The sequence below is a fragment of the Garra rufa genome, chromosome 5, assembly GCF_049309525.1.
Source record: "Garra rufa chromosome 5, GarRuf1.0, whole genome shotgun sequence".
Lineage (NCBI taxonomy): Eukaryota > Metazoa > Chordata > Actinopteri > Cypriniformes > Cyprinidae > Garra > Garra rufa.
The window spans coordinates 409315-553493 of record NC_133365.1 but is presented as its reverse complement, the minus strand read 5'-3'; the positions used below and the strand labels follow the sequence as shown (position 1 = coordinate 553493).

Below are 144179 nucleotides of genomic sequence, written 5' to 3'. Positions count from 1 at the left end.
CATGATCAGACCCTGTTAATCTTCAATTAAGCAATGAAGAAATTTAATGTGCTCCTTCGTTTTTGGTCTATATTGTTAAAAGACCATTTTCTTTCTTGAATCATTCCGCTTCAGTGTCATTTAATTTGTTTTTAATTGTGAACAAGCCATCACTGACTGATGAATCATTCAATTAGTTTCCCTTCAGTCTGTCCTTTGGGACCCATGTTTTACTCCCTAATTGAGTTGGAGAAATGTACTGCAGACATCTCACCTCATCCCAGCACGCAAGTGAACCGCAACTGCTTAAAACCTAATCAATAATTCCCTCTTGAAGCTTTCTTTCCTCATCTTTTATTTCCTTCTCATCTTTTTTGTATAAAGAAGTCACACATATAGAGAGGGTTCGCTCGAGTGCTGCTTTTTTGGAGAAAAAAAAAAGATTATTATAGACATAAGATATCTCATCCAGACTAATAATATAGTGAAGAAGCTGTGTCATTCCTTAGTGAGTCGACCTTAATTTTTCTTGATTTATTTTCACACGGAAATACTTTTATAAGAAATTCAATTAGTGGATGAAATTGTGTTGAAAAATAGAGTGTTTGTACCCAGTGTCACTGATTCAGCATGCTGCTTTAGCTTGTTACTGTAACCACTGATGCAATATTAACATGGTTGTCCAATTAATTAACATAGTATGGTCTAGATATAGATAGCAACACATATTTAGATGCTACATTCCCATGATACCCTGCAAGAAATGATTTCTGTAATGGTATGTTAATAGAGCATGTTCAGTTCTGCTCGAGGCAAGATTTGACACATAAAGATGTGGTCTGGTGAATCAAACATGCATTTATATTTATGTGCAGTAAACACAGGGGAGTGGTTAGTGTGGAAACCTTGAAATGCCTTCAAGTACTTATTCTGCCTGGACTGATGGGATTATAGTAGCTTTGAACTTTGCTCAGCATCAGTGGTTAATATTTCAGAATCTGCTGAATCTTATATACTAGGAATTTAAATTCACTTTGCTGGAAAAGAACATTAATGCTGCTCATTTGCACATGAACTAAAATGAGACTTTCCTGGGAAAGTTCTGTTATGTGCCATAAATTTATAATTGTCTTGCAGATTATATTTTGTGAATGTTTCCCAACTAATTGTCTTAAGCAGGAATCTTTTTTTGTTTTGTTTTGTATGGTGTAATAAGTGTGACTCTTTCATTTGTCTCATTCATATTCTTACATTTGCAAAATAAAAAGTTTATTGACATGAGAAAAAATAATGATAAAAGTCAACATTAGCAGACTTTTATAGAGGTACACTGCTGTTCAAAAGATTGGGATCGGCAAGATTTTTTAATGTTTTATTTTTTTTAAAAAGAAGTTTCTTCACAGAAGATGCTCGTCAAGGCTGCGTTTGATCAAAAATTCAGGAAAAAAAACAGTAATATTGTGAAATATTATTTTGATGTTAAATAACAGTTTTCTATGTGAATATATTTTAAAATGTAATTTATTCCTGTAATGAAAGCTGAATTTTCAGAATCATTATTCCAGTCTTCAGTGTCACATGATCCGTCAGAAATCTATCTAATATGCTGATTTATTATCAATGTTGAAAACAGTTGATGCTTAATATTTTTTTTGTTTTTTAGGATTCTTTAATAAAGAAAAGTATTCAAAACAGCATTTATTTAAAATAGAAATTTTTGTAACCATATCAACTATTTAACAGTTTGTGGTCAGTACATTTGTATTTCTTCTTTTTAAAATAAAAATAATACTTTTATTCAGCAAGGATGTGTTAAATAGATAAAAAAAAGAAGTGATAGCAAAGACTTCTATTTTGAATAAATGCCATTCATTTTAATCTTCTTATTCATCAAAGAATCTTGAAAAAAATAATTACAGGTTCCAAAAAATAAATAAATAAAATATTAAGCAGCACAACTGTTTCCAAATAAAAATAATAAATCAGCATATTAGAATGATTTCTGAAGGATCATGTGACACTGAAAACTGAAGTAATGACTAATGAAAATGCAGCTTTGAATCAAAGGAATAAATTATATTTTAAAGTATATTAAAATAGAAAACATCATTTTAAACTTTAATAATATTTCACAATATTTCAGTTTTTATCTGTATTTTTGATCAAGTAAATGCAGCCCTTATGAGCATAAGATAATTCTAAACATCAAAAATCTTTCTGATCCCAAATCTTTGAAAGGCAGTGTAGGCTACAGTACAATGTAAATCTGTAGACTGTGGCGGAATTACTGCCATCTCTTGGCATGAAGAAGATGTGTATTCTTGCTGTGTCATAAACTATTATTTCTAATATTCACAAAAGGAAATAAAAGGCGAACTGCTGTGATTGTACTTTTGGAACAAACACTGCATTACTTTTGAGCCATTCAACCTCAGTTGCTGATGCCAAAGTATAATAATGTAGGCTACTAATTGAAAAAAAAAAAACATTTAGCTTTTTTAATGCATTTATAACTATAACTGCAAATGTATCGTGTATACATTACAAAAAGCTAGACTAATACAACTAAAAAAATTACCTGAGTGAAACAAAAATGACAATTTTACGGATTGTATTTTTTTTAATCTAGGTGTATTGGCTTGAAACATAAACGAGCATACGTATAAAATAAAACGCATAATTTTCTTCGCATAAGAACTACAACTACCATAAGTATGTGAGTTGATGTGATTGACGAAACAGACAACAACTGTAGTTCTTATTTAGCAATCATTATTATTAACTACAGAGCGTCTTCAAAAAGCTACGTTTTAATGTAGAACAAAACGTCGATTTCTTGTTAGCACAAGGAGTTTTAAAACTTTTTACACTACAAATATAAAGTCTGCAGTTGAGTTTGGGAGCGATCGCCTTGGATTTAGGGCTAAGGCAGGTCGATAAATGTTTAAAAAAAAATGAATAACAATAAAACAAAACAAAACAAAACAAAACAAAACAAAACAAAACATCAGCGGTATGTACATTGCACATGCGCACTGCACTTGGAGGACTGCACAGGAAACACTTCCAAACAAAGAGGAAGCGCTCGTGTGATTTAAAGGGGACAGCACACAATCCAGAATCATGTTCTTGTTTGCAAACATATTTTTAAAATGAAAATCATTACGCAAGGAGCTTCGGATCGTCCTGCAGTGACAACTGAGGTAAAACGTGATTGAGAATAAGTTTCTGTATAACCTCTCAGTTAGCTGATTTTATGGCTGCTGCTGCTGCATAGCTCAGCTAAGATTAGCATGTGAGCTAATTCCACGTTGATCAACAAAGCGACACGTAAACAGAAACTCTAAACATATTATTGTAAGTTACAATACCGTTCGTATCAAATAATAATTTCGGCACATGCTAGTATTTTTTGAATACAAATGTTGGCTAAAGTTGCTTATAATGATATTTATTCTGCAATGCATTGTGCCGGACTGCAGGTGTTTACATTTAAATTGACTGTTATACATATTCATACATAAACATGTACGTAAATTTAGCTGCACAACTTGATCTATAAGTAAAAATTATTTTCTTACTTAAAGATTTTTTATTGAGAGTACTGGAAACTCTGAATAAAAGTGCTTTTAATGTAACGTTATATTCTTGCACTTTAATACTCTTCATAATTGAATTGTTTGGGCTTTTGTGTTCATTTTTGTTATATAAGAATGTATTCGATTTTGAGTTTTGAGTACACCATAATAAAGACAAAGCAAAAACCAAATTTTACAAATTTATTAAAAAGAAAACACTAAAATAATTACGTTGCATAAGTATTCATACCCTTAACTCAGTACATAGTGGAAGCACCTTTACAGCCTCAAGTCTTTTTGGGTATGATGTGACAAGCTTTGCACATCTGCATTTGGCAATTATCTGCCATTCTTTGCCTCAGCTTTTCACCTCTCAAATTCTGTCAGCTTGGATGGGGGCTGGCCTAGTCCTAGTTGTTCCAATCGTCTTCCATTATGGATGATGGAGGCTACATGCTTCTGTGAACCTTCAATGCAGCAGATTTGTTTCTGAACTCTTCCCTAGATCATTGCCTTAGTGCAAGTCTGTCACTGAGCTCTACAGGCAGTTATCTTGACCTCAGGACTTTTTTGCTCTGATATGCATTTTCAGCTGTTAGACCTTTTCTGAGAGGTGTGTGCCTTTCTAAATCATACTCATTCAGATGAATTTGCCACAGTTTAACTCCACTCAAAGTGTAGTAACGTCTAGAAGCAATATGAATGCTCCTGAGCTATATTTCAAGTGTCCCAGAAATATACTTAAGCAAAGGGATCTTTTCAGTTTTTTATTTCTAATAAATTTGCAAAGTTGTTACAAACCTGTTTTGTGCTTTGTCATTATGGTGTATGAGATGTAGATTGATGTGGAAAAAAGTAATTTAAAGCAGTTTAACAATGCTACAACAAAACAAAATGTGAAAAACTTTTGCTATATATATATATATATATATATATATAAAATTTTAGCTTTTGAGTTATTGCTTAATTAGTAATAATAATGATAATAAAAAAGCTGCAGCCTCACCAGCTAATACTCAAAATATTAAGCTCAACATTTTCCCACAACTACAGATTGTCTAAAATACTCCTGAATGCTTTTTAAACATGATCATTTTCTGCTTTTCTTGCAGAAATCACCTCTGTTGTGTAAGATGAAAACTCTCTTTTGCTGAACTTTATGCCTAGTCTTTGGCTTGGCAGGGCAGTGAGAACACTCAGCAGATTATCCTTGCCAAACCTTTGTAGGCAGTCTTCACCCAGAGCAACACTAAATTACCAATCTCTCCAGTGTTCGAGGACTCTTATATATTCGTGGGGCTTTGCATCTAGCCCAAGTGGCATCTTTTTCTGTCTGCCACAAATTCGCCAGTTAAGTCTCAGCTCAAGCTCTTATTTCCACATTTTCTGGTCTGAGTGGCAAAGTGAGCGACCAGTCATGGCAGAGCAGAGATACTGCGTTGAATACGCCAAACGTGGCACGGCAGGCTGCAAGAAATGCAAAGACAAGATCATGAAGGGGGTGGTCCGGATTGGCAAGATAGTGCCAAACCCATTCAGTGAGTCTGCAGGAGAAATGAAAGAGTGGTACCATGTAAAGTGCATCTTCGAGAAGCTTGAGAGAGCACGTGCCACCACAAAGAAGATCGAAGACATCACAGAACTGGAGGGATGGGAGGAAATTCAGGATGAGGATAAAGAACTAATTAATAAACATATTTCAGGTATTCAGCCACTGCTTTACTCTCTTTGTTTATTTTGCATCAGTTGTCCTTGTAGGCTTGACACATGCTGAGCAGACTCTCTTCTGTTTTCTGACAGAGCTGGCAGCCAAAGCCAATGCAACCCCAAAGAAGAAAACGCAAGCAAAGTTAAACAACAGTGGGCAGCTGTCAACACCGGTAGCTGATCCAACAGTCAATGCTCCTCGCAAGTTTTCGGGCTTTACGGGTACATACACTTTTTTTTTTTTTTTTTTCTCTCTCTAAAGTTTACACACACCTTACAGAATCTGCAAAATGTTAATTATTTTAACAAAATAAAAGCGGTCGTACAAAATGCATGTTATTTTTGTATTTACTACTGGCCTGCATAAGATACGATACATATAAAAGTTGTCTACATGTAGTTCACAAGAACAAATAATAGTTGAATTTTTAAAATTTTTAAAAATGACCCCATTCAAAATTTTACATACGCTTGGTTCTTAATACTCTGTTGTTATCTAAAGGATCCATAGCTGTGGTGTTTTTTTTTTTTTTTTTTAAAGCAACTATTATTACTATTAGCTGGGCGGTGGAAACTTTTTGAATTTGAAGATCAGGGTAAATTAAACCGATATTGTCTTTTGGGAAACATTTAAGTATCTTACGTAGATTCTGAAGGGCAGTGGTAAATGAAAAAAAAAATGATATTTAGGCAAAATAAGAAAAATTTACACATCTTCGTGCTGTTTAAAAGTTTACACCCCTGGCTCTTAATGCATCGTTTTTCTTCTGAAGTATCAGTGAGTGTTTGAACCTTCCGTCATAGTTGCATATCAGTCCCTCAGTGTGAAAAGATGGATCTCAAAAATCATAGTCATTTTTGGAAAGGGTTCAAATACACAAAAATGCTGAAAATACAAAGAATTTGTGTGACTCTTTTTAATTTGAGAGTTCTTCTGAAGAACAGCAGGCAGTTTAACTGTTCAGGACAAACAAGGAACTCATGAACAAACAACTGTCACTAAACAAAATAAAAACACAGCTGTGGATCATTCAGGTAACAACACAGTACTTAGAACTGGGTCATTTTTATGAATTCAACTCTTTTCTTTGGACTATATGTAAACGTCTTTTATGTAAAAATATCCTATTACGGTCAGTGCTAAATAAAAAATAGCATGCATTTTGTATGATCCCTCTTATTTTGATAATAATTAACATTTTGCAGATTCTGCAAGGTTTATGTAAACATTTTACCTCGACTTTGTACACTGTGGTTAGTGGGTTTGGGGTCAGTAATATATTTTTATAGTCTTTTATGCTTATCAAGGCTGTATTTATTTGATCAATATACAGTAAAAACAGTAATACTATGAAGTATTTAATTAAAATTTAATTTAAAGTTTTATATTTAAATATATTTTAAAATGTAATTTTAAAATATTTTTTTTCTTTTTTATTTATTTTAGGATTTTTAGGAATAAAGTTTATATGTACAAGTTCACTTTGTCACTTTGTACTGTATATAGACAGTTATTGTGTTTAAATTTGCATGGACATGGATCAGATTATTCTTAATAATTTGTTTTATAAAATGTCTTGCCAAATGGCAAGTAGTTGTCTTGACCCACCAAAGCTAATTTGGGACAAAAGTTAATTTTGGACAGCAATTAAGATGTATAATCTCTCATTTAATACTGTTAAAGTTATTAGGGTCAGCTTTCTGACCGTGTATAGACCGCAAGGCCCAGAAAGGTAGTAAGAACATTAATAAAAATTATGAAGACATGAGAAAACAAATAATGACTTCATTCGACTATTTCTTCTCTTTTGTGTCCGTCTTTAGCTTGCATTTACTAGAATACCACAATGTGTATGTGTGGTGCCGTTGACGCCGGAGCCTTACAATTTTAACAATGTTCTTCCTACCTTTCTGGGCTTTGAACGTAGTAGTTGCGTTGCTGTCTATGCAGGGTCAGAAAGCTCTCGGATTTAATCAAAAATATCTTAATTTGTATTCTGGAGATGGGTTTTATGGGTTTGGAATGATTTTTTTTTTATTTTTGGGTGAGCAATCCCTTTAATTTTAGGTTTAACACTCTTGTGTCCACAGCTACCAAGGCCGGTTCCTCTTCCTCCAGTCCTGGACCGTCTCCTGCCAAACCCAATCAGGGTAGCGCTTTATCAGTTCAGCTATGTGACCCCAACCATAAAGACTCTTTACTGCGGGAGTTCCGCAAACTTTGTGCCTTAGTCGCAGAGAAGTCTGGCTACAACGCTAAGACAGAAATTATCAGAGATTTCTTGACAAAAGGCTCTGGTGGAGGTAAGCATAGAAAATACGGGCCAACGTCAACACAAATGGCTTAAAAAGTGATTTCAAAGTCTTACTTTACTTTTCTTTTTTTCTTTGTTTGTCTCCCTCCCACATCTTTGCAGACAAATTCCGAGGAGATTTGTACCTGACAGTAAAGCTTCTCCTCCCAGGAGTGATTAAGAATGTGTACAACCTCAATGACAAACAAATTGTCAAGCTTTTCAGCCGCATATTGAATTGCAGTCAAGATGAGATGGTGCGAGACTTGGAACAGGTTTGTGGTGTTGTTTAACATATTTCTTGTACAAAAGAAGTCTTTTGAGAAATACTTGACCTTTTTCTTTACTGGGTTTCACATAGGGAGATGTTTCAGAGACAGTGCGGATGTTTTTCGAGGACAGCAAGTCTTTCCCTCCAGCAGCCAAGAGCCTTCTGACTATCCAGGAGGTGGATGCTTCACTGACCCGTCTAGCCCAACTCACAAAGGAGGACGAACAGCAGGCAGAGCTGCAGGACATTGCTAAAAAGTCAGACATAAATCATTTTTAGACTTTGATTATATCAAATTCTTATTACAAATGTGTTCCAATTGTTTGGATTATAAGAATGCTAACTTGATTCACAGATGCACTGGAAATGATCTGAAGTGTTACATTCGATTGGTCAAACATGATCTGAAAATCAACTCTGGGGCTAAGCATGTGTAAGTGACGCTAACAAATTCTATCTAAAGGCATTGTGTTTATTCTGTTTTACTCATTGTGACCTTTCTCTCATCAGTTTGGATGCCGTTGACCCCAACGCCTACGATGCCTTCAAAGCCTCCCGAAACCTTGGTGATGTAATCGACCGAGTGCTACGGAACCAGCAGGAAGCTTCTAATGGAACAGGGCCTAGAAAGATCCTCAGTGTGGAGGCATCTCTAATGACCCCTGTACAGCCAATGCTGGTCTGAATCTCATGCTTGTGTTATTACAAACCTGTATTAATGACTTTGTTCTGTTGAACATCGCAGAAGATATTTTGAAACATTTCTCAAAATACCTCCTTTGAAGTTACACAAAAGAAAGTCACACCTGTTTAAAGTGGCATAATGGCAATATTGCAATTTTTCTGTGAACTATCCCTTTAATTCCATATTCTTCAGTTACAGATTACATCCAGTTCTAAGAATGTGCAAAACTACATAATTTGGACTGTCTGTAGATAATAGGTTATTAAAGGGATAGTTCACCCAGAAAAAAAAAAATCAGTCATTAATACTCACCCTCACGCCATTCCATACTCAAGTCCTTTGTTCATCTTCAGAAAAAAATTAAGATATATTTGATGGAATCCAAGAGCTTTCTGACTCTGCATAGACAACAATGCAACTACTATACTCAAGAACCAGAGATGTAGTAAGGATGTTTTTAAAATAGTTTGTGACATCAGTGGTTCAACCTTAATTTTTAAACTGTAAACCGGCTCCTGGGTCAGCAGCACCACCACATGCATGCGACGTGGTACTTGCGTCGAAGACTGACACAGAAGAGAAGAAATTGTTGAATTACTCTCTAAAAAATGCTGGGCTAAAAATAACGCAGCTTGGGTTATTTTGACCCAGCTGGTTGGGTTAAATGTTTTTACACAGCATGCTGGGTTGTGCATGCAACTATTGTTTAAAAATGATTACATTGCTGGCTTAAAATGGGCTGGAAATTAAAAATCACATGCATAATTATAGAGGCAACCGCAATAATCAAAAGATGAACATTATTTAGCTGGAACACCAATGGACATAAATGCAGGACAAATTGAATTTATTTGGGTGAATACAGCATAGTTTACAATATTACATAACATTAAACTCATTTAACAATCATTTTAGAAATAAAAAAAAATGTAGCATTTTTATTTTGTGTATTCAACTGTTCTCTGTAATCACTTTTCGCTAAAATAGTGCTAATTCTCTTGCTGGTGTGTTGCCGAAATCTGAACTGGTGATGGGCTGCTGTTTGCCGGGGGATGTACGAGCCTCAGACCGCTGCCTCGCGTTTCATTCGTAGCTCAAAGACTCCATAATCTGTCCATAAACGCACAGTACTGAGATCAGAGAACATATAACATTAAATTTAATTTAATTCAGTACTATAACAAATAAAATCTGCTTATTTTATGCAAGGCAAAAGACATTTCCGCCATGACTGACATCCTTGTATGTTGTGTTGCCTAAAATGATATAATTTATAGCAGAGTAAAGACTTTATAAATGAAAAAAAATGTATATAAACTTTAATTTGCTGAAGTGCACCAAAACGGCAGTGCTGAGAACCACTCTCTCTAATAGAGAGGCTCAACCCAGAGGTTGGGTAGAAAAAAATAACCGGGTATTTTTTAGAGTGCTGAAATACTAGCCAGCATCTGGGTAAAAGTATTAAAAACAACACAATAAAATCACCCAACAGTCTAAACCCAGCATTTGGGTTAAAATAACCTAGCATTTATTTTTAGAGTGTACGGTTGAACCACTGATGTCACATGGACTATTTCAACAATGTCCTTACTACCTTTCCAGGCCTTAAATGTGGTAGATGTGTTGCTGTCTATGCAGGATCAGAAAGCACTCAGATTTCATCAAAAATATCTTAATTTGTGTTCAAGATGAACAAAGGTCTTAAGGGTTTTGAACAACATGACTAATTAATGACAGAATTTTATTTTTGAAGTGAACAATCCCTTTGTTGTTTAAAACAAATGTCAGACGAAACAAAACATTATGCATATTTTTTAGTAAGTTTTCTGAAATTGTATTAATTGCTTGTTTTTAATTTTGTAGGCAGAAGCATGCAAGTCCATTGAGTATGCCATGAAGAAGTGTCCTAATGGGATGTATTCTGAGATCAAGTATGACGGTGAGCGTGTGCAGGTCCATAAGAACGGCAATCACTTCAGTTACTTCAGTCGAAGTCTCAAACCAGTACTCCCACACAAGGTCAGGACCTCCAGTCTGTTAGCTTTTCAAATTGAATGCCATAGGATATATTTATATACATGTTTAAAACCATTCAAATCTATTCTAAAGAGTTTGATTTTCTCCCACAGGTCGCCCATTTTAAAGAATTTATTCCGCAGGCATTTCCAGGTGGTCAAAGCATGATTCTTGATGCTGAAGTTCTTCTTATTGATACAAAGACTAGCAAACCACTGCCTTTTGGAACTCTTGGAGTACACAAGGTAAACCAGAAAGCAATGTGCTCCTTAAAAGAATAGTTAAATATACCTGAAATGGCTTAATTTATTCACTCTCATGACTTCTGGATGCTGTAAAAAAAAAAAAAAAAAAAAATCCATGTAGACTCATGCACTACACTACTGTTTAAAAATGTAGGATATGTAAGATTTATTTATTTATTTTAAATTGTTTTTGATAGAAGTCTTTTACGCTCCTTCAGGCTGGATGTATTTGATTAACAATAAAGTAAAATGGTAATATTGTCAAGTATTATAATTTAAAATAACACTGTTCTATTGTAATATGTTTTAAAATTGCATTAATTTATACCTGTTTATCTGTTCTTTTAGAAAGAACAGAAAGTAACAGAACAGACATTTATAATGTTACAAAATATTTCTATTTTAAACAACTGATCTTTTGTAACATTACAAATGTCTTTACTGTTACTTTTGATCAATTTATTGTGTGCTTGGTGAAAAACAGTATTAATTTCTTTTTGTTTTTGTGTGTGTTTTTAGAAAGCAGCTTTCCAGGATGCTCAAGTGGGACTTTTTGTGTTCGACTGCATTTATTTTAATGGTGTCAGTCTTATGGACAAGTGAGTTTTCATTTATCTGAAAGTTATTGCGGGTTTTATGGAATAATGAAACATTTATAATAAAGTTCGATTGATATTTTCAATGTTAGACTTGAAAGGTATTGATGTGGTGATGTTTTCCAGGCCTCTCTGTGAAAGAAGAAAGTTTCTTCATGACAATATGGTAGAAGTTCCTAACAGGATTCTGTTCTCAGAAATGAAGCATGTCACGGTCAGTTCTGCGGTGTTACATGTTTTTCTTTCTCTACCCATCATGTATATGTTCTCAGTGTTCAGGAATGCTTACAAATGTGTAGGCAGGTCAAGTTAATTAAAGGATGATGTTATGGTAAGACCTAAGGGTGGATGATTTTATTAAAGCTAATGATATTGTGTCCCAACAGAGAGCTGCTGACCTGGCAGAAATGATCACGCGTGTCATTAGAGAAGGACTGGAGGGCTTGGTTCTCAAAGATATCAAGGTATAGCCTGACTATGATCTTAGTGTAATACTAGCACTTAATAGATTTGTATGCCATCAATGTAACACTGTGTTCTAAGCTGTCTTTCATTGTACTTGCTGCAAAAAAACTGTTGCATAAAACTATAATTTGGTGGCACTCTCAAACTGTGTTTTGCAAAGCGACAGTGAATAGCAGAGGAATTGGACCAAATTTTTGTGCCAGACATTGTCTTTCTAAATGGTTATTGCTTTGTTGCGTACCATCCAGTTACCTTCTAGGAATAAAAATGTTGCATTGTATGACAGATATCTTAATTCTAAGCAGTATGTAAAATATCAAATATGGGTGGAAGTACCAGTTTTTTGACATTTTTACACCACAAGGACTGGAATGATTTTAGTTATAGGAACACCTTTTAGGAGGACTAAATTAACTCCTACTTTAGACAGGGTTCATACGAGGTGCTTAAAGAGCTTGAAGTACTTTTTTTGGCCTGGAAATTCCTTGAAAATGGCAATATTCCTGAAAAGGTACTTGAAAAGTGCTTTAATTAAAAGGCAATGTATCTATGCGTTTAATTTTTTTTATTAAGCACATATCTTTTAATGCTAAAAACATCACAATTTTTATTGCTTATTTCAGTTAGTGTCAAACTAGCGAGCTGAGCCAGTAGTACTGACAATTCAATGAGTAAACAGTCAAATGTTTTTGCTGAAGACAATCATTTTTAGAATTTGAAAGAGAAGACATTGTTTGATAAGTGTGATCTCATTGAAGTCCTTAAAAGTCCTTGAAAGTTCTGGAATTTTATAGTATCTGTATGAACCCTGTTTAGAGTAAAGAGACTAACACAACACAATAGGAACTACTATTGATGTAAGTGTACTAGTGTTTTCAAACGTACAGACATTGGGACCAGTACTTAAATCTTAAAAATGTGATGATACCGCCAGCATTTCCCTCTAGTATTTTGTGTGCTGTTGAGCAGATTCTTAAACGCCTATGATTGGCTATTGTGTTCACACACTCAAGAGATATGTCTGTGATTGGCTACAATGATCATGCTTCACGCTTTTCACCAAAGTCCTTTTAAGACAAGTCATGTCACTCGGCGGCCATCTTTGAAACGCCTCTCAGGCATCAAAGTGCAGCTCCTATCTCTTTGAATGGGGAAACATCAAATTCTCCAAAACTGTTCGCCAAACTTACGATTAAATTTCATATTTGAAATCTCCAAAGAAATCCAACAAGAACTGCCTCATAAATATAGTTCCTTGTGCTTGAATAGCGTTAAAAAAACGCTTATTTTTCCGGCTAGATGAGCCAGTGCACATGCGCAGTACTGAACGCACGTCTTAGAGCGCCGGCTGTTTCTATAGCAACCGGGACTTCTAACGGCAGATGCAGTGACGCGCTGACTTTACTGATCAACGATTGGCTCTTTCACTAAGAAGGCGGAGCTTCGCGGCCATGATGACCGTTTCATTGTTCCCCATTCAAAACTACACGAGTGACATGTCTTTGGTATTCTATAGTCTTTGTTTTCACCAAGCACTTACACAGATACACACGGGAGCGTTTATAAGCCGTGCCTATCAGCGGATGCCTAATATTGTGGCATTCAAACGCTCTAGTGTGGAAAACATCACTAGCTGCATTTCCATTACCCTTCAAATTGCGCAAATTACAAATGTGCTCAGTAGAAACACGTCACTTTTGTCACTTTGTACGTAGCTGCTCTCAAGCATTAATGCTTGAATAGCCCTTAGCAGTGCAGTATGGCTCCAACACAGCCACTGGAGCTGATCGTGGCCATTCATTCTTGTTTCAGAAGCGTCTCTCCACACTGCTTTGCTAAAGATACACGTCTACGTTTCCTTCAATTAAAAGTAATGGCTAGTGCGGTGGCTGTGATATACATAAACCTACCCATGTCGGTTGGCATGACTTATTGTCAGAGGAAAACATAACGTTTTAGTCACATAACATTGGTTAATGGATCGCTGTCATTTGGCAATAGTTTTTTTAATCAACATTTCTGAAATAATGTGAACGTTTTACGCAAATCTGTAATGGAAACATGCCTATAGTCAGCTGGATTACGGCACCTCAGAATTCCTGCTAGAAAGTGTCCAAAGGGGAAAAATTAGTTTCTGGCGCACAGCACTGGTGGTTAGTTCCTGTGACTGAGTTCAGTCCCAGTGTGAAAACCGCTATAGATGCTAAAATCGTGGTTACTTTTTGATAGTGAATACTGCAGTGCACACAGTATACATACTGCAAAAAAATGGTAGTAGTAGTATGATACCCCATGTTTAATGTAATGGCTGCCAAAAAAAACACTGAAGGATTTTGACAGCTTACTGTTTTAAGATTAAAAGGTGCAGTACATTTGTGTTTGTTAGGTCACTTCATGGCTTTATTACTGTTTCAGGGTCATTATGAACCAGGAAAACGTCACTGGTTGAAGGTGAAGAAGGACTATCTGAATGAAGGAGCGATGGCAGACACTGCTGACCTTGTGGTGCTTGGTGCTTTCTATGGCAAAGGCTCAAATGGTCAGTATCAGCAGTCCAATCCAAATGGTTTTGAACAATAACTGAATGTCAGAGCTGCTAGTGTAAGTTTTGAAATATTGTTTTTCTGTGTGCCAGGTGGAATTATGTCTAGTTTCCTCATGGGATGCTACGACCCAGAATCCAAGAAGTGGTGCACTGTGACCAAGTGTTCAGGAGGCTATGACGACGCTACCTTAGCCAGACTGCAGAAAGAGTTGGACGTCATCAAAATTGGCAAGGTAAATCTTGTCATTTTAAACAGTAGTGCCTCCATTTCCATATCAGATTTATGAAAGGTGCATATCATACGTTTTCCTATCTATCTTGCTATCACAGGAACCAAGCAAGATCCCTGGATGGTTGAAGATCGTCAAGAACTATTATCCAGATTTCATTATCCGAGATCCAGAAGTAAGACTCTTTCTAATACGACCGAAGGGATGCTTAATGTTTATGTGCTTGTAATGTGAAATGAGCTTGATGAGGCTCTGTTAAAAGCCTGGTTACAGTTGAGCATGTGATAGAAAAATGGCAATGAAGGAACTTTATTAGCTTGTTATCTCTTTAACTCAGATGAATGTGTTTAATAGGCCGTACAACACTCAATTGTTTAAGATGTTTACACTGAATTGAAATGGTAGTAGTTTGTGTTGTGTATTGGACTATAAGGAATAATACATCCTGCTTGTGAATGCTTACAGAAAGCACCAGTTTGGGAAATAACGGGGGCAGAGTTTTCCAAATCAGAAATGCACACCGCAGATGGCATATCCATCCGCTTCCCACGATGCACTCGAATGCGAGACGACAAGGACTGGAAAACCGCCACTAACCTTCAACAGCTCAAGGTACCCTTGATTGGGAAAAAATGATATTTGCATATCTGTATGCATTTTGCATAGAGATTGAACCAGGGACTGTAGGATATGCCATCAAGCATCTCAAAGATAATGTTACATCTGTCATTTCAAACTAGTCTTTTCTTTTCTCTGCATGTTGTTCAGAATGATAAATCAACATAAGTTGACATGAAATAAAAATTCACCAATTCACCATCTGTTTTGTAAATGCATGTTATATACAAGGATGAGTCATACACAATAAGATCCGTTTCATTTTTCTATCATTTTTTTGACCACAGAATGTTTAATCAAAATGTCAACTCGATTTTCCAGTAAAACAGCATGTTTCTCTCTGATATATGGCAGACTTCTCCATTCATTTAGTCTGCTTAAACCCTACCCACCCACAATCAATCACAAGCTCGCATTCATATTTTAGTGCCCATTTTCAAGTTGCTATATTAAAGAATAGCTGTTGCAACTTTCAATAAATTATATTTCTTATAAATATATATATATTTTTTTTTGCAGGAGCTGTATCGAATTTCAAAGGAGAACTGTGATTTTGAAGTGACAGCTGGTCCGTCCAAAACAAGCCAAAATGACAAGAGTTCCTCAGGAGGCGAGAGTGGAGGAAGCTCTCCGTCTGTATCTCATGGAGCTTCCACAGTTAACAAGACTAGTAAGTGTTCACCATTAACAGATCCTGTTTGGTTTATAGTTGTCGAGTGTGACATTTGCATCATAAAAGTACCATTAAAAAATTCTCTAATTGTTCCATCTGTTCAGAAAATGGTCATACTCCCAAAGCAAAGGCGGTGAAAACTGAATCACCTTCTCCAGCAGTTAAGAGGAAACTACCCGCAGAGAAACAAGATGCCAAGAAGGTTTGTTATCTGATGAACCCATATATACTATAATATACTATAATAGTTTTTAAAAGTTTGAGCTCATTAAGATTTTTGTTGGTTTGTTTTTGAAACTCTCCTAAAGAGATAGATCACCTAAAAAATGAAAATTCTGTCATTAATTATTGCCCTTATGTTGTTCCAAACTTATAAGACCTTCGTTCATCTTCAAAACACAAATTAAGGAATTTTTGATGAAATCTGAGAGCTTTCTGATCCTGTGTAGACAGCAACACAACTGACACGTTCAAGGCCCAGAAAGGTAGTAAGAACATCGTAAAAATAGTCCAAGTGACATCAGTGGTTCAGCTCTTAATTTTATTTTTTTAAGGCTACAAGAATATTTTTTTGTGCACAAAGAAAATTTGTGTTCTGTAGATGAATGAATTAAGGTCTTACGGGTTTGGAACAAGGGTGAGGGTAATTAATTACAGAGTTGTAATTTTTTTGGATGAACTATCCCTTAAAGCTTACAAAGGCTGTGTTTATTTGATCAGAAAGGCATTAAAACTATAATAGATTGAGAGGTTATTACAATATAAACTATTTGAATACATTTAAAAAAAAAAAAATTATTCCTATAATGGTAACGCTGATTTTTAGCAGCCATTACTTCAGTCTTCAGTGTCACATGATCCTTTAGAAATCACTCTTATATGCTGATTTGCCTTACTTACTGACCCCAAACTTTAAAACTGCAGTGTGTTTTCTTTGAACATGAGTTTAGTCTGTCATGCCATGTCATGGTTCATTTATCTGTTTTTAGATCATCTTTGTCCTCAAACCCTGTGATCTTGCTCCATTTCAGATAAAAACAGAACCTGTTCACAGCAATGGACAAAGCAAATTGAAGACAGTTCAAACAACTGACCCAAAGAATGAAAAGGTTTGTTTGGTCTCTTTTACACTTAAAGGAATAGCTCACCCAAAAATAATAAGTTTGTCATTAACATATGTTTCAACTGTTTTTGGACCCCATTGACTTTCATTGTATATTAAAAAAAATCAAAGTAACTTTATTAATTTTCATGAGGGTGAGTAAATTATAGAACATTCATTTTTGGGTGAACATTTTAAAGGAAATGTTCATCCAAAATGTTCATGTCTTTATTTCTTCACTTGAAAAGAAATAAAGGTTTTTGAAAAAAACATTCCAGGATCTCTATATAGTGGACTTCAATGGGGATCAATGGGTTAAAGGTCCAAATTGCAGTTTCAATGCAGCTTCAAAGGGCTCTACACAATCCCAGCCAAGGAATAATGGCCTTATCTAGTGAAACTTATCAGTTATTTTCTAAAAAAATAATAATAATAATAATAATTTATATACTTTAACCACAAATGCTCAAATGCAATAGCTCGAGTTTATGCATTACTTACAGTCATGTTGGAAAGGTCACACCTGATGTAGGCGGAAATACCGACCCAGTGTTTACAAAGCGAACATGCAAAGAAACTCAAACGCCCTTTACAAAAAAGGTAAAACAACATTGTTGGATGATTTTGAAGTTGGAGGAGAAAACGAGATGAGATTCTCGCTCTACCCTACCTTTTTGATTACGTAATGCTTGAAGTCACGGACATGCATCACAGAGCTAGTGACAGATGAGCATTTGTGGTTTAAAAAGTATATACATCAGGCATGTGATTGGCTAAGGACAAAAAAGCAGGAAAATATACTCACCCCCCCCCCCCCCCTTTGAATGAACCAGCGCTGAATGAACCTTATTGAAAAGTGTTAACTTACCATCTTATCAGATAACGGTTAATAATCGGATAATGATTTGCGGTTGTCGGTTGGGAAAATTAACCGAAATGAGCATCCCTAATAGCTAGCAAATACAAGTAAGTTAATGTTAATGCAGCTTAAACATCCTGCCATAGTGGAAAATCACTCAAAATCGATCATCTAATCAATCGACAACAAAGTCAAATTAGTAACTTATAGGTTATATATAGACACAAGCAATAATACATACCCAGATCATCCGATCCGCCGATGTACTTGTCACGATAGTACCACTGTAGCACGAGAGCGACTGAGGTAACTTACACTGCGCAGCAGGGAACTTGATTGACAGGTGATCTGACCAATCATATTTCGCCATTTGCGAACGGTCGCAAATACGTGACATAGGTCACATTTTCAGGTCGAAAAATCCGGAATTCCGGATTAATCCGGAAAAATCACATCCCTGATACATATATATTTTGTCCAGATTGTTTCATTAGATAAGACCCTTTTTTCTTTTGTCTTTTGAAGCTGCATTGAAACTGCAATTTGGACCTTCAACCTGTTAATTTCTTTTAGACTGAAGAAAGTAAGTCATGAACATTTGGATGACATGGGGGAAATTTTTGTTCTGGAAATGAACTAATCATTTAAAGCTGAAGGGTGTAATTTTGCTGTAAATATACTTCATCACCACTAAAAACCAATGTCATCTTCTTGCAGACACTACTGGACATTTTCACAGGCGTGAAGCTCTACCTCCCAGAGACAGTGCAGGACTTTCAAAAGCTACGGCGCTACTTCCTAGCATACGATGGAGATCTGGTGCCCGAGTATGACTCCGCTTCAGCCACACATACAGTGGGAGAGCCAGAGGACAACAGTTCGGCCCAGAAGGTCACCTCCAACTGGATCTGGGAATGCATCCGAAAGAGGAGGGTCGTTCCCCCCTGCTGAATGAGGTAGAGAGATTGCTGGAAGGACACTACCACAAAGCTCAGGCATTTACAGAACAGTAAACCGGTTTCATCAGACCCGCAGCTACAGCAATACACTGTCATTCATGACCGACACAGCTCAATGAACATTTTCTAAAAGGTGTCTCAAATATGATTTTGTCTGTTTTACCACACTGTGGTATGACACACATTGTACGAGTAAACTGTCAGTTCAATAGCTTTTTAAGTTTGGTTTGGCATTATTTCTCACTATGAATTTGCATATTTATAATTTTATATAACTGTTTTTGCTGTCATTGCTACTCATTTCATGAGCTTATTCTTCAAGGAGGTCAATACGTGTAATGATTTTGATGACTTCATGATGATACAGTGTCATTTATCCGTTTGAAAAGGGTTTTTGTATGGAGTATGCTCTTGGGCACAGGACGAGTGATTAACAATACAATAGTAACAGCCATAAGGCATGATTGTGGAATGAATAATGGTGTAGAGTAAATTGGGTAAGAGCCCTCTAGCTTAGTAATGGTAGTTGTGTGTAATTTCAACTGTTCCAATCATTCTAATTAAAACAAGCCTTTTATGCTCAAAGAAATTGATTTGTGCCTGAAGTCGAGTCAGTCTAGCGCACAACGGGGAACCATAGTTCTGTTCTCCAATACGAGTGATTGTATGAGTGTCTGTATAACACATTCATTTTCAGCATTGGGTTGTTTAATCATTAAGGTGCACTCAGTAATTTCTGGAGTTATACTGACACACAGAGGTGAGAGGAAGAATAATGCAAACGTAGTGTCTTTTCAATTGAAAATAGTCAGTGGGGTGCATTTTTACATTTTTTTTTTTAAGATACTCATTGCTCAATTTCATTTAGAAAATAAAAAGGTGGCAATATTATGCCAATGTTTTAAAGGTCCACTGAAGTGCCTTGAAACACGCAGCCTTATTCTATGTGGTGACGTACTTTTAACTGAAACAAAAACATATCGCCCAGCCCCGCCCACTTATTTTGAAGAGCCAATAGCGTTCCATTTATATCTGCTCGGGCCAGAGCCGTTAAGCTCGATAAAGCCGCATTTGTAGCTTATGACAGCCACAGACTAATAAATTACCCCACAGATTCAATATGAAACTTGTGCTAAAATAAAATAGTGATCATAATCATGCTGAGGCTGTGTAGTTTAATACATGCCGAGCGCACATATGATCTGCTCCGTGTATTGCGTCTCTGTGTAGGGGGCGGGACAATACGGATTCTAGAGAGCATTTGATTGGTCAGAACGTTTGATGAGAAACTGAAGTGCACGGTGATATCAAAATCGTTGATTCATATTGGCAGAAGTGATGAGACTGTAAGTTTTGAATGCCCATATCTTGTAAACGCGAATTTTGTCGTTGTTTTGAAGCACACTAGCTCATAATCTTAAGGCTAATATATTCATACTAAAAGCCAAAAAACTTTAATTTTGATTTCAGGGGGACTTTAAGGAAAAATGAAGAGAGCAAGATCTTTGATTACAAACAAATAAAGAAAAGAAAATCTTATCATTTGTCAAAGACCACACCATAAACAGTTTGAAGAAATAATATACATATTTACACTGACTCTAAATATACCATCTATAGTCTGTTTGAAATCGAAAGAAGAACAGTCATTTGTGTTGTCACTGAAAACATTAACTGGAACTTTGTCAAGGTTTACTTCTTTCCTCTAGTTTCCTCTTTCCTGAATTGGATGTTCTCCTCTCTTCAGACCAGTGACAAAGATCAAACTCCTCTACCAGATGACAAGCCTGATAAAAAAAACAAAAACAAAGTTATGTTCAATGTGCAAACACTAAGTAAAGACTTTATTGACCAATTCTTAAAAATCAGGATAATTTTGCCTTAAAGCACCTGTCGTGATGATTTGGTCAGAGTTGCGGTTCGTAAGGATGATGCTTCTGCATCCTCCATTCTCTGCAGGAGCAATCGTGTGCGTGGCACATGACTCCATGACTGTCCTAGTCCAGCCTTCAAATGCCCATTTCCATCTCTGGTCACATGGTTTGTCACCTACCGTGCAAGATTTCACAGTACCAGTATTTATTACAAAGGACATTCAATATTTGGTCAGACATTTGGATGAGGTAAACTCTAAGAAAGGGGGTGGGATGAGAATACATTTAAAGGGATGGTTCACCCAAAAATAAAAATTGTCATTATTTAATCACTAGGGCTAGGCATCGTTTCAGATGTCCTGATTTCTTTTTTGATTTGCAAAGTCTCGATTCCATTCTCAATTATTTATTACATTTAGTGAATATAATTTTAATACAAATGCTATTGATATTTCTAAAAAAAAAAAATGAGCAGTTAACATCAGTTTACAAATGGTGAATTAAAAGAAATTAAGAGCCACAGGCCTGTATTTAAAACTATATATATATATATATATATATATATATATATATATATATATATATATTTTTTTTTTTTTGTATATGGGCATTTTTAAACAATAATGGGGCCCTATAAAATGTACATCTTGATTTTTCTGGTAATCAGATCAAGGCATAAAACATAAATTTATCCTGATCACAGGAAAATTAAACCTTTTTTAGTAGTAGCATTGTTGTTACATCAAGTCTTAAGACTGCTAAACAGTAACATATTTCTGAGTTTCTTAACGTAAAACAAAACTTGATGGTTTGCTGTGAAGAACTCGCAGCTGCTGTGTATGTGATATGATGGTAGTTTTCTCAAAATAAACGGTAAAATGCTAATGAAGTTACTCTCAGCCAGAGATGATATTGTGTGTTCATATGGTCAAAGCTGAAAACACTGCAAGCATTGTCCATGCTTTAGAATGTGTGTATTAAACAAAACAGTGCATTGAGCTTTCCACCATTCATTCATTTAATAGCGGAAATGGCGCCTTCACACATGATGTAAAAGGTTTCTGTAGATTTGTAGTATTAGTATGGCATTTCACCTGAGCATTGCAAATCACACATATTCCTTTGTTCGTGACTGACAGGCTTTCTGTCTTAAAAAAAAAAGAGGGTGACATCTAGTGGAGAAGACCAATGATAAGATATACATTAATAAGATCTTGTTTTAAATGTTTCCTAAATGAATACCGGGAAAGATCGATTCACAACTTTTGAGAATCGATATACTGAATAGACGCCTTTTTTAAAAAAAAAGACGATTAATCAATTTTTTTTTTTTTGCCCAGCCCTTTTACTCCCCCATCATGTTGTTCCAAACCTGTGAGACCTTTGTTCATCATAAAACACAAATTAAGATATTGTCGATGAAATCCAAGAGCTTTTTGATCTTGCAAACAGTCTTCAGCAGCACCACATAATGTGTCATTGTACTCTTGTGATAGTCCGTCGAAAACTGACACAGAAGAGGAGAAACTGTTGAATAAAGTCTTTATTTTTGTATTCTTTGAAGTATTCTTGTAGCTTCATAACATTACAGTTGAACCACTGAAGTCACATGGATTATTTTAACAATGTTTTTACTACCTTTCTGGGCCTTGAATGTGTCAGGTGTGTTGCTGTCTATGCAGAGTCAGAAAGCGCTCAGGTTTCATCAAAAATACCTTAATTTGTGTTCTGAAGGTAAACCAAGGTCTTATGGGTTTGGAACAACATGAGGGTGAGTAATTATTGACAGAATTTTCATTTTTTGATAAACTATCCCTTTAAATTTATTTTCATTCAGACCAAATGGACCTACCATTTTAAAAATTTCCAGTAACATTTCCATTTTTTTTCCTAACAGGAAATAGAAAAGTATATACCAGGACAGCAATGTTGAAGTCTTTGGCGATCATCTTCAGCTCTCCAGCAACTTGCATCAGCAAGGACATACCTGATGCAAAACATCAGCACTGTGACATCTAATGCTTAATATGCTAATTAGACCAGAACATTATGATAGTGTATTATGCAATACTGTAAACAAATACCCTCATTCTGTTTTCCTCCGAGCAAGGATGAGAGCACAGCAGAGACTGAATCCACCATCAATGCTTTGACTGAACCACCTCCAACAGACGCCTAGGGCACATTCAAGAGTTCTGCTACAAAAAAAACATTTCTATCAACAGTCTTTTACACAGAATAATACTTACCTTCTGAAGGCCATTCGATCTCAGATGCTGAAGACAAGCGAGCAAAGAGAAGACATCAAATACTCTGAACACCTTGATTTTTTGAAGTGCCTCCGTCTATGTATTGAAAAGGAAAAACAACTACTGGAGCACAGTATGATGCAATATGATATAGTTTAAAGGAATCAACATTGACACAAATGTTGTTTATTTGGAACAATTGAACAAACAACAACACAAAGAACTTTAATTACCTGCTCCTCCATATTAGGGGTCTTGGTTTGTAGCATCTGGAGCAGTCGGTTTGCACACATGCTACCCTTTGTGTCAATATATAAAACAGTCTTCTTCAGCTGGTGGGATATATTAACTGCAACACTAAAACACACCTACAAAGTGATTGAAAGACACAGAGCATTATTGAACACTCATCTATTTGCCCACCCAACCCAAATAGGTAATAATAGCAGGCTGGATTAAGAAACTGAGAAGAGGTTCCAAGACAAAAGATCACCTGTGTTTTCCCGCTCCCTGGACTTCCTGTCAGCTCAGTTATTTCCCCCGTGTATAGCCCAGAATCCAACAGCTTATCCAAACTGAAGACAAGACAGCAGAATTTTGCACAGAACCTTAATATAAAATGCATACATACAGTGAGGTCAATAAGTATTTGATCACCCTGTGATTTTGCAAGTTCTCTTACTTAGAAATCATGGAGGGGTCTACAGTTTTCAGCATAGGTGCATTTCCACTGTGAGAGACAGAATCTAAAAATAAAAATCCGGAAATCACATTGTAATTTGTATTTAACAATTTATGTGAATTACTGTGTCAAATAAGTATTTGATCACTTGTTTATCAGCCAGATTTCTGACCCTCAAAGACCTGTTATTTTGCTTTTAAATAGTCCAGCTACACTCTGCTCATGATTCTAAATTAGTAGCACCCCACAATCAGCCAAAGTCTAACTAGCAACATGGGCAAAACCAAAGAGCTGTCAAAAGACACAAGAGACAAAATTGTAGACCTTCACAAAGCTGGAAAGGGCTACGGGGCAATTGCCAAGGAACTTGGTGAAAAAAGAACAACTGTTGGAGCAATTGTCAGAAAATGGAAGAGGCTAATGATGACTGTCAGTGTCCCTCGGACTGGGGCCCCACAGAAGATCTCTCCTCGAAGGGTATCAATGATGCTAAGAATGGTGAAGAATCAGCCCAGAACTACACGGGAGGAGTTGGTCAATGCCGTGAAGAGAGCTGGGACCATCGTTTTCAAGGCTACTATCAGTAATACACTAAGACGTCATTGTTTAAAATCTTGGATCGCACGGAAGGTTCCCCTGCTTAAGTCAGCCCATGTCCAGGCCCGTCTGAAGTTTGCCAGGGACCATCTGGATGATCCAGAGGAGTCATGGGAGAAAGTCCTGTGGTCAGATGAGACCAAAGTAAAACTTTTTGGTCTTAACTCCATTTGGAAGAAGAATAATGATGAGTATCATCCCAATAATACCATACCTACAGTGAAGCATGGGGCTGGAAGCATCATGCTCTGGGGGTGTTTTTCTGCACAGGGGACAGGACGACTGCACTGTATTAAGGAGAGGATGAACGGGGCCATGTATTGTAGGGTTGTCACGATACCATAAAAATGACTTACGATACTATACCAATTGAAGTATCACGATACCAAGTAGTATCGCGATACCATGAGTATTCATTCATTTAAAATTCAATTCTATAAAATGAATCAATTTCATAAATAAAAAGATGTAAATGAAAACAGACAAGATTTTTCTCTGAATACTCCATCAATGTGAATGGATGACTGGCTATTGTTATCCATTAAAAATCATGTAAACAAAACTCATCTGAGCACTGCACAGAAGCTTTATGGAGTGACTTTTAGATGTGGTATTTATACATTTAGACTGTACTTATAATTGCATAAATAATAGTATAAGATTAATGCTTTAAATACAAAACTCTGAATATGATGGGAAACTTAAAACCGCCAGCAGATGGCAGCAATGTTCATGATTGAATCACTGAGTCGTTCAAACGATTCTTTCAAAACGTCTGAATCATTCAGAAGTGGATCAAATGACTGTTTTTTGAATGGCTTAGTGAATCAGTGATTCACCCAAACCAATGCGGATTTGGATTCGAACACAGAAACGAAACAAAAACATCTTGCTCGTCTTGCTCATCGTGCTGAACTGTCAAGAGCATTTTTTGCTCGCATATCTTGAAATTTCCAAGTTATCAACTTGTATACTAAAACGTATTCATTTATAATGTTGAAAAAAATATATATACAATGAGTACCAAAGTACCAAGTGCAAAGCCACTACGTTAATGAATGGAATTGCATTCGTGCTTGCAAAGATGCTTCCAGAAACGAATTATTACACGTGTTCTAAGAGTGGGCACGACGAAAAATTCTTTCTAGTAAAATATTTTGATGTTGAGTAGTTGATTCTTGAAATGCTATTTTTTAAATAACATCAGACGGTCTGAATCAGACCCTCTCTTCTGATAAGCTGCAGCATGAACAACGACGTGCGCGCGCAACTTCTCATTTCAAACTGAACTGAAGCGTTGGGAAACGCTGAATACCATATGAAGCGTAGAGACAGCCTGTACTACGCAACGCACAGCAGAAAGACATTTTAGCAATCAACTTGTAATGTTTCTGCTGGTGTGCATGTTCAAATGAACGTTTAAAACAGTGTTCCTGCCGTGCATACAACATATCTTACGGTACTACCTTGTGGACGATACTACCGTTTCAAAAATGCAATGGCACCGCGGGTATTTTTAAGCTTTAGTATCGCGATACTATCGTAGTACCGGTATACCGTGCAACCCTAATGTATTGTGACATATTGGGCAAAAACCTCCTTCCCTCAGTCAGAGCATTAAAGATGGGTCGTGGCTGGGTCTTCCAACATGACAATGACCCAAAGCACACAGCCAGGAAAACCAAGGAGTGGCTCCGTAAGAAACATATCAAGGTTCTGGAGTGGCCTAGCCAGTCTCCAGACCTAAATTCAATAGAAAATCTTTGGAGGGAGCTGAAACTCTATGTTGCTCAGTGACAGCCCTGAAACCTGACAGATCTAGAGAAGATCTGTATGGAGGAGTGGGCCAAAATCCCTCCTGCAGTGTGTGCAAACCTGGTGAAGAACTACAGAAACAACAAAGGCAAAGGCTTCTGTTCCTCAAGTGAACAAATACTTATTTGACACAGTAATTCACAAATAAATTGTTCAAAAAAAAAAAAAAAAAATCAAACAGTGTGATTTCCTGGATTTTTATTTTTAGATTCTGTCTCTCACAGTGGAAATGCACCTATGCTGAAAATTGTAGAACCCTCCATGATTTCAAAGTGAGAGAACTTGCAAAATCACAGGGTGATCAAATACTCATTGACCTCACTGTACACTGCTGTTCAAAATTTTAGGATCATTAAGACTTTGTTTTTTTAAAAAGCCCTTTCTGCTTATCAAGGTTGCATTTATTTGATTAAAAGATTTCTATTTTGAATAAACGCTGTTCTTTTTAACATCAAAGAATCCTACAAAGTATCACAGGTTTACAGGAATCCTATGAACTAAATTATGATTCCTTCACATATATGTGTGTGACCTGGGATTGCCGGTGGACAATATTGCTGTGGAGCTCAAGAGTTCCTCATAGAGATCAGCTCCTGAGACGGGAAAAGCTGTGTATTGAGTCAGAAGCACACGTCGAACAGCTACTAGAGCCTGAAAGATAACATGGACAGTATTTAGTTAGCTAACTTTGTTTACTTTAGTTACACTGTCCCTCTAGTGGTAAATAAAGGTGAGGCCTGAATAGGCTTTAGCTAGAGTAAGAAAACTTGCACACTAATGTAGTCATTCCACATACCTTGTAAGACAATGAACACTTTTGTGCAAGTTCTTCTGGATTGCATGAGACAAAGTCCTCAACTGAAAGAATTAAACAAGACCACAAGTATTACAAGACCAAAACCAGTTATTTAGTAAAGAAAACAGTCCTTCAATGTATTGTACTCTCATTATTTATTTGTCGTTCCAAACCCTGCTGTTATTTTTCCATTGTCACATTTTTTTTGTGAGAAACAGACCAAAAATTAATTCATTAGGGATTAATGATTCATTAAGGATTTTCCCCCTCCACTGAGGAAGTCAAAGACAAAATACCATTTGGAATTTGACATGTTTCTGGACTGAGTTGATAGAATGTTCTAATGATGCTTCTTCAGTCGCCCATATTGGCGGCAATGAACGTAAACGATGCCACTGAACCGAACGAAACTCGCAGATTTTGCTGATTATTGCTGCTGAAAAAACATTTGGAGTACTATAGACTGCCAAAAGTTATAAATTAAGTAGAAGAGTGAAAAAACTGTTTGTGGTTGGCCAAGCTGAACCAGGATTTCCAGGGCAAGAATCTTGACATTCCTGTTTGTTCTTATTTCCATTCAGGTAGGTGAAATGTTAGGCTAATAACTTAATTAATACTTTAGTTTGTCAAAACATTGCGCCCTTTCCTGCTTACAAAGTCCTTCTCTATAAAATCTAGCAGCTTCCACACATTTCTTCTGTGGTTTAGACAGCATAAATCAGCAGAACAACATATTCAGTAGTACATTAATCGTGCAATGAATGCTGTTGTTAACATCTGAGTATCTCCAATATGGCCGCACAAGTGTGTGTCAATTTTAAGATAACATGAATTTTTTGTGTGCATGTTATTGGTCTTATTGTAAATTATTAATCAATGCTTGTTTTTTAACCTTGTAATTCTTTGTCCAAAGGTCAACAGACTTTCTCTCTTGTTATATATTCTGGACTTATTTATTTTTACATTTTTAATTCGATGTCGTTGTGGTAGACGGTTTAACCTTCTAAAAGCTCCTATAAAACATCTTGTTAGTGCTGTAAGGATGAAATGAACTAAAAAACTACATGTTGCTGTGAGTGTAATGATTATTGTCACCACCTGTTTTGATATCCTCTGACTGTAAAGCCTTAATGAATTCCTCGTTTATTCCAGGGCAGATCCCTTCTCTCAAGATCACCATGATTACCTAGACAGAGTTTAAGAACACAATCAACAACGTTATTAAAAAGAGATAAGAACGCTACGTTAAACATCTTAAAAACAAAACACTTGATATTCTCACCAGATGGCTAGAAAACCCATCAACACACACTTATGTTCATCACATCAGGATTCTTTTGGATATCCTTACATATTAATTGTCATCTTCACGACTTTATATTGCCGCCCGCCACATTTCAACACCAGTCAGCCATCAGCGTAATTGACAGGAGCGTTGTCCAATCACAGCACGCGTAGTGTTACATAAGCCAATGACAGGATTTCTACGTTTGCTAAGCCCCGCCTTGCGTGATCGGGGCGTGCGTAGAGAAGTGAAAGTAACGCGATTGGTTCTGCTGGTTCCTAAACACAGAAGACATCCACAGTCAGTTTCCGTCAACCAGCAGCTCGCTACAGACGCTAAGACAAAATAAAACCCTGTTTTGAGAATATAGCGCACCTGCAAATAATGGGAAGGAGTGTTGTGCACTCATATACCGCTGTCAGCTGTGTGTTTGTCGCTCAGGCCCGTTAGGCTCGAGTCTGTTAGCGTTAGCCGCCTGCAGCTGTCGTGCGCACTCGCGGGGGCAAAATGGTGAGTTTGAGATTTCCAGCTTGTTTTACGTTAATCGCTTAAAAGGTCGTATTTGTCTGTTTGAGGATGGTTGTATAACTAGTAAGCCGCATAGCTGCTCGCGTTGCATGGTCCCAGATGTTTTTGTGATAATGATACGTGACGTTCAGATTGGAGCTCGTAGCTAACACAAGCAGCTAGATGTCGGCTGTATGTCAAAACATCGTGAGCCGCCTGCCTTCATTGCATTTTAGGTGTTACAGACCCGCCGGTGATGCCTCACAAATACGTCCTCGATAGGGAAAAGCCCACTGGGGTGGTTTGACACACAGCCGTCGTGTAGAATTGACAGCTCGATATGTGCTGCAGACTATGACTAAGAGGTCGAGATATTCAGGCCATCATTGGCAGTCTAACAAGAAAGTCTGTGAGCAAATATGATACACGCCAAGGGAACACAACCGAGTGTACCTGCTAGTCTGTAAAAATAAGGATGCGAATCGTAAGGATTCTACTTCCGATTTCTTCTTAATGATTCTGGGTCATTAACGATTCCTTTACTACTTCTGAGGAAGAAATGTTTTTTAAAATACTTCCTTCAACAGTCTGTTGCCAATTCCTGAGGTAATTTCTGGATTCAACAGAACAAGTATAGGACCTAACAAATCAGAAATACGATTTATGATTTTAAATTCTTATGAAATATCTGTTTACACACTGTTTAAAGGCTTTTCACACACTTTTAGGGTACTTTGATTAAAAAAATAAACACATAACGTTAAATTGCATAAATTAATACAAGTTATCTTTTTTGATTTCATGGTCACTATAAAGACTGACAGACCTGATCACCATGATTTGTGGTTGCATGGACAACTATGTAAATAAAAATATTGTTTTGCCTTTCATATGGGGAAAAAAAAAATATTGTGGATTTGGAATAATGTCACATTAGTCATTTACTTGGCAGAGAAATTATTGCCAGTTCCTTCGTAAGGAAATTTACACTCCTCTACTTCGATTCCTTACTTATGAGGAAGAAGTATTTGTAAAAACACTTCCCTCAACAGTCTTGTTGTCAATTCTTGAGAACATTTCTGGTTTTACCAGAACAAATATAGGACCTAAGAAATCAGAGATTTAAATATGATAAAATACCATTTTGCAATATCAAGCAGCTTAACAAAGGCTTTTGTACAATGAAAATAACTGAAAGATGATACCGGAAGCCTTGCACATTCAAGCTACAAGTACATTAAAAAAATAAGGTGGATGATGAAATAACCATGTTCTGGAAGTAAAAAAAAAAAATATATTTTATATAATAACTTTTAAAATGTGAAAGACAGATGTAGTTTGAGCTATGAAGTTGTTAATCAATGATATATGATCTGTTGAAGCCATCAGACCATGTATGTTTAAAAAAAAAAAAAAGATGTTCAGCATCAGAATTCTTCATGAAGAACTACATTACCCATGATTCTGCAGAGAAACCACCAATCAGAGAATTGTGGCAGGCAAATTTGAGTATCAGCTGTGATCTTACTTCAGCCATTTTTAATCAGATTGCCAAATGCTGACATTTTTACGAAATGTCAAGTCATTGAGACATTTATTTGATCCAAAGTACAGCGAAAACAGTAAAATGTTGAAATAGTTTTACTGTTTAAAATAACTGCTTTCTATTTGAATATATTTAAAAATGTAATTTATTCCTGTGATTTCATTGCTGAATATGTAGCATCATAATCTTAGTCAATTGATCTCTAAGAAATCTTATCTGAAATCTTATTTTGATTTGCTGCACACATTTTTTAAAATTAATATTATGTTAATTTTTTTTTTCAGGTTCACAAGAACAGCATTTATCTGAACTAGAAATCTTTTGTAACATTATAAATGTCTTTATCATCACGTTTTATTAAATAAAAGTATTAATTTCTATAATTTCTTCCCCCCTTTTTATTTATTTCAGATAAATGCTGATCTTTGGATCTTTCTATTCATCAAAGAATCCTGAAAAAAAAGTACTGAACTGTTTTAAAAATTGATGATAATATAAAAAAAAATGTTTCTTGAGCAGCAAATCAACATATTCGAATAATTTCTGAAGGATCATGTGACACTGAAGACCGGAGTAATGATGCTGAAAATTACATTTAAATAGAAAGCAGTTATTTTCAATAGTAAAAATGTTTCACAATATTACTGCTTTTGCTGTATATGGATTAAATTCTTAAAAAAAAACATTAGAAATATACCTGTTCAAAAACTTTTGACTGGTAATGTATGTATTTAATTATGCGCCACTCACTGAATTATATTAAATATTGATGAGATTGTGTGATGAAGAATGCACGTCCAAGAACTATTAATGGAACGGGACAAGAAAAGAAAAGAACAAAAGATTCAGTCCAATATTTAAAAGAAAAAATGATAGATTGTTGATGTTGATTTTATTTTCGGATGCAAAATACAGCCATATACATGGAAATGTGTGCTTCAACTCACGATAACATGAGGTTGTGTTCTGTATGTTTCATAATGCACAAACCAGCATGAGCTTGTAATCTATGCCACACTTTTAATTTGTCTTTTTGTGTTAAATAGTCCGAAAGGTCTCCGGTATTCACTGATAGTATTGTTCTTTTTGTCAACTCATTCAACCATTTGTTTGAGTTTGTTCTAGTATGTGTGTGGGGTGTGGCGTTTCTGCTTGCATTCCTACACCCTAAACTGTTTGACAGTATCTCGGACAGTATTGCTTTCAACACAATTGAATTATAGTCCTCAAATTATTCTTAAACTGCAACAATATTTGATTTTGTATTGCTTAATCCTAATTGATATTGATAATGTGTGTTGACACATGTCTAAATGACTGTGAAGCAAGTTGTGAAACTTCACAGTTCAGCTATTGTTTTACATGTAAGTGAAGAGAAAACAAATAAACTAATAATAAAACCCAAATATTGACTTGGAGCTATATGTTAGTGCTTAGCAAACCTTTGTGCCTCACAGGTAGGATTAAGAACACGAACCGGTTCTTATTCAGAAGCTGACAGAAGTTAATTAGAATTTACTGGCGTGTGATTCAGTGCTCGTGAATTCAATGCCGTTGTTGATGTAGGTGAAAGTTTCCCTAAGCGTGAAGGACTTCTTTTCTTCTTTTTGCAGGTGTTGTTGTTGAATCCACTGGAGAATCTGAAGACCTACATAAGTAACCGTCCACCACTGGTCATTTTTATGGTCAGCGTCAGTGCCGTGGCTATCGCTTTTCTCACTATAGGATACTTCTTTAAGATCAAGGAGATCAAATCACCTGAAATGACTGAGGTAGGAAATGACTTGGTGTAGATCAAATGTGTGAACCTTTGAAAATATGTGAGAATGTAATAGTTAATAATTAGTAGAGCAGTTTTTTTTATTTCTATCATGAGTATGGTATTTACTGATATTTTAAATGAACAAATTATGTTTGTTTTAATTTAAGTTTTAGTAATGTCATTTTATTTTAGGATTTTGATAAAGCTTTTTTTATTTGCATTTTATTTCAGTTTTATTTATCTACTATTAGTTTTGTATAATTTTTGTTTATTTATGTATATTTGTATTTATTTCAGTTCATCATCAACATTTACATTTGTTTTAGTTTTTTTGATTTAATTATTTATGTATGGTTTTTTTTTTTGTCAAATTCCAATTGCTATTAATGATTTCTACTATTAGAAGTTTCCAGAAAGACCATTGAAACAAGTGTGTATAAATATTATATAATAGTTAATGTCTATTTTTTTAAATTTTCATCTAATATTCTGTTCTAAATTATTCAGCTTTATTTCGATTATGACAATGTAGTAGACCAGGGGTGCCCAAACTTTTTCTGAGAGGGCCACATAATTTTCTTTTCTTTAATGGGGGGCCGGTCGGTTTATAAAAGAAAATTCCATGGGCTGGACTGACCACTAGTATTATTATTATTATTTTATTATGATTTTACCTGTATTTACTTTACCTTTTAATGCTAGAATAGTTTATTATTTTGTTATGCACCACACAGACAAATTATCATTTCTTTTCAAAAGATATACAGGTGCATCTCAATAAATTAGAAAGTCATGGAACAGTTAATTTATTTCAGTAATTCAACTGAAATTGTGAAACTTGTGTATTAAATAAATTTAATGCACACAGACTGAAGTAGTTTAAGTCTTTGGTTCTTTTAATTGTGATGATTTGGCTCACATTTAACAAAAACCCATCTCAACAAATTAGAATATGGTGACATGCCAATCAGATAATCAACTCAAAACATCTGCTAAGGTTTCCTGAGCCTTCAAAATGGTCTCTGAGTTTGATTCACTAGGCTACACAATCATGGGGTAGACTGCTGATCACCCCAAGGAGGGTAAGCCACAAACATTCATTGCCAAAGAAGCTGGCTGTTCACAGAGTGCTGTATCCAAACATGTTAACTGAAAGTTGAATGGAAGGAAAAAGTGTAGAAGAAATAGACGCACAATAGGGATGCTCATATTGACCGTTTAACCGTTAACCGTCAGTAAGAATTTTAACCGATTATTACTATCAGTTAAACGGTTTAAAAAATATATATAATAATAATATATTATAATTTTTACGTTTGCTGCATGGTGAAAGAAAAAATAATGTTTACTCGCGGAAGCGTGTGGACACGTGCAGTGCGGCTGTTAAGACATATTTTGCTGAGTAAGCACCTGCTTTAACTTCTCTTAGTTTGTGTAACTCGTGTAAGTAGCCTATGCAACATGATGGCAATGGCGATATTGGGTTATCAGAGAGTGAATCCATGAATAAATGTATTCAAATTCTGAATTAATTATAGTCTAAAAACTGCGCGCTCCCCTTACAAGCACTGGAAAGCTCTCATACATTACTGTAGTTAATCGCAATCTCACAAAGTTAATAAAAAGTAATAAAATAACCTTTACTCTGTAAATGAATCTCTTATTTACATCATGTCTACACTTTCTTTGTTTTTATGAGAGAGCTCGTGGAGGTATAGAATTCAGCAGAATTGAAACCGGCACTTTGAGTGGTGAGAGGATCGTAACATAGCCGCCTCTGATTGGCCATTGCTATAATGTAATCAACAGAAATGTCTGTGATTGGCTATTGAAAACTGTGAAAACACGTTTCTCCACATATGACTAGTGGATGAAAAGACCCGAACCGCAAATTTAAAGGATTTTTGTGAAGTGTTTTTGTCACGGATCTAAGCGTTAACAGACAGCGTCCCAGTCTATCTGTACAGCATGTCCACATGTTAAAAACTGAGGTATAGGCTGGTCCGCTATATGTTTTTATGTCCGACGAGAAGAACAAGACCGGTACCTTTCTTCAAAGCGCATAGAAGGATTCAGTGTGTTTTAGTTTTGTCATCTTAATTAGGTAGTTATTTAATTTATACATATTTAGTGTAGGCCTTTTTATATTCTTTTTTTTTATTCATTCTTATTTTCTCTGTTCTCAGAAGCGCTGCTCATGCGTGATAATTTGAGTATATGAATGCAGTTTTTGTTGTTGCTCTGTATGCTGCTGTTTGCACGTTAAAATAAAACATTTGCTTGTATTTTTATGTATCATCACAGATACTCGTGCATTCTATTTTTATTTTAAACGAATTTATTATTCTAATTTTATCAGTTAACGGTTAATGATCGGATAACGAGCAGCGGTTGTCGGTCAGGAAAATTAACCGAAATGAGCATCCCTAACGCACAACCAACTGAGAAAACCGCAGCCTTGAGAGACTTGTCAAGCAAAATCGATTCACGAATTTGGGTGAACTTCACAAAGAATGGACTAAGACTGGGGTCAAGGCATCAAGAGCCACCACACACAGACATGTCAAGGAATTTGGCTACAGTTGTTGTATTCCTCTTGTTAAGCCAGTCATGAACCACAGACAACATCAGAGGCATCATACCTGGGCTAAGGAGAAGAAGAAATGGACTGTTGCCCAGTGGTCCAAAGTCCTCTTTTCAGATGAGAGCAAGTTTTGTATTTCATTTGGAAACCAAGGTCCTGGGGCCTCATGTATCAACGCTGCGTACGCACAAAAACTTTGCGTACGCCAGATTTCACGCTCACGTTTGGATTTACTAACGATGAAATTAACGTGAGAATGTGCGTTGATCCACGCCAACTCCATGTCTGGCGTACGTGTATTTTTTGTGCGTGTGTTTGTTTTATTTCCCTTGGCGACTCCTAGAGGCAATTATTTTAAATTGCACACTACAAAGTATCGCACCAACACATGTGGAAAACATTGCTATTAATTTATAATTGATAAAATGGGTTAATTGAGACAATATTTTTCTACCAATTATGTGATTTAGAACATATAAAAGCATTTGCAAATGTATACATCCTCTTAGTCTATGGCAATGGCAGTGTTGGCCTTATTGGAGGACATTGTCAATGGCCAAATCCGAAGGGAACGCGTTTTTAGGGATCACAGTGATTTTCTGGCCCACGATGATGACTGGCTTATAAGCCGTTTCAGATTTCCAAGAGCTATCCTCTTGGAGCTCTTTGCTGAGTTGGGTCCAAATTTGGAGACAGCGAGGAGCCACGCATTACCCGTTCCCTTACAGGTGCTGATAACGCTTGGTTTCCTGGCAAATTGTTCTTTCCAAAGGGAACTGGCAGATCGCTCGGGGTTAAGCCAGTCGTCTTTGAGCCGTGCAATGCCAGCTGTATGGGACGGGATCATCCGCATGTCTAGCAGGTATATAAGATTTCCATACCATGCAGTTGACCAGCCAAACAAAGCGCAATTTGCAGCGATCACCGGTTATCCTAATGTAAGCGCAAGCGATCGACTGCACGGACATTGCTATAAAGGCGCCATCTGAAGAACAATTTGGATACGTGAATCGGAAACAGCTAAGTTTTACTTTATTTTATTTTATTGAGCGTAATTATTTAACTGCATATCAGGAGACCGCGGTTATCCATTAAAGACGTGGCTGTTAACCCCCCTCAACAACCCACAAACTGACCAAGAGCGCAGATACAATGATGCCCATTCTCGCACTTGTAGAGCGGGCGATTGGGCAGCTGAAATGCCGGTGGCACCAGAGCCGTGCACAGACCTTTTGAGGGGCATGTGCTGAAACTGAAAAAAGGGCACCCCCCCGCCCCAACCCCTCCACCACCAAAAAAATAACACACAATAATATTCTTATTTTATATTTAATTAGTATTAATAACTTTTATACAGATAATATACATATAGAGGGTATGTAAATATCTTATGTGTGTGTATATATATATATATATATATATATATATCTTATGTAAACTAATTCAAACAACACTGCGATCCACTGGGATGTCCCTCTCAATGGCTATATAGGCTATATAATATGATGAAATATTAATAAATTACATCATGTAATTTACAAGCATCAGCAAATTCAGCAGATAACCATAAAATCAAAATAGAAATTTCTTATAAAATATTTTACCTAGCTGACAAGGATCACTTGGTTGCTTTGTGTCACACTAAATCACATTATGTCAACATCACACCGTGTGGTGAGGCATTATATGAACCTTTATAGACATAGGCCTACTGTTTATTTCATAAAGACAACGTTGCACTTATTCAAACAAGATATTTTACCGTTACAAGACAACGATGTTCATCTGCTTGCGCTCTATGACTCTGACTGATGCGCTGAATCGTAGGCTAAGTCGCAGCGCTGTTTTCCTCTTAACCTGCACCTTTACATCGGAACATTTCTTTTTTAATTCATTCACAGTGCGATGTTCAAACCCCACTGCGTTAACCGCGTCAGCTAAACTCTCCCACTCTATTATTTTTTTTATTTTTTTATTTTTTACAAACTTGCAAATAACAGTTTTTCTCCGGTCTACCGGTGAGGAGCACCTTCAAATCACATTCTGTTAAGTTTCTCTTGCTTGCTTTTTCGTTTGGTTTTGCCAAAGTGGAGTCATTACCATATTAATACGGGGGAGGAGGCAGGGAGGGGTTTTGCGCTCGTGCATGTGCGCTCAATTTCACGTTAATTCAGATGTACAAAGAGATATGCGTGGAATTCCGCGTACGCAGTGTTTCATACATCTGATTTTTTTACTGCGTACGCACATTTACAGCTTTGTCCGTACGCTATGTTTTAGTATGAATTCAACGCAAGTCTTTGTACATGAGGCCCCTGGAGTCTGGAGGAAGAGCGGAGAAGCTCACAGCCCAAGTTGGTTGAAGTCCAGTGTTAAGTTTCCACAGTCTGTGATGATTTGAGGTGCAATGTCATCTGCTGCTGTTGGTCCACTGTGTTTTTTGAATCACATGTCAAACTGGGGTAAACTGGGTAACTGGGAGATGAGTGAAGTCTTGCTTTTGCACTTGTTCCACAAGCAGTGCTAGTTTCACCTCAAATGCCATTGAGTCATTTTGCCATCGCTCTGAATTTTCTAGCTGGCTCGCACATCACCTGTTTGGACGCGATGACACGTTATGTTGAATGTACCATTCTGTTGGTGAATTTAACAAATAATTAGGCTATTTTAATTACTAAGGGAAATTTTAGTTTGAAAGCCAACCTTTATTATCAAATAGCAACATGATATAAGTAAAACATATATTTAAAATTACATTTTCAAAATATGTTTCTGGCATTGTTCAGAGGGTCGGTCCGAATGTGGGGGCGGGCCGCATTCGGTCATGTTTGCCTCTGCGTTAATATTGAACAGGAAATGCTGGAGATAAACTTTACTTTGGAATTAATCAATTTTGTAAATATTGTCTTTTCATTTCCCTCTAGGATTGGAACACCTTCCTTCTCCGATTCAACGAGATTGACTTTTGCATCTCAGAAAACGAGACCCTCAAGCACAGCTTGAATGAGTCCATCACACCAGAGAGCACAGTGACCAGCAGTCAAACACGATCCAGCACCCAGTCGCCACCCCTACTGGAAGACCCGGGCCCGATCAACATCTCTGTGCCAATCACGTTGACCCTGGATCCACTGAGGCCATTTGGGGGCTACTCACGCAATATTACCCATCTCTATGCCAGTGTGCTTGGGCAGCAAGTTGGCCTTGCTAGTATGTCTCTATATTTTTTTTTCCTGTGTGTGGGTTTTTGTTGGAAATTTAACTTGGACTTGTGCCATCTGATAACATACTTGCATGTGGTCATTGATTTTGTCAGCTGTTTTTTTCCCCCCTTGTTTCCCAACTTGGATATTTGTACTATGCACTAAGAAGTTTGCAGTTCCTTGATGGGGAAACAGCCTATGTTTGAATGTGGACAGCTATATCCTTCAACGGGGAAAGTCCATTAAGGGTGTGTTCACACTTGTAGTTTGGTTCTCTTGGTTTATTTGATCCGGACCAGCAGTCGCGCCAGAGTTCGTTTTATATGAACCAAACATGAACCAAGTGTGAACACACCCTGAAACGCATAACATACTCAAATCATAGATGAAGTCTGACAATAAAGATATCAAACATTTAGCTTCTTTAGTTAGAATCGTGTTAAACATAAAATTGGTCTGACATATCAGTTAGAACATTTTTAGAGTTGCTTATCTCTTCCTCATGCTGTGTCTGCTGTACCATCATGGAATTATCTCTTGACCCACTGAACATGAAATTTACTATTTATTATTACTTAACAGCAATGTTTCAGATTCATATCTATATGTAAAAAAACAGCAATGGCACCTTTTCTGTGGCGTACAGTATCTTAAAATACATCAAATTAATATATTTTCCCTCTCTCTTTTGGAAAAAAAAAACATAAGTTGCAGACTTCTTTATTAGTACACATTGAGTTGTGGGCTCTATTACCTAAAAGGGCATTTATGGTTGCAAACACTGAAACTCAAAATTATATAACATCAAGGCTTATTGCATATTTGGTGTACTATTTCACATAAACTACCATTCAGAAGTTTGGGGTCAGTAGGGTTTTTTAAAAATGTGTTTGAAAAAGTATATTATGTTTACCAAGGCTGCATTTATTTGATTTAAAATGCAGTGTTTTATAATATTATTGCAGTTTAAAATATATATATATATTTTTTTTATTTAAATGTATTTTGTAATGTAATTTATTCCTATAATGGCAAAGTAAATTTTTCAGCAGCCTTTACTGCAGTCTTCAGTGTCACATGATACTTCAGAAATCATTCTAATATGCAGATTTGGTACTGAAGAAACATTTCTTATTATTACCAGATTATTTTATCTTAAAAAAACAGTTGTGCCGCTCAGTATTTTTGTAGAAACTGTTTTTGTCCCCACAATATTTGATGAACAAAGTTTGAAAGAATAGCGTTTGTTTGAAATTAAAATTTAGTGTAACTTGAAAATCATTTGTCACAAAGGTTATTAATTAATGTATAACATATTATGATTACATAATATTAGTTACAAACGAGAAGTTCCCAGACAGTGCTAGTGAAATTTACAGTAAGTATGCTTGGAAATGGAGCAGAATTCTTTTGAGCAGAAAGTCTGTTTCAGTCAAATAGATCAGACTGGAAAGTCCTCACTGTGTTTTATTATTATTTTTTTTCTTCCCTTTTCTCTCCTGGTGTTGTGGCTGAACGTAGTCCAGTTAAAACAATGGTCCTTTGTTCACAAAGGGATAACAGTGGGAGAGAGGCCAGAGCTGAATACCTTCTAGATATCACTTGCAGGCATATCTGAGCTCCCTTTGTTTTGCAGAACATGCTGACTCTGTGTGGGTGTGTTTGTGTCATTAAAGGCAGAGAGGCCCATGAAGAGATGAACATCACTTTCACACTGCCGGTAGCCTGGAACTCAGATGAATGCGTTCTGCATGGTCGTTGTGAGCAGATGGTCTTCAGCACCTGTATGACCATCACAGCAGCCAGTAATGTCTTCCCAGTCACAGTGTAAGTGTCCGTACAAACATACATCCCAAATCACCTTACATTTTTGTGTATGACAGGATATCTGTTATCAATAAAGATAAAAACCTGAAAAAGCTATATATTCACAATAATCCGTGGATCATTCGTTTAGTAATTTAAAAAAAATTATTTAATATTGAAAGAAGAAAAATTAGCCTCTGCTCCAGTTTGGGTTGTGTTGAGCCATTCGTTAATCTGGTTGTTTGATGAGAAAAATAAGAAATGTAGTTGCAATAAACATGTTAATTATCTGTACAACTGCAGCAGCGGAGGACTATTATTCTGCCATGCCAAACTGAGGAAGAACTAATGATGGAATTTGATCCTTGGCTGACCAATGAGCATAAAGGGCCTTTTCATTCCAGCCCATCTGTAGAAATCAAATATTGTTTATTCGGTTTTTTTTCCACCCGTGAATGACAAGTGAATAAGCTGAATTCTTTCTTCTTTTCGTTTTGTTACTTTTCTGCTTTCGATACTAAATCAAAAAACGACTGCATGAATGGTACTTAAACGTAGTGCAGTAGTTTACATCATTTTGTAATTTGATTAATTTAGATTTAGTTTTAATTGAAATTGTAGTCCATGCTGTCTGTTCTCCAAACCACTTGTCTTCTGTAGGGTTGCAGGGATGCAGGACAATTTTAGTGATATTAGTAAGTATAAGTGATATGTGACCCTGGACCACAAAACCATAAGAGTCATAATTGTCCATTTTTTTTTTTATCAGGATGTATACATAATTTGAAAGCTGAATAAATAAGCTTTCCATTGATGTATGGATTGTCGGACAATATTTGGCCGAGATGCAACAGTTTGAAAATCTGCTATCTGAGGGTGCAAAAAAATCTAAATATTGAGAAAATTGCTTCAAAAGTTGTCTAAATTAAGTTCTTAATGCATATTACTAGTCAGAAATTAAGTTTTGATATATTTATAGTAGGACATTTACAAAAAATATTCATGGAACTTGTCCTAATGATTTTTGGCATAAAAGAAAAATTGATAATTGACAACCCACACAGTGTTTTTTTTTTTTTTTTTTTTTTTTTTTTTTTTACAAATATACCTGTGGTACTTACTACTGTTTTTGGTCCAAGGTCACATTTGTTTTTGCATTCAAAATTATTTTTTCTGTACCCAAAAATGTGAATTTTCTGTTGCTTTGATTTATTTCAAGTCAAAGGCTTTTGGCACCTGAGAGTCTAGAAAGCATACACAGGCAAGACAAAATTAATAAACATGGCTCCTGAAAATATATTGAGGTCTTATGAAGCAAAACAATTATTCTGCGCAAGAAACTGAACATTATGTACAGCATCATCATTACCTGTAATTCACAGCCTCAGGCAAACGGTCCAGAGTGATGTCCGATTCGCAAACAAATCATTCTTTTTAACTGGTTCTGTCAAATTATCTAGATGAACCAGTTCACCAAATTGGACTGAACCATCTGAAACAGTTTGCAGCTCAAGCAGCACAGCTCTACAAGTTACTTGGCCAAAACTCGATTTTTGGATGTGCCAAATGATCCAATATAAAAGCAAATGATGCTGGTTTTTGCCAACTCATTCAGCACTGCAGTCCATCTAACAGTACAATGAACTGAGGAAATAGTTTTTCTGGAGAACTGAATTGATAATACGAGCAAGCATGAACCAAGCACTTAAATGAAGAGGAGAAAATTAAGTTTTATGCTTTCTCATATTTTATGTAAAAAAAATAAAAATAAAAGAAAGAGTTGATAAAGACTTTTTTTCTTCACATGCTTTAAACATGTAAAACATTCATTTTTCAGATCGTTATTGGGTGTTTAATTGCATTATTATGTAAACAAACTGGTAAATCCTTTTTTTTTTTTTTTTTTTTTTTAACCAGTTCATTGAAACAAACTGAAAGAACCTGTTTGTGGAAAAGATTCACTGGACTTTCCTGTTTGCCTGAGGCTGTGAATTACAGTTAATAATGTTCAGTTGTATAGCACGTAGATCATTTGGCTTCATTATACATCAATATATCGTCAGGAGCCATTAATTTTGTCTTGCCTGATAGGCTTTTTATAACTCTCAACTGAGACTAGCTACTGACTTGCGTTTTTTGAATCACCAAGGACCGTGATTCAGCTAAAAATCTCTTTTACTGTTCTACTGAAGAAAAACAAAAAGTCACCTTCATCTTGGATGGCCTAAGGGTGAGCAAACTGACAGCAAATTATCATTATTCTGTGAACTATCCCTTCAACTGTCCCAGACAGCCGAAACAAAGAGAACATACACAGAGGGTACACGGTTGACTTGGAGCATATTGCAAATTTGTGTTGCATAACTAAGGGTTGCTTTTAAGGGCCCTAATTGGGTTTTCCTTTATCTAGAAGGATTAATTGATGCCTTGTTTTGAAAATCCTCTGCAGGCAGCCACCTCACTGTGTCCCAGAGACCTACAGCAATGCCACATCCTGGTACAAGATTTTCACCACAGCACGAGATTCGGACACTAAGTACACACAGGAGTACAACCCGTTCTGGTGTTACAAAGGTGCCATTGGGAAGGTGTATCATACACTGAATCCCAAGCTCACTGTCATCGTTCCAGATGTGAGTATTTTAGTGTGATTTTAAATGCCTTGTGAAAGTACAGTACTAATGTATAGCAGACATAACACCCTAGCAACCACACCAGCCAGCTACCAGCATTTTTTATAATTTTCACAAAATATTCACAAATGTACTAGGGAACTTGTTTTTATGCATCTGCCTCTTGATTTCGCAACCCATTTTACTTTAACAATTTATCAAATTTCCAAATAAAACAACTAAATATACACAAAATATTAGATGGCACTTGACTTTTCCATCCGCCCAGCAGTTTCTCAATTTTATATCCATAATTTGACTAAATATTCACAAAGGTAAGAAGGAACTTAAAAAAATGGATTTTGCAACCTATTTTACTTTTAATAATCAGATAAATTTCCAAACAAAACAAATAAATAGGATGACACAAAATATAAGATGAAACTTGGCTTTATCCGTATGCCTATTGATTTTGTGACTCATTTTATATCCATAATTTGACAAATTCCAAAATAAGCAACTAAATATTTACAAAATGTAGGATCATCCACCCATCCATTTTTACAACCCATTTTACTTCCATAATTTGACAAATTTCCAAATAAAACAACTAAATATGCGCAAAATATTGGATGGAACTTGACTTTTCCATCTGTCCAGCAATTTCTCGATTTTATATCCATAATTTGACAAATTTCCAAATAAAACTAAATATTGACAAAGGTGAGAAGGAACTTAAAAAAAATGGATTTCGCAACCTTTTTTACTTTAATAATTGACAATTTTTAAATAAAACAACAAAATGTACACAAATGTAGGATGGAACTTGATTTCATCCATCTGCACATTACATTTTAACCATCCATTTTATATCCATTATTTAACAAAATTTCAAATAAAACAATAGAATATTCACAAAATTTTGAACGAAACTTTATTTTTATCCATCTGCCAACTAATTTTGCAACCCATTTTACTTGTATAATTTGACATTTCCGCACAAAACAACAATATACAAAAAATATATAATGAAACTTGACTATAGGACTTGACTACCCACTGAGTTCACAACTTATTTTATATCCATAATTTGACGCATTCTGAAATACTAAATAAAACTAAATATTCACAAAATGTAGGCAGAAACTTTGCCTTAAATGCATGCATTCTTTCCTCAACACTTGAATGTGGGCAAGTTTCATTAAAAGAGCAACTTTTTGAACGATAAGCTGGGAAAATTTGTGTTTATGTCAAAAACCATATCCAGATCGGATTCAGAAAGATAATCAAAACATTGATGGAGTGGATTACTTCCATCAAAGCTTGCACAATCTTATATCACTTCCTGGGTCGACATTTCATTTGGTAACATTTATTGTTTGTTGATCACGTTATTTTTTCATATGCATCTGCTCACATATGTGATTGTTTCTGCTGGTTCTTTATTGTGTTTTGATCCAGACATTCAGTATACTTTCAGAAAATGTGTAATAGCACCTTCTGCCGTATAACGGTAAAAAAACACGGAAAGCCAGAAAATTGTGTCAATGGCGAGGGAAGCATTGTCTCATAAATGGCAAAAAATCCTGTCAGTAGTGAGGAAAGAGTTAACATCATCCACTTGGGATCATATTAATAAAAACTCATCAATGAAATCAGAACATCTTAGCAACCAATAGTAATATTTCTGGAAACCACCCACAACCCACTAGCATTATGTTGGTGACCACATCTTTATTTTGTATTTTATTTAAAATGTATTAATTTAATTTTTTAATTTGTTGAATTTTATTTTTAATTGATTTTACATTTATTTTAAGTTTATTGTTTTGTTATTGTTATTATTTTATTTTTAAATTAATTGTGTTTTGATTTTATTCTTTTATTTTGCATTTTATTTTGTTTTGTTTTTTTATTTTATTATTTACTTTTATTGTAAGGTTATTTTAAGTTTGGTTTAGCTTAGTTGTTTTATTTATTTTATTTTTGTTTTGTTTTTGTTTTATTTTGTTTTTATTTTCTTTGATTTTATTTTGATTTTGTTTTTATTTTATCATTGTATTTTTTTCTTTTTTTACATTTATTTTATGCTAGTTTAGTTCTTTTAAATTATTTTATCATTGCATTTTTTTATTTTTATTTTGTTTTCTTTTCTTTTACTTTACACTACATTAATTTTGTTAGTTTTGTTTATTTTATATTTTATTTATTTGTTTAGTTTGATTTTACAATTATTTGATTTAGTTTAATTTTGTTTTGTTTTATTTTAAATGTATTAGTTTAGTTTTGTATAATTTATATTAATTTTTTGTTTATTTTTATTTTGTTTTATTTTATTTTAAATTTATTTTTAAAATTTAGCTTTTTAAAATGTATATTATTCTTTTTTGTTTTTATTTTCTTATTTTTCCTTTTATTTTATTTAAAACTTTTTAATTAAGTTTTGATGATTATTTATTTTATTTTATATTATTTTAAAATTATTAGTTTAGTTTATTTCTTTTATTATTGCATTTTTTTTATTTTGTTGTCCATTATTTTACTTTACATATATTTTGTTATTTTAGTTTTGTTTTTATTCATTATTTCTTTTTCTTTTTCACTTGCTATTTACCCTTTTTTGGATATTGATTTGTAAATGTTTATTTTTGTAATGTAGTATTCACATTATAATATACCTGTATTAAAAAGTGATATGTTTTGCTGTGTGACTCTAATCAGACTGATGCCAGTACTGAAAAAAAATAATAATGTGACTGAACAGGTAATGGTCACTGATTATTTTTTACTTTTTATCAATTTGAATTATTATATACAATACTGTATGAGCTATACTGTTATTATTTGTATAAATGTTTTGTAAATTTTAACTCTGGCAAGTTGTGTTGTGCAAGTTGTCATATCCTCACTACAATTCAAAAGTGCACTCTCTTTCCCGATAGGACGATCGCTCCCTCATTAACCTGCACCTCATGCACACCAGCTACTTCCTGTTTGTGATGGTCATCACAATGTTCTGCTATGCAGTCATTAAGGGCAGACCTGGCAAAGTTCGACAGAACAACCCAGATTTCTGTCCAGAAAAGGTACACCTTGATATATTAGATGATCCGTGAGATTAGTCTGCTAGTTAAAGCGTAACTATGCCTGACATGTTAATGTCGTCATCCACCTTGAATGCTGAAAGTGTCTGTTTTTCTCACAGGTGGCCTTGTCTGCGGGATAGGCGGGGTCGAAGGTGAACATCTGAACCGAAGCATATCGGAAAGGGAAGTGAGAAAACTACATGTTGCCTACTGAACCCAGGAGAAGGGTGCAAAAAAAAAAAAAGCTCTGTGAATGCATTACTCTGCAATGTTGGGTCACTCCAACCAAAGACTTTTAAGTGCCTGTATCTACTGTGTAAATAATGATAGGACTCTTAAATTCAGTACAGAAGCAGTCTGCCTGAGCTTCCCCCTCTGCACCCTGTGCCATCCTGTAAATGTTCAGTATATCCAGTAATCAACAGAGGACAGTGTTTGACTAGAGATGTTCAGATGGGAAATATCACCTCCACTAATCTGATCCCTTTTCACGCTCGCTCTTTGTGTTCGATCAGATCACTTCCCGTGATTTCTTCGGAGGTGAACTTTGCCTTGTCAGTCCTCTTGTGTCTTTGTCTTAATCGATCCTTCATACTTGTCCACTGCAGATCAGCAGTGCCATTTCTTTTGATTCCTCTTTGTGTGGATCTCTGCCACCTACCATGATCAACCTGCTGGTCATGATCTTTGGAAGAGTTCCACTAGAGATAACCGCGGGTTTCTTTTATCATCAGAACCCACGCTGGTTTTATTGTGAACGTGTCTACGTGAGATGCCCGAGTGGAAGTTGACACAGCGCTTGATTAAATTCCTCTTAAAAGCAAATAAAAACATCTTACTCAGAATGTCACCATGTTAGTGAGTCAAGATAAAACGCCTGTTGTTGGATCAATGGATTTGTGTGTTGAAATTGGAATTAACGCAATGATTAATGGCTTTGGGCTTCACGTTTTCTCTGTTTCTAGACACTTCAAATGAATGTATTTGTAAAATCAGCAAATTAACAGCAGTGATGCAGCATCGACCTCTTGTACATTTGACATTGTAGTTAAAAAAAAAAATGTAAATCATTATTGTAGATATTTTTTTGTAATCACATTCATTTTGTTTTCCAGTTTTGTTTTTTACAAAATCATTTCTACCTTTAATCGTTTTCCAACCATCCATTGTGTTTCTTGCCTTTTTATTGTTTCATTTCATGCCTCATTTGATACTTAAAGGAGAAGTTCACTTCCAGAACAAAAATTGTACAGATTATTCACTTACCCCCTTGTCATCCAACATGTTCATGTCTTTCTTTCTTCAGTCATAATGAAACTTCTCTCCATATAGTGGACTTCTATGGTGCCCCTGAGTTTGAACTTCCAAAATGCAGTTTAAATCTAGCTTCAAAGGGCTCTGACAAAGAAGGGTCTTATCTAGTGAAACAATTGGTTATTAAAAAAAAAAAAAAAAAAGACAATTTTCTATACATTTTAACCTCAAATGCTCATCTTGTCTAGCTATGCGTGAACTCTGTGTATTCTGGTTCAGGACAGTTAGGGTACTTCGAAAAACTCCTTTCTCATTTTCTTCCCCAACTTCAAAATTGTCTTGCATCACTGCCCAGTGTTTACAAAGTAAATGTGCAAAGAAGACCAAACGCCTTTCCACAAACAAAGGCAAAGAGTTTTTCGACATACCCTAACTGTCTTGAACCAGAATATACAGAGTACACGCAGAGCTAGACAAGACGAGCATTTGAGGTTAAAAAGTATATGAAATGTAATTTTTTTTCGCTAGATAGAACCCTTCTTCTTCAGCTGGGATCGTTTAGAGCCCTTTTAAACTGGATATAAACTGCATTTTGGAAGTTCAAACTCTAGGGCACCATAGAAGTCCACTATATGGAAAGAAATCCTGAAATATTTTCCTCAAGAAACAATTTCTTTACGACTGAAGAAATAACAACAAAAACATCTTGGATGACAAGGGGGTGAGTGAATGATCTGTAAATTTTCGTTCTGGAAGTGAACTTCTCCTTTAAGCGATGCCTCTGTTTTGTTTTAATCTTAATCTCTTTTGCCTTCCAACCCCTTTTTATTGTGATTAGGTTTTCATTTCCACCAAACGAAATGCATATCATGCATCATATCGCATGAGACATATTACAAGAGAGTGCTTTCCTCCTCCATTCTGTCTAGTTTAGGCTTCTGCATTTTTGTCCTCCACCTACAAAGTTTCACCACTCTTTATCGACGAACCCATTTTCCTATCATGCCTTGCTTAATTACGGCCCTCTTAGGCTGCATCAGTCACGGTTCATCAGCACTCCTCCTCTTCAGCCCATAATAAACAAGCATCCAACCACTAATGTGCCTTTGCACTGTCTCACCCATGTTCACCGCACTGTCTTTTATATGTAAGACCCGTTTCCACCTTCGGTTCAACCTGTTGAGTTTAAAATAAATGCGGATGTACTGCTCACACTGACGACTTCCCACTTCATATCCATATCCAAGTCAAAACTGCAGTAATGGTTGAGAACGAGTGGAATTCACTTGTGTTTTTTCTGTTGATGTATAAGAGTGAACACTTGTTTTACTCGCTAAAGTCCATCCTACAGTAACTAGTTGGATAGATTTTCAAGTTAGGAAAAAAATGCTAAATGATAACATGCTTTGAAACCTCTTTGAATAGCAATATCTTGCATTTGAGGTGTTTATTTGTACATTCGACTGACGCGTTTGTGTTTGTTTTTGAGACATTTGCTCACGTCTAGTTTCTTTTTGGGATTGTAAAATGAGGCTTTCTGATAGCCAGAGCATTCTGCTTCATAATGCATCATTTCTGCGCTCATTAAAGTTGGCCGTTCAGTGCTGCTGGAGGACAATGGAAAATGACAACAAATTCCACGGATGCTGCCTGATGCTCAGATCATATTGATCTTCCCCCCTTGTCCTTCCTTTGGGCTCGTAGCATTTGAGTGAAGTGTATTTGTAAGTGGTAGAAGGTCCTTTCCTTGTCTGAACTCGTGGCGCAAACTCTCGTCGCGAGCCCTTCGACTCGTCCTGATGCATGATTGTAAATGTTCTACCTGCTGACCTGTTTGTATGAGGACAATCCCTCTGTTTTTGTTCTGTTTGTAAGATATTGTAGGCACATGCTTTGCTGAATAAAATCGGAGATAACACTGACTTTGTGTCGTTGGTGTTTTGTCTTGTTAAAGACCAATTATATGGTTCAGGTTTTTTCTTGCTTCAGGATAACTCTAATGTAATCTTATATTGTTATCGTTAATCTTCCAGATTAAGGTTAATAATAAAACAATGCGACATCCATTAGTGGAAAATGGAAAGCAAGGTATTTTCGGTTTGCGAGACGCAGACAGCATGTTATAATCTGAAGTGGTTGGTTTTGTGTGGAGAGCATGACGGATGTGCTCCGTTCTGTTGAAGGCCATCTGGCGTAACTAATTGTATTTTCTGTCAATAACGGGTTTGATGGCTGCCGCAGCCGGGTTGCTTAAGGAGCGAGAGCCTGACATTTCAGCATTTACTTTCTATTTATCAGGAGAATGAGCAACAATATACACATTAGAGAGTTTTTAAAGCATTTATTAATCAAGTGATTTATTGTGTTAACTTTTTTTTGTTGTTGTTGTTATGATAGGCTTCAGTTGGTTTCTGTAGAGACATGACTTAAGTTTTGACTGAAAACAGCCATTGAACATTTCCAACAAAATGTCAAGAAAAATATAACAGAAATACAGTGACACTCTCAAAATATAAGTCAGTTCTTGTGGTCACAAATATTGTTTAAAGCATGTAAAAAAAAATCTCTACAGAAATGTAATAGAAATTCTTGGAAAAATACTCCTTAATTTAAAGCCTGCTTTCATTGTCGACTTCTATCTGAACTTAGTGTGGTTTTATTGTTAATTTGTTTTTACAATAGCTGAAAAAGTATGTTGAAATTGAAATGTTGTTTGGAATATCATTTATAACAACTGAGGGACTCATATGCAACTATTACAGAAGGTTTAAACACTCACTAATGCTTCAAAAGGAAACATGATGCATTAAAAGCCAGGGGTGTGAACTTTTGAACAGAATAAAGATGTGTACATTTTTCTTATTTTGCCGTAATATATGTATTTTTTTTAGTACTGCCCTTTAGAAGCTAAAGATACTTACATGTTTCCCAGAAAGTAAAATAAGTTCAATTTACTCTGATATTCACATTCTAAAAGTTTTCAGCCCCCTGGTTGTCCCTCAGTTGTCCTCAGTGTGAAAAGATGGATCTCAAAACCATACAGTCATTGTTGGAAAGGGTTAAAATACACAGAAATGCTGAAAAACCAAAGAATTTGTGAGATTTTTCTAAAAAAAACAGCAGGCAGTTTAACTGTTCAGGGCAAAGAAGGGACACATAAACGATCACTAAATAAACAAATGAAAAAAAAAACAGCTGTGGATCATTCAGGTAACAACACAGTATTAAAAATCAAGTGTATGTAAACTTTTAAACGGGGTCATTTTTATAAATTCAACTATTATTTTCTCTTGTGGACTATATGTAAACATCTTTTATGTGAAATGTCTTATTCAGGTCAGTACTAAATAAAAAAACAACGTGCATTTTGTATGATCCCTCCTACTTTGCTAAAAGAATTAACATTTTTCAGATTCTGGAAGGTGTATGTAAACTTTTGAATTCAATTGTAAATGTAATTTATTCCTGTGATGGACATGCTGAATTTTCAGCAGTCATTATTCCAGTCTTCTGTGTCACACAATCCTTCAGAAATCATTCTAATTTGTTGATTTGGGCCTCAAGAAACATTTCGTATTATTAGGAATCTTGACAGCAGTAACCATGCTATACATTTTTAACAGGAATGATGAATAATAATGGTTGGACTCTTTTTGGGGTAGTTTTTGCTTATTTTCTTTATAAAAAAAAAAGGAAAAAAGTCTCTCTTCAATATATTTGCTATATTAAAATGCAATATGTATTGAAGATTTAGTATAATACTTAGCATATCCAGACATTATATATTGCACCTCATAGTGCTTTTCTATAGATTGTGTCTGCCCTAAGCATAAAAGTACAATCAAATATGTAATTATCCCACCTCAGGAGAAGCACAAGCTGACGTTTAAACAAAAACTTTTGGTGAATACCTCAGGGATAACATTTTATTGGTGGCATAACATGCTGCTTTCCAACTTTATTTTTCATCCTCCTGTGCCTCTGTGTGTCTGTGTGCTGTCTGTACTTTTTTCACAAGCCCTGTTGCTAAGATACCCAGGAGAGACACTGGCCTCTTGGCAGGTAGCAATTCACAGATGCCCACAGTTTCCAGCGTTTGTGTTTCAATTTTTACAGGTTGGTCTGTGACTTATTAATAACGTAATTTAATTTAAATTCATGTTTTCAAAATATTAAAAAGTTAAATATTTGTATTATTCTTACCGTGTCACATACACAGTGTTCAGTATCAATACATGTTCTGCACCGCTGCACTGACGACTCTGTATTTTATTTCACATTCGACCAATAATAAATAATACAAAATAAACGCACTTTTGACGTTGACTGTGTTTCTGTGTTTAGTTTTAACAAAGATTTCCGTTCAGATTAATAAAAAAAACTGGTTCTCTGTACTTCCTCTTTTCACCTTGGAAACCTGCGCGCGTTTGCCCGGGAGGGAGCACGTGGTCAGCTCTCAAGCATCTGCTGTTGTGGGAAGGTGCGACCTCAGATTTTCCCCTCGCACTCTTTTTACAGAGTTGGAGAAAAAACTGCTGCGTGGCCGTCCTCCAAGCCCACGCGCTCTCACAGTGAACACCTCTTCACACCATTATCCATGGGATTACCGTGTTTTCTGTGACACCTGCTACCTTTCTGGGTGTGCGCAGCTCTGACCCTGCCAATGGGAGTTTGTGTCCGACAGTTGAGAGGCATTTGGGAAGAAAATAACTTCTACCTGTTGTTTCCATTGGAAACATCACGTCTCAAGGTAAGGCGCTCACTTGTTGTGTTTAGACCATCTGTTTGACTCCCTGTGTTGGTTGTTCGGGAATAAAACGGCTTGTTTCAAACAAAATAAATGTGATATTGTCAAATTCACCGGTTTGAAGTTTCAGGATTGCTTTAGATAACGTGATAAGCCATGTGGTGCTAGAAATTGTCTTTAAACTAACTTAACTTTCTTTTTTGTTGCTAACCATTTACTGTCATTGTGATTTAGCGTATTTTCCAATTAATTTCTGCTCAGAGTAATCACTAGTGTGGGTCAAGTTTTCTCACTTAAAACCTAACAAACTGGAAGCGTGTTGAGTTTAAAAAGCGTGTTTGAGTAAATAAATAACCCCTGGCAATGACATTCATACTTTTACAAGTGTAGTTACATGTACATTTTTTTAATGAGTTGAGAGGATTTTATTGGCTTGAACATTTTATTGACTGAACTTCTGCAATTTTTAAACAAGCTAGTAAAACCAAAGTTATAGGGCACATTTATGATACAAGTGACTTTATGGAATAATGCCGAATTTATGCCGTAAAGGTGGCACAGAAGTGCTTCTGAAGTGGCAAGTAGGTGTCTTTACACAAACTATTTAATGCTGCTCAGAGGTGGCATAAAAGCATTTACACAAATTGTACCTTTATACAGTACTTTGATACTAGGGACTAAGGTGGGTCAGAGTAGGCATAATTTAGCCTGGCTTTTATGCGGCATTGTGTCTTTACACTGAATTTTGACCAGGCTCAGGGCAGCCTTAACTTGACTGTGTAAAGGTGCTTTGTTTTCTTATATTATGCTAAATTCACACTTCAAAGGTGGCATAGAAGCACATCTTAAATGGCATTTACATGTCTTTATGCAGGCTGTTTAATCAAATTTGTTCTGCAAAGGTGCCACAGAGGCACTTCTGACTTGGTATTTAGATATCTTTACACCGACTGTTTAATGCTGCCTAGAGGTGGCATAAATGCATTTATATAGCAGTGACAAAACCATATTCTTTGATACTACGGGCTAAGGTGGGTTGGAGCAGGTATAATTTAGCCTGGCTTTTGTGCAACATTGCATCTTTACACAGATATAGAATTCTGGCAGGCACAGAGCAGCCTTAACTTGGCTGTTTAAAGATGCTTTGTTTTCATATATTATGCCAAATTTACACTTAAAAGGTGGCACAGAAGCCTTTCTGAAGTGGCATTTAGGTGTCTGTACGCAGACTGTTTAATACTGCTCAGAGGTGGCATAAATGCATTTACATAGCAATGTTAAACATACTTTGATACTAGAGGCTGAGGTGGGACCGAGCCGGCATAATTTAGTCTGGCTTTTATGCAACATTGCGTCTTTACAAACATTTTGAGCAGGCACATAGAAGCTTTAACTTGGCTGTCTAAAAATGAAGAAGCACTTCTGAAGTGGCATTTAACCTGTAGGTGTCTGTACGCAGATTGTTTAATGCTGCTCAGAGGTGGCATGAATGCATTTACAAGGCAATGATAAGCATATACTTTGATACTAGGAGCTGAGGTACGTCAGAGCAGCCATAATTTAGTCTGGCTTTTATGTGGAATTGCATCTTTACACAAAATTTTGAGCAGGTACACAGCAGCCTTAAAGAGGCATTGTTTTTTTTTTTTTTATATTATGCCAAATTTACACTTTAAAGGTGGCACAGAAGCACTTCTGAAGAGGCATTTAGGTGTCTTTGAGCAGTTTAATGCTGCTCAGAGGTGGCTTAAATGCATTTACACAGCAGTTACAACTGTATACTTTTATACCAGAGGCTGAGGTGGGCCTTTAGTTTGACTTTTATACGCCATTGCATCTTTACATAAAATTTTCAGCAGGCACAGAGCAGCCTTAACTTGGCTGTGTAAAGATTAGGGGTGGGTATCGTTTGAATTTTATCGATTTCGATTCCGATTCCGATTCCACTTATCGATTCCGATTCTTTTCGATTCCCAGTTTCGATTCCAATTTAGTAAAAAAAAACAACAACAAACACAAAAGTCAAACATTAATATATTAAACATGTTTATTTTCAGTGCTAGCTTGCAACATATTATTTTATTACAGGGGTTCTCAACCTTTTTTATATCAGGGCCCCCTTCTTCTCGGGTCAGTTTTGCAAGGCCCCCCTATGCCTGACATTTCCTCTAAAGGTGTTTATTTTTTAACCTTTTTTATTAACCTAAATGTTAGTTTTGCCTTTTTATTTTTCTCCTGCATGTTATAAAAAAAAATCAAACAAACTTTAAATTAAAGCTATACTTTTGAATTTAAAAGAAAATCCTCTGCTCTAACTTTTTAACATGAATACACATATACAGATTTAAAGCACCTAAATTATTTAATTCTTCACAACTTCAGAGTACTCTTTCTTAAGTGACTGAATATCTACTGTTTGTATTTATTATAAAATAAACATATAAATGAAAAATACAGTAAATACATTGTAAATCTGTTTATGCTGGTGCTCATATGTGCTTAAACACCACTGACCCTTACAAGATCCACCTCTATGGTTAAGCATTCATTATAAAAAACTCACAGGACATTCATTTTGAAAACTATGCAAATATTTTGAAATTTCACGCAAAAATACTATGGATCAGAGCACCGAAAGCATGAATAGTTTGTGAATCAACCAATGACTTATGCGTGCCTAATGTACGACTCCGATATACAAGAATGAATACATTAGGCACGCGCGAGTTCGTTCGTTTGTTTCATGCAGCCAAGAGATAAAGTAGATACCTGTCTTCCCGCGGGGGTATAAGTGACTTTTATGTGGGCTTTTGCGGGACGAAATAACATATATTCCTTCTGGAGTGGGCGGGCGCAGGACTAAAATCCGTCCCTTGCAGATCTCTAAGATGAAGTTTGCGTGCAGCGGTAGATTTGTCTTCGGTTTTTACAAAGCGTAGACACACTTTTAAACGCTTACCGTGATCCATCTTTTCGACTGATGTTTACATTACCACGTAAAGTCCTGGCAGATTGCACGCGCGGAAGGTCCTGGCAGATCACTAAATGGAAAAAATGCAACCAGGAATCGAAACGAGGAATCGATTTATAACAAGTATCCGATTCTTTATCTTAAGTATCCGATTCCAGAATCGGAATCGATTTTCGAATCCCAACCCTAGTAAAGATGCTTTGTTTTCTTACGTTATGCCAAATTTACACTTTACATGTGGCACAGAAGCACTTCTGAATTTGCATTTAGGTGTCTTTACGCAGACTGTTTAAGGGGCCGTTCACATGAAGCGTCTTTTGCGCGCGCAAGTTCGTTATTTCAAATGGAGACGCGCGGCTTGCGCGCGCATTTTGGAAGCGACGCGGTCGCGACGCGCACGCGGTGCGACGCGCTCGTTTTTTCCGGGCGCGTCCGCGCCGCATCGAGATAAAAACATCTCAACTTTTCAGAATGTCGCAAGCGCACCGCAGCTTGGAGCTAGAGCGCAGCTGATGGTTGCTTAGAAACGGCAGACGCTTCCGGAGCGCAAGCGCCTGAGCGCTTTGTTGACAAGGAAGAAAGCGGCGCGCCTAGCGTTTTCCACGCGTTTTTAGGCGCGACATGTGAACGGCCCCTAATGCTGCTTCAGAGGTAGCTTAAATGCATTTACACAGCAGTGTAAGGTTGACCTTAGCAGGCATAATTTAGTCTTGCTTTGCTCCACCAGCACAGAGCAGCTTTAACTCCGTTGTTTGAAGATGCATTTATGGTTAGTTATATACTGGGTGCATCAGTCGGTTTTCATAAAGATGCTGTCTTTGCAACTGTTGACCTCCCATGCAGCTTGACCCAATTGCATTACCAGTGAACATACTTATTCCACATTAAATTTTACAATATTCTATTCTAAATGGTTTAGTGCTGCAGCAGACCTAGCGAACGAGATTATTAGGGCTGGGTAAAAAATATTGGTTCTCTGATTTTAATCGATCATCAGTTTAACGCAACGATATCGATTCGGGAAATCCCTGAATCGATTCTTAATGCGCGTGCTTCACGTAAGAGGATATGAATATTCACCTCTCCTCCTGAAGGTGTCACCATCAGCTGCTTTTTTTGCAGAAAAATCTGGTGATCAAAAATGATTAGGCTGTAGTTAAGAACTGTTAGTTTTGTGGACAGTTAGAATGTTTTGTACAGACAAGGGCTTTATGATGGGCCTGTTTTGAACGTTTTGAATTTAGAAAAATGTTTTATTTCTTAAACATGTTTGAAGATCTTAATAGATTTCGCTGTTGCACATTTACAGTCTTTTTATTTCTTTTTTTACAGTAATGTGCAGTTTGCAGTTTGTTTACATGGTGTACAATGGATGCACATATTTATGACTTCTTGTTACAGTGTTCATTTAAAATAAAAGTTGTTTAAAATAAACAACAGTGTGCACCCTATTATTAATGTAGATGTGTATTTCAGTAATAAACTTAAGTGCAGAGTTTCAGTTACCAGCATTTATATCAAAATATGGATCCCATGTCTGCAAAACTAACATTTTAAATGAAATATTGATAGCTAATCGATATTGAATCGAATCGAATCGAAATCGAATCGAAACCATAAAAATAAGAATCAAATCGAATCGCTGAATTGGTCACAATACCCAGCCCTAGATTACTGTGATTTATATTGACTGATTTCAAAGGCCAGGTCAATAGTAAACCCTTTAGCCTCTAGCACCTACAAAGCCTGTCTCAGTTTGGTTGTACCACCGTCTCTCTTTTGTTTCTTTATTCAATCACTGTAATCAGTAGAGGAGCAGGATGTTTGGATGAATTGTACTCAGGTCATGTGATCTGATCCATTGTAAGAGAGGCAGCAAACCTGATCTTAGATCAGTGTAATCAGGAGTTTCCTCCTTTTCCGCCGCCTTGTTTCCTCTACTCTCACTTTCTCATGCTGAGAGACAACCAGAGTAACGCTGGTTTATCTGTCCTCTTGTAAGGTAAACACTCTTTCTTGTCTGTCTCTGCTTGTTTGCTAACTGCTTTTAAGTGGATTAGACTTGAATGGATGCCAGAATGTCGACGTCTTAAAAAGGTGCCTTGCCTGGAGTCAGAGACCTGTAGTTAATGTAATAAGGACTGTGCACTGCCTACCCTTTTGTTCTGTGTCATTTAAAGGGAGCAAGAGGATATGGGTGTTTTCTTTAAGGGAATGGATTGGTGGATTGGTCATTTTGGGTCCCAGGTTAAAAACAGTTGTTAGAAGCATATGTATTTTCTCTGAATGAAATCCCCACTAGTTATCAGGCAGGGTTTTCTGCAGTGTGTGAAATGTAAATGGAAGAAAAAATCTACAAGAACTTGGAGGTTGTTTGATATCTGTACTCTTTAAGTAAATACCAGGGTTTGCTGTTTTGTAGTTTGCTAGACTTTTTCTTTCTCTGGAAATCAAGTTATTGGAAACACTAAAGGAAACACTATGCTGTGAAACTGCTAGTGTAACTTAGTAGTTTGTTGGAGCAGTTGTCATCTGTGCCTGAGGCCTGTGCAGCTGAGCCAAATAAAGAGCAGGAGTTCTCATGGAAATGTAAATAGACTTGACCTCGCTTAGCTATAAAGGTGTAGATTGTGTCTGTGTTAGAAAGAGGGAAAGAGAAGTGAGCAAGTGCTTTATTAAGTGACTTGAACTTATGCACAATACATTACAGAACGTCTATTGTGCATTGAAAGTCATGATTGTTTCAACAGTAAATATCTTATCATTCATTTGTTTTACCACAACATGAGACATCTCTTGAAGTATGATGTAATGTTGCCATCATTTTTCTGTGATTTAAAGACTCTTAATAACAATACTAATCATTTCTAAATAATAAATAATAATAAATACTGCTATTATTATCATTGATGTTGATGTTACTAGTAAATGTTCTTAATTTTGTTTTTATTGTTGTGATTATTATTTTAAATTTTTATGATTTTTATGCTATTGTGATTTTAATTCCTTTTTATGTACAGCACTTTGAATTACCATTGTGTATGAAATGTGCTATATAAATAAACTTGCCTTGCCTTGCCTTGCCTAGTACTATTATTATATATAAATTTAAAGTAGGGGTTGACTGATTATCGGCCTGGCTAATTATTGGTGCAGATATAATTCGTTTTTATAGTTATTGGTATCGGCCATTTTCAGAACCGGTTTGTTGATAAAATAATTTAAAAGCATTTAAAAGAAAGTTTATTTTTTGCCAGAGCCCTTGTTATTCTTTTGAAACTTTCATGTTTACACCAGACTTAACAGTTTAAAATATTGGTTATCAGTCTACTTGATCTGTAATAACCGGTATCAGCATTAGCCCTGAAAAAACATGTAGGTCAACCCCTAACAATAATATTACTAAAATGTTTTGTTATTAGGGGTTCAAGTACATAGCTCTGAAACCCTATTGTAATTGTTCAAATGGATCAGTATTCTCCTCGTAAAACTGATAGAGACTTGAAACTTTGAGGGATGGTAGTATTCCCGTCTGCAACGTCAACCAGACTCAGACCCAGATCGGCCTGACGAGGGCGCTACAGCAATCAAAAGGACAAAATCATTCATAACTCCTTAACCGTTTGTCGTAAACTCAAGTGTCTTATATCAAAATTTTCAGGTATTTAGCATTTGTCTTAAAACCTACTTTTGCAAACTAGTTTTTCGCCTGATCATAATGAAACCAGTGCAGAAAAATTCTCTAATTAGCAAAAAAAAATAAATAAATAAGTAAATAAAATAATTAAACTTTTGACTTAAAGTAAAATACTAAAACTAAAATTTACTAAAATAGCTATGTCTTTTGAACGAAATGAGATTATAGTTAAACTCACAACACATATGTAAGAGCTGAATCTGGGGTCACATGAAAAAAGTCATGGATGTGCAAAGTGCCACAAGTCTCTATAAGGACATATCTGAAAAAATATGGCCACCATAGGCCTATGAATGTTGAGCACCTATTAGACAAGCTTATGCCGAGTTCAGACTGCACGATTTTCAAAGCAATCGCGTCACAGATGTTTTCACACTGCATGACTATCTGGGGTAGCATTCCGTCGCTGCTGTGTTCACACTGCAGGACGGATCGGCGACAGGGGGTTTCACACTGCATGACTTTACAATAAGAAGAATCACCGACAACTTTTATAAATTATTATAAAAAATTATTATAAAAAATTGGTAGCCCGCAAGAAGCTTGTCATACAAATTGCACGTGCACTCATTTGCAGTGAAAAGAAAAGAAGCCGAAACTATGCTTGTTGATATTGTGGTCTAAACCTTTGTAACTCCTCCCCCAACTTCCTGCTGGCCTGGATGTTGCTGTCTCATTGGCTGTAGTTAATCGCCGATGTTATTTTCAGTCAGATCACCTTTCACACAGCATGCTTTTTAATCGCCGACAGGTCCAGATATTTAGCATGCCAAATATCTCATGATTCTCTCAGATCGCGTCTTTGATAGTTCACACTGTGTGATTGTCACTCGCGTGAACGAGAACCGATTTGCCTGTGATTTCGGGCGTTTGTCTGCGTTTTTTCAAAACCTGTCGGCGAGTCAAAATCGGGGCTAAAATCATACAGTCAACTCAGCATTAGTGGAAGCAGATCAAACAACAAAACTTGGTGAGCCTGTTTGGCTCCCAGCCCTAAAGGTCTGTGAGAAATTTGAAAGAAATCGTCAACTTCAAAATCGAAATTTTTCATGGATGTAAACGATTGTATATTGCGTGTTTTTTTCACACAGACACAGTATTCATATCATACGATAGACTTCCTTGTTCTGAACAACTTTGCCTCTTTCAGTCAAACTGTTAAATGCTTTAGAAGATGTGAAAAACATACTTTTACAAACACACAAACTAGTCCTAGGTTTTTGGCTTAATCTGGAAACAAAAACACTGGAGTACCATTCCCTGGACTCTCTAGGTAAATAATTATCAAAAAAAAAATGTTGAAATGTACCCTGTAGGGGGCTATGGGGTTATTTAGAAAAGGGCCATTTCTAAATATACTCAAAAGCCTTTAAAGCCTAAACGGAAACTCAAAACTTCAGGAAACCTGATAAATACATGCGACAGGTCATTCTAAGCAAGCATGCAAAGTTTTAGGGAGATCGGACCTCAGCTGGCGCTGTAACGATCATAAATGTAAAAAAAAAAACCATAATATTTCTGTCAAATTACTTGTATTTGCCAAAAATGCTGTGTAAAATAATTGATTTAATTGGTTACAGGCTTGCTAAATATGTAGTATCTTTTTTTTAATATATATGCTATGCTTAAATGGTTTAAAGAGCTTGAACCCTGGTAATTGCTGCTTGCAGCTATATTTATTATTATTATTATTATTAATATATAGATTAATAAAGAATGTATATGTTGAATTTATGGAAGTTAATTCAGTAATATTCATAAACATGGGAATGTGGCTACATGCTTTTCTCCAGTATATATATCAAATCGATTCAAGCGAGCAAAAAAGTAATTAAAAATAATATGTTATAATGTGTACTATTATTATATACATTATTATTGTTATTACTACTGTTTTTATATTATTGATGTTTTTAATTGTTTCTGTTACACAGCCCTTTTCATTTAACTTGCATGTAACTCATCAAATATTAAATAATTAGGATCCATGCTGTACCAGAGCAAACATATGTACAGACTAATTCCATTTAAGAAAGTGTACTGTTATTTTCATCATAAGGTGTTTTTTTTAATGATTACGTTAGACTGCACAATATGTCTTCGTGTTTGGTGTCTGAAATTGTCATTTGGCAGGTGTTGTGAGATGAATAATCCAGTAATCAGTAGAGCTGCGTCCTTCCACTTTTACATAATTGAAAGTAAGCTCTATCACAACAAACAGCTAACACCTGTCAAAGCCAATGAGCAGCTGTGACGTTGACGGTGAATGCTTATTATATATTTATATTAACGCTCAGAAACAGTTACGTTGTCAAACCTATTGTATGTTGCTTCTGTTGTTTCATGCTTTTACATCATGCTTTAATTCACCTGATTATTCTCACAATAACTCTTGTCATTCTGATCTGTTTCAGCTCCACAGGTAAACATGACAGATACGATGTTTGGCAGTGAGAACCAGCACTGGGTCTGTCCCAATGACAGACAACTAGCGCTTAGAGCAAAGTAAGTTTTAGTTTGTCTGTTTGTTTGAAATCTGTTGCGCAAATTGGATTTCAGCATGTCTTTCTTCAGATCACCCAATGTATTGAGTGTGTTGAAAAAGACAATAATATTGAGTGATATCTGATGGATGATTTTTCTTTTCTCTGTGTGTTTGTACTCCATGTAGGTTACATACAGGTTGGTCCATCCACACGTTTCAGTCAGAGAGACAAAGGAAAGCTCAGACACTTGAGAAAAGAGAGCTGGATCTCATCATGAGTGTCATTCACCGCGCTGAGCAGCTCGAGCTCATTGAGCAACAACGGATTGGGTAAGACTTTATCAGTCTGCATCACATTTATGCTTTTTCATGCCTGTTTTTGCTTTGTCACACAGTGTCCGGTCAGAAAAACACTTCAAATCTGATGTGTGATGTTGAGTCTGAATTTAATGGATTTATAGTGTGATAGTTTAAGATCTCATATATAATATATTATCAAATGTTATATTTCTGTAAAAAAATACATTGTCTTGTTGCCTTCATGAATTTAACTAAAATATTTTAAACAAGATTTCTAATTTTAAATATATTTTAAAATGTAATTTATTTCTGTGATGAAAGCTGAATTTCCAGCAGTCATTACTCTTGTCTTCAGTGTCACATAATATGTCAGAAATCATTCTAATTTGCTGATTCGAAGCTCATGAAATTTTTTTTATACTATGATAGACCATAAGGTTTCACAGCAGATGTACTTAAGTTGATACTGTGTTCCTTATGTAAAGATGTGACACGTTTTTTTTTTTTTTTTTAACATTAAAATCTGTGTGCGTGTGTATATTTTTTTTTTTTTTTTTTTTTTTTTAGGCGTCTAGTGGAGCGTCTGGAGAACATGAGGAGATCTGCTGTGGGAAACGGCCTGTCACAGTGTCTGCTGTGTGGAGAGGTGTTTGGTCTGCTGAGCTCTCCGTCCGTTCTCTGTTTGGACTGCTGCATGGTACAAACTGCTTTAAATTTTCTCTACCCTTCACACTCACCTCTTTGCTCTTGCAAGTACGCTTAGTCATGTAGTAACAATCTATGGGCTCATGCAGTAATTCTAAGACTCCACATAGTGGCAGCAAAGATCTGTACATTTAAAGACAGTCTGAAAGTCCAATAAGCATTCTTTGCTTACAGAAAATGTGTATACTGTGCACAAAAAAGTTATATAAAACCCTCAAATTTGATATGTTTTTGGAATGGTGGATTTGGATTTATGATTAAATTAAAGTCTGTGGTTAACATTACAAAAGACCAGGGTGTGATGAACCTTGTTATTTTTACATTGTTTTATTAGTCATTTAGGTTTTTCTTTACAATAGAAGTAATTGCAAAGTTTGTGCCCCTGTTATATCACTTGTTCAGTTTAGAACTGGTAGAAAAGAATATAATGCAGAGCTGTCACTAACGATTGGTAATCAGGTAATCGGTTGATTATTCTGCTGATTAATTGAGTAATCTGATATATATATATATATATATATATATATATATATATCAGATTACTCAATTAATCAGCAGAATATATATAGGTATATAGATATATATAGATATATACACACACACATACAGTCAAGCCTGAAATTATTCATACCCCTGGCAAATTCTGACATAAAGTTACTTTTTTTCAACCAGCAAGTTTTTTTTTTATTAGAAATGACGTCTCCCAGAAGATAAGATGATGTACAACTCTTATTTACATTTGAGCAAAAAGTGGCATGTCCAAAATGATTCATACCCTTCTTAATAATCAACAGAAAAGCCTTTATTGTCTTTTTCAGCAATCAAATGCTTCCTATAATTGCTGACCAGCTTTTTGCATGTCTCCACTGGTATTTTTGCCCAAACAATGAGCTCCAACTCTTTCAGGTTGGAGGGTCTCCTTGCCATCACCCTGATCTTTAGCTCCCTCCACAGATTCTCAATTGGTCAGTCAGGACTCTGGCTGGGCCACTGCAAAACGTTAGTGTTTTTGTCTGCTAACCATTTCTTCACCCCTTTTGCTGTGTGTTTTGGGTCATTGTTGTGCTGAAATGTCTACTGGTACCCAAGGCCAAGTTTTTCTGCAGACTGCCTGATTGCCTGACTGTTCAGAATTTTGATGTATTGCTCCTTTTTCATGGTGCCATTTACTATGATTAGGTTCCCACCACCATGTTTGACAGTGGGGATGGTGTTCTTAGGGTTGAAGGCTTCTCCTTTTTTCCGCCAAATGAAGGTTACATCATTGTGGCCAAACATTTCAATTTTTTTTTCATCTGACCATAAAACAGAAGACTAGAAGTCGTCTTCTTTGTCCAGATGAGCATTTGCAAAAACCTAGCAGGCTTTTGTGTGTCTTATCTGAAGAAGTGGTGTCCTCCTTGGTCTGCGTCCGTGGAACTCAGTGGTGTGCAGTGTCCGTTGGACTGTCTGCCTTGAGTTGTTGCCACTAGCAGAGCCCAGATTCATCAAGATGGCCTTGGTGGTGATTCTTGGATTCTTTTTTACCTCTCTCACTATCCTCCTGGCTAGCACAGGTGTCACTTTTGGCTTTCTGACCACGTCTTCTGAGATTTTTCACAGTGCGGAAAGTCTTGTATTTTTTAATAATACTTTGCAATTTTTTACCACGAGAGCTTGGACCATTTGGAATGGTATCGAACTTTGGATTTTCCCATAGACTGTGACAGTTTGCAAAGGGTATGAATAATTTTGGACATGCCACTTTTTGTTCAAATGTAAACAAAAGCTGAAAAATATTTTTTTCCACAATGATGCCTCTTGTACATTGTCTTATTATCTTTTGGGAGAAGCCTGTGTCATTTCTGGTTAAAAAAACTTGTTGGTTGAATAAAAATAACTTTAATTCAGGCTTGACTGTATATACTACTAAAATTAGTTTGATGTAATAAAATAGACCTAAGTGAACAATAGCCTTTAAAGTTGCTTAAAATACATATACATTTGTGCTCGTAAGTTTACATACCCCTTGCAGAATATGCTACAGATGTTTATATATTCTTTTGGTTTCCCAGCAGTATCTGCATATTTGAACCATTTCCAAAAGTGTATGTATGACTTTGAGATCCATCTTTTCACACTGAGGACAATTGAGGGACTCATATATAATTATTATACAAAAGATGAAGACATTCACTGGTGCCCAAGAAAGCAACACAATGCATTAAGAGCCAGGGGGTGTAAACTTTTTGAATTGTAGGACCAGGGTAAATTGTGATTTATGCTGCATTATTTGCTTCCTAAATATACTTATTGGTGCATTGGTTCTTTTTTTTTTTTTTGTTCCTTTTGGTTACAAGTGGCTAATCTTACCCCACATTCAACATTCTGGAGGAAAAAAATGCTTGACATAATAGATTTGTATTTTTTTACATTAGTTGTCATAGTTTAATCATATCCTTTGGGTTTAAATGGAATTTATTTGTAAAGAGAATATTTTATACATAAACGTTTTATTTTGCGTAGAATTGTCTAGAAAGGAGCTAAAGAAAATCATTTAATCCCAGTCTCTTACTTTTAAGAGAACATGATTGGTTTAACACCACCTTTCAAAAAATTGGATCCAGGAAGATTTTCTTTTTTTGAAAGAAGTTCAGTTCATGAAAAAGAATACGCTTATTCATCAAGGATGCATTAAATCAAAAGTGACAGTAAATGTTCTTTTGAACTTTCTATTAATACATTCTATTCAGATACATTCTTGAGCAGCAAATCTTAATGATTTCTGAAGGATCACGTGACAATGAAGACTGCAGAAATGGCTGCTTACAATTCCGCTTTGCCATCAAAACGGTTTTCTATTTTAATATATTTTAAAAAAGCTATTTTAAATTGTAACAGCAATATTACACTATACAATATTGCAGTTTTATAATTGTATTTGATCAAATAAATGCCGTCTTTGTGAGCTGGAAGGGTGTGACTTTACATGATGATTTATGTTTGAGTTATGACAGTGTGTAATTTATGTTGTAAGGTAGGATGATAAATGAAAAATGGGCCTCAGACCTTGTAATACCAAAATACAACACTGCTATTCTTAAAAAAAGTCTGAGCAAACTCCAACCTAATAGGTTGGCCTACAAATAGCTGACATGATAGAGCAGCTGTATTGTAGTATGCTTAAATACATATCTCAAATATAATATTGCTAAATATAGCTTGCTATTGCAAATATTGATTTAACTTAGTTTTCAGTGTGACCACAAGGGGGCAGTGTGTAACTGAAACACTGTTTAGTATACTGATACTGCTCATGAGACATGAGATACTTTTCACTGAACTTTGGGATTACAGTTAGTAGTTTACTTGGAGACAGACACACACTGTGTCTTGACACAGGACTAAGGAGTGCTAAAGACTGAATGAGGTCCTTAACAGCAGGTCTGTGCCAGTGAGGACAGAGCATCTGTTACAGAAACCCTGCGCTCACATCACTCCTGCTCTCTCATGACCTGTGATCATTCTCAACAGCTGCTGTTTCTAGACCTCGCTGGATTTACAATGGCTTTTCAACATGCAGGGAAATTAATGAATTGATTAGTATTATTATTAGATTGGTAATGTGTCTGTGTTCATTCAAAATATGACCATCTGTGTAATAGACTGTGTTGATCATATAACATATGGAATCTGATAATCGGTTATTGCAGAAATGATCAGATCTAAGTATTTGACCCCTTCACAAAACATGACGTGGTACTTGGTGGCACAACCCTTTGTTGACGATCACAGAGGTCAGACGGTTTTTGTAGGTGGCCACAAGGTTTATACACATCTCACTCCTCTTTGCAGATCCTTTCCAAGTCATTAATGTTTTGAGGCTGATGTTTGGCAACTCGAACCTTTAGCTCCCTTCACAGATTTTCTATTGGATTAAGGTGTTTTGGGTCTTTGTCATCCTGGAATATCCATTCACGACATATTTTCAATGCCCTGGCTGAGGGAAGGTTGTTCTCACCCAAGATTTGACAGTACATGGCTACGTCCATTGTCCCTTTGATGTGGTGCAATTGTCTTGTCACCTCAGCAGAAAAACACCACCAATCCTCCATGTTTGACGGTTGGGATGTTGTTCTTTGGGTCATAGGCAGCGTTCCTCCTTTTCCAAACACGGTGAGTTGAGTTGATGCCAAAGAGCTAAGGTTTGGTCTCATCTGACCACAACACTTTTACCCAGTTCTCCTCTGAATCATTCAGATGTTTATTCACAAACTTCAGATGGGCCTGTACATGTTCTTTCTTGAGCAGGGGGACCTTTCGGGCGCTGCAGGATTTCAGTCCTTCACGTCGTAGTGTGTTACCGATTGTTTTCTTGGTGACTATGGTCCCAGCTGCCTTGAGATCATTGACAAGATCCCCTCATGTAGTTCTGGGCTGATTCCTCACCATTCTTATGATCATTGAAACTCCATGAGGTATGATCTTGCTTGGAGCCCTAGACAGAGGGAGACTGACAGTTATTTTGTGTTTCTTCCTTTTGCGAATAATCACACCAGTTGTTATCACCTTCTCACCCTACTGCTTGGTGATGGTCTTGTAGCCATTTCAGCCTTGTGTAGGTCTACAATCTTGTCCCTGGCATCCTTGGACAGATGTTTGGTCTTGGCCATGGTGGAGAGTTTGGAATAAAAAGACACCTGGGAGCCAGAAATCTTGCTGATTAATAGGGGATCAAATACTTATTTCACTCATTAAAATGCAAATCAATGTATACATTTTTTAAATGTTTTTCTGGATTTTTTTGTTGTTGTTGTTATTCTGTCTTTCACTGTTAAAATAAACCTACCATTAAAATTATAGACTGATCATTTCTTTTGTTAGTGCGCAAATGTACAAAATCAGCAGGGGATCAAATAATTTTTTCCCTCACTGTAAACCATTGCGTCGCAAAATGATTCACTGTTTTGAAACGCTCCAGTCGGATCACGTATCGCAAATAATTTGATTCAGATCGATACTTCGAATCAGGTTCATTAATCATTCAGTGAATAAATGATTCTGATTCAGTCCTGATCTGAAATGATGGATCACAAATCATTTGGTTTAGATTGGAACTTTGCATATCATTTTATTATTATATATATTTTTAGTCTATTTATCTTTTCTTTTTAGAATTCAAAAGATAAGACATTGTTTGATGAGTAAGATTACTAATAACAGTCAATATGCTAGTAACATGCATATCATGCAAATTGTATTGGATTTTATCAGCCATTGCATTGGTTATCTGTCGTGACATTAAAATAATTGTCAGTATTAGCTTCTTAAATTGATAGTTCGCCCAAAAATTAAAAAAAAATGCCCCATGATTTACTAATTTTCAAGCCATCTTAGCTGTATATGACTTTCTTCTTTTAGGTGATTAAAGTCGGGGTTATATTAAAAAATGTCCTGGCTCTTCCATGTTTTATAATAAATGGCTGTTGAGATTTTGAAGTACAGTAAAGTGCATCCATCCATCATAAAAAGTAATCCAAAGCAAAAAAAAAAAAAAAGCAATCTTCAAGCAAAAAAAAAAAAAAGTTCTAAACTCATGCCATTGGTTTAGACTGACAGAAGGCCGCCCCTAAGCTTTCTGATTGGCCAAGACATGCGTGCCACAATCAGATGAATTTTTTCCATTTAGAGAGCCTGGAGCTGTCACAGAGTAAGGTGTGATTTCTCAAGACACCCATTTCAGTGATACCTGTCAAGCAGTAGAGACATTTTATGTGTGGTATTAAACCGCTTACAGCTGCTTTAAAGGTGGCTCTCACTCACAGAGGGATCTTTAGAAGTATTTAACGGAAATTGAAGAGATTTTTTTTGTGCCCTCTCACTCACATTCTGTCTGTTCTTCTCTCGTTCACTCCATCTCAAAGCAATTTAAGTATATGGAAGTTCTGCTAAAACTAAATTACAGGCACTTCAGTCTAGTGTTTGTCTTCTATTACATAAAGCCTTATTAAAGGTTCTTTCTCTTTTCTCATTACAACAGCGTATCCCAGCCCTCACCTTCAAATTGATTCTTAAAAACCAAGGCGTCAGAGTCCACACTAATATCTCCCCCCTGTAATTTAATTTATTTTAGTGTGGAGAGGGATGATGCTTTTACAATCAGCACAACTGCAGGGTGGGCACGTTTCTGCTTTCACACATTAAAAAAAGGCATTGCCAATGATAATGCAGGTAAATGTACAAAATCAAACTTAAGTTAAAAAAACAGATTAAATAACAGTGGCATGTTTTTTTTTTTTTTTTTTGAGCAAAAAATGCTGACCTGTCATTAGATGGAAGATGAAATTGTTAAACCTAAAACACATATTTATAATCATAGCAGAAAAACACAGTGTGACATTCATTTTCCTAACTTGTTTCTTCACACACATTCAAATATACTTTCCATAAAGATTCTAATTAGATTTTTTTTGTCTTTTTAGCTAAATAAAATTGTTCACACTTGAAATAAGAGGAAAAAAAGCACACATATAGTTGAGGTCAAAACTTTACATACACCTTGCAGAATCTGCAAAATATTAATTATTTTACCAAAACAACAGGGATCCTACAAAATGCATGTTTTTTATTTAGTAGTGACCTGAATAAGATATTTCAGATAAAAGATGTTTACATATAGTCCACAAGAGAAAATAATAGTTGAATTAATAAATATGACCCTGTTCAAAAGTTTACGTACACTTGATTATTAATACTGTTTTTACCTGAATGATCCACAGCTGCCACACTTTGTTTTGTGATAGTTGTTCATTAGTTCCTTGTTTGTTCTAAACAAAACCCTTCAGGTCCCACAAATTCTTTGGTTTTTCAGCATTTTGACTGCAATGATTTTGAGATCCAACAATGACTGCATGATTTTGAGATCCATCTTTTCACACTGGGACTCCTGAGGGACTCAAATGCAACCATTACAGAAGGCTCAAACGCTCACTGATGCTTTAGAAGGAAAAAGAGTGCATTAAGAGCAGGGAGTGTAAACTTTTGAACAAAATGAAGTGTTCACATTTTTCTTATTTTGCATAAATATTTTTTATTTAGTACTGACCTTCAGAAGCTACATAAGATACTTACATGTTTCCCAAAAGACTAGATAAGTGACATTTAATTTACCCTGATCTACAAATTCAAAAAGTTTTCATCCCTGGCTCTTAATGCATTGTGTTTCCTTTTGAAGCATCAATGAGCGTGTATAGATAAACTGCTTCAACTCTTATGTTGGTGGGTTTCCTCCTGTAAACTGCTTGTTTCAGGTCCTTCCACAGTATTTCAATTGAGTTAAGGTCAGGTCTTTGACTCGGTTATTCCAAAACATTTAACTTTGTTTTTCTTTAACCATTCTTTGGTAGAATGACTGTGTGTTTGGAGGCGATGTTTTGCTGCATGACCTGCTTTCTCCTAAGATTCAACTCTCAGACAGATGTCCTCACATTTTCCTTTAGAATTTTCTGGTATAATTCAGAATTCATTGTTCCATCAATAATGGCTGTTCAGTGTTCTTCTGATGGTGGACTCATGAACGTTAATGTGAGAAAGGCCTTTACTTGCTAAAAAGTTACCCTGAGGTTCTTTGCAACAGACTATTACACGTCTTGTTTCTGAGTGATCTTTGTTGGTCGACCCTTTCTGGGGAGGGTAACAATGGTCTTAAATTTGCCCCATTTGTACACAGTTTGTCTGACTGTGGATTTGTGGAGTCCAACTCTTTAGAGATGGTTTTGTCACATTCCCAGCCTGATGAGCAACAACAGCTCTTTTTCTGATGTCCTCAGAGCTCTCCTTTGTTTGTGCTATGATTCACTTCCACAAACATGATTAGACTTTGATAGATCCCTGTTCTTAAAATAAAACAGGGCACGCACTGACACCTGAGAGTCATCCCATTGATTAAAAACACCTCTGAACAGATGGACTAATTTTGCCTTCAAATTAACTGCTAATCCTGCAGATCCTCACATACCTTGCCACTCACAGATATGTAGTATTAGATAATTTTTCTGAATAAATAAATTATTGGTAATTAAAGTATATGTTTTCATCTCATTTGTTTGATTAGGGTATCTTTGTCAACTTTCAAAACCTGCGTAAAAATCTAATGATCTTTTGGGTGTTATGTGTGTTTGTATTTCAGAAGGTGTGCACTAAGTGTGGAATCGAGACTACAGGAAGTCAAAAAAGGGCTCAGTGGCTTTGCAAGATCTGCAGTGAACGGAGAGAGGTAAAGTACCACGCGTGTTTTAACTTAAAACTAATCAACCGCATTTGTGCTTATAAATTAGTTTTTGTTCAGATGTGAGAACTCAGGGGTGGAATACTAATAATAGAATAAGAAATCTAGTTCCAGAGGATCACATTTCTATACTGATAACCAACACCATCTCTGACAGACTGCCTACAGTCTGCCCACATTCTGTTCACTGACCATCTGATGCATATTACAAACAAAACAGAAAATCTTAAAAGTCCAATCAGACTTCCTGGCTGCACTTCAACTTGGGACTCCAGGTGCACAGGTTTCTATCAGTCCGCCAGGCAACTAAATTGGGTTTAAAATGCACTGGTTTAATACAATGGAGAGTGTATGAGGAAGAACTAATTACTGAAAATGGCAAATTTTGCCAGGTTTGTGGCTTCACATCCGTTGACGTTAATCAAATAGTTTCTCACTCTTGAAACAAGCAGTTATTTTCCAAAATAACCTAAAGTTACCTTTTGCATCATTTCTGTTTTATTATTTGTACTTTTTAAGCCTATTTGTGCCAGCTTATGTTCCTACATCATGACGACTTTCAACAGCAGAGTAACACAAGTGAAAAGATGCTTGACAAAGGCTATGACACCAATAATGAGATAAGTAATGAGTAGTCACAGTAAGGTGAATCAGGCGGTATTGTTTGTGGTCAGACTGATGATGTACTGTTGGACATTAATAAGAAAATCTCATCTCTTTTCAGAAGGCTAGCGCTTCGACTCCAAGCTTGTGGAGAAATTAAATTGCTGCTTCTCCGTTGATTGGAGTTTGTGTGTGTGTGTGTGTGTGTGTGTGTGTGTGTGTGTGTGTGTGTGTGTGTGTGTGTGTGTGTGTGTGTGTGGTTCAGGGTCATCATGAAAGGAGGAGATGAAAGAGGAATCATTTAGCCTTCCAACCTCAGACAGTTCAAAACCGCAGGCAGACTGTAATGCAGCCTGAAACATTTAGTATGCTCATGTTGAGTACATTAAAAATCAATAAATGCAAATGGCTGATTTAAGTTTAAATTATGCTCTAAAAATAGAACCACAATTCAGTTTGTATGGTTGTCATCTCTGTTGGAGGCTGAGTACTGCAGTTTTCACAAATATTGCATATTCCATAAAGTTTTTTTTTCATGTGGAACTATAAAAACATAGTGTACAGTTCATTTTCAGTTCAACAGAACTGGAGTTTTTGATGCACTGCTGTGAAAAAAATGGGCCCCATTTCAACCCAGAGCTGCAAAAGGTGATAGAGGCTCTGTGAGCAAGACAGCTGCTGGCAAACTGTCTTATCATGGGTTAGGCAGATAATAGAGGCTTGTTGTCAAAATGACTGTTTCTTACTGGATTTAGAGACAGTTTTGACACTTCCGTCACTGCTTTCCTGTTAAAGGAGCGCGCTAGGTTTGCAATTGAGACATTGTCTACTTTTCTTTATTCGCTTTTTTTCTTTGGGAGACATGACTTCTTCTTGTTTTGCGTCACCTCAGGCTTTGCTTACAGTTTCACTAGGGATGCACGATATGTATCGGTCGATAACTTGCGCGTTTTGTCAGTAAAGCCGGTTCTGTAATCAGCGGTAAATGCCATCAGGTGAGTGATTTCACGTTGAGCCGTATATACTACACACAGCCGTTGTTTACAGACGAGCTGCGCACATTCACACTGATAATGAACATTGCTATGCGCAGCTCGTCGGTAAACAACGGCTGTGTGTAGTATATACGGCTCAACGTGAAATCACTCACCTGATGGCATTTACCGCTGATTACAGAACCGGCTTTACTGACAAAACGCGCAAGCTTTATCGACCGATTGGTATCGGTGCATCCCTAATTTTCACTCTTTGGTCTTAGAAATTCTGTCTGTAGCAGTGTTGGTATTTGATAGTTCAATCAAAAATGAAAACTGTGTCAATTTAATCACCCTCATGGCTTTCCAAACCTATATGATAAAAGAAAAACAAACATTAGCTATGTTTCCATTAGGACTTGGCGATACGGCCCAAAAATGTTCATAATAAAATTTTTCATATCAGTCGATATCAATAATCATCATGATCAATTTCAAATCTTTATTTCTGTCAAGTTTGAAGGATTTTTTTCTTCTAAGTGAAGTTGTAAAAAACAGACTAATTGTGGTTTTAAACTACTCTTTAGGGTCAGAACATGACAAATTCTTTACACATTTTTCCTTATATAAAAATAAATATCGTAATAGAAAAATTTACTTTTTAGTTTCTGGATGTTCTAATGAGTGATATTATTTTATGTTATTATTTTTTATTATCAAAACATATAAAAATGAGGTTTTTACAGATGTTTTTGTAAAATGTAATTATTCTGACTGTTTGAGTTTGAGTAAAATTAACAATTGGTTTTTCATAGTAGCATACATTTAGATCATGATAACCACAAACCACATACAAAGCACCTCAATACCATGGTAAAAATATGACATATGGTTTTTACATATTTGTATGAAAAACTGTAATCTAAATACATTAAGTATAAATGCAATTTAGCTTAATCACAAAAATACTGAAATTACATTCTATTACTCCTTTAATACAGTTAATACATGTCTACAATAGTAATATAATAAAATTTGATATGAATATCCTGCATTTCTGCCACAATACGATACAATACAATGCAGTTAGTGTTACTACAGTAAATCCATTGTAAATGTTGTTGATTTGTAGATTGAAAAGCTTTCTGACTGTATTGTTGCACACAGTGTTTCTCCTGTTTTGTCAGCGCTGTTTTATCTGACTTTAAACTAGTTTAAATCCCAATGCTCATTTTTGTTCATCACTGAATTCAAGCACTCTGGATCTCAAAGCGCTGTTTAGTGGTCACGTGACTGAGATTTATCAGTAAGCTCACACTGCACTGCCGTTTGAACTTTAAGCCAAGCGGATAGATGCTCCGTGTTCAAATGAGTATTGCTAACTTGTTTCGCTTTTGGCACATAGACATTATATCCAACCTTTATCGAACTGTTGTTGTTGTTGTTTTATCGAGGAAAATTATATTACGCTAATTAGTGTTATCGTTTTATTGCCCAGCCCTAGTTTCTATCTAAAGCAATGAGTTATGCGCAAAATTGGTATGTTGCATAAAACATTTGCGAATAAAGCATCATTTCCATCTAGTCAGTTGTAGAGAACAAAATCGTAGCTTCCTGATAAACGTTATGATGTTATCGTCTGTTTGGTTACCCAATCCTGTGACAGGTGGTGTTCTTGGAGGTGATATACCAAATCATTTTGATGAAGAACACTGGTTCAGACATTTCAAAATGATTAAAACAACATTTGAAATGGTGTGTAATGAGAATCCATCCGCTGGTTAGTCCAGTTATCCAGTTGTCATATCTGTTGAGGCAAAGACATGTGAGTTTTGTTGATGCACTTCAAGGTATTTATTTGGTAAATGTGTTTCTATTGTAGTTTATGCACGTTTTCATATTGGATAAAAAAAAAAACTTACTCAGTTACGCAAATAAGCCTTATCCCAAAAAAAATAAAAGTTTTGGAACAATATGAGAATGAGTAAATGATTACAGAGTTTTCTGTGAATTATCCTTTTAAAGGGGACATTGGATGCCCATTTTCCAAGTTGGTATGCTTGTTTAGGGTCTTCATGATAGGGTTGTGCCGATAGACGTTAGTAGTGTATCTACGATGTTGCCTGTTTCTGATGCCTTTGACAATAGCAAGACGATTATTATTATTATTATTATCCATCAAAAAGGCGCCTAACTTTAGCAGTGCAGTGCGGAGAGGTGTTCTAGGATGCTTCAAAAACTTGCCGTGTTATAAACACAAGCATTGACTATAGTGGCCGCGTCGGAGCCGTAACATGCCGCAGACGTGTGCAGTGAAAATGGAAGAGATTTATTCATCATACAGTGTAGATAGCTTAACTGATTATAATCATATATAATTAATAATAATTAATCATATTTATCCAGCATTGCACAGTCATTAGGATAACAGAGGTAGTAAAATGTGGTTTAGGCTGAAATAAACAAATACGATATATCAGAATCCGTCTGTATATAATAAATATAAGCATTCATCTCAGTAAATGGCGCTAAACATACGCATGTGAATTACACGCACATCGCTTCTCCACATTTTATATCAGGGGTGGGCAAACTTTTTGACTCGAGGGCCACATCAAGTTTTCCACATTAAGTGAGGGGCCGCATAATTAGTTTATGACAAATGAAGCTTATTATTTTTGTTTTAAATTCCAAATTGACACTCACTTACTAATGTACTGTAGCCTATGTATACTTGTACATACATGGCTTCTCTTTTTTTTTTTTTATGAGCACTTTATGACACAGGTAAGTTGCATTATTTGCATATATATTAAGTCGATTGATGTATAAGACACATTTTACAATTTCATTTAGAAATAATGTAAAATAAACGAAACGTTTACAAACATTAGAAACATGTATAGATATTCCCCCTTGCTCCAAAAAAAATCCCATAAATTTAGCAGTGTTCAATGAAACTAGCGGCATGGTTGCAGGAAAATTTACAGTGAAATTACAGTGTCTGTGAGCAGGAGGATAACACTGGCATTTGTTCTCCTACTGGAAAGTCTACAGACACAAGTAACTTATTTATAATTGTGGCAGTTTTGTAGGGTGTATATTTTGACTTTTTATTTTGTATTTGCTGTGTGGCTTGGATGCGGCGTCCGTCAAATCTAGACTAGGCGCCTATCTTTAGCGCAGCAGCGTGGAGACCCGGGTTGAAACAAGTTCGCCATCCACGGCGTGACTACAGTGGCCACGTCGGAGTGGTGCAACGGTGTAAATCAGGGGTTATATACCACATTACAGGCTACAGTGCCATCTATTGAATTTTACCGATATTGCATCAAATTAGCCATTCTGGACCAACTGCCCTCCAGCGGATGAAAACTCCCATAGTTTTCCCACCTCTGCAGATTCTTATAATTTTTTAGAAATCCCTTGCGGGCCGCCACAGGACTGATAGCGTGCTGCAGATGGATATGAAACTTGAGTATATCACTCAACACTACTTCATGAAATATCTGCAACATACTTTGGTTAAAATAACTCCATGGTCGTGTAAAACAACTTTTTTTTTTTTTTTTTTTTTACCTTGTCAAAAATAGCTCCGTTCACAGCGATCCGTTTCGGTGCATGCTCTTTAAATGATAATGAGCTACTGCTCACCCTACCCCTCTGTTACGTTTTTTTTGTGTATTTGGTGGCGCCATCAAAAACAAAACTAATCCACTGCGTCGTCAGTGGCTCTAATGTCTGGAGAAAATAAAAACTCTTGTGTTCACTTTTACATCCAACTATAAAACACCTGCACTGCTTACGAGGCATTGTTGTCGCTACAGCTGCTCAAAGGTGGAGAATATGGCGGCCAGTGTACAACTGGCTGACGGCAGAAATATGCTAATACGGGACAGTCCGTCAACAGTCTGTCAGAACGAAAAATCAAAACAGGTTGATAATTGAGATGGTTTATTTTTTTGGGGGGTTTAAAAAATGGATTGAATGGCTTTTTATCTTTGTGTCCACAGACATTTATATGCAAACACCATGTAAAAGTGAATTTTGCATTCAATGTTCCGTTTAAGAATTTGAACAAACCCATATATAAAATGGCAATGTGTAGTCTTCCCATTTAGTCTATAGACATGAATGATATCTGAAATCTTGCAGCTTGTTGTTAAAAGGTCTGATATTACTTTTCCAAACATTTGGCCTTGTAATTTGTTTTTCACCCTGCAGATAAAACACTAAAATCTCATAGACTTTAAATCAATGAGTGATATCTGTAGACCAGAATAGAGACTTGGGATGGCCAGTAAGCAACCACATAGCAATGACCCAGAACAACCTAGCAACCACATACAAACATGAACAAATCACTCAGAATACATTAGTGTTTGTGTAGTAACGTCCTTGAAACCAGGTTTGAACGGACACTGTGCACATTATCTTCATGTTATTTTCTACTGCAAATAAGAACAGATTTAAAAAGTTGCTTTCTGTGTTTCATTTTAAAGAAAGCAAATAGATCCATAGCTCCCAATGTATGTTTCCATAAGACTTTGAAAAGGTCAAGGAAAGATCCATTTACAGAAGTAATGAAATGTGTGATTGAGGTTTGATAGGATTTGTGTCTCGTCCAACTGCAGTCACATAGTCCATAGTTTCATTTAATATAAATCCTGTACTCTGTAAAAATGGCAAAACTCTTTGCATAAAACTTGATCTGATGGAAAAAAAAAACATTGGAGCAGTAATGTATAAAAGAAGGATGAAGGATCTAAAGCAATAGTTCACTTAATCTTTTATTATTTGTTCAACCTTGCGTTGTTACAAACATTTATTTTTATTTTTATTACAGTTCATGTTGACTATGAAGAAAAACAATTCTGTCATTTACCTACCCTCATATCATTCCAAACCTGTATGACTGGCTGACTTCTGTGGAACATAAATTACACATTGGAAAATGTATTTTGTTTTGTCCATAAAGTGAAAGTCAGTGGCCACCAAAACTGTTTGGTTACCAACATTCTTCAAAACATCTTTTGTTCCCCAGAGAAGAAAGTAAGTTATACAGTTTTAAAAATTACATGATGCATAATTGAAAATTATTTCAAATACATAATTTTCATTTTTACATTAACTATAGCTTTAAAATTTAAATCCTGTACCCTTATTGAACTGCTTTAACTCTATTTGGAAAAAGTCGGTTAGAAATTAGGCATCTTCTGTTTACCTCGAGCAGAGCTCAGAATTGGCGTGCACCTCGTCCTCATTACCCATGTCACAGAAATAACACATTGCCTTCCAGTGCAGAGCTCAGCTTCAGTGGTGCCCTCAGTGACCCCATCTCCTGTCACAGCTTGCTTAAGCACACTAACCTTCAGCGCTAATCACAGCACATCACAGCGCAATTAGCCACAGATGAGTGTTGTCAGACGCTCCTTCATCACCCTCTGTATTTAAAGCCCAGCAGGTAATATTGAGCAGTGAGATCGGTGAACGGCAGATAAGACGAATGGATGAAGACCGAGTAGGACATTGATAGGCTTCATGTGAGATCACTTATTAGCCTAAGGGTTTTACTTTAGTTCATGGTGTCCCAAAAAGCCTACTGCTACACATCACAGATAAGGGCAAGTTTCTGAATTTGTGTCGGGAGTGTGATGACATTGGCAAGACCCTGATTCAAGTTGAATTTACACTACCTTTCAAAAGATTTATTTAATGTTTTTGAAAGAAGTCTCTTACACTTTACAGTCTATATTAAGGAGAAGTTCACTTCCAGAACAAAAATGTACAGATAATTTACTCACCCCCTTCCCATCCAAGATGTTCATATCTGTCTTTCTACAGTTGTAAAGAAATTGTTTTTTGAGGAAAACATTTCAGAATTTCTCTCCATATGTGACCCTGGACCACAAAACCAGTCTTAAGTCGCTGGGGTATATTTGTAGCAATAGCCAAAAATACATTGTATGGGTCAAAATTATTGATTTTTCTTTTATGTCAAAAATCATTAGGAAATTAAGTAAAGATCATGTTACATTAAGATTTTTTGTAAAATTCCTACTGTAAACCTATCAAAATGTAATTTTTGATTAGTAATATGCATTGTTAAGAACTTAATTTGGACAACTTTAAAGGTGATTTTCTCAGTATTTTGATTTTTTTTTTTACTTCTATAGTGCCCCAAAGTTTAAATGCAGCTTCAAAGGGCATAAAACCATCCCAGCTGAGGAAGAAGGTCCTATCTAGCAAAATGATCAGTTATAAAAAAAAAAATGACAGTAGTAATTTAAGAGTAATTTAAGTTCCTTTTGGGGAACTGCCACAAAACGCGTATACGCGTTTGTCGACCCCAGGGGGTTAAACACGGAAAAAGACAGATTTTCATGATATGTTGCCTTTAAAACAAAGACATGGTTAGAGTAGCAGCTTTTTTGTAGATAATGAATGTTGGTTTCTTTTTTCATTTTATCTGGAAAGCACAAGGCCCACAGAGCATCCCCCCGCATCAATTCTGCATCCATCCGTTCGGCCTGTGTTGCTATCAGTTTACTACATGTTCTCTTCCCAGGACCTGCGGTTTTATCAGAGACTGTTAGTGTTATGCCGCCCCTCTGCCAGTGCAGCCCCTGCCCTCTCAGGTTAAACACACGGCCACAATAAACGCAGATGGCTAGAGCCCCGCTGAACCTGTCCCAAGAGGCTGAACTACAAGTCAGCTTTGTTTGAGATGCTCTTTCATCAACAGAAAATACTTTACCAACATAGGAGAGAGATTTACAGCATGTTCCAAGACTTATGTAAAAGCAATTTTGTACCCATTTAAAATCCCATCCATTTTCAAAGCCTCTTTTAAGTACATGCATATATGCTCTTCCCCCTTCTGAGATTTGTAACATTTTTACTCTATTAATATTATTTATATACAAATGTTATTGCATTATTTGATAAGGAGCCTTTTTATTCTTACACTATCATTGAAAAGTACAGTTGAGATTTATGAATACCTTATAGAATCTGCAAAATATTATTATTTTTTTAAATATTATTATTATAAATTATTTTACCAAAATAAGAGGGATCCTACAAAATGCATGTTTTTTTTTTAGTAGTGACCTGAATAAGATATTTCAGATAAAATGTTTACATATAGTCCACAAGAGAAAATAATAGGGATGTGCACGAGTACTCGATTAATCGATTACTCGAACCCATCACAGACGATCGAGCATGAAAATGACGATCGATTGGCTCTAAAAATGCATTTTTTTTTTTAAATTAAACTACTTTCATTCTTTCTGATTGGTTATGCTGGTATTTGGGCGGTAGTCTGATATTTGATTGGTTATGGCTGTGAGAAGTGACAAGACCGGAGCACAGAGCGAAAATGGCTTCTAATACACCCAGCGATCTCTGGCAACACTTTGAAAAACTTGACGAAAGAACAGTCAAGTGTAAGATGTGCAGCGCCACACTCATCTACAACTCCACAACCAGTTCGATGCGTTACCATCTTGCACATAAACACAAAAAAGCAGATGATTCCGATGCCACTACCAGTCAGACGAGGATAAGAGATTTCACAGAAATGCGACAAAGGCAGGGCAGAGAAGATGACTCAGCTAATAGCAGAAATGACAGCAGAAGACTTGTTGCTTACTCGTTTTGTTGAAGGTGAAGGTTTTTAACGTTTAATGAATTACGTTGAGCCCCACTATACTGTCCTATCGCGCAAAACGGTCACTGCAAGGATTGATTCTCTATACCCGGGGTCGTTCTTGCAGACCGTGAAAGCTTTTGACATAATTAAATAAAAAAAATGCCGAACACTAATTTCTAATAACAAAATTTATATCAAGCACACCAGGGTCAGCGTTTGGGTGCAATCTGCGGCGCAGTGATAAGAGCAGAGATCGGCGCATTGCGTACAGACAGATGTAGCTTTCAGTGAGTGAAAATGGAAAACGCATTATGTTGGGGTTACGCCGCAAAATATTGTAAATATATCTTTTTATTAGGGCTGCAACGATTAATCGAACGATGTTGTGAGGCGCGTTTAGTCAATGAAGCTGGTACTTAGTAGTAGTAAATGATTATTGATTAGTAGTAAATCCCCATCACGTGCGTTCAGCTGGAGCGGCAATTCAAACACCCCGCCGTAAATCACTGACAAGCCACGCCAAATCGCGCTGAAAATCGAATTCGATTTTGAGCGCGATTTGGCGTGGCTTGTCAGTGATTTACATGTAAATAAAAGACATGTAAATGTCTTTTATGTGAAATATAGTATATAGTAGTACTAAATAAAAAAATAAGATGCATTTTGTATGGTTCCTCTTATTTTGGTAAAATAATTAACATTTTGTAGATTTGGCAAGGTGTATGTAAACTTTTGAACTCAACTGTATAGTTAAATTCGGGTGCATATTTAAAAAATACAAAAACAGTAATATTATGAAATTAGATTATTACAAAATTTCCTGTGAAAGTTACTACTCAAGTCTTCAGTTTCGCGTGATCTTTCAGAAATCATTATAGTATGCTGATTTGCTGCACAAGAAACATTAATCTTATGTGTCCTTGCTGAATAAAAGTGTTCATTCATTTCTTAAAAAATAAAATCTTACTGGCCTTAGCTTTTGAATAGTAGTGTATGTTCAAGGTGAGTCTTTTCAGCTTTCTTTGTTTTTTATGCTCAGAAATGGCAGAGGTGTTCTGCAATTCATTGTTATACAGAAACTTAATTTCTCCCTCCTTCAGATTTATGTTCTCTTACGAACAACTTCCATCATGTGTCAAGAAATCACAGTGCTGATTATTGAGCTCCTACTCAGAATATGTAATCAGAGTTCAGCCCACACAGCTCTAGTCAGAGGTTTATATTCATAAGCCTTTATTGCTTCAGGAACTCTAGTGCTTTAGAAGACATCCTGAACTTCACAATGGTATTATATTCATTTTATCAACCAGTTATGTGTGACTTGATTTTGATCGAGAACAATAAATGGTTTAGTATTGTTGCAGAGCACACATGCTTGTGTCTTTCATTTGATTATACTGTAGCTGCTAATATCTGCAAACATTTCTAATGTTTGGTCACCTAACAGGTGGCAAGTTTAAACACAATCGTATAGCTTCAGAAGGTATAGCGTATTAGCCAATATGGTGTATTTTTTATGGTGTTTTTTGCCCCTTTTTAGTATCACAGCCCCTAGTCATTAATTACTCACCCACATGTCGTTCCAAACCTTCCTTCGTCTTTTGAACACAAATGAAGATGTTTTTGAAGAAAATTTGCATTCAAATGATAAACGAAAGTCTTACGGGTTTGGAACGACATAAGGGTGAGTAATTAATGAAATTTTCTTTTTCATTGGGTGAACTATTTCCTTAAGCTGTATGTACTGTAAAAATAGTTTTTGCTTAGTCAGAAAAAACTTTTTTTTTTTTAAAGGTTGAACTATTGAATATAGGGAAAGCTGACATAATAAAATATTAAAGTCAGTTTGAGCAATTTAAAATAGTAAACAGCAAGAACATGTTTTTGTGGTGATTGTTCAACTAAGAGTTTGCTCAGCATGCTCAGTTATCATGACATACAATTTTGTATTTCAGAAATAATGGATGTTTTGGTTATGTTTTTGATCATATTATTTTGTTGTAAGAAAACAGTGTAGAAAAGTACTTTGTGAACATTTAAAATAAGATGGTCAGTGACCTGTAGAGTGTCCGTGTTAAAGAAAATGATAAATATTTTAAAAATCTAGTTTAAGAACATGCCAAATTCTTATAAATGGACTTAATTGAAGTGCACATGTGAACATGTAAGTGTACATAATCATTATTTAAAAAAAATGAATGGATGAATCCATTTTAAACACTAACCATGTGCCTAATTAATAGAAAGTCATATAATTCAGAATTTAAGTTGATATCCCTTTAAGGAATTTTATCACAACTGTGAACTTAAATTCTTTTAATAAAGTCTTAATTCGCTGGGTGGATGGTGAGATACTAAATAAGCGCAAATTATTTTCTGATGAATCTAGATATACTATAATATACTTAAAGCACAAAACATAACTGTGCTGCATAATAATGCTTATCACAGTTTCACAGAGCGCATTCAAACCAGCCAGTGTGTCATGGGAAAGTGTGTTTGTCATAATTCAAAGAAATACGTTTGCTGTCGCATTTGTAAATTTCTGTCATTATAGAAACTGTTGACAGTTTCCTCCATGTCTTTGCCAGACCTTCAGATATAAATTAAACTCTGTTCTACATTAAATACTTCACATTTTCTTTGTTTTGCCAGAAGGGATTGCTTTTCTCCGATATCCGCTGCAACGTCTGCTTTAAACTTGCCTTAATGTACTGTGCTGAAATGGAGCACAAATTGCAACCAATATGATCCGAAGCCAATAATTCTGCTTGGCAAGTGGGTCCTGTATGATGAGAAATATCACTTTGGTTAGAGTCATAATGCTGCCAAGTGCAGAAAGCTCTCATGCAAATGAACAGGCATGCTGGGTAACGGAAAGGATAGGCCCTGAAATCTCCTGCCGTCTAAATCTATACTGAGTGTGGGATTGGATTGATCTGCTCAGATCTCCAGGGAACAAAGACTGCCCAAAGGCTAGATCTTTCATGCCAATGAAACAAATAGTTTAGTTCATTTGATTAGTCAGTGCCAGAGAGAAAAGGGGCTGACAGTTGGAGAAGTGCTGAGCAGATTTGTCAGAGTTCACTTGTTTTTTTACAGTCTCTGCAGAAGTATTAAGTTGTACAAGAGTAAATGCCCTGGGTGAAGACATCTGTCAATGTAGCATCAAATGCAGGGCATACTGTGTTTTCAATTTGTAAGGTTCAGAATTAGGGTTCAAACAGGTTCTAGCTCAAAGAGTAGAGCACGGCTAGCAACATCAATTCCTAGGACACTGTTAAAATGTTTACGGTAACTGGAATGCAGTGCAGGTCACTCTGGGTAAAAGCATCTGCCAAATCACAAATGTATGTGAACTTTCTGTTCCACCTCCTAATGGCCAGTACAATGGATTATTTATTTATTTTTATTTCTTATTCATACATTAAACTGACCAAAAGGGGCATTTTTTTGAATTTTACAAAAAAAAAGGAAAAAAGATGCTGTTTAAAACTTTATTCATCAATGAATCACATTAATACATCCTGTTTTGTTAAGTAGGCATTTTAAAGACTTTCTATTATGTTGGTGTTTTTTTGAGTGAGTTAGGGGCCGTTCACACAGAATGCATTTTTCCATTCCAATGCGCTACTTTTACATTGATTTTCTATGTAAAAGAGCATTAAAAGAATTGCAACTTTTTAATGCACCGCGGCAATATCAATGTCAGTTACAAAACAGTAGACTAATCAAAATGACCTGGAGGCGGGGCAAGCAATACAAGCTTTTGTTTTACAGTTTTATTTTATGGCAACAAAATGGAGAAAGCATTCTGCACTACACTCTTTTTAAAAACCATTCCTGAGCACTGCAGCTTGCATTTATAGATGTGTGATATATATTTATAGATGTATATATGTGTGAACAGCCCCTTACAATGTCCTTGAAGTGTTGACCATGTGCTTTCTGCTAACAAGAATTCAACTTACTTTAAAGGGGCTATATGCAATTTTCTGTAATTTAAACTCGCGACTGGCACCTGTGGCCAAAAAACGGAACTGCTCTTCCTTTCTGCTCGCTCTCACAGCGTGCGCTCATACGTACACACTTCACAAGTCATCTGCTGCAAAGAAGTCAACATTATGTTTACAGAGGTAAGAACAGTCAAATACATATATTGTTTGAGAAACTTGCAAGTGTAGGCTAATTGCTGTCTAGCGGTGGTGGCAGAGTGATCTGAAACGTTTAACATGAACGTGCTTGACGTCACATCCGCAGACAGCGCGCGAAAAATTCGACCCGACAGAAAATAGGAAAAATAGGATACAGGCTTATAGGTGCACCCACTGTGAGCTGACAAGGTGTCAGTATGCTCATCAGGAGATGTTTGAGTCATAAATGGTCAAATAAAAAGGCTATTGTTACGTTTATTTTGGGGAAAAAGTTGCATATAGCCCCTTTAATTAAAAAAATAAAAATAAAAATAACAACTCCAATCGGTATCCTAGGGATGTAATCAGTCCCATCTTTAGACTGCCAGCATCTAACATAGTATGTGTAAAGAAAATTTATATTTAGCTTTATACAACAGTTCTTTCTGGTCCTTGAATCTGATTGGCTGAGAGGAGTGTGACATTTTAGAGATAACAGAACTCCAACCAATTCACCGCTTGTATCACTCTGCTTGCTGTATTTTTCACAGTGAGTATCGTGGCTGACACCCAAATGTACCATAATTGAAAAAAAAGTTGTTTTTGTGTCAAGGAATGCAGTTTTAAGAGTTTTTCAGATGCAAATGTACTTGTTTAGACTTCAAATATGCAGTTTGTTAATAAAGATAATGTCTATTTGAAAATTTGCTTCAGTGTTTTCGGCGCTGTGAGCTGCAGGGTGTCAGTGGCCATTCAGCACTCAAAATCCCGACGAGAGCAGCCTCACCTCAGCCAGATCTTATGGAATTTGCTGCTCGCTCTGATGTCTCTATAGTGATTAAACGCGATATATACTTTGTTGTGGGTAAATCTAATGGGCAGTCTTTGGTCTCATTAATCTATTATTTGTTCCAGAGCAAATACTTTTGGCTCAAAAAATAAATAAATCTCATCACGTTAGATTGTATGTCATTTTAATGCTGTATGTCAGAGCGATGCCTTTGTACTTTTGACTGAATTGCCTAGCAACTTTTATGATGGCTTGTTGTTGTTAAATATTATTCAATAAATAATATTTTATATAAATAATAGTACTATTTGATTATAGTATATTGTATTGGTAAATGGTTTGTGTGTGTGTGTGTGTGTGTGTGTGTGTGTGTGTGTGTGTGTGTGTGCGTTCATGATGGTGTTTAGTTACACTGGTTCCAACCTTAGATGGCGACAAGAGGCTGTTTTTATGTGAGTCAGCAGTAAAAACTTTTATATTGAAAGAGACCAAGCTGGGTTGTAAACAAGGAAGCTATTTACACAAGTTATTTTTACTTTCAACAACACCTTGTAAGATGCAGCCAACAATCATCAGAAATTACGTTTATTAGATGAAAGGATAGTGGGACAAGGCCAGTTCCTCAGCAGATATTCAAACTAATGTTTTATTGTGAATATGAGATTGAGCTGAAGAATGAATGCTGTATCAGATGCAAAATACAATTAGTTTTTAATACAGTAATACAATAAGCTTTCAGTAAGGCAACTCAATGTTCCTTCGTTATTAGTTCTAAAGTGACATTTTTAAATTGGTAACAGATGTTTTGGCTCAGCTGTTAAACTGTGAACTTAAGATTTGAATCTGTGGCGGAAAGTAGTAGTTCTGCACAAAAGAGGGTTTTAAAGACACTGCGTTTTTGTTTCTTATGCATTTATACATTTATACATTTGTGCTGTCAAACTGTTGTATAAACACAATATGACACGAGTAGCCGTCCAATATGGCTGTATATCGGCACGCCGAATCACAGCCGTGCTGATATACAGCCATATCGAACGGCTACTCGTGTGATATTGCTCATTTATAGCATGTTATTATAACTATTTGGCTGAATTTGATTTGATCATGAGCATACATTATACAAACATGTTATCTCTACTCAGATACTTTATGTAGAATGAACTGAAGTGAACTGAGTAAACTCAGCTAAAATTAGACATGTTTAAATAGCTTTCCTAAATTGTGTGGAACCACTGTGGATGATTTGGATCATGTACAGTCAAGGAGTTATGGAAAAAAAATTATGATTATAAAATCATAAGAGTTAAATATTGTGAGTTGCTACAGCTTTTAGTTCAGTGGTTCTCAAAGTGGGGGGCGCGCCCGCCAGGGGGGGGCGCACGAGTATTGCAGGGGGGGCGCGGGCCATCAGCAGAAAAATAAGTATAAAAACGTAAACAGCCAAACGACGTCACTTAGAATGGGAGATGGATCGGTGTGTGAAAGAGAAGATAAAACCATGGATGAATTCGCACAGACCCAGACAAGTGCTGGTCATTCAAAAGCTCAATGCAGAAATTTTGACGAGGTATAATTGCTCTCGGCTTCAAAGTTAAAATGATTTGCAACTGTCGCTTTGTCGCGTCCAGCAGAGATGTCAGTGACACTGCACTCCGCTGAACTGCGGCATTCTGGCGCCTCAGTCTCGGTATACTGTACAACAGCATACATTCACAAATGATAACTCAGCGGCAGAGTTCCACTCAACGCAGGGGCGTAATTTCCACTTGGGGCTTTTTAAAAATCCTGTTTGTGTCCTCCCACTTTCAAATGGTTTTGTAAAATTAATGTCTTGTATTGTAGAATGCATGCACAGCGCCGCTGATTCGCGCGATCGTTAAAATGAAACCAAAAGTGAAACGCGCACACGCATTCAAAAGCAATTCTAATACCCCACGTTTAGAGATCGACTCCCCAATGCACGCAAATTAGGCTACATAAAATATCTAGGCTGTTATTAGTATTGGACTATAATCAGTTGTGTAGTTTTCTATAGCTCTGTATCATGATGGGAAAATTCGGTCTCTATTTGCACTTTGAATATTGAAACAGTAGCCTACTTTGATTATGGCTGCATTTATTGCCTACACGACTAAGAAAGAACTGTGTCGTTTATGTTTTGTTATTTATACTGTAGATTCTTTAAAAATGCAGTGGCTGCCTGTAATTTAAACGGCTGTACTTACAATAGAGAAAATAAACATCTTGTTCATGTACTCATATTTTCATTCATTCCTGTCCCTTGTTTAAGGAGTAAAATAAATATATAAAAAAGGCTCTCAGAATTAGCCCATTTGCTTGAAAAACATCTGCAATCAGAATCAGCATGAAGAATCAAGATCAGCACATTACTTAAAATGAATTGGGTGCTCCTATATTTTTTTGGTGCTCTTTGAAGTTGGGAGTACCAGTGCTACCAAGTAAAAAAGTTAATTTCAAGCCCTGCTATGCCTTAGGACAGAATGAAACCCACAAAAAATAAATAAATAACAGAGAGAATTATAATAATAACAGTTATTCTCCCTGTGCTGTTTTTTAATGTTTCAAGTGTTGCATGTGTTTTTGTCCTGTAGCTTTTTTTTTTTTTTTTTTTACTAAGCATAAATTTTTCATTATGTTTAGTAAAATCATTTATTAGTCTTAGGTGGGATAGGTATTTTCGGTAGGGGGGCACCAGATTTTTTAAAGGTTTAAAGGGGGGCGCGAGCAAAAAAGTTTGAGAACCACTGTTTTAGTTGAGCATCTTTGGATAAAAAAAACTTGGTCTGGCAATACATTTTTGGCAAATAAAATATGAATGGATAGCTGGTTTGTATTATTTCTACTTAGCACTTTTGTGTTAATTTGTTTACAAATTGTTGTTCATGTTGTTCAGTGGTACTCCATTTATTTTATATTGTCTCAGTTGCGTATACTATAGCTGTCATTTTTCTTTTTTGGAGTAAGATCAACTAAGTGGCAGTGGACTTTTAATCAACCAGTCAAGCTCAGAAATATGGTAATCCCAAAGCATGTCCCATTAGAAATATTCAAAAGAAACAATAAGTGCACTGATGCCACTGTGTCTATAATCGTACGTATTGTGGCTATTTGACAGGTAGCAGAATTACTCTCTGCCTTGCTTTGTTGTAATGGAGTCTTACGAATCATTAATTCGGTAATTACCTTCATTCATGATCTGCATGGTGGCATGTAACCTGCTATTACGGAAATAACCCAATAATGCCATGCTAATGACTAATACACATTATTCACAGACTTATCTCCATAATTTTATTTCACAATGGGCTATTTTCAGGCTTTTCTGTTTGTTTATTATCAAAACTTGTTTGAGAAATCACATTGAATGGGAATAATGAACATTGTTGTTTATTAAACAAAGTGATTATATTTAGCTATAAAAGAATTCGATTAAATGATTAATTACTCCAAATTACACTGCTGAACAATGTACATCAAAAACCTATTTTAGCGATCATAATGAGCAGTGACTCTATCTGAACTGTATTTTCAGTGAGTTGAACTTTATGAGAATTTGTTTGACCTTTTGGAAACTCTGTGTTAACTATATTCCCAGTAAAACTCTGCACTAACAAAAGGCTTAAGGATGCAGCTGTCAGTCAAGTGGTGGTCGCAGCAGAATGTGTTATCAGCTGGCCGCCGCTTGAGCATGTCTTCCTATCCTCGGCACTTACACCTTATGATGTGGACCCAGAAGAGCCGGGCCTGAGGCATAAACAGTGTCACACTTCTTTTTTCATAATACGCTTCCTTTCATGCTGTAGCTCAGATACTCAAAGCCCAGGCACAGAGCTGGTTTATTCCTGTAGGATATCAAATCTCTGTTGGAGGGAGAATGGAAAGGTGCTGGTGCTTTGAGTTTTAACGAATATTTCTTTTAGAATTGTTCATCCAAAATTGAAATTTCTATTCATATTTACTCACTCTCTTACAGTATGAACAAAAAAAGTGCATTTATGAACAATGCCCTGCCTACTCTTTTCCATAATAAAAATAGATGGAGGTCTGTGCTGACAAAAGTCATAAAAGTGGTTCTTAGTGCTTATTCCAAGTCTTCTGAGTATGAGGAACATGCTAAAATGTGGATGGTTTTTTGTTGAATTCTGAGAAGTTACATTTTTTAAAATGAAATTAACAGTTTTATTCAGCAAGGATGCATACAATTTTTTTAAAAGTAACATTTATAATGTTACAAAATATTTGGTCCTCTGGAACTGTCTTTTCTTCGCAGTTTTCCCACCAAAATGATAATCAACACAACTATTTTCAACATTGATAATAATAAAGGGATAGATTCCTCATAGATAGATTTACTCACCTTTAAGCCATCCTGAGTGTATATGACTTTATTCTTTCAGATGAATAAAATCAGTTATATTATATTATTTTATAATATAACTGTTATATTATAAAATGTTTTGGCTCCTCCAAGCTTTATAATGGCAGTGAATGGGTGTTGAAATTTTGAAGTCCAATAAAGTGCATCCAACCATGATAAAAAGTACTCCACACGGCTCCAGAGAGTTAATAAAGGACTTCTGAAGCGAATCAATGCATTTGGGTAAGAAAAATATAGATATTTAAAACTTTTTAAACCATAATGTCTAGCTTTCCTCTCTGCGTTTCCGTGTTCGTCACATCTCACCGAAGCGTACGTCTACGTCTTATGCCATCCTCTGAAATGTGCATGCAACAGTTATGGTTTATAAAGTTTTATGGATATTTTTCTTACCCAAATGCATCTATTTGAGTCAGAAGGCCTTTATTAACCACCAGGAGCCGTGTGGAGCACTTTGTATGATTGATGGATTCACTTTATTGGACTTCAAAATCTTAACACCCATTCACTGCCATTATAAAGCTTGGAAGAGCCAGGACATTTTAAATATAACAGTTATATTCATCTGAAAAAAGAATGTCATATACACCTAGGATGCTTGAGGGTGAGGAAATCATGAAGCAATTTTTTTTTATTTTTGGGAGTACTATCCCTTTAAAAAATGTTTTTTTTTTTTTTTTAGCTCCGGAATGAAAGAAAATAGAATTTTAAAAGAACGAGACCCAGGTTGTTCTTGAAAAATTCACATATCGTGTTCCACAGAAGAAAAAGCCTTACAGGTTTGAAATGACATGATGAAATAATGATGTAATTTAAAATTTAGTGTCAAATACACCTGGCCCAGCTTTGACTGACATTTACAACCACCAGATCTCTGCTCCACAAGTTTTTGTTCATGTGAGACTTTCTGGTCCTGGGTGGCCTAATAAAGTTCTGGCTGATTTGTCCTGGGGCACAGGGCTCAAACGGTGCTTTTGGTCACCAGTGGTTGCGCGCCCACCAGCCACAAAAACTAATTTCACGAAACGCTGCCTCCCCATTCAAATTAGTGATGCTATCACAAGACTAATTAAAATGCCAAGAGGAAATTGTTCAGGGCGATTTGCCTTTCATTCATCATATCCTAAATTTGTCCGATGTAGAAATAAATAAATTGCTAGCTAGCACAATGTGTGATGAGGATTGTGATGCTCACTGTAATTATTGAAGACAAAAGTACGTTTATCAGGTGCGTCGTCCTGAGATGTTCAGTTATTTATCACCCCTGAGCTCTGAAGTACTGGTACAGAGCGAATAAAAAGAACAGAGCTACAGTATGAGTTGGTGTTACTGGCCACACCCCTAAACCTCATTCTAGCCAATGGGATCTGATCCAGCTCTGAGCTATAATTTATTGGGTTGTATGACAAGGGCAATTTACTTCCCTCTTATAGCCACGGACATTAATGAATGTTGCACAGCCATGTGACCAAAACAATGTCATATATTTTCCCATAAAAGCCCATGTGTTTTCCATCACAACGTAATTTGTCTTGTCACTTCCGAGGTCTGCAACAGCCATTTATATAGCAAGCATATTTTGCTAAGGGTTTGCCTTTTACTACTGTAAGTTAAATATTTTATAGGTCAGTTAATTTTTATTTTTTGGTCTGGATCTATTCATTTAACAATACGTTAAAAATCCAATTAATACATACTGTATAATGATTTAAATATGCAGTTTCTATGATGAGCGTGTTATTAATTTTTAAATTAAAGTTTATTTTGAGATTTCATCGGGGAGAATAATGTCAGGTTGATAAAACGGTTTTGATTTAATAATAAAATACATTTGAGGTCAAAAGTTTACACCCCCTTTTAGAATCTGCAAAATGTTAATTATTTTATCAAAATAAGTAGGATCATACAAAATGCATGTTTATTTAGTACTGACCTGAATAAGATATTTCACATAAAAGATGTTTACATATAGTCCACAACAGAAAATAATAGTTGAATTGGTTGTTCATGAGTCCCTTGTTTGTCCTGAACAGTTAAACTGCCTGCTGTTCTTCAGAAAAATCCTTCAGGTCCCACAAATTCTTTGGTTTTCCAGCATTTTTGTGTATTTAAACCCTTTCCAACAATGACCATATGATTTTGAGAGCCATCTTTTCATACTAAGGACAACATACTCTCTCTCTCTCTCTCTCTCTCTCTCTCTCTCTCTCTCTCTCTCTCTCTCTCTCTCTCTTGTGTTTGTAAGAGTTTACGTTTGGTATGATGGAATGCTCTGTGTGTGTTTGTTGAAGAAGAATGCTTCATTCCCTATAGTATATGCCTGGAGATAATGAGTCTCTAGATATTTATGTACACAGTCACATGGTTACCGCAATATTTTATCTTCACTACTCCTCACTGACCTTGAAATAACACATACACATTTCCAAATGGTCTCTTACCATCGCACTTCTCCCCAGTTTGGGGAATAGTAACTGCAGATCATCCAATGATGTGTCCTAATGTGATGATTTAAGCGACCGAGATGCATTAGATACAGGTGGTGCTTTATTTTTTTTTTTTTTTAATTGAATGCTTATTGCATCATTCATGACTTGAGCTGTCATTTAAATCTGATGTGTGTAGTTTCTGGGCCTCTAGTGAGCCCAAACACACAAAATATTTGTTCTCTGAAAACTCCCTAATCTGCCATTTGCCCGCTGAGACACATCCAATCCCAAATAAAAAGAAGTGCAATGGTTTAATACTACCATAGAGTCACCGAGTTTAGTAATTTGTTTTGTGGAAAAAGTTTGGGAACAGTAAAATGTTTAATGTTATGTTTGTTTGTTTGTTTGTATGTATGTTTTAAATCTCTAATGCTCATCAAGGCTGCATTTATTTGATTAAAAAACAGATCATAATTATATTTTAAAATAGAATTTATTTCAGTGATGCAAAGCTGATTTTTCATCAGCCATTACTCCAGTCTTCAGTGTCACATGATCCTTCAGAAATCATTCTAAGTTATTACTTTTATTACCAATGTTGGAAACAGTTTTGCTCCTTAATATTTTTTTCGAACCTGTGATTCTTTTTTTTTTTCTTCAGGATTCTTTGATATATAAAAAGTAAAAAAAAAAAAATATACAGAATTTATTCAAAATAGAAATCATTTCTAACAATATTAGTCTTTGGGATTTTTGATTTTTGGGATTATGCTTAAATATAAGCATAAGAAAAAAAACTTACTGACCTCAAACTTTTAAACAGCAATGTATAATTTAGTGTACATTCATACACTTCACTTTAATATATGTTGGAGCATAATTATGCCTACACATAGCAGTTAAAGTTGTTTTATGAGTTAGGTAGTTTACTGTAAAAAGGGAAAACATGGAAACTAATGATGAATATTTCCCCCTACACATATACAGTGCCTATAGAAAATCATTAAACCCCAGTTACTTTACTTATCATACAGCCAGAAATCAAACTTTTCCAGCTGTATTTACAATGTTGGTCTTACAACATCAAACCAATGAAAGAAAAAAACACAACAGTTCTGCAAATTAATAAAAAACAAAAACTAGAATAACAGGGTTGGAAAAGTCATCAGCCCCTTGATTTTATACTTTGTAGAGCCACCTTTTGCTTTTATTACAGGCATCAATCTTTTTGGATATGTCTGTACTACCTTTGCACACCTTGATTGGGGAAAATCCTTGCAGACTTGCTCAACTTTTAGTCAAATCTTGTGGTGAGCGGCAATAGACTGCTCCCTTCAAATCCATCCACAGATTTTTGATTAGGGCTCTGACTTGGCCACTCAAAGACATTCACATTTTTATCCTTAAACCATTTCGTTATTGTTGTGGCAGTCTGTTTAGGGTCATTGTTTTGTTGAAAGGTGAATGACCGGTCCATCTTCAGCTGTCTAGCAGAGGAACGCAGCTTTTCCTCAAGAATTAGGATGTACTTGGCAGCATCCATTTTCCTTTCAATTAGAGGTTGACCGAAGTATCCGATGTGTTTGTGATACCTGTTGTCCGCGCAAAGCAGCACTGCACTTTTGCCCGGTTTCATTAAAGGGGCTATATGTAACTTTCTGAAATTTAAACTCGCGACTGACACCTGTGGCCAAAAAACGGAACTGCTCTTCCTTTCTGCTCGCTCTCGCAGCGCGCGCTCGTACGTACACACTTCACAAGTTATCCGATGCAAAGAAGTCAACATTATGTTTACAGAGGTAAGAACAGTCAAATACATATATTGTTTGAGAAACTACGTTTTTTTGCAATATATATGACTAGCGGTGGTGGCAGAGTGATCTGAAACGTTTAACATGAACGCGCTTGACGTCACATCCGCAGACAGCGCACGAAAAATCCGACCCGACAGAAAATAGGAAAAATAGGATACAGGCTTATAGGTGCACCCACTGTGAGCTGACAAGGTGTCAGTATGCTCATCAGATGTTTGAGTCATAAATGGTCAAATAAAAAGGCTATTGTTACGTTTATTTTTTGGGGAAAAAGTTACATTTAGCCCCTTTAAGGGTGGGTGAAAAATCAATTCTCCGATGCATCGCAATCACGAGCTTGTGTTTTTCCCCGTATATGGCACGTGTGTGAGCCAGAAACGCGGCGGGCTTCATTGCACAGAATTTTCACTGTGAGACACGTGCGCATTGCTTGACAGTGTGTGCTTCCACACGTTTTTACTTTACATATGCCTTCATTTCTGTCGTTTGTAATGCAATACTATTAGATGCACTAAACTCGCGCACTGACAGACTTTCACTTGCACTTTGTGTTTGTTCGTCCTAAAAAGCTCGATTGCGGCTTCGGTTAAATGCGCTTGCATTTTCGAATACTTTTATACGAAACTGATGTACACACAGTCAAGTATGTTTTCAGAGCAGGACAAAACATCTGATATATCGAAATAGATCTGTGCATTTGTTTTAATCAAACGAGAAAAAAAAAAACCAATAACTATTTTATGTAAACTTTCGGATACTTGAAGAACACTTATTTTAAATAAGTAATTGTTTTAAAAAGTAGCCTGCTTATATATATATATATATATATATATATATAGTACATTTTACACAAAATAAATTTGATATAAAATATATATGAAAATGTAGCCATGTGCAGTAATATTGAAAACTGAGAATGTGACGGATGGTTATATTTAGTTGATATTGAAAATCGTAATTAAATTGAATCTTAATTTTAAGATGGCAGTACTGACATACAGAGATTCCAAATATAAACAAAAAACATTGAAACTGCAATTTTACATATTGTTAAAATGTAAAGATTCCCACCCCTTTACAATGAGCCCATTTGTAACATCAACTAAGATTGATGAAAGCTGTAGAATAGAAGTGTTGTTCCTTGTTATAGTGTGTTAATTTCAACATTTACTGATATATTGTTAAATTTTGAAGTTTATTTTGTTAACATTAATGAACTATGAATTCACTTTAATGATCAATATATAATTAATATTAATATTTTTTATTAATTTGCAAAAGTATGGTTTAGCAGTTTTAAAAAAAAAAATAGTAGAGCACTATTTTAGTTGCCATTCAGTATCCATTTTCAAAAACTATCGGTTAATTAATCGGTATCGGCCAGTGTGGTCCAACCTAGGTATCGGTATCGGTAAAAACCAATATCGGTCGACCTCTACTTTCAATCCTGACCAATCACCCAGTCCCAACTGAAGAGAAACACCCCCATAACATAATGCTGCCACCACCATGCTTTTTTATCAATGTCCTCCTCGCTCTGTCATCCACTTTGGATGGATGGCCTGTTCTAGGCAATGTGCTGGTGGTGACATACACTTTCCACTATTTCTGATGCTTTGAACAGTACTCAGAGGAATAGCTAAAGCCTTTGAAATTTTTGAAATAGCCTTGTCCTAACTGGTAACACTTTACAATAAGGTTCATTAGTTAACATTAGTTAAAAACATTAGTTTACATGAATTAATAATGAACTGCACTTATACAGCATTTATTAAACTTTGTTAATGTTAATTTCAACATTTACTAATACATTATTAAAATCTTGTTAACATTAGTTAATGCAGTGTGAACTAACATGAACAACTGTATTTTCGTTAACTAACGTTAATGAAGATTAGTAAATACAGTAACAAATGTATTGCTCATGGTTAGTTCATGTTAGTTAGTACATTAACTAATGTTTAATTAATGAACCTTATTGTAAAGTGTTACCTCCTAACTTGTGCCTTTCTACAACTTTATCCTGGAGGTCTTTTGATAGCACTTTCCCAACAATAGTGAATTATTTGCTGTACAGTGTTCGACTAACAGTGGAATCTTCAAGAAACAGCTCGTTTCATTCTGGAGTAATCAACACCACTACTATTGATGTCAGGTGGGGCAATTAGCCTGGTGTTTAATCTGATTGCTTGCACCTGAGCAAGTTTATAATGGTATACGCTAAAGGCCTGTTTACACCTGGTCACTTCATGCATTTTCTCTGATTGGATATCTATCTGATTTGTTTTTATTCACACTTGGCCACATAAATGTGTCTTTGCTAAACAGATATAAATCCGGCCTTGAATTCCCATGCTATATTTAAATTTAACAGAGTTCACGTCAACAAAAGCAACAGATTAGCACTGTATTTTATTAATTACCTTCTAATTTCAAGATCAAAGACTGCAACAGGAGAGAGCGCGGCATCAGCACTGGAAAGATAGGTTAGTCTAACTACTTTAAATGATTGTGTGTTGCGCGTCTGCAACTTACTTTCAGTTTCATTTGTGGCAGTTTGTGTGTCGGCTTGGTTGTTGCATTAGTGCTGTCATATCTGACTATAAAATGCCAGATAGCCTATAAAACGCTCTTACACATTTATTATTTTAATATTTTGGGAGGAGTAAAATTTGCGTATGTGGTTTTAACAACCAGATGCATTTATACTTGTCCAGTTTCATCTGGAATGCAGTCCAGACCACCTCCTGCAGAGGTTTGAGCGATCGTATTTATATCTGTCTCAAATGCATTTCGGAGGGCATTTACACATGGTCTTTTCACGTTCGGATAGCTCCAGTCATCCCGTGTTTGAATCCCGACTCAAGGACCTTTCCCGATTCCGCCCCCTATCTCTCTCCTACTTTACTTCCTGTCATATCTGATCTGTCCTATCACAATAAAGGTACAAATGCCAAAAAATACATCTTAAAAAAAAAAAAATAATAATAATATATATATTTTTTTATATATATAGACAATGACTGTACATGACAGACACAAATGGCAATCGCTTTTAGAGTTGACCCAGTTGTCTCATATTAGGTTAGAAAAGGAGGAAGTATTTTAACTAAAAAATTATAAAGTTGACTCCTGCTAGATTCCTTTTTTTAAATAGTCATTTGTACTGTTAAATCTTTCTTATTGAAGTCTGGCAGTCATCTAGTCAATTCTACATTTACATTTTCCCCCTATGGTCATATATGTATGTTAATGCATAATGTACATTTATAATGTCTTTCATTTCACTGTCAGTGAAGGTTTTGAGCTTATAAAAACGGAAAGGCCGTAGGAAAATTGTGCCACTTTAGTATCAAAGGAACGTTTTCTTTGCTCAGTACAATTTACATCAACTTCTCTTTAATCTTGTGGTTTCAAAAACACAAGAAGCTTACATTTATATTATTTTCAGCGGGTTTATGTTGTGTTTCCAAGTACATCAATGCATTTTTTTTTCCACTTAGAATCAGACTGCACACTGATATCAACATCTATAAAACAGAAGGTGTTATACACTCACAAGGTGGCAAAAACAGGCTTTGCAGGCTGGTTTTCATGGCATTCACTCGTTCCACTATCAAAGTGGATCATTTTTCTAAATTACATGTTATCTCCCACTGATAAAACTCAGTTCTGGGAAAATGACTGTTCACACCCTTTATTCATGATTGTGCAAGTTATTTTTTTCACTGTGAATGAGCTGATTGCACGAGTAGTTTAAAATGCACTTTTCCCCCTTGCTAGGTGGCAGAAATTGCTGCCCTGGGGAATACAAAATGGTTGCTTCCTTGTTGGCTTCTGCACTAAACACAAAAGATTTTTTGTCTACTGTATGCTCAAAGTTTTTGATGTGTGCATCAAACATGCAAAGAAAACTAGAGGCGATATCTAATGTTGATCGTTTGACCCTGCAAGCTAGATCTGCATTATTTTGTCTGGTCAGTGGTTGTTTGAATGGAGATGGTAAGTGATCAGGTACAGCTGGGAGATGGTCTCTGCCAAGACTCCAGCAGCTGCTGTCAGCCCTGACATTTCAGAGCCTGCTGTCCATCACTTCTTAATTGTCTTCCTGGCTACTGCAGGGCCTGGTCTGCCGAACAGCACTCTCTCGCTGTTATATCATCGTGAGAGAGTGACTGGCACCAGACTGTAGTGTGCTCAGAACACCTACAGAGCATTACGGTGGTTGTTTCACAGGGGTAATGTGTTTTGAAGGGATTGTTTGAATTTTTGGTGTGTGTCAATTGATTAAGTGCCACTGTTTTGAAAGTCGCACTGATTCAGTGAATGGCTGGATGTTGCGGTTGTTTGTCTGTTAGGTTCTGTGGTTTGAAATGAACACGAATGAGAACAGCTATTTTTTGACCACATTGAGACCTCCATTAAAGCACCAAATGGAATTGGCAAGATAGTGCTTCTACCACATATTCTCTCTGTTACAATTGATTATAGCTGAAATTGCTGAAATATGTATATTTTTAAATGGTGTTTTAACATAAATGACACACTTCATGGTTTGAAAGTATACTAAATAGCTAGACGGACAGCTGTACTGTGTTGGGATTAATGTAAGTTATAGCGGGAAGTTTAAAAGCAGTGTTCGATTCTCCAGATGAGCATTCTGTCACAACGGCACGTCTTTAAGTACCTGCTTTAAATCATTCCATACTGAGCTGTGCTTAATTTGTTTTCCTTTTCCCTACTCTTCAAAGGTGTGGAAACGTTCTGGAGCCTGGTTCTACAAAGCCTTGCCGAAGCATATTCGTCCCATTAAGGATTCAATTCTAGATAACAGGAAGCCAGTAATAGAAAGAGGAGAGCAGTTGCCGGTGGCCAGGAGTGCACCAATCAGCTACACATGGGCTCAAAGCAAAGGTTAGATGCTAATGTGTCTATTCTATTCTATTCTATTCTATTCTATTCTATTCTATTCTATTCTATTCTATTCTATTCTCTATGGAATGCACAGAGCTTCCAAAGCCGTAAGACCTTTATTCATCTTCAGTACACAAATTAAGATATTTTTGATGAAATCCGAGAGTTTCTGACCCTCATAGACAGCAATGTAATTACCATGTTCAAGGGCCAGAAAGGTAGTAAGGAAATCGTTAAAATAGTCCATGTGACATCAGTGGTTAAACTGTAATGTTATAAAGCTAAGAATACTTTTTTTTGTGCAATTTTTTTTCTGATCCGTGTCAGTCTTCGACACATTCATGAGAGTATCACAATGCATATGTGTGATGCAGGAGCTGGAGTTATGACTTAGCTTCATAAAATTACGTGGTAATTGCGTTGCTCTCTATGCAGGGTCAGAAAGCTCTCAGATTTAAACAAACATATCTTAATTTGTGTTCCAAGATAAACTGAATGTTTTACATGGTTTGTAAGGACATGAGGGTGAGTAATTATTGATAGAATTTTAGTTTTGGGGGAACTATCCCTTTAAAAACAAAGCCAGAGTTTGTTCAGTAAACTGCTGTTTAACAAAGCGTATATTTATTGCTGTAGCAACAAACGTATATTTAAAAAAAAAAAGCTGTTTTTTTTCTATATTGAACCTGAATATTTTATACAAAAATAAAAAAGCCATTGCAGTAGATAAGCAAGATAGCACAACCACACATTTAGAATCAAACCAATTAAAAAAAAAAAGTACATATTAATGCCTTATTCTGCATGACAATATTTTAGATCCCTAAATCTAAAATTAGGAGTTAATTGAGGGAAAACTCTTAGTTAATGGGATAAAAAAATATGTACACTTAGGATGGTTTGAGTGTCAGTTAATCATGGAATAAATTTCATTTTTGAAATTTTGAAATACCCCTTTAAAATAAAGTGTGACGGATGTACTTTGCTAGCATGTACCCACGCTTTATTGGTATTTTAAGAAAACATTTTAAACCTCTATACTGTGTCTGTAATTAGGCCATTGTAGCAGCTATCTAAATATACTGGTGAGGCTATAGATCTAAAGGTCAGTTAGCTTATTAAAACACCCCTTAGTCATTTCTATACTTGAGATGGGACATCCCATTCTGTTACGCTGTTAATGAGCTAGCCATCTTAAGGCGACCCCATTTAACCCTTCCCCAAATAAACATTCACTCATACATCCATTTCAGGCTGAAACGCTCCTAGCTTCCAGGCACAGTTCTGCTTAACCTTGCAGAAATGCATTTAAGAGAGGATGAAAAATGAAATATATGTAAAAAATAAATTGCCATGGCATGAATTAAATGGACCCATCTGCAGTGTGTGATAAGCTTACTTATCAGAAGAATTAGGCAGTAGAAGGAGTCCTACAGCATGTGAACCAGCAGCCCTCAAGCGCTGTTGCATCTCACTGTAAAGATGCTCAGAGGACCAATATATCTGTGTTTTATTACATATAATAAAACTTGTGGCCCATCAGAGTTTACAGTCACACTGTTTCTCATGCATTTGATTATCTCCAGCATGCAAATAAGATGTTCAAGAACGTTCATCAATTCCACATATGGTGGCGCTTTATAGCTTTACAAAGATGTATGGATGGAGCACTTCACATTGGCAGGCGCACATCTGTTCATATGTTCCTGGACTGCAATTCATATGTATTTTCCTTTTTTGTTAAACCAGCCTTAGAGCACCAAATGTGGCTTAGTGCTGTCCACACGCGCCTGAGAGCGAGAGGTGTATGAGATGCATTAGTGTCGTAGAGGTGGACACCTTTTCTGACTGTATCCATTTAAAGGATGACTGAATAAATGAGGTCTGAAAGGCTTTTGGTGGGACTAACGTAGAGTAATACCTCCATACCAGCTGCTGCTATTATGCATGAGTGTATCAGAGGCTGTTACTGAATGAAGCGTGATAAAAGCGCACATGTTGATTCAGGAACGTCACCTTCCTGACCTTTTTCAGAGGGTTTTGTAGCATTTTAGGTTCAACAGTGAATTGTGTGAGCCATATTTGACTGTATATTGCTATGTTTGGCTTCTTAAGTTGATGTGTATTCTAACATTTCTGACATTATATCAGATCAGAGTATTGCTTTAGGGGTTCTCCATACTCTCACTGTAATTTTTACCCAGATTGAACTCAGAAGGGATAGTGCATCTATGTGATTTTTGCCTTCATGTTATTCCAGACTTTTTTTTCTTACAGATAGAATTCTGAAGATTGCTATATATACTGTTGTCTGTGCTCGTCTTTCTTTTCTTGTAATTACAATGGACTTTTATGCTTCAAAAAGGTTGCAGAAGTACCAGAAGTTGTCTATACAAAGCATGCATTTTTTTCTAAAAGCTAGAAAAAAAAACTATTTGTCTCTTGCCCAGATTTTACCTTGATTTTCAGTCTGTAATCCTTAGTCAGTTAGTGTATGTAAATGTGATTAGATTTTAGAAGTTGTGTAGTGTATTCCAGCCTTTTGTCAAATCATATTGACACCATATATTAGTCATTATTTACTGTAAATCTTTGCATGAACTCTCTGTGTTCATTAGAGAAGCAGAGAGAAGCAAACTCACTGAATTAGTAAGCCGTCACTATTGAAAATGATCACAATAAATGTCAAATCTTTATTTCTTTCAAGTTTAAAAGGCAAATGTTTGCTTCTGAGTAAAAGTTGTAGAAACCAGACTGTTAATTGTGGATTTAAACTACTCTTTATGGTCAGAAAATGACAAACACTTCACGTTTTTGAATTCTTTACACTTTTCCAGTCATTGTTCCTTACCAAAATAAATATCTTAATAGAAATATTGTATCAAATTACGAAATTTTGTGTTGCCTGACTTTGGACGAGTATCTTTAGCACATTTTGCATTGCAGCTGCAATATTAATGAATAGTTCACTTCCAGAACTACATTTACAGATAATGTACTCACCCCCCTTGTCATCCAAGATGTTCATGTCTGTCTTTCTTCAGTCGTAAAGAAATAGTTTTTTGAGGAAAACATTCAGGATTTCTCTCCATATAAAGGATATGCATGGTGCCCCCAAGTTTAAACTTCCAAAATGCAGTTCAAAGGGCTCTAAACAATCCCATCTGAGAAAAAAGGGTCTTATCTAGTGAAATGATCAATTATTTTCAAAAAAAGAAAATTTTTACAATATACCTTTTAACCACAAACGCTCGTCTTGGTCTAGCTCTGCGTGTACTTGTTGTATTCCTGTTCATGACAGTTAGGGTATGTCTAAAAGCTATTTTTCTCCTCCAACTTCAAAATCATCCTACATCGCTGCAGAAGTACCAACCCAGTGTTTACAAAGTGAACATGCAAAAAAGATCAAACGGCCTTTACAAAAAAATTAAAATAAAATAAAATTTTAAACGGCGATATAGGGGCGATTTTGAAGTTATAGGAGAAAATGAGATGGGAGTTTTTTGACATACCCTAACTGTCATAAACAGGATTTTTATTTAATTATTATTATTATTATTTTTTTTTAGAAAATTACAGATTGTTTCGCTAGATAAAACCCTTCTTCCACAGCTGGGATCGTTTAAAGCCCTTTGAAGCTGCATTTAAACTGCATTTTGGAAGTTTAAACTTGGGGACACCTTAGATATCCATTGTATGGAGAGAAATCCTGAAATGTTGTTTTTCTCAAAAAACATAACTCTTTATGGCTGAAGAAAGAAAGACATGAACATCTTCAATGACAAGGGGCTGAGTACATTATCTGTAAAGACTTAATGCACATTTGACAGTAGCTTGAGTTAGGATGCAGATGTAATATTATGTTCATTATAAAACGCAGTAACGTCTGTAAAAATTGTAACCTCATTTTTATATGGTGACATTTAATTATTCTGACTGAGTTTTATTAAAATTAACCATTGTTCTGGTAAAAATATAACCATGGTTTCTAGGTATTTGTTTGACAGTAGTTTAAACAGTAGTTTAAACATTTAGTATAAATGCACAAATGCTATAGCTTAATCATAAAGTACTAAAATTATATCACATTACTCTTTACTCCTACAGAACTATATTAGTCTTTGTATTACTTTTATACAGTATAATCTAGGTGTTAATATATTCCTATTTCTGGCAAATTTAAATAAAATAATGAAATGATTAAAAAATACATATATTAGAACAAGATTAACCAGTTAATTGTAGAAAAAATACAAAATTATTATTAAAATTTTAATTGAATATTTACACATTTTGTTCTTTTTTTTAATGTAACTATTAATTTTAACAGTAAACCTCTGTTTATTTGCCAAAAAAAGTTTTAATTTTCATTTGATTAAAAATAAATAAATGTTTAATGCCTTCATTTGATTATCAGAAGAATATAAAAACACAAGAATTTCTGAAAAAAAGAAAAAGATGGCTGGGCCCTATTGTTCCAAATGTTTAAATTGAGAGTTTTGGACTTATTTGTTCACTGAAATAAATGTTTCCATTATTACCCACAAAGTAGGCTAAAGTACCGAAAAAAAGTACCATTGGCTACCGGCAACCCCCCACCCCTCCCCAAAGCTGTAAACCTAGGGGAAACACTGTATCGCCCAGTCCTAGTTCCAAGGAATTCATCCAGCTTTGGAGCATTCTGAGGGTGAATAAATAATGACAGAACCTTTTGAACAAACTATTCTTTTTTTACCAAAATTTTTAACTAGGCTTTTCAGCCTGAACCAACAAATGTGATTTGAAAATGACAGTGTAAATGCTTTACTGTCACCTGTCTTTCACACACGCTTCGTCACAAACAACAGATTGTGACTCATAGGCTGTGATTTGTCTTACAGGGTCAATTTGACCCTGTGTAACTACACTGGATCTTCAGAGGAGAAAGTTAAGTCACCAGAACATAAATATTAACTCTTGATATTAACTGTAATAAAACATTATTATTGGAATAATGGAAGACAAAAACAAAACCTAAACTTGTGAAGCTATTTCAGGACATTGTATGTGTCATCTCTCTTGTTGTAATAGTATTGACTCAGCCTGCACAGAGTAAATGCATCTATTTTTTCCTTCCCATGAACTGTATGAAGTGCAATAATGTTGATAAAATAATATTAAATCTGGTATTGATCTTGTTGAAACAGACCATGTTTGCTCTGATATTTTGAAGCCAGTAGTTAAATTTGTTTTTTAGATAGTATTTAAAAAATGCAGAGATGGACAAGAATTTATTTAAAGAAATGCTTTACATTTAAAAAATCAGGTTTACATCATCTCTGGCTTATTGTAGATAAGATTACAACAAAATTATTCAATTTGTAAATGCAAAAGAAACACATTGGATTGGAATGAAAGAAAATGCTTTAACAAACATTTCTGCAGTTAAATCCTCTGCAGATCTGTCAGTTCGCTGACAGATGCTGTCAATAGTGCTTAACTTGTATTGAATCTGGAACGTCCTTTAAGGCTGACAGGTCAAAATTATCATGTCTGAACCAATGTAACAGCAATATAGATACACTTTTAGACTGAGTATCTTTCTGTTCAGCTGATGGTTAGATTAGGTAAAGTTTCACTCAGTCTGATGTGATTGGACATGCAGGTAAAGCACTTCCCATCCCAGATGCTGGGGGGGACAGAAAGGAGAATGAAGATTATCTAAACATTTGCTCAGCTGCTTTCAGATTTAAACAGTGATTTCATGAATTAAACTTTTTCATTTGAAGTTCTGCTTGGTAAAGTTGTTTTACGAGACTCAAAGTCATCCATTTTAATAAAAAATAATCTTTCGATAATTACTCTGGAAATAGAAGCACCTTACACATAGCGTCTTATCATAAGCTTTTAGCATCAAACACTTTCAGTGCTACAGAAAATACTTCCGAAAATTTAGATAACACCTCTACATCTTCAGCTGTTTTTCTTCATCAGCATTGATCCTCCTCTCTCTGTGCTTGCCGGAATCATTTCTATATACTTAAGAATTAATTCTGGAGGGTTAATCAGGCTAAATGTATGTAAATTTGTAAAATACACCTCATTGGAATTTCATGAAAATCCGGCATCTGGCAGCCATAACAGATTTGGGATGATAATGTGCCAGTCGGATGGGCAAAGAGCTCTTATTTAGAAATAACTGATCACAGGGGAGTCTGAGACAGCGGTTTTTCCCGTTTTGTATGAGAAGAATAACTTTGCAGCCTGTCTTGTTTTGAGGGACTCTTTAGCTTTGAGAGTTTGAGGCATAATTTTTGTTTCTAATGACGTTTATGTTGGCGGCACACAGAATTTTAAAGAGTAATTGTATTTGGTTTATTTTATTAGACTTTTTGGTAGGGATGCATATGCGTATTCTCAATATCACATAGTCCGATTTAATGTTTCAAATGCTCTAATATCAGTACAACAACACAAAATCCGGATAAGATAGTCAACAATGTAAGTCATTCCAATTCAACTGTCTATTAAAAAATTATGAACCCTCAAACTAAGATCATGCATCATAAACAGGAAGAGATGCAGCAAAAGTTTAAATTTATTATAGAACTATATTCGCAACCAACAATGTGAAATGAACAGCATGTACTGTAATACATGCTGTTCATGGCCCTGTGTGAAAAAGTGTTTGCCCCCTAAACTAAATAACTGTTTGGGCCAACCTTAGCAGCAACAACTGCAATCAAGCGTTTGCGATAACTTGCAGTGAGTCTGTGCAGGAATTTTGCCCACTCATCTTGGCAGAATTGTTGTAATTCAGCCACATTGGAGGGTTTTCGAGCATGAACCGCATTTTTTAAGGTCATGCCACAGCATCTCAATAGGATTCAGGTCAGGACTTTGACTAGGCCACTCCAAAGTCTTCATTTTGTTTTTCTTCAGCCATTCAGAGGTGGATTTGCTGGTGTGTTTTGGATCATTGTCCTGCTGCAGAACCCAAGTTAGCTTTAGCTTGAGGTCAGGAAGAGATGGCCAGACATTGCCCTTCAGGATTTTTCGGTAGACAGCAGAATTCATGGCTCCATTTATCACAGCAAGTCTTCCAGGTCCAGAGGCAGCAAAACAGCCCCAGACCATCACACTACCACCACCATATTTTACTGTTGGTATGGTGGTTTTTTTTTCTGAAATGCTGTGTTACTTTTACGGCAGATGTTATGGGACACACACCTTCCAAAACCTTTTGTCTCGTCAGTCCAGAGAGTATTTTCCCAAAAGTCTTGGGGATCATCAAGATGGCAAAACTGAGACGAGCCTTTATGTTATTTTTGCTCAGTAGAGGTTTTCGTCTTGGATCTCTGCCATGCAGGCCATTTTTGCCCCGTCTCTTTCTTATGGTGGAGTCATGAACACTGACCTGAACTAAGGGCAAGAGAGGCCTGTAGTTCTTTAGATGTTGTTGTGGGGTCTTTTGTTACCTCTTGGATGAGTCGTCGCTGCGCTCTTGGGGTAATTTTGGTCAGCCGACCACTTCCGGGAAGGTTCACCACTGTTCCATGTTTTTGCCATTTGTGGATAATGAGTCTCACTGTGGTTCTTTTCTTAATTAACTTCGTTCTCATTTGTTCCTGAATTTATTTGGATCTTTTGGTCTACTTCACTTTGTCAGGCAGGTCCTATTTAAGTGATTTCTTGATTGCGAACACGTGTGGCAGTAATCAGGCCTGGGTGTAGCACTGGGTGGCACTTTTTCACACAGGGCCATGTGGGTTTGGTTTATTTTACCTTCATTAAAAAAAACCTTCATTTAAAAACTGCATGTTGTTTTTACTTGTGTTATCTTTGATTTAACATTTAAATTAGTTTGATGATCTGAAAAATTTAAGTGTGACAAACATGCAACAAAAAAAAAAAAATCAGGAAGAGGGCCAACACTTTTTCACACCACTGTATATGACATCTATATGATAAAAAGGCTAACATTTAATCTTCAGTTATGGAATGAAATAATAACAGTTTGAAGAAAAATAAAAAATACCCGTATAGGGATTTTTAGACTTGGAATCAAATATATCAAATACAGTTTGTACAGTATAAAAATCATTACTTTTATTTTTATTTATTTTATTTTATTTATTTGTATAGCACTTTTCATACATAAATGCAACTCAAAGTGCTTCACAGGCATGAAACAAACATAAAAACATCAATGTAAAATAATTAAAACTTAGCAAATATAAGCTAATTGAAAAATATAAAAATAAACAATTACATCACAAAAGAAAGAAAAGAGTATAACCAATCTAAGTATTAAAATAACATAAAAAACATGCAAAATTACACACACGTCACAAGCTATTATGCTCATAAGCAACTTTAAAGAGATATGTCTTTACACGCTTTTTAAAGACATGAATATTAGTGGACTCTCTAACTTCATTTGGAAGACAGTCTCAATTTTTTTTTTACACTTATCTATGGAATTCCCTCTTAAAACATGGAAACCTGTGTGGGTTTGTGTGTTTGGTTAATGTATTCAGTTGTAGCTTGTTTATTGCCTGAGATTTCAGATACTATTGACCTATAAGGGAATGTTTTAAATTACTGCAATAAAAAAGGAAGAAAAGCTGCCGTTGAAAGGGAAATATTACTTAAGATGGGTGTGGAGTAGATTTTTGTTGTTGTTGTTTGGTTTTTTAGAAATAAGAAGCCTAAGAAAGAATCATTATTATTAGTATTCTTTAAATAATCTTAAAAGAAAAATACCAGAATGCTGGGTAAGGCCTTTGGGAAGGTCAAAATGTATTATGTAGATATTTAAAAATCCTATTACTTGTGAACAGATGTTTAGTCCAGCATCTTGTGTGTAATAAGTGTTGAAGGCTGTAAATACTTCAGTTACACACTATCGAAGCTCACTGTTCTTCACTTAAGAGCATATTGATTCTGAAATTGAATTTAATCGTACCAAATCAGAGAAGTAAATTATTCCCCTAAATCAGTGCAGAAGACGTTTCTTGTTTCCTGCTTCTTCATGTATCACCACTGTGACATTAATGTGTACTATCTGAGTTATGCCTCTTCATTTCCTGTGCGGAGATGTACGTATTAAAAATATAGACTATACACCCTTAAAAAATTGGTACAACAGCTGTTGCTGGTGCAATGCCCTCCAAAAATTTACTTACACTACTGTTCAAAATGATAGGTTCACAAAGTAAAGAATTATTTTATTCAGCAAAGATCCATTCACTTATTCAAAAATGACAGTAAAGTGATTTATAATGTTATAAAATATTGAGGTCCTAAAAATATCCTGGTTTTCACAAATATATATATATATATCCAAATATATATATATATCCAAATATATATATATATCCAAATATATCCAGCAGAACTGTTTTCAACTTAGAAAAGATTTCTGAAGTATTATGTCAGTATGTACTGTGGTCTACAGTATCTACGGAAGTGATCTTCTCTGAGGGCATGTGGGGGTGAGAATTTATCTTATGAAAAAGTTTGGCTATAATTGACACATTGTTTGGCTTTAACCACATTTGCATACAGTAAGTTCACAAGGTCATTGTAGCTGTCTGTATCTTAGCCTCCAGCAGGTTCACCTCTGACTTGGTCATTGTCTCTGTGAGCAGGCTTTTTGTAATATTCTAGCTTATTGAAAAAGCTGGCAACAAACATTATATGATAAGTCACTAGCTTTGATTTTGTCTAGCAAATCAAATTCTCCCAGGGTTAGTGTGGTTGCATGGTTGGCACAAAAACAGGTATTTCATTTACAGCACTATGCAATCATTTCTGTTGTCTTCGCCAAAGGTCACTGGCTGTTGTAAATCTCTGCTGGTTTTTCAGTGTCGTCGGGTACTTACACAGCGCATATGATCCAGTGTAGGATGTCACTAATCTGCAGGAAGTGTTATGTGAGTCATGTGACAAGAAAACCATAAAATACAATTTATATCACAAGGCGGACCCCCGTAGACCCGCACAATTGTGCACCAAGGTCAATAGATTGCTTTATAATAAAACCTTTTTACTACGGTACATTTTAAGTATAGTTTTCTGGATAATTGTCAACTGGTGTAATCCCAAGAAAATGTCATTTAGACACACATATGTGACCCTGGATCACAAAACCAGTCTTAAGTAGCACAGGTATATTTGTAGCAATGGCCAAACATACATTGTATGAGTCAACATTATTGATTTTTCTTTTATCAGGGTTCCCGCGGAGTCTTAAAAAGTCTAAAATTTAAAAATCAAAATTGTAGGCCTTAAAAAGTCTTAAATTCGCTGTTCTAGGTCTTAAATAATTTTACACAGGTCTTATTTTTCCGATGTCCATGTAACGCTACCTCTAATGCTCATTTAAATTCCCTTTTTGTTGTTTCCGTGGTGTTGTAGTTCTCGCGTAGCCAGACCTTCAGACTGACGGCTGAAGGTGGAATTCATGGCAGCTTTAATTGGCCAAGGCCCGCCCATAAGGCCGTTTGACCGACATGCCAATCACAGTTCGTTTCGTTCAGCGTCACGTTTCGGTGCATGGAAATGCCTCAACAACAGACTTGCGTGCAACAAGTCAGTCATTGAAATAACCAGTTAAATAAGAAGAGGGAGAACAAAGCAGTAAGTCAGTAATTTGTTCACGAACGTCGCAAAAGTGTATAACAACAATCGCGTCTGCATAAGCACCTTTTAGCAAAACGCCGAGTAAATCAGTCTGCGCTTCGTTTCCCGGAGGACCGAAAGCAAACGCGACACTCGCGTCCGGTCAAATTCAACTAATCAAATTCAACTAATCAGATGACGACTTTGACATTCCTGAAGTGTTTCCAGTTAAGTGTACAATATGCATCAGACGTTTAGCCCATAGATATATATATATACGTAGATACCCCATTGGACCGCTCCAAGCATAGATATATATATACGTAGATGCCTCATTAGCGACTGTTTCTATGGACCTTACGTAAGCCATCCGCCATTTTGCTGCGGTCCACTTGACGTCATTCACCCATAGATCTATGTAAATCACCATAGTAATCACTGAATATTCGAAATGCCACAGTCCTGCAGTCGTTGGTCTGCGAACCTACAGTATGGTGAATGACGTCAAGTGGACCGTTCCAAAATGGCGGACGGCTTACGTATAAAGGCCCATAGAAACAGTAGCTAATGAGGCATCTACATATATGTATCTATGGTTTAGCCAACGTTCCGTGGGCGTGACGTCTGAGGCTGAGACTATTCTTTATTTCACTATTCCAAATATAATTTGCTGTATTTAAACTACAAATGAGACCAACATGCAATAGCCAATCAGATTTCTGTTATTGGCGCAAATCTCTCTCAGATTGTTCCACAGAAGTAAAATGGAATTAACTTTTTAGCTATGGGGAAGTGCAAGTTTAGCGAAACTTAGCTTGAAAAAACTGAATATAGGGCTTGGCTAAGGCCAGTTGCTAACAACTGTAGATTTTTTTCTCCCCCTGTGGAAGTTACTGCGTCTTCAGACAGAATCGCAGTAGCAGAATACAGGTCAAACTACCTTTTTCTGTATATAATGTCCTCAATAATAATAATAAATATAGGTCGAGCTAGCTGACCGCCAGCCTTCGAGATACTTGTAAAATGTTTTTTTGTACTTGCCCGACCGAACAAACCGCCTGATTAAAACTGAAGTGACAAAAACAACTAGCGAAGCATCGAAAGGCAAGAAAGATTCATATTTTAATACATTCAACGTAAATGGAAATTAATAATGGATGGTGTATTTCTGGTCTATTTGTGACATACTTTAAAACAAATGAATGTAACAGCACTCTAAAGAAACACACTGAGGTAAAAATTTTAAATGTATAGTTTATTTATAACATGATATAGTTCAGTAATATACCAAGTGAGCTTTTTGCTGAAAATTCTCACAATTAATGTTACAAATGTTACATTAATTTTAGCTCAATAAACAAGTAGTTAGTCAAGTAGTTACTTACATATTAGACAAAATATTTTCACTGTTTTGTTCTGTTTCACCAACGAAAATAGTTTGCAGCAGAAGCATTCTCCTAGCAACGTTTTGCTATGATTCAGCGTTTTGCTCGAATCAGTTGAAATAACTCGCTCATGAAGTGACTTACCGCCACCTGCTGGTAGTCTAGTGTGTTTAAAAGTATGCCTCCACACTAGAGCTTAGATCGGGCCCAAAAAATTAAACCCGATCCTACCCGAGCCCGTGCACCTTGTGTCCGAGCCCGACCCGGTCCGACACATTAACTGTAATTATGAGCTTGAGCCCGATTTAAACCTGACTATTTTTTAATACGTGAGCCGTTATAACAGACGTTCTCAACTACAATTCTAAGTTTTTTGAACTACAGAAATTAGTTTAGATTTATCTTAATGAAAAATGCAACAAGGACGAAGCATGTAAACTGCATTGTTTGTTTATTCAGAATGGATCGCAAATAGATCCGAATGAAAAAAAAGTAGCCTAAAAAAACGTGAACAATGATAAACACAGAAAATGAACAAGTAATTAACTTTGGATGGCATATTTAATAAATATGATAAGTTTTAGAATATTTTTAAACAAAATAAATATTTTAAAACCTATTATAAAACGTAGTGCAAAACAGCTTCATGACCCTAAAAACTAGATTTTTAGCAATGATCTAAATCATGCAAAACGAACAAGAAAGAACTTGACCTAGTCTATAGGCATATAGCAAAATCAATATAAATCGAATAATTTGAAAACACAACAAATAGGCCTATTTTGATATTTTCAAATTTAGGCATTAGTGCAAAAACGCAGAGTCACATCGAGGGACAATGGGGATGGGTTAATGATGCAGGGTAGCCTACAATGATTACACTCCAATAAAAAAAAAATTAACATACAAAATTAACAGAGTAACATCTGATTTAGACTAAATAAAAAAGTCTTATTAAACTGAGGTGATTCAAACACTCCAGGTTGATGGCACGTCAGTTCTGATGGCAGCCTCCTGCCTGTGTATGACCATGTAGATGAAGTGTGGGGAATTGATTAGGCCAAGTTTATATGCTGCCTGCTATAGGCCTACATATAATGTAACCATTTTATAATAGCATATTAATCACAAAGTTATAGCCTACTTACATGGCTCTACATGTTGTCATGCAAGAACAAGATTGCGTCCACAGTAGCTGGTTTCAGAGCGGTCCTCCTCTGCTCTATTGTCCGCTTTGTCTGCTGCTTTCTGGAATGCAGAGGACGGATCTTACCAGTCTGGCTAGTTTTGGGTAGATCAATTCGTTGACTTTCCACCATTTCAGTAGGTCCCTGTCGTCATCCATGGTATGCCTCTGTGAATTGTACACGGCCACTTCATCCTCCTCTGGTTCGTTATCCTCGTCTTGGTTCTCCCACTCTGCAAAGTCGGAGTCTGTCCTGGGCCTGGCTGCTGGTGGTGTGAAGCCAGTACTGCCAGTCGCAGCAGCATCTTCATCAGGGATGTGATTTTTCCGGATTAATCCGGAATTCCGGATTTTTCGACCTGAAAATGTGACCTATGTCACGTATTTGCGACCGTTCGCAAATGGCGGATGGCGAAGTATGATTCCGGACCGCAAGATGCGTCCATGCGGACCATGAAAGCTTTTGACATAATAATAATAATAATAATAAAATTTAAAAAATGCCAAACGCTATTTCTAATAAATACATTTATATTAAGCACACTAGGGTCAGCATTTGGGTGCAATCTTCCGTGCAGTGAGGAGAGCAGAGATCGGCAGACAGATGTAGCTTTCAGTGAGTGAAAAACGTTGATGGAAAATGCATTATTTTGGGGTTACGTCGCAAAATATTGTAAATATATCTTTTTATACTGTATTTTTATACATATTTATATTTTAAACCACGACGGTGAGCCAATGGATATCACACAAGCAACGTGAAAACTGCATATATTAAAGTGAAAGTAAAAACAGCGCTTTCAGCATCTAATGTGCACATTCTCTAAGAGACAATGATAGACGAATATACTTTATATGCTGATATTAATTTACTTCCCTAATATTTCTCTTCTGCAAAATAAAAAGAAACGTATTTTGTGTAGGCTAAGGGTTTTTGAAAGTCAGTTCTTGAAATGAAGCTCTTCATTTTTATTGATGACTGTAGTGTTATTAGGGGTTAAGAAAGACTTAATTATTTCAGGTGGTCTTAAATGTGGGGACTAAAAGGCAAGAATTGCGATGGAACTTTATAAGGTTATTCATTGAATAAATATGAGCGCTGCGCGTTTCAAAGTCAGCTGCGGCGCTGTTTTGTGTACCATTCTGATAGCGCCTCCTGCTGGAAGAGAATGATCTGACATTTTTAATCAGCTCGTACGTCTACTGTTGTCAAAAAGACCAATGTAAACAAATCAGTCCATGGTTTTAAGCACCAAACAAGTAGAGTTGTAAATGTTATCTGATGGATCGTCAAGATCATGTGTTAAACAAATTTAAACAATTAAGGCAATAAAATATATGTTAATTAATGTAATACTTGATTGACAATAATTGTTTAAATTAATATAAGAATTGATACTTTTGACTCTTGAAGGCTGGAATGTGAATTTTATAATTTAAGAAATCTTTTTTGTTTTGTGAAATCTGCATCTCAATTGTAAATCATGCTTTTTACAGTCATTGTAATAATGTATTTATTTATTAATTAAATTTTGTTCAGGTCTTTAAAAAAGTATTTAAATGTCTAGAATTTAAGATAAAATATGCTGCAGATACCCTGGTCTCGTGAAAAAAAAAAAAACATAAATAGTTTTTTATATATAATTGTCTGGACCTCGGCTGGTGCGCAGGATTCATTACTGGACCTCGAGCCGTTTTAGTTGAAGACCCCTGGATTAGATGATCGATTTTGAGTGATTTTCTACTATGGCAGGATGTTTAAGCTGCATTAACATTAACTTACTTGTATTTACTAGCTATTAGGGATGCTCATTTCGGTTAATTTTCCCAACCGGGGGGGGTCTTAGTATATTTTCCTGCTTTTTTGTCCTTAGCCAATCACATGCCTGCTTCATCCATAGGCAAGAGTAGGGTGCGAACGTGGGTATGTACTTCAGATATCTCTTCAGGAGACATCATCCTCAATTTGTTGAATTTTGGCCAGAGGAAAAGAGCAACTTTGTGCAGCATGTTCACCTTGATTTTTTGCAATATGAACTCGGCATGTCTCTGGCGCACAAAAGCTTGCTGCGGAGAGTCGGTGGGAGAGGGTTCGCAATGTTTCTTCAGTTTCTCAATCCAAAGGCAGACCAGATTTATGGTTGTATATTTATCGCCCTCCAACTCTCTCTGGGCATTATAGAATGGCTCCAAAAAGGTGACCAGAAAGCTCAATAAGTCGGGTGCAATATTTTGGATGCGCTCAAGCTCACCGCGGGTCTCCAACTTCTCCCATAGTTCTGGAAATATGTCCTGCACTGACTTGAGTGTGAGCTAAACTGTGCTAAATCGTGTTTCCCCCATCTGTAGCACTGTCTTCGATAATTGCGCAGCCAGGCCAGAAAGTTTCAGATACCTCACGAGTCCTTTAGCAGCAGCTAAAGTCTCTCCTGTATATGGCGCGTTGTCGGGCAGTGTGTCGGCATGCAGACTGTGGCGAAGGACAGTATTAATTAGGTGATCAAGACAAGAAAGCCTCCTATATGTGACCCTGGACCACAAAACCAGTCATAAGGTTAAATTTGACAAAACTGAGATTTATACGTCATATGAAAGCTCGATAAATAAGCTTTCTGTTGATGTATGGTTTGTTAGGATAGGACAATATTTGGCTGAGATACATCTATTTGAAATCAGAAATCTGAGGATGCAAAAAAATCTAAAAGACTGAGAAAATCACCTTTAAAGTTGTCCAAATTAGGTTCTTAACAATGCATATTACAAATCAAAAATTACATTTTGATATGTTTACAGTAGGAATTTTACAAAAAATCTTCATGAAACATGAACTTTACTTAATTTCTTAATGATTTTTGGCATAAAAGAAAAATCTAAAATTTTGACCCATGCAATGTATTTTTGGCTATTGCTACAAATATACCCCAGCGACTTAAGACTGGTTTTGTGGTCCAGGGTCACATATGGTTCCCATATAGTCCCCGTTTTTTTGCTATCATAAGCTAGCAGCGTGCCGCACTTAATGCACTTCACAAAGCCGACACATATGTTGTCACTGCCCACGACTTGTTGAAAGTGTTTCCATATCTCCGACTTTCCTCCAAACTTGCTCAAAGTTAATTCCCCCTTTTTAATTTTTTTCTGTACGTCTTCAAGCTCCATGTTGCGCTTAAGCTATACACATACACAATACAGCACAGCTGGCCCGGTGTTATGTGTGCCAGTGGAGGAGACGCTGTCGCGGGAACTGGAGCGTTGCTGCGCATGACACGTGTTGCAAATTCGTATAATATTTATAATTATGGCATAGCTCTCCACCCAATTAGGCTAATTAAGTAATGATTTTTTTAAAAAAAAGTGACCCTGGACCACAAAACCAGTCATAAGGTTAAATTTTACAAAACTGAGATGTATACAACATATGAAAGCTCAATAAATAAGCTTTCTATTGATATATGCTTTGTTAGGGTAGGACAATATTTGGCCGAGATACATCTATTTGAAAATCACCTTTAAAGTTCTCCAAATTAAGTTCTTAACAATGCATATTACTAATCAAAAATTACAATTTGATATATTTATAGTATATGATCTTTACTTAATATCCTAATGATTTTTGGCATAAAAGAAAAATCTAGAATTTTGACCCATACAGTGTATTTTTGGATATTACTACAAATATAACCCAGCGACTTAAGACTGGTTTTGTGGTCCAGGGTCACAAATAAATAAATAAACCCACACACAAATGCTTGATCATGGCCCCGCCCAGCCCGGCCCGGCCCGAAGATAGTGGCAGGAAATATCGGCCGGGTCGGGTCGGGTCAAGTCTGGGCTCGGGCTCGGGTAGAAAATCTAAACTCTACTCCACACTCAACATTGCTAATTTATATATTTATAAATCAATAAATGTATTTAAAACATTAATCTCACTTTTAATTTTGCAGTGTAAATTATGTAATCTCACTGCTAAGAGCCATTTAGAATTTATTGATAAATTCATAAAATAAATTTCAAAGGTAATGCATAAATTTCAATAGTAAAAAAAAAAGAGGCCTTTATAAAGGTAAATCAAACATGCAGATTTAAGATGTATAAGCTAATGGAGCACTGATGAAAATATTGCTTCAGAATTTTTTTTACATCAGATATTTCTAGTGGTACTTTTATGGGGATATGTTGTGTGGAATAGTATCTGCTGATATGAAAAGTTCACTGTATATCGTAGTAATACATTTAATTTATGACAGCCATGAAATTGTGTTTACTTTTTACATTAAACACATTAAATATTACATATATGCATGTAATATAATATCTATTTCCATTACAGGTTTAGGTCTTAAATTTCATATAAGGTGGTATTAAAAAGGTCTTAAAAAGTCTTAAATTTCACTTGTTCATGTCTGCAGGAACCCTGTTTATATATTAAGTAAAGATCATGTTCCATCAAGATATTTAGTAAATTTCCTATTGTAAATATATCAACTTTTTGATTAGTAATATGCTTTGCTAAGAACTTAATTTGGACAAATTTAAAGCTGATTTTCTCAATATTTTGATATTTTTGCACACTCAGATTGCAGATATTCAAGAAGTTGTATCTCAGCCAAATATTATCCTATCCTAACAAACCATACATCAATAAAATGCTTACTTATTTAGCTTTTAGATGTTGTATACATCTTAATTTTGACAAATTGACACTTATGACTGGTGTCAGTAATCCATTAAAGACAGACTGAGGTAAGGATACATACAGCCATTAAATCCACATTAATTTCCATTTCTCCATTTGTCTGCTTCATGACTGAGGCCCTGTGGATTCCTGTCTCTGTTTGACAAAGTAAACAATCACTTCATATTTGCTGAGACCTTTAACTGTAAGTCTAGTGACATTTCAGTTGGCTGAAGTACTGTCAGCTGAAGTACTGTGGCCCCTAGCAGAGGTTAGTTTTTCTTCATTCTACTGTCTGGCCTCTGCTGTCATTGCTCGTAATGTGACTGAATGTTTCTGAATATCAGGAGGCAGAGGGAAATTACATTCATCTGTAGGTTTCTTAGTTACAGTTGGCATCTGAGTAGGGATGTTAATACTGTGCTGTATTATTTAATATTTGTTGGTTTACATGAAATATCCAATAAGTCAGGACTCATTTTCACAGATTTTAGTTTAGAAAATAGGTTGGTGCATCTGAATGATTTCCAGAAAACTCTAGCAACTTTTAAATAATGTTGGCAGCTAAATTTTAGTACAATATATCTGTAATTGATAAATCAGTTTGTTTGTTTGTTTGTTTTTTAGCAGGGAAATATGCTAGCAGACCTTCTAATAATAGTCTTGTGTAGCCTTTGACTGGACTTCAAGGTTTGATAAATATTGCAGTTCATTTTGGAGGCAGGATGAGCAGAGTATCTTTTAAAGATTTGATCTTACTAACCTTGCAACAGATCCAGCGATTTTCATCCTCAAAAGCACTTACTGTGTCAACCGTTACCTTGTAAACACAAGTTTATTTCCAGACAGACTGATTTAAAAACACCCACGAGGTCCTTAAGCCTCTGAAAAGTCTTAAATTAATAGTACAGAAGTCTTAATTATTTTAAGTGGTCATAAAGTTGAGAATGGAAGAATGGAGTCGCCAAGATATGGATATGTAATTTATGAAACTTTTAAAAGGCTATAATTCAGTTAAATAAATGTGCAGCATGTTTTAAAGACAAAACAAGGCGCTGTTGCACATTTAACAGGATCGCTGTTTCAGAGAAGTTTGCAATCAATGAAATTTCACTTGATTAATTTACCATATTTGCATTATAGTTTTTAACATTGCGTGCATAATTATTAGGCACATTGATATTCTAGTCATATTTTTTTCCAAGCGCATTTTACCAATTCCAAACCACATCAATCTTAATAACTACTATTAATTTTCTATTTAATCATTTATAAGTGATAATTGTCCATGAAGACTGGAAGTGGAAAAACTCCTTTTATTCAGGTGTGCATGATTATTAGGCATGCTGTCTTTTACAGATAAAATGAGCCAGACTGAACTCAGGCTGAAAGTCAAAAATTAATTAATGCCCATGAGAAGGATGCAATAGTAATACAATACTAAATTTGCAAAGTTAAGGCATGATCATTGGACAGTGAAATGCTCATTGGGTCAGCACAGTCAAAAAATAAATAAATAAACAGATGTAGAAGAAAAGACACATGTTAACAGCAAAAGAATTATGGTAAATAATTAGGTGTGAAACCATCAGGAACCATTTAGTCTCCAATGCCACCATTTTTCAGAAATGAAACCTACCTGGAATCTTTAGAAGAGCATTGTCAGGAAAAAAAGTAAAAAATCCTAAAAAATACCCTCACTAAATAAGAATAACATGCTGAAGTGTTGTGAAATACATGAAGCCTATTTTTTTTAATAGGCTTTATAGACAGATGAGTTGAGAGTGACTCTTGAAGGACCAGCACCACATCCTTTTTCCACTCTTTTAAGAATTTATCTTCCAGAATCTGTCAGTAAGTTTTGGGTTTTTAGTCTCTCTCCTATCCAGAAAAGTCTGTCTTACAGAGATGGACAAAAATGAACTCCCAAAACTTACTGCCAAATTCTTGAAGTTAGATTTTTGAAAAAGTAGTACAAGAGGATGTGGTGCTGGTCACTCTCAACTCAACTGTATATAAAGCCTATAAAAAACACTTTCACAACACTTCAGCATGTTATTCTTATTAAGTGAGAGTCATTTTCTAGGATTTTTTACCCAAGCAAAGTCTCTGAGAACCTGACAAATTGCACAAATTTCTGAAGACTCCAGGTAGGTTGCAGTTCTGGAAAATGGTGGCACTGGAGACTAAATGGTTCCTGATGGTTTCACACCTAATCACCTTAATTCTTAAAGTTTTTTTTTTTTTTCTGACCATGCTGACCCAATGAACATTTTGCTGTCCAATGATCGTGCCTTAACTTTGTGAATTGTATTATTGCGTCTTTCTCATGGGCATTTAATAATTTTTGTCTTTTCAATCTGAGTTGAATCTGTTTTTGGCTTATTTTATCTGTAAAAGAAAATGGACAATTATATATCACTTATAAATGATTAAATAGAAAATTAAGAGTTGTTATTAAGATTGATGTGGTTTGAAATTGGTAATTGGAAAAAAAAATGCAACCAGAATATCAATATAATATAAATAAATATTTGAATATGTTGTAGATCTGTAGGACTTCATCCCTGGCTATTATTGGTATTTTGGCATTTAAAACAACATAAACTCAGAGTATGTGGTTCTCGGGACCCCAACTCGTCACCCCATCACAGGAAAGACTAAAAATCTCTGTACAATAATCTTTTTATTGTATGGGTTTGTTTTGTGCCATGCAGTATTAATTTTATTTGTGCAGGTCTTAAAAAAAGGTAATACAATTCTTAAAATTGATTTTACTGTGCAGAAACCCTGCACTTGCCTCATGGCCAATAAGATTTGTCCTTACTAGATCAAGAAAGTGTTTCAGGTTTTGTGTGCAGTATACAGGCAGCCATATGACCAGGTTAAATCAGATAAATCTGTTTTTTCCCCTCCACCAGGGATTTCTTGTTTATTAAACAACACATCACCCTTATATTTCTTCTTCAATTAACTTTAGTTTCTTCAATTTGTTATTTGAGCAGCAAGTGGGAAAAATGTTCTTGCGTTAGTTTCAGTTAAATTTGCAGTATAGCATTTTGTCACAATACTTGAATCTTGGAGAATTACTAAAATTACTTTCTTGTTTTTAAACAAACATCTGAGGTAGTCTTGCTGTTATTTAGGGTAGCAGTGTAGATCCTCATTAGTGAAATTAGACTTTTTTTCTTGGATTTTGTTGCTCTGTTCAACGCTTGGTTCGTGTTATTTTCAGTTCTTCATTTCTTGTTTCTTTAAAACACTCCTACTGCATTTGGAACAGTTTTGACCCAGAGGAGGTTCATAAAAAAAAAAAAAACATTAAAAAAAAGAACTAAACTTGGGTTAAATGGTTTAAGATTATTATGTTATAAACATCAATCTTTTTTCATGATTTCTTTGCACACTTCATCCATTTGCTATATTTGTCTCAAAGACACTTGGAGTAAAATACATTTAGCCCCCAAAATCTCAGACATTTTTAGGACAAAATTTTGTTGCTAAACATAAATATGTATGTGCAAAGACACTATAAACACATGAAAAGTCATCTTATGGTTCATAGATCAAGGCAAACCAACCCATGTGTCTTTGAGCGTGTAACAGTGATTCAGCATGACGACAAAATTTGCTGCTCTATAGCCGTATTTATCAAGCCAGATTGGAGAAGACGGGTGGTATCAGACGGTATAGAGAGAGTCTGTAACAGGAGACGGGTCTCTCTCTCCGACTTGCACACACACACCACAGTACTGCACCTTCATCTTCCTTCCTCTGATTGAAACCATGGCAGATGGGGTGCAGCAAATTGGAAGGCAGAACGGTGCTGATCCGAAGCTTGCCTTTTCTCTCTCTGATAAAAATATTAATTTTCAGCTTGGGCTCAAGCTGCTGATCGGGGGCAAGCGTGTGCTGCTGAGATGATGAAGGCTTTGGAAAGACAGCCAAAGGTCCATGTCCACTTGAAGCCTCTCAGAAGTTCCTCACCGTATTCTTACCTGCCTCTGCTCAGAAAATGAGAGATGAAACAGTGGAATGATATTATTGTAGAGTCACTCTCCTTTTTTTGTCACTGTCTTTCTGTCCGCATGCTTTTTGTTCTACTTTTTATTTTCCAATTTACCTTCTTGGCTGCCCTGAGCCGTTTTACAGACGGGTTCAGAAAAAATGCATGTCTTTCAGATGGATGATGTTCTCGTGGTGTTGCACCACATGTTATAGTGCTGCCCACAAGTTTTGAGAGCTATGGCATAAGGGAAGATTATAAATTTATAATACCTTCAATTTGATCCTGTTCTATTATGGTTGATCACATTTACAGTTGCATGGCAAATTTTCATGCCCGGATTGCTGTCATTTCAATAGGAATTTGTGTTGTTAAATTTCTGCATGCAGGTTTTAGGCCATGAGAATTTGCTTACGGCTGCTTGGTTTTAATATTCATACAGACCTCTTTGTATCCCTGTGTATATACAACACTATGCATTATATTCAAAATCACCCTCTGTTGTTTACTCTCTTGTAGTTTTTGACTCTCTCATGTATCTCTTGTCTTAACCACTTTCTCACCTTTTGTCTTTCTGCCTTTTTGTCTGTCTCTAAAGTTAACTTGAGTGAAAGCGACGGCAGTGATGCTGAGCTCAGTGAATGCAGCAGTGACAGGAAGACCTTCATGTCTGAGACCGATCAAAGAAGAGATTCCGGTAATACACAACTCCTTGAAATTCACTGCCAAATATACACAAACACTCCCCATCCACCCACACAAACTTGTACAAACGAATGCAACTCCATCTGTTAGAGCTACCACATTTCACAGAAAACACAAATCCCCTAAAGCTTAGTTTTGTTTGTTTGTTTTACAGCTTGATTCACAAAATAAGCTTTTTTTGGAATAAAAGCTCACTTTGAACAAAAGATTGCCTTTAAAAATGCTTTGTTTTACTGGTGTTCCTGAAGTGGTTTTTAAAAAGAAGTGGTGAGGTCACGCAGTCAGCGTCTAACAGCTGGTCTATAGTACAGTAATATAGTATACATAGTATTACATCCACCGCGGTTCCGCATATGTTTTGACCCTCTGTACCGCACACGTCAACGGCGCGGCTCCAGCACAGCTACCGGAGCAATTTGCGGACACTTTAGTCAGTGCTCGCATTTATACGAGCTGCCCTGCAGCTCACTGAAGCATCCCAGATGCAGATGTCGATGCTATATCGCTAAAGTTTGGCTAATCCCCCACCTCGTCTCTTTCCACTTGCGATTCAATTTTACGTATGCGGGATTTAAGTTTTCACATCATAGCATCTGGAAAACAAACGCTGTAGTTCAAAGGAGCCATTCGTTGTAGTTCTTGAAAAGGGATTTATTTAAAAACAAAATATCTCCCTTTGGAGTGGACTTTGAGATTTGTAACTTTGTAGATGTTTTTATGCCCAAACATGCACACCACACGCTGGCTAAAATTCAAAAAGTGAAAAAGCATAATAGGACCCCTTCAAAACGTGCTCCTTTCTGTTTTTCCCCTGACACATTCATAATTATTATATCTGCCACTGTGCTTTTTTGGTGTGCGCTTGAGCACTTATCATACTGTGTAGGCAATTAATGGCTCATTATTATGATTTATAAATAAACATGCGACTAATAGTCAACTAATGCTTAAAATGAGCAACTACTAGTCAACCAGAAAAATCTTTAGCCAAGGGCAGCTCTACCAAAAATACTCCCATCTTCATCTTAAATTTAGAATTTTTTTTTTTTTAAATTTCTAAACATCTTTCTTCACTCAGAATCGAGTGGAGGCCAAGTGCAAACACCCCTGCAGTCCAGCATCACCAGTTCAACTCGAACCAGCTTTCACATTGACAACCCTTCCAGCTTGGTCAGCGAGCGAAGCAGCAGCAGTTTTAACCCGGGTTTGGAGGAAGAGGTTATGGACCATAGTCGACCTTTACTAAGTAAGTGCCCACATACATGGTTACTTGGCTATCTAAATGGCAAATCTAACATAAAACATTCTGTACTGTTAAAACAAAAATCTTTTTTAAAAAACATTTTTACAATTGAGGAGGCCTCCAAAAAAAGGTTTTGTCACATTTGGCTCATTCCTGGGCACAGAAATATCCCCAAAATATGATTATATACATACATGCACACACACTTGCACACACGTCTTTTTTTTTTTCCCTTAAAGCAATGTAACACTGACAGCTGAACACTAAATAGCATGGTCTGTCCTATGTCCTCATTTGAAAAACTCATAGTACAAGAGGGATTTGCCCTTGTCAGTGTTTGCTAATTTAAGTATCGCTACTATTATTGAGCATACTTTTTTCAAAACCTTATTATCTGCAGTGAGGAGAAAACTGAGCCATATCTAGAGACCTTGGTGTGGGCTTTTGACTTTTGCAATAACAGCTTAGCAACCTCATAGCAATGTGTTGAAAACCACTTCAGCAACCACATAGCAGCTCCTACAGCACAATGATATTATGGCATTGAGTTTCACGCAAGCATGCATTTTGCTTTAGATAATGTAACACTCGTATGTGCTCTTATGTGTTGTTCATGCTAATAATTTTACCATAGGACATGACTGTGCAGACGTGTCAGTGTTATGCATCCATGACTCATTAGCAGGACAAGACAGAATTTGCTGACTGTTTCTGTGCTTATTTTGGGACAAAATCTGTGGAATATTACTGGATGGATTTACCGTAAACATGGAAATGTTGTAAATTATCATTGATAGGTGAAAGCATTGTCACTTTAGACAGTATATTTAGTAAATAACAGTGTAATGAATGTCAGGTGATCACATTTTTGTGCACATACACTTAAAAAATAAAGGTGCCAAAAGGGAGTTTCACAGCACAGCCATAGAAATTTTAGGTTCCCCAAAGAACATTTCTTAAAGGGATAGTTCACCCAAAAAAAGAATACCTTTTTCATCTTTTGAACTCAAATATTAAATTATTTTTGATGAATTCCAATAGCTTTCTGGCCTTGCATAGACAGGAATGCAACTGACACATTCAAGATGCAGAAAGGTTTTTGAGAGGATCGAAAAATAGTCCATGTGACATCAGTGGTTTATCTGTAAAGTTATGGAGCTACGAGAGTAGTTTAATACATTTAAGGTTGAACCACTGATGTTACATGTATTATTTTAACGATGTACTTACTGCCTTTCTGGGCCATGAACGTGGTGGTTGCATTGCTGTCTATGCAGGGTCAGAAAGCAGATTTAATCAAAAATATCTTAATTTTTGTTCCAAAGATAAACAAAGGTCTTACTGGTTTAGAACAACATGAAGGTGAGTAATTAATGACAGAATTTAAATTTTTGGATGAACTATCCCTGAATAGTTAATGTTTTTTCTAAGATGTTTAGGAACCCTCTGTCACTCTTATTTGTCTAAAGTATGATCCTAGTCTTTTTCAGGTTAAAACTGTATCCTTTGTCTTTGTGTAGAGCCCCTTTTTTTGACCAAGAGCAAATTGCTTTTGCGTGTGTCTGTCATTATTACCTGCTTCATTGTCCACGTCTGTATCTCTCTTCCCTGCCTTAAGGAGCTTAAATTCCCACTTACTCTAGTAAAAAAAAAACACACACAAAACAAATAGCCCTCATTATTCCAATGATATTGTACGTCTTGCTCGAGCGCTCTCCAATTTGTACCGCTCACTTTCAGAGATAAGAACTCTTCCCTACCTCGCCTCTTCACAGGCTTCTGCAAGCTTAGCATGAAGTGCGATATCTTCCTTCCCTCTGTGTTAATGATAAAACTTTCAAATGTCAATGCACGACATAAAGGAAACAAAATTCTACTGTCACAGTTCTGGGCTGAGCTCTGAAGTTGCGTGTCCCTGCTGTTTTGGTTGCCATTTCTTTTATTATTCGTTTTCTTGCTGAGCGTCTATGACAGCCCTCAGAACAGTTTGCAGTTGTCAGATTTGGCACACTGATTGTGGTGGGCCTGAATAGTCCCCTGACTCATTTGTGGGTCTCTCAGTGCCTTTAGCAAAACTGAACGTTTAACATTTTCTTCTGCTTTAAACTTTTAAAGCATTTGGCCTAGTAACAAAATTCTTCCTTTGCTTTCTCACTTCAGTTTAAAGTTCAGTTAAAAAAATTAATTTACTCCCCCTCATAACATTCCAAGCTTGTATGGCTTTCTTTTTTTTTTTCTTTTTTTTCTTTGGAGAACATAAAAGAAGATATTTTCAGGAATGTCTTAGTTTTTTTGTCCGTACAATTAAAAGTCAGTGTTCACCAGAAGTGTTGAGTTACCAAAAATTCTTCAAAATGTTTCCTTTTGTGTTTTACAGAAGAAAGCATACAGTAAATGTTTATTTTTGAACTAGGAATGCTGTGCATCTGTGGCTCCTTGTTCATCTATATAGTTCAAGGTTTTTTAAAATGTCTCTACCCATGTTAAAACTGCACAGCTCCCTTGGAGATTTTAATATGATCTATACATTTTGTGTATTCCGACAGGTCTTGTTTGTTTACAGTGAAGGCGAAATAAGGGGATTCAAATGTTCCTCTGAGAGCCAGGCAGCATTTATAACAGCCTGGCCTCTGTTTGTCGTTAATCACCTCATGTAATGTGCAGGCGTGCAGACACCATGCACTCTCATTCATTTTCATTCGGCTTTATGTTTGCTAGCCAGCTAGTCATAGCCAATGAGGCTGTGTGGAGATGTTCCCTCATCCAAGGTCAGGCCTGTGTCTTTTTGTTTAAACCTTTACAGCCCAACACAATTTGGAAGAAAAAATGGAAATTGTGGCCATGAATTAAAAATTTGTCCCAATAATTTATTAATTAAGCCCCTTGTTTTAGTTAAATCGTGGCCATAATTTTCCTAAATTAAAACAAGGGAACAAAGTAGTTTTTTTTCTAGTCAAAAAGATTTCTGTTTTAAATAAATGTTATTTTCAACAACAGTTGAGGTCAAACGTTTACGTACACCTTGCAAAATCTGCAAAATGTTAATTATTTTACCAAAATAAGAGGGATCATACAAATAATATCATCATCATCATCATCATCATCATCATTTGTTTTATCCAGTACTGACCTTTATAAGGTATTTCACATAAAATTGACGCCATTCAAAGTTTAAATATGCTTGATTCTTAATACTGTGTTGTTACCTGAATGATCCCCGGCTGTTTTTTGTTTTTTTGTTTGTTTGTTTGTTTGTTTGTGTAGTGATAGTTGTTTGTCCTGAACATTTAAACTGCCCGATGCTCTTTAAAAAATGCTTCAGGTCCCACAAACTCTTTGGTTTTTCAGCTTTTTTGTGTATTTGAACCCTCTCCAACAATGACTGTGTGATTTTGAGATCCATCTTTTCTCACTGAGGACAACTGAGGGACTCAAATGCTCACTGATGCTTCATAAGCATACATGATGCATTAAAGAGCCGGGAGGTGAAAACTTTTTCAATTTGAAGATCAGGGTAAATTTTACTTGTTTAATCTTCTGGGAAACTGTAAGTATTTTCTGTAGCTTCTGAATGGCAGTACTTGGAAAAAAATATATTTAGAAAAACATAAGAAAAATTTACACATCTTCTTTCTGTTCAAAAGTTTACACCCCTGGGTCTTAATGAATTGTGAGTGTCAGTGGAGCATCAGTGAGTGTTTGAACCTTCTGTAATAGATGTATATGAGCCCCTCAGTTGTCCTCAGTGTGAAAAGATGCATCTCAAAATCATTCAGTCATTGCTGGAAAGGGTTCAAATTTGTGGAACCTGAAGGACTTTTCTGAAGAACATCGGGCAGTTTAACTGTTCAGGACAAACAACTACACAAACAAACAAACAAAAATAAATAAAAAAACAGCTGAGGATCATTCAGGTAACAACACAGTATTAAGAATCAAGCGTATGTAAGTTTTCAACAACATCATTTTTATGAGAAATACCTCATTCAGGTCAGTACTGGATAAAAAAAAAAAATTGTGGTCCCTCTTATTTTGGTAAAATTATTAATATTTTGCAGATTACGCAAGGTGTATGTAAACTTTTGACCTCAACTGTATTTATCAGACCTCAATTATTTATCAGACTCCTGAAAAAATAAAAATAAAAAAGCAGCACAACTGTTTTCAACATAGTAATAAATTGAAATGACTGCAAAAAAAATTCAGCTTTGGCAAATAAAATCCCTTTTTTTTTCTAAAATAATTTCCCCTCAATTACTGTTACTGTATTTTTGATCAAATAAATGCAGCCTTGGGGAGCATAAGATACTTTCTTTCAAAAACATAAAAAAATTGTGTAAATAATATGGAAATGCAATATTAAAAGCATTTTTTTCAGGCTGCTAATTTAACTAAATGTCTTTGTCACAAAAAATATGTAGCATTTACAGCGTAGAGAAGAACTAATCTTGATCTGTGATATTTTATTAACTCTTATAATAAAAGTGTTTCCAGTATTATTGCTGATTTCTTCAAACAGCCTTCAATATTTTAAGATCTAACAGCTTTTATCACACTGTATGATAAATCTGAAATGTCAAATGATTTACACTGGCTCATAATTGGATGGCCAATTCCTCTGTTCTCCTGTGACATGTAAAAGCTCTCTGTAAACAAGCACCAGCAACACATTGTAATAGAGGCAGTGAGATGACAGAAATGACCCATGTCCCCTTCTCTCTCCATTTTCTCCAGCTCTCTGCTGCTAATGTGCCATGTGTCCAGTCTATTTCACTGTAGGCTGATTTGTTTTGTTTTGCTTCTCTTCATAAACATCATTGGCGTGTATTTAAAATGGTTGTAAACTTAACAAAGAAGCAAGTTTACTAAGAATATAGTTTCAGCCTTTTTTTTTCTTTGTGTGTGGGCAAGTTACATCTCTCAGAATAGCCATGATATACAGTAAGTGTCTGCTGAAGTAATTTTCACAACATAATACATTTTTTTTATAGGTGCTGTGTTAAGATGGTTCAGTGAACAATATACGTAAATATCAGTTCTCAACATCTTAGTGAATTTTTAAAATATGGAACACAAAAGACGTTTCCTTGCTTGTTTTAAGAATGATGATACCATTTTTTAACAATAATTAAAATTTTAAATAATATTACTATGCATTCTTTTAAACATTAAAGGTAAAGTGGTTAATTTTCATCTTAAAAACTGCTTTAAAATCCTGAAGCAGCATCACAGAATGTGATGTATTACCATAAAATATAGCTTAAATCAAAAAGGGCACACATGAAATGACATAAGTGCATAATTTAAAGGGATAGTTCACCCAAAAAATACAATTTTGCTATTAATTACTTACCCATGCACCATGATACTGTCATAAACATGCGGCAAAGACACAGAAAAGAATCAATTGTTGAATAAAGCCATTATTTTCATTTTCTTTGCACACAAAAAGGATTCTCCTAGCTTCATAAAAAAAGGTTGAACCACTAATGTCACATGGACTATTTTATCGATGTCCTTACTACCTTTCTGGGTCTTGAACGTGGTAGTTGTGTTGCGGTCTATGCAGGGTCAGAAAGCTTTTGGATTTCATCAAAAATATTTTTGTGTTTTGAAGATGAACAAAAGTCTTACGGGTTTGGAAAGACATGAGGGTGAGTAATTAATGACAGAATTTTCATTTTTCGGTGAACTATTCCTTTAAATTTATAATTACAATTTTTTTTTTAAGGTTCATAATTGTAGACCTATAAATAGGAGCACATATGAACCTGAATGTAAATTACCACATGCACTGTCCCTTTACTTGTTTAAAAGTGTTGAGTATTTAAATGTGAAATTTGGCTAATTTAAATTTTGAGTAAATAATTATGATTGAAGAATTACCCACTTGGGGGAAAAGAATAAGAGAAAACCACTAAATACAGCTTTGTTCACACACAGTTTGGTCATAAAGAGATCGACACCACATTTTATCCACCTTTTTGGATGAGACTTCTGGTTCATTATCCGCTATAAGGAAATAATGAGAAGAAAACAATGTGCAGTAAACAGTAAAACTGTTTGCCCTACAAACCAATGTGTTCATAATTATGATAATACATTAAAATAATATGGTAATACACACCAATTTGCAATATCAAGCAGCAAAGTGAGCTTTTTTGTACAGCTAAAAATAGCTGGACGCAGATTTATGGTAAGAAAAAAGTGGACAAGTGAACAAATACCTTTTTATTTTCAGGACTTGTAATTGAATTTACAGTTACATCCTACAGTGCACTTATGCTTGTCACTGTCACTATAATTAAAGAGGTGATAATCTGTATCACATGGATAAAAAAGGGGCCTGACTTGAGTTATTTGCTTTTACAGACCACACACAAGCTGCTCCTGTATGAACAGGACAATTCAAGGGTTACTTCTGATATTATATGCACTTCTTAGTCCCAAACAGTGATTGTGTGAATGTAGCCATTCAAAAAAGCACACTTAGCTGTGGCATTGAGTTCTTAATTGATTGAGTTGCTTTTAGTTTTAAGACTAACTCAGTAATTCTTCATCTGCTCTGACACCCAAAACCATTCTTTACCGCCCACCCGTCACGTCACTTCATTGAATCTACCTTGACATTTCTGCATTTGATTCTTTTCATTTTCCTTCCCACTTAGCGGCTTGCGTTCATCATCCTTGGCTCAATTGAGAGTCATCACTCTCTATTATTTCTATGTAGATGCACAAAAGACCAAACTATGTGCATTGGCAGCAGCTCTGAAAAAAATGATCAGTGGAATTCACTGTGAAAGGGAAACATTCACTTCTGCATGGCTAAACATTTCACTCAGAGTTTATTGAAAATTATACTGTTTTGCTCCATGTTGTCAAACCTGGATTGATTTTTCTCTTCAGTTTCTAACTCAGTTGACTCTCATGCATTCTTTACCTGGCTAGTGGCTCTGTTTGAACTCAGCTTGGCAGTAAAAAGTGGACCCGGTTTTCTTTGTGTCTCCCAGTGTTCATACATTAGAGTTAGAGCTTATGGGTAAAATTGCATAAGAAATATTTATTATACTTATAAACTGTAAGTTATATATTCAGCTGTTCAAGTGATATCAGTAATAACTAAGATAAACCTAAATGCAGTAAATTACAATTTTCACCTGAGATTCAGAAACAAATTTCAAGGGGATAAATATGACAGAAAGCTGGCAGCATCATACTGTTATTTTTACACAGAGGTTGGTAGGTCTGTTAGTAAAATCTGTTGACTTTAGCAGTCTGTGTTGCATTATGTGCCAATGGTGACCATTTGAAAATAGGGAAACATTATTTTTCAAGTTTTTTTCTCAAAATGTTGGATGCTTGTAACTTCAGAAGTAATAAATATATCTTAATGCCCTTTCAGATGTTGGGTCTTAAACTTTCCTTTTGGCATCTTCATTTTTAAGGCTTTATATGATTCGTTCCAGATATATTGGAATTGCAATATGCCATCCAGGAGTAAAATTAAAATGTACACATTTTCAGTGGTCAAAAATCAAATGTGGCTCACTTAGCAAAAAATATGATACTACTTTTCTTTTACAGAGGAATGTCTGAAGAACAAATCATGTTCAAACTAGAGATGTATCTCATTTTCCTTCTGTCAAAACAACTGCATTGTGTGCCATAAAAAATATTTTTCCAAAGGTTGCATGTCTGTAACTCAACAAATGTTAAAGGGTTAGTTCATCCTGAAAATTAGCCCATGATTTACTAACCCTCAAGGCTTCCTAGGAGTATATGACTTGTCTTTCAGAAGAATACAATTGGAGTTGAATCCTTCTAAAATATAAAGTGCCTCACACGGCTCTGGCGGTGAATAAATGTCTCCTGTATTGAATCAATGCGTTTTTGTAAAAAAAAAAAAAATATCCATATTTAAAATGTTAAAAACTGTTTTCTCTAACTTGCGCTAACTGTGAAATAAAGGTAGCGAAACGATGCGTTTTTGTAACAAATATATTCATATTTAAAATGTTAGAAAATGTTTTGGGTCAAGTAACCCCTTAAAGGTAACACTATTGGCACCATTGGCACATAATGCAACAAAGATTGCTTAAGTCATACTAACAATTCTTCTAATCTCTGTGTAAAAATCACACTATGATGCTGCCAGCTTTCTGAAGTCATTTTTACCCCCTTGTAATATGGCTCTGAATTTCAAGGGAAAATTGCCATTTTAACCCCCCTCTACAAAATAGTGGATTACTCAGTAAATATTCATCCATGACATTTAATATTTTGGCTTTCATCACTATTCAAGTTGGTCTTCAGAAGAAAAATTAGCAAAATCCAAAAATTTTGTTGGGGACCTCTGGTTGAGTTGACATGGAATGACCCATTTAAACTCGACAATAACAATAACCTGTTTTCATGACAGATTTATTTAAACATGTAAAATAAAGAAGACATCTGGTTTAGTAAAAATATAATCGGTAATATGGTGCATATTTTTTTTTTTTAGCAAAATGCTCTTCTCTGGAGTTATTTTTTTTAGTTGACTAATGAGCTAGACATTAAATGGCTTTCCTCAGGTGTAAAACATTACATGACATTTTTTACAAGCTGACATTGTTTACAGTCAAATAACTTAACATGGTTGAAACACTGATTGAGTGATTTTGAGACATTATACATTTCACAGGGTCAATATCGTCAGCCCAGCCCTGTGTGTCCACACAGCTGACATGTTTACCTGTTGTAGTTTGTCATTACTAGTTGATACTATATCAGTTTTTGCAATTCATTTAGCAATTTACAATACATCCCGGTGCACTTCACTTTTCATTGTGTTTTAATATGCAACATTGTGTTAATGCAGAGTGAACACAGATGTGTAGGGCACTCAGTTGAGGTTGATCAAGTCTGTGATTGTGCTTTAGCAGCAATCTGCTCACTGCAGATCCGCTGTGTTGATCCAGAACTATCTAGAATCTCTCGCTGGAGCCTCTGTGAATGACTCTTCTCCTCTTCTCTCCTGTAATGCCGAAGCTCTACAAAGGGATTGTCCTGCAAAGCTTCTGCATCCCACCTCCACTGCCAAGCACCTCCTTCTCCAGCCTTGTCTGTGGTGGTCACTAACTAGGTCATCCACTAGTAGGGCTTCTCAGTGTATTATCAGCAGGGCTGTGATTCGGCCTTAGGCCATGCTGATATTTAGACCAAAAAGACTGAGAATACCACTTTTTACATACAGTAAGAGTTCAATAAACAAGAGGTTAATATTAAATAACGTATGCTTGAGAAAAACATTGGCCAGTTAGTTTGTATATTTCTTTCTCCAGCAATGATAGTGGTTCCAAAAGAAACTGACAGCATGTCTGGAACAGAGAATGTGAGTGAAGCGTTCTCTAATCACTCCCTCCAGCTGGAACTAACTCTTGTGTAAGGTTATTTTCTTCACTATTTCTGATACCAACACTGAGGTTTTTGAGGTGATCTTGGCATCATTTTGGTCTCCAGAGAATTGTGATTGCACATCTTGCTACCAGCGATACCTTCCAGAGCATTCTGGCAGCAGCTTGAGGTCTTCCCTTGTCTTCCTTATAGAGACAATAAACTATAAAAATCTGTGTTTAAAGTCTAAAATATTTATTCAAGTATAATACAATATGCAATGATAAAATAATATATAATACAGTGCAGTATAATACAGTAAATGAAAGGAATATTTTTTTAATTTTGTGCAAGCAGTTGTGAATTGCATTAGATTTTAAAAAGTAAAATGTAAAAAAGTAAAGAGGTAAATAAAACTTCGACAACTGTGCAAACATTACGAATCTTGATTAATATTCATAAGCTGTGTTGATAATCGTTCTTGCCCTACCTGTCTTTCCTCTCCTCCCTCGACTCTGATTGTTCTTCACCTACTTGTTTCACATTTTTCAAAACTGTGATAAGAACTGACCTATGCTGAAATGAGGGGCTTCATGACACTCTAAGCAAGATGAATGATCCTCCTGTGAAAGCAGACTGCTAAGACTGTCCCCCGTGCGAGGCTCATCCACATGATTCATGCATAAAAAATCAGATCAATTAAATCATTCCCTCCTTTCAAAGCCGTGACAGGCCGGCACCGCTGCGCTACCTCATCAGGACCCCACTAACAATCCCGCAACAACGCCCACAATGCAGTCAGAGTACAAGAACACAACGGCAAGATAACTAGACAGCCAGCTAATATAACAGTAACGCATCTGATCAGTGGGAAACTACTGTCATTTTGTTAAGGGAGAAGGGAAAGGGGGGAAGTTTCATTCTGCGCCCATAATTAATGACTCTAGTCTCCCCTGATTAGCTGCAGACGGGCCGTGCATGCTGGATGAGGAGGTGACTGGGGTGGATCCGGTGTCGTCTTCCCGTCAGCGGGGGAGAGGAAGTTTAGCTCTAACCTGCCATAAGCACCATGGCTGTGATGGCTGCAAACAGGCTGAACCTAAACACTCATTAAATCAGATGAGGAGGAGAGAGAGAAGGATTCAGGCTGAGCTCTGACAGAGTTGTCACCTGAAATACCCTCAGATACGCCCCATCAGACACTGCTTTGGATTAATGCTAGGACTCTGTGGTGCATTAGTGTGTCTGCTGTATTGCAATTAAAATATTTGCAATTAAATTAGTTTGTACCATAACAGAATGTGCAGGAAAATAGAACAAATCCATTAACAGGCTTTCTGACTTTAAAGTGGTCATTTTATTTATTTATGCTTCCATATTTTAGTTTCTGCTGTTGATCCTTCTTTATACTTGAGATTTCTCTGCGCTTTACTGCTTACACTGCAGGTTTGCTGTTGTGCCCCAATAGCTTTTAACGGCCTCATTCTTCAAAAACAGCCTCTCTACAGAGGAAGAATTAAATTGTGATGGATTTATAAAACAATACAAAATGTGCCGAAATGTTTTGCATGAGCTGTTAAGATCAGACTGAAATTATCAAGGACCTTCTCAGGCAGAAGGTGAGTCAACTGACAGGGTAGGGGCCGTTCACACAGAATGTTGGTTTGTATTCCACTGCAAGCTTTTGCATTGTTTTTTGACAAAATGGGCAAGACAGACGTGTTTGGCGATTGTGCTTGTATAAATGTCCTCTCCTACTCTTCTTCTTTTTTCTTTGTCTTTTCTTTCTTTTTAGACTTCTCATCATCGTCGTCCCCCTTCTCCTTCGCCCCTATTTCATCATCTCTTCCTTCTTCTCTTATTCCTCCTCCTCTCCTTGTTTTCTTCATCTTCTCATCCTCCTCCTCCTCCTTTGCTTCCTCCTAATTCTTCTCATCCTTTTTCTCATTCTTCTTCCTCCTTTTCCTCCTCCTCCTCCTTTTTTATCCTTCTCCACATCCTCCATCATTATCTCCTCTTCCAATTCCTTCTCCTCCTTCTTTCTCCTCCTCCTCACCTTGTTTTTTCTTCTGTTTTCCTTCTTCATTGTCTTGTCCACCTCCTTGTTCTCCTCCTTTTACTTCATCTTCTCCTCCTCCAACTCCTCCTCCTTTTCCATTCTCCTCCTCCTCTACTTTTCTTCTGTCTTTTCCTTCTTTTTCTCCTCCTCATCCTTCTTCTTCCCTTTCCTCCTCCTCCTCCTTCCTCCCTTTCCTCCTCCTTTTTCATCTTCATCATTTTCTTATCCTCCACCTCCTCGTTCTCCTCTTTCTACTCCATCTTCTACTCCTCCTTCAACTCCTCCTCCTTTTTCTTTTCTCCCCCTCTGCTTTTTTTTCTTTTTTGTCTTTTCCTTCTGTCTTCTGTCGTCTTTATACTACTTCTTCTCTTCCTCCTCCTCCTTTCAATCTTCCTTTTCATTCTTCTTCCTTCTTTTTTCCTCCTCCTTCGTCTTCTCCTCCTCCACCTCCTTCTCTTTCTCCTCCTCCTCTCCTTCTTTTTCTTCTTGTCCTTGTCTTTCTTCCTTCTTCTTCATCCTCTTTCTTCTCCTCCTCCTTCCTCTTTGTTTTTCTTCTTCCTCTTTCTTCTCCTCCTCCTTCTTCCCCTTTGTCATCTCCTTTTTATTCATCTACACCTTCATCTTTTTCTCCTCCTTCTTTTCATTATTTCTCCTGCTTCCTTTTCATTATTTTTCCTCATTCTTCTTCTCCTTCTCCATCGTTCAGGTTCTTTTCCTCTCCCTTACTCATTTTGTCATGTCTACTCTACCTTCTCTTCTCCTCCTCCTCTCATTCTTTCTCGTCCTTCTCATTCTTCTTCATCTTCCACTTCTTCCCCTTCTCTTTCTCCTCATCATTCTTTTTACCTCTTCCTCTTTTTTCTAACTTTTTTCTAGTTTTACTTCTAAGCTCTTCATTCTTCCTTCTCATTCTTCTTCTCCTCCTCCTCTGTCTTTTTCAGGTTTTCTCATCCTCCCCATTCTTCTCATTGTACTTCTTCTTCCACCTCTTTTCTTCCTCATTATTCTTCTTCTTCTTCATCCTCCCACTTTTCAGTATTGCACCTCATTCTTTCTTTTCATTCATCCTCCTTCCTCTTCTTTGTCGCCTTCTTTCTTTCCCTTATTCTTCTGCACATCTATAGGGATGAGCTGACTTGACTTGAACTGACAAACAGCCATTTATTTAAGTACAGTAACAAGCAAGCTCTTTGTTATGCTGTAGCAACCAACTCCTTAAACGTACATTGAAAAGGGATCAGAGGGAATTCTCTGGATCAGAAAATTGAAGAAACAAGGGATTGACCACTTTTTATTCAGACAACAACAAGCAGTTGCCACGCTTCTGTAACTGCCTTGTCACACCCTAGCAACCATCTAGAGCACCCTAGCAACTGTATAGCTACACCAATTAGCCATTTCTCTGCCCCTAAGAACCCTAGCCATGTCTTAGCACTGGTTTGCCTTGGGGGAGCATGTTGAGGCCCATTTTCCATACATAGTAAATAGGAACAATTCTGAGATTGTGACATTGTGGCAGTGAGTTCTTCCATGGTAAGCACCTGTCACAGTTTCCTCAGAATCTAGTTATTTGCTATTATTGGTAATTTACATGGCTACAGTCACATGGTATTACTCATGTCATGTTGATAGTTATGTAAGCTACTCAATAGCAAGAATATATGAATTCATATGCATGATTTGTTTTTCCATTAGCATGGTAACCAACATGAATAATAAATAATAACCACTGCCTTACCTAATGCAGCAAAATCTTCTGCTCAGAACTGGCATTATATGCATCGATGATGCTGTGTTTAGTGTATTATTAGACAGGAATAAGTTTGACTATTCATTTTAATGCTTTGCAGAAAATGTTGACGGAAAAAAAATAGTTCATAAAACACATTTATTTAAAAAAATCAATGAATATTTGATTCCTCATGGTATCACCACATTAATACACAGCGTCTGAGGAAGATTACTATTATCTCCCAAGGTTCTGACACTTCAATATATCGACTTCAATCCACATAGTACTCAGTAAGTGAATTTTTATCACGGCGGTTTTTAAATGGAAAAACATTCAGAGCCAATATTTTCAACCACCATCTGTTTTCCTATAAAATATCATTGTGAGGAAGTGGCTTGTCAACGATCAGACTGGATAAAATGCTAACGAGAGACGGCATGCTTAACCCCTGACCCTCAGCTTTTTATGTGACGCTCTCTCTGGTGATGAGGGGCTGCTTGAGGATCCTTTGATGCCATTGCAATATTGTGATGGGGGAGACCCAGGCCAGTCGTTTAGCTGGAATGGTGTGCAGAGGAAAATGAAGTGACACCGCTTTATATTTGTTGTTCTCATGGGGGAGGTGTTGGGTTGTTTTAGGGGCTTAGTGAAGGAGAACAGTGAGTCTAATCATGCTTTGTAGTTTATTTGATGTCCGTGCAGGTTGCTATTATTATTATTATTATTATTATTATTATTATTATTATTATTATTATTATTATTATTATTATTATTATTTTGGGAAGGTGTCTTGTTACCTTTATCCAGACAGTAGATCAAGTAACAATGGGGAGATTCAACCAGTGACCTGGATTCAGAGTCAGGTCACCCATATGTAAGTGGTGCTGTGCAAGATGTTGGAAAACATGAGTTACCCTCCAGGCCCCTTTTCAGCATATAAATCAAGTTCTAGAGAAATAATACGCAAATCATTTTCATTGTGCGCCTGGTGAAGTTACTAGAGGGCATTAATTACAGCAGGATCAGTTTATGATACTCAAAGTAAGAATAACTCACAAAGAATAATTGTTCGTTAAAACACCAAAACAATAAACCTTAAAGCACAATCCATCAATTCTGTCAATAAATTTTATATGCCTAGCTTCACAGGTGTTTTATAATTGTTCTGTTATTGCATTGTATGTACAGTGCAGCTGGAGTTTTTCTTTAAAAGCCTTTTTATTCTGGTAACACATTCATCCACAATCATTAGCACCCAGAACACTAATCACTGAGCTAGGCTGACAGGTGCCATTCAGCAGTTTTAACTTGTTTAGATAATCTTCATATTTCAGAATTTCTATAGCCATACATAACTGCCTTGAATTGACAACTGTGATGTCTGTGATCATCTTTTAATCTTTTATGAAATACCGGGTCCATCTGCAAATATCTCATCAATGTGGAAGAGGAGTATCATCCTTTTTTCAGTACGTCTTATTTAAAATCATATACTTTCTGTGTTTTCGTTGCAAAGCCTATAAATATTAAATCACCTGGATAGGCATGAGAGTAGTGTAGACTGTGAATTTTAAAGTTTTGATTTGTCTAAAAAGACATCTGGAGTGGGGAATGTTGGAGTCCACCGGTGCAGTTAGACAGATGTATTGGTATCCGTTTACTGTGAAAATCCCTCATGGGATTTGAATACTTGTGCTTTACACTGCATTTTTGCAAGCACCCAGCACATACCCAAGAGGGTTTATGTTATATGAACTGAAGAAGGTTAAGGCTGTTAATCCGCTGTCCGCTGCACAAGTACAAGCTTATGGCCTATCGTTGAGTGGTATCAAATCAGATAGACCTTTTCTGATAATATGTACAATGTTCAGCAGTTTGGTCAAGGACAGCTAGTTCTTTATTTTGATTAAATATTTGTATTTGAGATAAGCTAAATTGATGGGATGTTTACATGCCCAGATTTTTCAGTCCAGCTGCCATGTAAGGGGTAAGCTGTGTCATGTCATTGAATCATTGTAAATGGCCAAATTATTTAAATTTTAGATATCATTTAAAAAATATAAACATACATTTCATTTAAGAGTTTAGTGTTGGTATGATTTTTTTTTTTAAAGAAGGCTGCATTTATTTGATCAAGAATACAGTTAAAACGGTACTATTGTTATTGTATTATTGTCAATGTTGAAAACAGTTTTGCCTAATATTAAAACAAAAAAAATTAAAACTTTATCTTTTTTTTTCAGGATTCTTTGAATAGAAAGTTCTAAAGAACAGCATTTTAAAAGTATTCATTTGCAGTTAAATCAAAATTTATTTTGACACCTTTAAAATTTCTCACATTATCACAGTTTATTTGCGAAAGTTTAGAAATGGTAATAAAATATGACAAGAAGTTAAACTGTCAGAACAAATTAATCTTGATAATCACAGATTTATATATACATTTATTCAGACACCTTTAAAACTTCTCACATTATCATAAAAAATTGTTTGTTTGCTATAGTTTAGAAAATGGTAATAAAATATGACAAGAGTTAAACGAGTTAAACTGAACAAATTCATCTTAATGTCAGAACTTTGATAGAAAGGTATGTAACAAAACATGATCAGGGCTAAGTGTCAAATCGAATTTTTGGTCCCAAATGTTTATCAATTTTACTAATGCACTGTACAAAGAATGTTTGGATATAATATGTCACAGTTTACTTTATTTTGCTGTCCTTACTTGCATAAATAAAACACAGTGTCCTGCACCCACTAGTAAAAAATAAATATCAAAAATTTTGTCTGGTGTCTAAATAATTTTTGGTTTGACTGTATTTCAGGAAAAAAAAAATATAAAAAGTGTTGGATAACTCCAAAACTTTTGGATAGCAGTGCAATTTAGTAAAAATGTTTAAAAAAATTACTTAACTCATTCCGAGGTAGTTTTTTGTTGCACATTATTCATACATAATATGATTCATTCATTAACCAGCATGCAATGGTTTAATATTCAGAATATTTAAATGTAGTGAAGGCATTTTCAAAATTACTTCATATAGTAATACTATTTCCTGCATTTAGAGGTAATGGTTACTGAGAAGACACATCTTACTCTGAAAGTATCTGGCACACTTTACCCACAGCTGCTGTTTTGGGGTAAAATGCTTATTTAATTGGACGGATTCAGGTAAATAAGGTCACTTTTTGATGACCGTAACTAGGGTCTGGAATACATACTATGTGCACAGGTATGTCACGGTGTAATAAAGATGTTAATTCAGGTAGGCAGGCATGACTTGAATACTTGAGGCTGTCATTCAATCACTGCCGCTGCCTACGTTATGTACACTAATATAGTCTGTCAAGAGGGTCATTGGTAAAGCGGGCATGTCATTGACAGTCAGTCTCAAATATCTAAAACGCATTGTAAATATATGTTCTGTTGAAAATAATGCACAGTTTGCTAGAGAGAGCTGACACATTTAGGGGCCGTACACACAGAATTACTTTTTCCATTTCAATGCACTACTTTTCAATTGTTTTTTATGTAAAGATGGACATGTATGACCAATGCGTGTATGTCTTGTCTTTTGCAGCATCTTGCACATGAAAACAATTTTTTTTGCCAGAACTGTAAAGTGTACACACAATAAAGTGTGTGACTTTTAACTTTAATATGCCTTTTATGTTTGATTTGACAATTCTACTTTGCTTCAATTATATTTTAAAGTATATTAAAATAGGAAACCAATATTACAAATTGCAATAATATTTCACAATATTACTGTTTTTTTTCTGTATTTTTAAACAAATAAATACAGCCTTGATGCCTTGATGAGCATAAGAACCTCTTTAAAAAAAACAAGGAAGAATCGAGTATTCCACAAAGCCATATAATAATATAATACACTCCTAAAAATAAAGGTGCTTTAAGGTTCTTCACAGTGATGCCATAGAAGAACCAGTTTTGGTTCCACAAAGAATCATTCAGCCAAAGGTTCTTGTAAAGAACCATCTCTTTCTTACTTTTTTCATAATCTGAAGAACCTTCTTTCGCCACAAAGAACCTTTTGTGAAACAGAAAGGTTTTTCAAATGTTAAAGTTTCTTTATAGAACCATTTAGACAAAAAAGGTTCTTCTATAGCATCATGAAGCACCTTTATTTTTAAGAGTGTATAGGCCTAATATCAAAACAAACTAAACCATTTAAACTGATGGAATTTAATAGAATAGAAAACAAACTAAAGCATTTAAACTGAGATCTGTAAGTTAATATTTAAAAAAGTGAATTCTTACATAGTTATCTAAACCTCCCTATGAAGTACAGTGTGACTGTAAATGTCTCTTGAGTTTTGTTACCGCTCTTGTTACCATTCTGTACCGTTCATCCGCTGTTTCCAGCACTTAATCAAGCCACTCTTCTTTAATATATGACGTTTTATTTTACACGTCACTGAGTTTGCGTTAGCTCTCGTGTTGAGCTATTTCGTCCGCAACCATTAAAGTATTCGGTTTCTACAGCGATCTCGTTCTCTTTCGATGAAACCTGTTAACCGCATTGACCGGTTCTAACTTTATAGCGACATCAACTCTATATCGGTTTACCCGAGCTTTGCAACTCTTTTGCTTTTATTAGAATACAATAAAATGGCTTTCCCAACTCATGTTTGTGTGTGCGCAGCACATTATTCTTATTATTATAGAGGGAACGTTGGTCATGAGGCCACAGCCACTAAAGTGGTTTATGCTTACACTTACATCCATTGCCACCTGTAAGCTCTTTCAGTAGCTGTGGTCATTGTATCAGTGTTTTATTTTTTATAGTGGTGTATTCTGAATTGTGTTGCGGTAAAAATAGCGACAGGTAGTGCTAGTAGCTCACTGAACTCAACCATTTCACATCATAATACGCCTTATTCAGCCCGCTGCCATTTTGAATCGAAAACGAGGCTGTGAGAGATAGCAGTCCAGCAGCGCCCACTGTGGCGCATTGTTGCGTACCGGGATGTAGATCGTATAGCCCTAAAATAATAGGTCATTTCACATTTTTCCACAGGACAAAGCGCTCCAGAAAACGTGGGCTGATCGACAGGACATATAACCTAACTTTCAGGTAACAATATTGCATTTATTTAAGAAAATGACTGTGGAAACTAGCCGGTTGGCTAATTGCTAATTTATAATGCGAGCATGTTTATCTTCCTTTAAACGTTTACGCAGAGCTAACATGTGATGTATTACTACAACAACTAAACTAAATAGATTACAAAAAACACAAGAGTGCTCAACATTTTACTCAGGATTGTTTTTCAAAAACACTGACTGGAATTAGGACGCTTAAGGAGGGTTCAGCTCCGTCTGTGTTTACCTGGACTCAAAGACCTCACGAAAAGAAAACCTTGCGATTGTAAATGAAAAAGATATTCTTTTTAAATGATGTTTTAAAGATCAACATGTTTAATAGTTTGTGTTAAGAGCCTGCAGTTAGATCGTAAGCCTCTTTCAGACAACATGTTAAGTCATACAAAAAACAGTGGGTTGAAAGTTTATTTTTATGCAAAGAGATCAAAAGATAACAATTATTTATTAGTTTGCCATGTAGTGTTTGATGTCAAACCCTTTTAAAATCGCTAAATGATATTCAGAACATTATTTTTTTGTTTCTGTCTTGCTTTAGACAAGGAAAATGTCATGTTTATCGTAATTTCATAATAAAGGTCGGGAAGACGCTTATGACCTAGCTGCAGGCTCTTAACACAAACCATTAAGCATTTTAAGCTATATAACATCATTTGAAAAACTCTATGTAAGCGTTTAAAGGAAGATAAACATGCTCCCATTAGAAATTAGCAGTCTTTCCACAGTCATTTTCTCAAAAAAAAAATGCAATATTGTTACCTGAAAGTTAGGTTATTTGTCCTGTCGATCAATCCACGTCTTCTGGAGCTCTTTGTCCTGTGGAAAAATGTGAAATGACCTATTATTTTACGGATATACGATCTACATCCCGGTACGCAACAACGCGCCACAGTGGGCGCTGCTGGACTGCTATCCCTCACAGCCTCGTTTTCGATTCAAAATGGCAGCGGGCTGAATAAGGCGTATGGCACCCTCCATAGTACAAAATATTTATAAAACGATGTGGATTTTTTAAATAACATAAGTCTTCCATTATTGTTCTACTACACATTTCAGTAAGAGACATCCTTTACATTATATTAAGCCAAACATGTCATAATACCAAGGGTTCTATTTAAGATGCATGTCAAATTAAAAGAATTTCAACTTTTACATGCAGCACCGCTTATCACTGTCAGTTCCAATACAGTGGACCAATCACAGGACCCCGGAGGCGGGGCATGCATTGTGAGGTTTTGTTTACAGTAGCAACGGCAGTTTACATAGCAGAGGTGGCATTCTGCACTGAAACCATTCCTGAGCACTGCGTCTTGCATTTTTAGATGCAAAAACTTTTGTGCGAATGGCCCCTTATTCCTGAATGTTACAGTGCAGTGAAACTAGCTGGAAATGAAACTCCTACATTTCTGTGCATGTTAACAGTTCCATTTAGCATCAGACATTACCATAACAGCAAGACTCTTTATAGTCTTCTCAGTGGTCCTGTCATAGAAAGTGACTAAAGCTGCCTGAAGATGATGTCAGTATGACACCCCAGTGTGTAATTGCCATGTTTTTCTTTCTAACATGTCTAAAAATGTCTAGAAAGCTTTCTTTTCCTTTTGATACGGTACCTTGACTTGACAAATGGCAAAAAATGAGAAGAAACATCAGAATTCTTTACTTCATGATTGAGATTCTAATTCTCAATTAGTTGGATTGCTCATTAATATGAATGTAATCATGATTATTATGATAATGAATTTTAATAATGTACACTTGGTGCAGTCATGGGCTCTTTACTATTTCTGTATTCTAGCCCACATATATTTTATTCAACTCATTAACCTAATCAGTGGTTGATTTTCATAATCAATGTAAGATTCATTCATTAACCATGTTTAAGTGCTCATTGTTTTAGAATTGAGGTCCATTTTCTCATTAAACCTTTATTCCAATAAGAGGTCAGTGTGCTTCACAGAGAGCTCAGCTAGTTGAATATACCTGTATACATGGTTATCATATTCTGAAAGTCATGCACCTTCTGTTTGTACTAGTGAATTCTCTGTCTGTCATAACCTCTCTGACTATTATGTCCTCAGTAGCAGATAAGAGGCTGAAGGATGAATTGAAAAATGTAGGCCAGGAACCATTTTAATTATGACACTGTTGCTGTGCTTTTGCCTAGGCTGTATATTGATTTATGTTCATTTCTTTTATGGGTTGTAAATAATTTCCTGTCACCCTCGTTCCAAAAATGTGTGTTTGACATATTACAACTGGCTGTAGGCTTTGGGCTTTCTTATGATTACACACAAATAAAATAACTCTTACAGTGGATATTTAAAGTAAGGCAATTGTATATATTTCAAATATGATACATTTTGAATATATGCACTGTGTAAGTCTGTATTTATTTGATCAAAAATAAAAGTATTTTATAGTTCTAAGTAACATAGTTCAGTTAATCTTTCATTTTTTTGTCATTTCATCATTAAAACTCACCAGAAAATCATTTAGCGTAAATATGCAAATACAATACATTTCTGCTCGTATAAATCCTGATTAGTTTCCTTTAAAGCAGAATCAAGAAATGTGAAATGGTCTTCCTAAGAAATAGAATTTTTCAGCCAGCTGTCTATGTATTATATCCAAAGTGACTGTCTTCAGCAGAACATTTTTACTCCTCAGGTTCACATGCACTACTGAGTAAACAGTCAAGTTGATATTGTTCTTGTCCTCGTTTTCATGTCTTGAAAAGCTTTAGATGTGTTTGACAGCAGGAGTGGATAAATGCTCACTATGACGGATGGTTGCCGTTGTCAGTAGCTGAGGATATTGACATCTTGAGGAAATCTGTCGTCCTGGACAGTGGATGACTGATGAATGCTCCCAGTACTCCTTTCATCAGTACAGCTGTCAACACAAAAGAGATATAGGATTGTGTGTGTTTGTAAGTGTGTGTGTGTTGCCGTTTTCACCTTGTGAGGGTTTTGTAATAACAGATAGTGTTTGTTAGATCTCTTACTTTCTCAAGGTTGTTGCTCTGTGTGAGGAAAGAAATTAACGTCAATGAAAAAACAGCATGTCATATGCGGCACGCATACATTTTCTCATCAACTGCCAAAGGAATAGGACACAGAAAATGAAAATTCTGTCATTTACTCATCTGAATGTTTTTCTGATGCTATTTTCTTCTGTGAAACACAAAATGAGATGTTAGGCAAAATGCCCAACCTTCTATTTTCCATACAACAAATTGGATTTATACTGTCAAACTCCAAAAGGACAAAAAAGCAGTAAAAGTTTCCATATGACTGTCTGACTGAGGCCAGCTTAAAAAGACGCTCAGGACAGTTGACAGGCCACTTCCGCGCGTTGTCATAAAAGCTTATCATTTGCACGTGTTTTCCAACATTGCCAGTTTCAACATTCAAAAGAGTTTAAAGCATTTAAACACGAGATGTGGAAAAACTGAGTACTCGCTCACCATGTTCCGTGCGCACAGAGAGCCGCGTCTTACTAACAGTGCGCAAACACCAAACCAAGCTCTTCTTCGCGTCCTCCTAAACCTAAATGAACAAATACAATTCGCCAGTTTAAACATGCAAACATAAAAATATGTGAAAGATGCTCGTTGCAGGACACACGCAGAGCAGATGTTGCGTTAACCAAAAATTGTCAGCCATTGACGGAATTTTTATTAACCAGTAACGGAAAAATCGTCCCACTTCAAGCACTGGAAGCACCATAATATCTGGTTTAACTGAAAGCGCTCCTCCTCCGCACATTCGTGCACATTAATAAAATTAGTGCTGTTAAAATGAATTTGCGTTAACGTGTTTATTTTGACAGCCCTAATAAATATATGTACTTATTTTTTTGAAAATGACAGATCGTTTTACTAGATAACAATCTTATTCCTGGCATTGTGTAGAGCTCTTTAAAGCTGCATTGAAACTGCTATTTGGACCTTCAACCTGTTGATCCCCATATCTAAACTTAGCAACTATCATACTGACTTTCAATAAGCAGCAAATTAGGAATTTACTGAGGGAAAATTCTTGTGTTAATAGTGAATGTGTTCCCTAATCTAAAGTTATTATGATTTGTGTTGCATGGTCTCAGATGCCAAATTAATATCTCCTCTCTTGAAATGAAGTGGGTTATCCATCATTTATCCCTAGAGTGACTACAATCATTTGAATGTCTGGCATTTCTCTGGTCTTGAATCGTGCCTAACCTCAAGCTAAAAACTCATTAAATGTGAGCAGTGATTATGTCGCCCCATCTTTTGTAATGTTTTTGTCGAATGTGATTTTTCTAACCATATTTGGTGTGACTCTGTGTGATTTATAGGGGTCTCGTTGCTTGGAGACCTGTAATGGAGGCTTCCCTCAGGTCCTGTGTGTGATTAACTGCATTTAATGAATGGGGCATTATGACACAAACAGAAGAATTAATCTCAGTGGGTTCTGGACCTGTTCAGCCAAAATACAGACAGAAGTCAGATTTGGTCACTTGTGACCCACAGAGACAGAACAGACTACCTTTGATTTGACCAGTAGGTTTGAATTTGAATGAAAGCTTTTATGACAATGCTATGCTAATGTCAACTTTTGATTTACTAATCCGAAAATCAATGAATTCCGTGGCATTTCGTGCTATAGTAAATTCCGTTTTTATGAATGGAGTCCACGATCCTGTCCATGTTTTCGCGGAGGAGACATTGTAAAC

General features: G+C 36.0%; 4 protein-coding genes across 4 annotated transcripts; 3 read left to right on the top strand and 1 right to left on the bottom strand.

Moving 5' to 3' along the window:
- The first annotated feature begins 3051 nt into the window (after positions 1 to 3051).
- On the top strand, positions 3052 to 19547 carry lig3 (ligase III, DNA, ATP-dependent). The gene is made up of 21 exons (XM_073840452.1): positions 3052 to 3182; positions 4670 to 5260; positions 5358 to 5486; positions 7356 to 7568; positions 7682 to 7833; positions 7920 to 8086; positions 8185 to 8262; positions 8340 to 8508; positions 10378 to 10533; positions 10644 to 10775; positions 11295 to 11374; positions 11498 to 11585; positions 11758 to 11835; positions 14252 to 14375; positions 14472 to 14614; positions 14712 to 14786; positions 15077 to 15223; positions 15749 to 15899; positions 16007 to 16104; positions 16934 to 17011; positions 18581 to 19547. Exons 2-21 carry the CDS (start codon positions 4717 to 4719, stop codon positions 18812 to 18814), a joined length of 3036 nt encoding a protein of 1011 aa, XP_073696553.1. The 5' UTR covers positions 3052 to 3182; positions 4670 to 4716; the 3' UTR covers positions 18815 to 19547.
- Positions 19548 to 20298: 751 nt separating this feature from the next.
- Positions 20299 to 28262, bottom strand: rad51d (RAD51 paralog D). Its single transcript, XM_073840533.1, has 11 exons — positions 28118 to 28262; positions 27934 to 28021; positions 26836 to 26897; positions 26572 to 26690; positions 23439 to 23520; positions 23179 to 23313; positions 22946 to 23041; positions 22781 to 22871; positions 22613 to 22683; positions 20713 to 20871; positions 20299 to 20609 (listed from the first exon to the last, which is right to left on the bottom strand). The coding sequence occupies exons 2-11, from the start codon at positions 28013 to 28015 to the stop codon at positions 20508 to 20510; spliced, it is 999 nt and encodes a 332-aa protein (XP_073696634.1). The 5' UTR covers positions 28016 to 28021; positions 28118 to 28262; the 3' UTR covers positions 20299 to 20507.
- A 145-nt stretch (positions 28263 to 28407) lies between these two features.
- tmem248 (transmembrane protein 248) lies at positions 28408 to 48402 on the top strand. Its single transcript, XM_073840534.1, has 7 exons — positions 28408 to 28630; positions 31787 to 31945; positions 37444 to 37729; positions 39399 to 39549; positions 41978 to 42161; positions 45083 to 45226; positions 45346 to 48402. Exons 1-7 carry the CDS (start codon positions 28628 to 28630, stop codon positions 45364 to 45366), a joined length of 948 nt encoding a protein of 315 aa, XP_073696635.1. The 5' UTR covers positions 28408 to 28627; the 3' UTR covers positions 45367 to 48402.
- An 11888-nt stretch (positions 48403 to 60290) lies between these two features.
- LOC141334337 (rab effector Noc2-like) lies at positions 60291 to 132473 on the top strand. The gene is made up of 8 exons (XM_073839392.1): positions 60291 to 60400; positions 60567 to 60710; positions 61248 to 61377; positions 69553 to 69639; positions 97205 to 97367; positions 119823 to 119921; positions 121008 to 121175; positions 132343 to 132473. Exons 1-8 carry the CDS (start codon positions 60324 to 60326, stop codon positions 132471 to 132473), a joined length of 999 nt encoding a protein of 332 aa, XP_073695493.1. The 5' UTR covers positions 60291 to 60323.
- The last annotated feature ends 11706 nt before the right edge of the window (positions 132474 to 144179 follow it).

Bases quoted from the DNA above. Each gene is read 5' to 3' on its own strand.
- lig3 (XM_073840452.1), top strand. From the start codon at position 4,717: ATGCCTAGTCTTTGGCTTGGCAGGGCAGTGAGAACACTCAGCAGATTA. The intron at 11,586-11,757 runs GTCAGTTCTGCG...GTGTCCCAACAG, and splicing joins CAGAAATGAAGCATGTCACG to AGAGCTGCTGACCTGGCAGA. The intron at 11,836-14,251 runs GTATAGCCTGAC...TTACTGTTTCAG, and splicing joins TGGTTCTCAAAGATATCAAG to GGTCATTATGAACCAGGAAA.
- rad51d (XM_073840533.1), bottom strand. From the start codon at position 28,015: ATGGTGATCTTGAGAGAAGGGATCTGCCCTGGAATAAACGAGGAATTC. The intron at 26,898-27,933 runs GTGGTGACAATA...TAATTCTTTCAG, and splicing joins GTCAGAGGATATCAAAACAG to TTGAGGACTTTGTCTCATGC. The intron at 20,610-20,712 runs GTGCTTTAAGGC...TTTTTTTATCAG, and splicing joins TGACCAAATCATCACGACAG to GCTTGTCATCTGGTAGAGGA.
- tmem248 (XM_073840534.1), top strand. The intron at 39,550-41,977 runs GTAAGTGTCCGT...AATCCTCTGCAG, and splicing joins AATGTCTTCCCAGTCACAGT to GCAGCCACCTCACTGTGTCC. The intron at 42,162-45,082 runs GTGAGTATTTTA...CTTTCCCGATAG, and splicing joins TCACTGTCATCGTTCCAGAT to GACGATCGCTCCCTCATTAA.
- LOC141334337 (XM_073839392.1), top strand. From the start codon at position 60,324: ATGACAGATACGATGTTTGGCAGTGAGAACCAGCACTGGGTCTGTCCC. The intron at 97,368-119,822 runs GTTAGATGCTAA...CTGTCTCTAAAG, and splicing joins CACATGGGCTCAAAGCAAAG to TTAACTTGAGTGAAAGCGAC. The intron at 121,176-132,342 runs GTAAGTGCCCAC...CTTTCTTTTTAG, and splicing joins CCATAGTCGACCTTTACTAA to ACTTCTCATCATCGTCGTCC.